Source organism: Amphiura filiformis, chromosome 1, assembly GCF_039555335.1.
Source record: "Amphiura filiformis chromosome 1, Afil_fr2py, whole genome shotgun sequence".
NCBI classification, from domain to species: Eukaryota; Metazoa; Echinodermata; class Ophiuroidea; order Amphilepidida; family Amphiuridae; genus Amphiura; species Amphiura filiformis.
The window spans coordinates 16,593,068-16,714,963 of NC_092628.1; the positions used below are offsets into that span (position 1 = coordinate 16,593,068).

General features: G+C 37.6%; 4 protein-coding genes across 4 annotated transcripts; 3 read left to right on the top strand and 1 right to left on the bottom strand.

Moving 5' to 3' along the window:
• Positions 1 to 27,415: 27,415 nt before the first annotated feature.
• On the bottom strand, positions 27,416 to 35,333 carry LOC140156476 (uncharacterized). Its single transcript, XM_072179423.1, has 4 exons — positions 35,321 to 35,333; positions 32,887 to 33,125; positions 30,170 to 30,307; positions 27,416 to 28,283 (listed from the first exon to the last, which is right to left on the bottom strand). Exons 1-4 carry the CDS (start codon positions 35,331 to 35,333, stop codon positions 28,041 to 28,043), a joined length of 633 nt encoding a protein of 210 aa, XP_072035524.1. The 3' UTR covers positions 27,416 to 28,040.
• A 22,018-nt stretch (positions 35,334 to 57,351) lies between these two features.
• LOC140156496 (uncharacterized) lies at positions 57,352 to 110,923 on the top strand. Its single transcript, XM_072179442.1, has 19 exons — positions 57,352 to 57,436; positions 66,828 to 67,340; positions 68,271 to 68,531; positions 69,451 to 69,635; positions 75,923 to 76,130; positions 90,382 to 90,488; positions 91,614 to 91,923; positions 92,892 to 93,123; positions 94,640 to 94,821; positions 98,093 to 98,482; positions 99,248 to 99,364; positions 100,516 to 100,953; positions 102,922 to 103,071; positions 103,983 to 104,327; positions 106,054 to 106,413; positions 108,080 to 108,279; positions 108,927 to 109,191; positions 110,192 to 110,578; positions 110,883 to 110,923. The coding sequence occupies exons 2-19, from the start codon at positions 66,911 to 66,913 to the stop codon at positions 110,921 to 110,923; spliced, it is 4,608 nt and encodes a 1,535-aa protein (XP_072035543.1). The 5' UTR covers positions 57,352 to 57,436; positions 66,828 to 66,910.
• LOC140167988 (piggyBac transposable element-derived protein 3-like) lies at positions 84,878 to 87,273 on the top strand. Its single transcript, XM_072191300.1, has 2 exons — positions 84,878 to 84,914; positions 85,377 to 87,273. Exons 1-2 carry the CDS (start codon positions 84,878 to 84,880, stop codon positions 86,972 to 86,974), a joined length of 1,635 nt encoding a protein of 544 aa, XP_072047401.1. The 3' UTR covers positions 86,975 to 87,273.
• A 338-nt stretch (positions 110,924 to 111,261) lies between the features above and the next one.
• On the top strand, positions 111,262 to 121,530 carry LOC140160330 (uncharacterized). Its single transcript, XM_072183610.1, has 5 exons — positions 111,262 to 111,342; positions 112,844 to 113,018; positions 114,461 to 114,675; positions 115,476 to 115,829; positions 117,569 to 121,530. The coding sequence occupies exons 3-5, from the start codon at positions 114,486 to 114,488 to the stop codon at positions 118,762 to 118,764; spliced, it is 1,740 nt and encodes a 579-aa protein (XP_072039711.1). The 5' UTR covers positions 111,262 to 111,342; positions 112,844 to 113,018; positions 114,461 to 114,485; the 3' UTR covers positions 118,765 to 121,530.
• Positions 121,531 to 121,896: the final 366 nt, after the last annotated feature.

Consider the following 121,896-nt stretch of genomic DNA (forward strand, 5'->3'; position numbering starts at 1 on the left):
CAGCGCACATCAATGTAGATTTACATGTCCCTGCAAGCACGTGAACTATGATTTGATTTTCCGCTAGGAATAACGTATTTCACGCATCTTTTCCTGTGATAAATATGTCTTTTGATATCATAGCACATAAATGTACTTAAAAATGTTCCTGCACGCAACGTTGAGGAAGTTTCTACTAAATAGACATTTCACGCTTATTGGGCCATTCCAGTTGAAATCCACACTACCCTTGTGGAAGATTTTGGAAATATCTTCCACAGGGGAGTAAGTTTTCAAATGTAATTGGTCAAGGTTAATCATTTTGAAACCCATATTCCTCCTGTATTATGGCGTTACCTATGTCTTCCACAGCTGGAGTGAGTATTTCAAATGGAAGTTATCCAACTGATTCTATTCAAAACTCATGCTCCCTCTGTGGAAGACTTTAGCTAAATCTTCCACAGGGGTAGCGTGGATTTCAATTGGAATAACCCAATTTTTAAAGAATGGGTTATCACAGGTTATTCACATACAGGGTGTATATTGTTTTATGATGAAGCTCAATTTAAAAGCAGACAATGTTGTAAAAGCTCGCATGTACTATATGTAACTAACGTATCATGCCTGCGAGTCCATTCAATGACATTCGCAATGGGGGGAACCGCATAATGTTTACCGACGAAAGATCCCCCGTACATATTTTACTTAGAAAATGTTTACTGAATGTGGCAAATCGGCAGGTCAACCTAGGTGAAATGACAGGGTGTCTCAAGCAAATCGATCACGTACGTGTATCTACAATGTTACGAGTCGAAATGTCTCAAGGCCGACCTTTTACCCAAATTCACACGAATGCACAACAATAATACACTGTTTGATTAAGTTAACAATTTCTGATCTTTAATTAAAAGTAAAGTATGATTCATTTAATAAATGCACATATAATACAATCACACAATCATAATTTTCATATTAATTAGTATTTAACCAGCAATCGTTTTCTTAAAGATTATAGTGTTCTAGTACAAATATGTTCTGGCTGGCTGATCCATGACTCCTTGTTCGCTTATCCTTCGAAAATCACTATTCAGCGAAGTCCATTGTACACTTGCATGTATATCCTTTGCGTAAAATCCTCGCACATTAATGATGCTGCTTTCTCCAAACGCTCTAATCCTTGCGCAGTTGACACTTTCTCCAGCTAAGATGCTTCTTTCGCCAATCATTCTCTTTCTCCAGGAAACGAGCTTCTTTCCGCACTGACCCTTTTTATTGACAGATGTGTTGTTTCGTAAGCCAGACTCCAGCAAGTCGACAGAAGAATTTTGCACCTTCATGTTTTCAAAATCTTCTTCGTTCCTGTATTAAAATAGCACATTATTGACTTTGCAAACTGCTTCAAATGTACCTCCTTTTGAAGCACAACGACGACCAACACATTGAGAGCTTACAAACTCTCTTCATATTCTGCAAAGTTAGGATTAGGGTTAGGGTTAGAGTTATGGCTAGGGCTACGGTTAGGATTAGGGTTCGGGTTGACGTCTTTTTCAATTAGATTTTCTGACTGGCGGGGGTTCGGATTGACAGTGATTCGGCATGACGGGCGGTGTCTCCATGATTGGTGATATTTGAGTGGATTATGAGCGGATATCGTTTGGGACATCGCATGGCCCACAACAGTTAAAAGTAACAGTTAAAAGATATATGCAGAAAGCCAAACAAGAGCAAAGAAATTTCTTTTATATTAGCTATATCTAATTCACAATTTTAGCGACAAGCGATCCACTTTTCTTGTTTATAATGATATTTCACGATTTATTTAATGGGAAAATGCGCAATGCCCATCGAATTTGACAAATTCATTGGAATTGGCATGATTGGGAGAAAGAAAGAAGATATGTGGTTTGAAAAATTCCTAACGTTTCTATATAAACGTTTTCAGTCAAATAGAGAATTTCATGTGCCAGCACGCCCGTAAGGTATGATCGTGATGGACGGAAGGAAGGAGTTTTATTTGTAGAGGGATTGAAATGGTTTAACGCTTAATTTACCGAAATGATGCTCACTGGATTTGAAGGGTGAATCGAAATGAAAGAAGAGGCAGGGTGAATAAAAAGAAACAACTGAAGACTTATTTTATAGCGGCCTTCAAATGATGTCAAAACTTGTCTCGATTGATTTCAGAATTCCTTACTTCTTTTGAATCATGTTTCGAATAGGGGCCAGCTATATAGTTTCAAGGAATGCCTGCAGGGTAGGAGTGAGTAGGAGGTATAAAAATGCATTGTATGTACCTGCTGAATAATTGCGAAAAACGACGATCTCTTACCTATTTTGCCAAAATGGACCAATCAATTTACCATTGATTTCTACAGCAGAGTAAGAATCTATTACCATTTCAATGGGTTATCAAAATAGCATGAATAGTGAGGTCATCGGAATAAAAAAAAATGGCTGGAAATGGTAAATTCATCACAACCTGAAGGCAGGCACACTCCACTTCACCATTTAGGTAATGTTCATAAATACTTTGGTGTGTACTTGCGTGTGTGGGGGTGTTAGGGTGCGATAGGTCCCGGGTTCATTTCCCGGACGAACCCCCTCCATGTGATGTGCCATGAGTAATTTAATTTGATTATTTAACTTTGTTTACAGTATAAAGCCACTTCAATGTTTATAATTGTTCTTGGGAATTTCCCAGATTTCATAATATGTTGTGAAAATGTGAATAAAGTAATTGGCTATTAATAGAATAGGACTTTCGTGTTTGGTATTAGCAAATGTATAAAACAATTCTACACAGTTCAGGGTTGTTGTGGACTAGTTTCTGCTTACAATCCATTTCCTTCAAAGAAAGGAAATTGCAAACCAGAATAATTTTATGTAGTCAAGGTATTACAATCCTGTAATATCGGAGAAGATCTAGAATACGTCAAAGTGCGTACTTCTTCCAAGAAAGGAATAAATTCTTCTGTCGACTTGCTGAAGTCTGGTTAATGAAACAACACATCTGTCAATGTATATAAGTGGAAACAGGGGGACAACTGCTGAATGCATGCCTGTTTTCCATTAGAAATTGTGTGGAAGGTGAAAAGAGCACCATTTTGGAGATAGTCAACTGTGTGAGGATTTTATGCAAAGGATATAAAAGTCTTCAGTGGACTTCGCTGAACAGTTATCTTCGTAAGACAAGTATGAAATCAACAACATGAAGAAGGCTGCTGGCGAAGTAAAATTATTAAACATATTGTATGATTGATTCTGACTGATTGTATGTATTTATGTTCACTCATAAGATTATTGTTAAACCATACTTTTCTTTTGATTACAAGACTTCGATATTGTTAACTTAATCAAACAGTGTGTTTTGTTGTGCATTCTGAAGTGAATTTGAGTAATTAACGACTCGTAACAGTGGGGGGGTCGGAGAATCTGGTACTTGCCGTCAAAATTACTTACGATGTAATCATAGGACCGTCTCTTTTACCATATTATACCAATAAAAAAGGGATCAAAATGAAAATCCGATTTGCATTCTTTCTTTTCTGTTGAATTCAGTATTCGGTTCTGTTGCCAAAACATTACTGAATGAAATAACACTTCATCAGATTTACAATGTTAATGTTTTTTTTAAATGCCAATAAGTAAGTGATCTTTTATTTTTGGAAGTAGTATATAATACTTCGTTGTATCCCAGAGACTATCCAATGGGAAAACATGCATGCATAAGCGTATCTCGCCATCGAATGACCACTTTAGTGGATATATATAAACCATAACACTCCTTCACATTACTTTCTGTTTTAAATGCAAATATTCATAAGTCATCTGCTTCCTATTATAGACTTGCTTCTATCACTATTATAGACCTCATCCCAATGGCATAGTTCAACAACCTCAATTAAACAATCATAGTGCAAAATTTGGCCTCAAGTTGCAGAGTATGAGTTTTTGTACTCAAATTGTCAAAGGTCATTCAATGAATGTATAAATGTATTGGGGTTAAAGAACTGTGCCGTGATAGATGAGCATGTTGTGGATCATGTAGTCTATCATGATGGCTACCAGACTATTAACCTTCGTAATATTTAATTGCCTGAACGTTTAAGCCAGTCAGGTTTATTGAGTCAATCATGCAGCAATAACATGGTATTAACGCCACGCAAGTACAGCCCGTGTCTTCTTATTGAGTAAATTATTAAAGAGATGACATAAGCTAGAGACACGTTCTAATTATTGTTAGGTTCATCTCATGACTTTCATCACTTGAACAATGAGGGATGACTACATCTGACCCTACTGTCGAACAAGTCGTTTTGGTCATGGACGTCACCTTAAAAGGCCATATTATAACATTTGCTGGTGAGGACGCCCTCAATATTTTTCAAAATTTATTTTTACACGATGTACTTTAGTAAACTAACATACCCTGCAAAAATCAAGACTTTAGGTGCTGTAGTTTTATCGAAATTCGAGATTTTGAATAAACCGTCGTTTTATTATCATTACGATGGAAATATTAGTCGAACGCGTACACGTGCGGGCAGTCGTGACATATCAAAAGAGCTGATACGATTCATGTTCAAATGAGTGGCTCGCATTGGCAACATATGCGCTGGTATTAAATAGCGATTGTATTGCCTTGTCTGTTTGGGCCCAAATTAAAAGAGGACATATCTGACAGTGACAACTAACATTGTATACCCAAAAAATACAATTTTATTTCTTAAGGGGGTACTACACCCCTGCCCAATTTTATGCCTATTTTTGCATTTTTCTCAAAAATTATAGCGAATTGGTGACAAGTAAGATATGTATATTATAGGGCAAGGACTACAACTACTGCACTGGAAATTTTATTTCAACACAGACAACAGTTGTGGAGTTACAGTCAAAAATGAGGGAAAACCAATATTTGATCAATAAATCAATCACTACTTGCCTTGAGTTGGCCGACTTTTCAGTGCAGTAGTTGTAGTCCTTGCCCCTATAATATACATATCTTACGTGTCACCAATGTGCTTATATAATATTTGAGAAAAATGCAAAAATAGGCCCAAAATTGGCCAGGGGTGTAGTACCCCTTAAGGAAATGTTGCAATATGGCTTTAAGTAAATATTGTATCGACAGATACTATACCTTTGCATAATTATGTTTCAAGGTGTTTCAATAATGATTGATACCCATCAGTTTCTGGTGCCATTAAAAAGTCTTCCTCTTCCAAAGCTTAGTGAATCAATAGAGAAGTGAATCAAATGAGTCCAAGGTGATACAAGCAACAGAATTAGCTTTTCAGAGGTATGGCGGACACAATAGGATGGCGCTGTACGAAATGGGTAAAGTCTTTTGAATTTGGCGGGTTTTACCCATATTGAATAGCCTACTGCCCTCGTTTTGTGTGTACGCCATGCTTCGAAATGGCTAATTTTCATATACTCTTCCTATAGTGGGTCACTTATTAGGAAAAAATACTTAAGCCAACGTTCAGTAGCCATTTATGCAATCCTATCATAGGATTAAGACAATATACAGTTTGACTATCTACGACATATCGTTCCTGAGTTATGAGCAAAAAAGTCAAAGGTCAACATTTGGGCTCTACATGGGTTAAAGCTAGAAAATTTCCTCCGATTTTGATACCAATCCTGTATCACCTTGCTTGGGCTCAATTGCAGGACCAAAATTAATTAATCTGTAGTAGCCTACTATCCAGCTTCTGGCGTATAAACACATAATTGGATGCACTTCTAATGTATAGATATTTCTTAATAGTTTTCATGTAAAAGTTGAAAGTCTGGTCATATCAAGTAGTGCCTTTCAAAATCACTCAAAACGGATGGGTAACAATCATTTTGATACAGCCTGTATACGGTGTACACTGCACGACATGATTTTGCTTCATTTGGCATCAATATTTTGTTTGCTCTTGTGAAATTATTTTAATGGCTATGGGCTTTAAACTTGGTAGTTAGATTAAGATCGATATTTCCTTTCATATTCAGCAGAAAATCCGGTGAAAATCGCACATTCGTATGATGTTTTGCCGAAAATCAATTTTGCATATACTTTTGTACAAGGGAAGAAAGTGTCAATTTTGCTGAGGGCGCGCATTATGACATCATAGCAATATTTATGTGGTTGTGGGAATATCGTTGTCTACTTATTTTGGTATCACTGGATAGAGGAGACCCATAGCTATACACATTGGTACATGTACTCAATATATATAAAGAAAAATATAGGGGGTTGCAACCCCCACTTCGTAGTTCGTGTTACATAGCTTTCTCAGTACGATGACACCTAATGTATTGCTACTTACGTGTTTGTAATTAAGCAGTAGATTTGGTTGTCTTTCAACGCACATCTCGGGATGCGTATCAGATCCATTATTATAGTCTTGCATAGGATACAAACTGGCCGACAACTAGGCCTGAACTGAAAGAGCCAGTAGCGTAGCCAGTGGGGTGGCAAGGGGGGCAGAGTGCCCCCCTGACAAAAAATTAAAGAAAAAAGTGCCCCTCTGACAAAAAATAAAAGAGAAAATCTGGAGGGCAAAGGAAAAGAAAAAGGGCAAGGAACCCCTTTTCCACCAAAATTCACCCCGATCATGGGCCAAAATACCGGCCAAAATAGTGTAAAATATAAAATGTTTGCGCGCTGCGCGAGCACATTGTCACAATAAAGCCCTTTTCATCCCAATCATGGGCAAAAATAGTGCAAAATACAAATTTTGCACGCTACACGCGCATCGTCCCAATAAAGCCTCTCTACATACAAAACCGTTATAAGGTATTGTATGATGCAACTGCAATTTTTGTTCGTCTGTGCCCCCGAAATTTAATTTTGCCCCTCCTGACCAAGAAAGCTGCCTACGCCCCTGGAAAGAGCACATATCTACTGTACCTATATATTTGAGGTTACAGAACACAGCACCACCATTAACCATGTAGAACAATGGTTCTGGTACGTATCCCGAGATATTGAGGTACAAATATTGTTCAAAGTAAACACGATCTCAATCTTAACTTGTGCTGAGAAACCGTTTAAACAAAATTTTGATGGCACTATTTAGAAAATAAATGATAGCCAAACTCCTTAAGCTTCCTTTAGCCTCCTTTAAAGACAAGCAGATGTTACAATAGCTTACAATCAAGGCCAACTATAGAAACCCTCTTATTGCCCCAGTTAACATAAAATTGATTTTCGGCAAAACATCGTACGAATGTGCAATTTTCACCGGATTTTCTGCTGAATATGAAAGGAAATATCGATCTTAATCTAACTACCAAGTTTAAAGCCCATAGCCATTAGAATAATTTCACAAGAACAAAATAAAAATCATTGGTGTTTGCTCCCAAATGACTTAAGCTAATCGTAGATCCATCCTTTATAATAGATGGATCTATGATAAAACCCAATCACAGAGGCTTATTTTCCATTCGTATGATTTTTTGCCGAAAATCAATTTTATACAAGAGAAGAAAGTGTCCATTTTGCAAGGGCGCGCGCCCATTATGACATCATAGCAAGATTATGTGGGGAATAAAAGAATATATTTGCAGTCTACTTATTTTGGTATCACTGGATAGAGGAGAGATAATAGCTATACATTGGTACATGTACCAAGAACTTCGTAGTTCGTGTTACAAAGCTTTCTCAGTATGATGACACCTAATGTATTGCTACTCAATTGATACGTGTTGGTAATTAAACAGTAGATTTAATTGTTTTTCAACGCAAACTAAGCTGAAATTCTTCAAGGACCCGTTGGGATTACAAATCAACAATGAAGTTCATAGGAAAGAACATTTCTAGGTTTAGGAAATAACAAATGGTCTGTATAAAAAAGCAAATTAGACAGTAATGTACTCTTTCACGTTCCAGGGTTTCCTCACAAAATGATTTTTTTTTAATTTCTGGGTTCATGAAATGACAAATGGACTATTGTATAAAAAGCAAATTAGACAGTAATGTACCCTTTCACGTTCCAGGGTTTCCTCACAAAATGATTTTCTGGGTTCAGGAAATGACAAATGGACTATTGTATAAAAAGCAAATTAGACAGTAATGTACTCTTTCACGTTCCAGGGTTTCCTCACAAAATGATTTTTTAAATTAAATTTCTGGGTTCAGGAAATGACAAATGGACTATTGTATAAAAAGCAAACTAGACAGTAATGTACTCTTTCACGTTCCAGGGTTTCCTCACAAAATGATTTTTAAATTAAATTTCTGGGTTCAGGAAACGACAAATGGACTATTGTATAAAAAGCAAATTAGACAGTAATGTACCCTTTCACGTTCCAGGGTTTCCTCACAAAATGATTTTTTTTAAATTTCTGGGTTCATGAAATGACAAATGGACTATTGTATAAAAAGCAAATTAGACCGTAATGTACTCTTTCACGTTCCAGGGTTTCCTCACAAAATGATTTTTAAAAAAAATGTCTGGTTTCATGAAATGACAAATGGACTATTGTATAAAAAGCAAATTAGACAGTAATGTACTCTTTCACGTTCCAGGGTTTCCTCACAAAATGATTTTTTTTTAAATTTCTGGGTTCATGAAATGACAAATGGACTATTGTATAAGAAGCAAATTAGACAGTAATGTACTCTTTCACGTTCCAGGGTTTCCTCACAAAATGATTTTCTGGGTTCAGGAAATGACAAATGGACTATTGTATAAAAAGCAAATTAGACAGTAATGTACTCTTTCACATTCCAGGGTTTCCTCACAAAATGATTTTTTTTTAATTTCTGGGTTCAGGAAATGACAACTGGACTATTGTATAAAAAGCAAATTAGACAGTAATGTACTCTTTTACGTTCCAGGGTTTACTCACAATTTTTTTTTTAATTTCTGGGTTCAGGAAATGACAAATGGACTATTGTATAAAAAGCAAATTAGATAGTTATGTACTCTTTCAAGTTCCAGAATTTCCTCACAAAATGTTTATTTTTTTATTTCTAGGCTCAGAAAATGACAAATGGACTATTGTATAAAAGCAAATTAGACAGTAATGTACTCTTTCACGTTCCAGGGTTTCCTCACAAAATGATTTTTTTTTAAATTTCTGGGTTCATGAAATGACAAATGGACTATTGTATAAAAAGCAAATTAGACAGTAATGTACTCTTTCACGTTCCAGGGTTTCCTCACAAAATGATTTTCTGGGTTCATGAAATGACAAATGGACTATTGTATAAAAAGCAAATTAGACAGTAATGTACTCTTTCACGTTCCAGGGTTTCCTCACAAAATGATTTTTAAATCAAATTTCTGGGTTCATGAAATGACAAATGGACTATTGTATAAAAAGCAAATTAGACAGTAATGTACTCTTTCACGTTCCAGGGTTTTCTCACAAAATGATTTTTTTTTTTTTAATTTCTGGGTTCATGAAATGACAAATGGACTATTGTATAAAAAGCAAATTAGACAGTAATGTACTCTTTCACGTTCCAGGGTTTCCTCACAAAATGATTTTCTGGGTTCATGAAATGACAAATGGACTATTGTATAAAAAGCAAATTAGACAGTAATGTACTCTTTCACGTTCCAGGGTTTCCTCACAAAATGATTTTTTTTTTAAATTTCTGGGTTCATGAAATGACAAATGGACTATTGTATAAAAAGCAAATTAGATAGTAATGTACTCTTTCACGTTCCAGGGTTTCCTCACAAAATGATTTTTTTTTTAAATTTCTGGGTTCATGAAATGACAAATGGACTATTGTATAAAAAGCAAATTAGACAGTAATGTACTCTTTCACGTTCCAGGGTTTCCTCACAAAATGATTTTTTAAATTAAATTTCTGGGTTCATGAAATGACAAATGGACTATTGTATAAAAAGCAAATTAGACAGTAATGTACTCTTTCACGTTCCAGGGTTTTCTCACAAAATGATTTTTTTTTAAATTTCTGGGTTCATGAAATGACAAATGGACTATTGTATAAAAAGCAAATTAGACAGTAATGTACTCTTTCACGTTCCAGGGTTTCCTCACAAAATGATTTTCTGGGTTCATGAAATGACAAATGGACTATTGTATAAAAAGCAAATTAGACAGTAATGTACTCTTTCACGTTCCAGGGTTTCCTCACAAAATGATTTTTTTTTTTAATTTCTGGGTTCATGAAATGACAAATGGACTATTGTATAAAAAGCAAATTAGACAGTAATGTACTCTTTCACGTTCCAGGGTTTCCTCACAAAATGATTTTTTTTAAATTTCTGGGTTCATGAAATGACAAATGGACTATTGTATAAAAAGCAAATTAGACAGTAATGTACTCTTTCACGTTCCAGGGTTTCCTCACAAAATGATTTTTTTTTAAATTTCTGGGTTCATGAAATGACAAATGGACTATTGTATAAAAAGCAAATTAGACAGTAATGTACTCTTTCACGTTCCAGGGTTTCCTCACAAAATGATTTTCTGGGTTCATGAAATGACAAATGGACTATTGTATAAAAAGCAAATTAGACAGTAATGTACTCTTTCACGTTCCAGGGTTTCCTCACAAAATGATTTTTTTTAAAATTTCTGGGTTCATGAAATGACAAATGGACTATTGTATAAAAAGCAAATTAGACAGTAATGTACTCTTTCACGTTCCAGGGTTTCCTCACAAAATGATTTTTTTTTTAAATTTCTGGGTTCAGGAAATGACAAATGGACTATTGTATAAAAAGCAAATTAGACCGTAATGTACTCTTTCACGTTCCAGGGTTTCCTCACAAAATGATTTTTTTTTTAAATTTCTGGGTTCATGAAATGACAAATGGACTATTGTATAAAAAGCAAATTAGATAGTAATGTACCTCTTTTCACGTTCCAGGGTTTTCTCACAAAATGATTTTTTAAATTAAATTTCTGGGTTCATGAAATGACAAATGGACTATTGTATAAAAAGCAAATTAGATAGTAATGTACTCTTTCACGTTCCAGGGTTTCCTCACAATTTGTTTTTGAATTTCTTGGTTCAGGAAATGACAAATGGACTATTGTATAAAAAGCAAATTAGACCGTAATGTACTCTTTCACGTTCCAGGGTTTCCTCACAAAATGATTTTTTTTTAAATTTCTGGGTTCATGAAATGACAAATGGACTATTGTATAAAAAGCAAATTAGATAGTAATGTACTCTTTCACGTTCCAGGGTTTTCTCACAAAATGATTTTTTAAATTAAATTTCTGGGTTCATGAAATGACAAATGGACTATTGTATAAAAAGCAAATTATACAGTAATTTACTCTTTCACGTTCCAGGGTTTCCTCACAAAATGATTTTTTAAATTCAATTTCTGGGTTCAGGAAACGACAAATGGACTATTGTATAAAAAGCAAATTAGACAGTAATGTACTCTTTCACGTTCCAGGGTTTCCTCACAAAATGATTTTTAAATTAAATTTCTGGGTTCAGGAAATGACAACTGGACTATTGTATAAAAAGCAAATTAGATAGTAATGTACTCTTTCACGTTCCAGGGTTTCCTCACAAAATGATTTTTTTTTTTTTAATTTCTGGGTTCATGAAATGACAAATGGACTATTGTATAAAAAGCAAATTAGATAGTAATGTACTCTTTCACGTTCCAGGGTTTCCTCACAAAATGATTTTTTTTTTAATTTCTGGGTTCATGAAATGACAAATGGACTATTGTATGAAAAGCAAATTAGACAGTAATGTACTCTTTTACGTTCCAGGGTTTACTCACAAAATGATTTTTTTTAAATTTCTGGGTTCATGAAATGACAAATGGACTATTGTATGAAAAGCAAATTAGATAGTAATGTACTCTTTTACGTTCCAGGGTTTCCTCACAAAATGATTTTTTTTAAATTTCTGGGTTCATGAAATGACAAATGGACTATTGTATAAAAAGCAAATTAGACCGTAATGTACTCTTTCACGTTCCAGGGTTTCCTCACAAAATGATTTTTTTTTTTAAATTTCTGGGTTCATGAAATGACAAATGGACTATTGTATAAAAAGCAAATTAGACAGTAATGTACTCTTTCACGTTCCAGGGTTTCCTCACAAAATGATTTTCTGGGTTCAGGAAATGAGAAATGGACTATTGTATAAAAAGCAAATTAGATAGTAATGTACTCTTTCACGTTCCAGGGTTTCCTCACAAAATGATTTTTTTTAAATTTCTGGGTTCATGAAATGACAAATGGACTATTGTATAAAAAGCAAATTAGACCGTAATGTACTCTTTCACGTTCCAGGGTTTCCTCACAATTTGTTTATTTTTTATTTCTGGGTTCATGAAATGACAAATGGACTATTGTATAAAAAGCAAATTAGACAGTAATGTACTCTTTCACGTTCCAGGGTTTCCTCACAAAATGTTTTTTTTTTTATTTCTGGGTTCATGAAATGACAAATGGACTATTGTATAAAAAGCAAATTAGATAGTAATGTACTCTTTTACGTTCCAGGGTTTACTCACAAAATGATTTTTTTTATATATTTCTGAGTTCAGGAAATGACAAATGGACTATTGTATAAAAAGCAAATTAGATAGTAATGTACTCTTTCACGTTCCAGGGTTTCCTCACAAAATGATTTTTTTAAATTTCTGGGTTCATGAAATGACAAATGGACTATTGTATAAAAAGCAAATTAGACAGTAATGTACTCTTTCACGTTCCAGGGTTTCCTCACAAAATGATTTTTTTTAAATTTCTGGGTTCATGAAATGACAAATGGACTATTGTATAAAAAGCAAATTAGACAGTAATGTACTCTTTCACGTTCCAGGGTTTCCTCACAAAATGATTGTCTGGGTTCATGAAATGACAAATGGACTATTGTATAAAAAGCAAATTAGACAGTAATGTACTCTTTCACGTTCCAGGGTTTCCTCACAAAATGATTTTCTGGGTTCATGAAATGACAACTGGACTATTGTATAAAAAGCAAATTAGACAGTAATGTACTCTTTCGCGTTCCAGGGTTTCCTCACAAAATGTTGTTTTTTTTAAATTTCTTGGTTCATGAAATGACAAATGGACTATTGTATAAAAAGCAAATTAGATAGTAATGTACTCTTTCACGTTCCAGGGTTTCCTCACAAAATGATTTTTTTTTTAAATTTCTGGGTTCATGAAATGACAAATGGACTATTGTATAAAAAGCAAATTAGACAGTAATGTACTCTTTCACGTTCCAGGGTTTCCTCACAAAATGATTTTCTGGGTTCAGGAAATGACAAATGGACTATTGTATAAAAAGCAAATTAGACAGTAATGTACTCTTTCACGTTCCAGGGTTTCCTCACAAAATGTTTTTTTTTAATTTCTGGGTTCATGAAATGACAAATGGACTATTGTATAAAAAGCAAATTAGATAGTAATGTACTCTTTCACGTTCCAGGGTTTCCTCACAATTTGTTTATTTTTAATTTCTTGTTTCAGGTAATGACAAATGGACTATTGTATAAAAAGCAAATTAGATAGTAATGTACTCTTTCACGTTCCAGGGTTTCCTCACAAAATGATTTTTTTTTAATTTCTGGGTTCATGAAATGACAAATGGACTATTGTATAAGAAGCAAATTAGATAGTAATGTACTCTTTCACGTTCCAGGGTTTCCTCACAAAATGATTTTTTTTTAAATTTCTTGGTTCATGAAATGACAAATGGACTATTGTATAAAAAGCAAATTAGACAGTAATGTACTCTTTCACGTTCCAGGGTTTCCTCACAATTTGTTTATTTTTAATTTCTTGTTTCAGGTAATGACAAATGGACTATTGTATAAAAGCAAATTAGATAGTAATGTACTCTTTCACGTTCCAGGATTTCCTCATAAAATAATAATTTTTTGTTATAAATTAATTTGCTCCAAGCTTGTCTAAAAGTTGAAAAACCTAATGTGGACGGGAACAAATGCCAATACACACGATACAGGGTGTCTCCGATTCTGAAAGAAATATACAGTTGGAAATTGTATTTTTTTATTTTTTTAAATTCCTGAACCCAACAAGATAAACAAGTAAGATGAACAATAAGACGGCTTTCATATACTTAACACTAAGCAAACACTTGAAAAGTGATTGATTCGTTCTTGCAATATGAAACTTTTACGATGACAGCTCATTTTGAACCCTGTCCACATATTTATTACATCGGCAGTCAATGAGTTAGTACCTGAAGGAGCAAGCACAGTGTGTTCAGTGGTGGTATAGGAATGACTGGTCAATGAACAAACATTATGTATGACTCGTGGACTGCAAATAAGATGTAATTTTCAAATTGTTATAATTACAGAACGGACGGGTCAAGTTTTAAAATATTGTGGTAGGTGCATTACCATGCAATAACATATTTAAAAGCTATTTTATTTCATCACAGTGTGGCATTAACTTATGTTTTTTTTTTGACGGTACAATTCTTTCATAATTCATAGATACCCCGTATTATACACTAAAACTTGTACAATAATAATCTCTGAAGAGCTTTTCGTTATTTGATGTGTTCTATTTATTAAACAATTCACAAAATACACATTCAATACAGACATTAATAACAGCTCGCATATCGCCTTAAAAATACGTCTGTTTTGGAAGAAAAATTAAGTATAACAATATACCTATATTCAGCATAGATAAATAAATATAATAATAATTACCTGTATACCGTATTCAGCATAGATAAATAGAAACGACGGCTGGAATTCCTGACGGTATCTCTAGACCTGTTATTGTTTTAACCAGTGACTAAAGTACGATTTTCGGAATTTGCCATGCCGTTATAGGGTACTACACCCCTGAAAAAATTCTGTGATTAATTTTGCATTTTTCTCAAAAAATAACTTCACACTGGTAACAAAGGTTATGTATATTATAGGGGCAATGAATCCAATTACTTCACTGAAATTTCAGTGATTCAAGACAAGTGGTTCATTATATATGTTAAGAAATGAGGTACATACTTTTCTTATCATAAATAACGTATCGCTTGTTTTGAGTCACTGAAATTCCAGTGTTATTTTATAGTAACTGGATTCCTTGCCCCTATAATATACATAACCTTTGTTACCAGTGTGTTATTATTTTTTGAGAAAAATGCAAAAATAGTCACAAATTTATCAAGGGGTGTAGTACCACCTTAACGACTGGTTGTGTAACTAACCATTGTGGTAAGTTATCAACATGCATCGTCGCTTTCGTTTTTCTTACATAACCATACACATACAGCAGCATATCAGTTATTTATTCTCTGAGATAGATGAAAACTGATAAATTATTAACAAATTAATAAAGTCTGAAAACTCTATTTTATCTTCAAAATTTACAAACGTTGTCATTTATATCCCAACGTAAGCGATCACCTCTTTTGTATATATCCCAAGCTATTTTTTTTAAATGCAGATAGCTAGCGGCCATGGGTAGGTAGGCCTATATTTTTTCTTGTTGCTCAATACCAAAAACGCGGGAAGCCAGCTCGTTATTGTCGCCATGTAACAAATGGTATTTTCACATATATCTACACAAGTTTTACAGAAACCGTTTAAATGTCAGGTTATATAAAGGTTATAAGAATGCTTTAACAACATTCAATAACTATTATTTTTTATCTTGATGCAAAACATTCAAGTGTTGACAAAATATTGTCAACAAAATATTCTACAATAAAGTTTTAAAAACGTATTCATTACCTTAAGTAACCATGGTAACCCGCGGTATTATAATGACAAGATTCAATTCTTGTTGGTCTGGCAACATTGTCGATTACTATATTACTTGCCTGAAATGAGCTATTCCATTTAAAATCCACAGGGGGAGTATGAATTTCAAATGGAATGAGCACATTAGGCAGCTCCATTCACCCTCTGAGAAAGATTCAACCTGAATCTTCCCCCGGAGGGAGAGTAATGTTAATTCCATTTGAAATTCATACTCCCTCTGTGCATGTGGGAGATATTTCCAAAATCTTCCACAGGGGTAGTGTGGATTTAAATGGAATAGCCCAATTTGCTGAAATGTTAGGGTACACCTTTGATAATTAATTCCAATTATACAGTAATTCCATCAGTTTATATATAGTGTTTATTCTTCAGTTTCCACAACACATAAATAGGCCTTAAATTTTTTAGTAATTTTTCATGTTAAATATGAATTTAAGGTATATGCATGCACATTAAAGCCTACTTCTTATATTGACGATACTATTTACATTTAAATATACATTATTGAGCAAAATTTATAAAACACCAAATGAAATAAATTCCCTAATATGTACGTAAGAGCAAGTAACTTATTTCATAAAATCGGCCGGGCATGGCTACTTTTCTCAACACATTTTAAAAATACAGTGTAAGTTTATATTCAAGATTGTAGCATCCTGAGTCACCAGAGAGCTTATGATTTCAAACGTACATATCATACGTCCGTGCATCTATTCAAAATCCCGTCACGTGAGAGTGATTTTGTGTATAGATGCACGGGCGTATGATACGCACGCTTGGAAATCGCAACCTCTCTACATTGTACTGTATAAGTTTTGATGCACGTATCACGTTGAGGGCTCAGTGCACTACCTTCACGCCTTTAATCTCCATTCAGGGAGTTAATCCCGGGAGTTAATGGAGAAAAGAGTGTTGTACTGAGCTAGCCTTCGACATAGACCTCCCAGCCCCTTAGAAATAACCCTTTTTTTTTATAACATAGGAGCAAAATTATACTATAGTTTCTGATGGAAGGAAGTAGGGGGTATATTTTACGTTATACATGATGTATCACTTAACCGAGACAGAGACTAAAACTAACTACCACGCGTGTGTGACCCAACTTGGGGTCAAGTGTCCGAAAGGTCAATATTTCCTAGATTTTACCCAGCGTTGCCAGTCCCAGCCAACACACTACGTTTTCAGGACGTTCGCTGAAGACGTTCTTGGGTTGCCATCTGCGTTGTAAATACGTAAATCTGTGAGCTCGTATTCGTGTTGTGACAACGTTAATTTCGACGTTGATTTTCGAAAGTTGATATAACGTCATTATGACGTTGTAATGATGTTGTTTTGACGTCAAGTTGTGAACGTATTATCCCGAACAGTCCTATTAAAGCCATATTATAACATTTGCTGAGGAAGACGCCCTCACTGAATTTTTAAAATTCCTTTTTTACACGATTAAATTGTACTTTATTAAACCAATATACCCTGCAAAAATCAAGACTCTAGGTGCTGTAGTTTTGTCAAAATCCGAGATTTTGAATAAAACGCCGGAATCCGCGCTTTATTATTACGATGGAATTATTAGTCGTGACGCATACACGATGTTCATAACACACAGTACGTACGGCGTGCGGGACGTTGATATACACAACAAAGGGTCGTACCACAACATGACCGAAGGAGTGGTAGGCCTACGTATTGGCGATATGTGCGCTGGCATTAAATTACAATTTTCTTTGCTTTGCCGTAGTTGTTCGGCTCCAAATTAAAAGGGGATATATCTGACAGTAAAAGCTAACATTTTATGGCAAAGAAATGCTAATCTATTTTGTTTGAAAATGTTATAATATGGCTTTAAGTCCAGTCGAACGTTGTAACAACGTACGAATAATATTATACGTTCACAACTTGACGTCGAAACTACGTCGCGCCATAGTGTCAAATCACGTACGAATCATCGAGTTCACAATTTTACGTATTTACAACGTAGATGACAACCCAAGTATAACGTAGAGTACTTTTATACGACGTTATAACAACGTAAAGTTGTTGGCTGGAGTCTCCTTTAATAAAAGTCAGAGTTTTATGCACCAAATATGTTTCATGTTAATTGTATAATGTTCAAGAAGCTTGCTATTAAGCTGAAAAGGGTGAGCAGTACGCGATTGATATTTACACACTTTTACAGCATAGCAGCATATAGCATGTCAACATTTTCTTAAGGGTATACGATGTATTGTTGGTCGAAGCAGCAACAAAAAATGTAGTTCACAGCATCTTGCGAATGGTAGTGAGCTTTAGCAAAAATTGCATTGCTCAATTCATAGCGAGCGTGTAGAAGAATTCAAATATCACAGATATATTTTTGTAGGTCCTGTGGTTCTTGAGATATGTTGTAAAGGTGTCAGGACGTTTCGCCCCACACCGGTACATACCACTACCAGTTCGCCCCAATACACGTACATACCGCGACCAGTTCGCCCCAATACACGTACATACCACGACAAGTTCGCCCCAATTGACTCACTGTGTAAACTGTAAAGTGCCGTGAATGCAGTGCATGCGGTCATATGGCCAATCAATACAACTTCCAATTGTTTGCATTTATATTCATGTATTATGGAATAATCAATACGACCTTTTCATATAATAATAATTAATACGGTATTATAGTAAAAATTATAGTATTATTATTATTTTCTTATGATAACAATAAAAATAACTATCATTTTAATATAAAAAAAAGTAGGTAATGGTGAATCCAACGGACGAGGACACAAAACACATCAAGGATCAATAAATGATACAAGAGGATACCTTGAATAAGAACAACAGGAAAGAAAAAAGCAAGGTACACCAACTTGATGTGGGGAAACAAGTAAAATGCAGACTAGACAGTATGCAGGGGGACAAAAACAGCAAATGTAGGCAGAAGAAGTAGGCAAAGTTCGATAGCCAAATTTTACCAATTCCAAGGCCCACAGAAGTAAGTGCTGAACCTGCAAAAACAACAAGGATCAATGGTAATACAATTGAATTTGCTCTCAATGAGAGAAGACACAACTTATTTTGCTCTGAGTTTGCTGTCTTTTTTGCTACTTATTTCAATTTGAACTTGCCTTCAATTTTTGACTTGAATTTGTTTTAAACTACAGCATGTAGTTTTTGTTGTTTGCTTTATATTTTGTTGTCTGTCCCTGAAGAAGAGCAGTTTATCTGCTCGAAACGTCGGTTGTTTTTTGTCTGTTCTGTGTTTGACTGCTATGTACACAGTGATTTTCATCACTTCCAGTGTACTGTTTTCCTGACACTTTTGTGGGCTCTCGGGAATTGGCAATTTTTGGCCATCGAACTTTGCCTGTTTTGTGCCTACTCTGGATGTTTGGTTAAGCGTGTCTGTTTATATGCACAGTGATTTTCATCACTTGTTCTAGTGCAGTTGTACTCAAACTTGAAATTTGGCGCAGAAATGGCAAATCACTTTGACACTTTGACAAATGTTATTGAAATCTAAAACCAAAGAAAACAACAAGATATTTATTTTAATTTAAGACCAGAGGAAAAAGCTGAACTTCTGGTATGGAAGAATGGAGTTTCCAACATTAGGCCTACTCATGATATTAAATGGTGTCTTCCATGCATGCAGCATGTATTATAGACATTATTATATCTTCATGCATGGTAATGTATCCGGTAATGTATAGGCTACTTTTCATGCAAGAATGGGATTTCTGACGTTGCAGGCATACTAAACCTTTTAAAAACAACTATTTTTATACACTTCTCCACCCCAAGTTACACAACGCACACCTTCATGAACAGTATTGAACAGAATAAAAGAATTGAGCGCGGAATTGGAAAATGTTACTTTTGCGCGCATAAATCCGAATGTGTTTTCTTTCAGCTATAATTCGAAATGGAAAATATTTCCCATTTAATTATTTTACAACATAATATAGGCTAAAGCCACGATTTCTCCATGTTACGAAATTAAAATTCCGTGTTACAAATTGGACGATTTCCGTGATTTTCCGTTTTCCAATAATTATAAAGCACTGAAAATTGAAAACAAACATGTTTTATAAGTGTATTTTGTATTACCCTTTACTGTAGTAGGCCTAGAATTAATGCTAAAATGGGTTGTTTAATGGTTGATTACTGCCAAATAATCACTTTTCTTTGTTTTATTTTGCGTTTCCGTACTGTTTTCCTAAGCCTTTTAGAGCGTTTTATTAAAAAGGCGCCCCATGAATTCGTGCCAAAATTGCTTGCCCCCTCTCAGCTTGCCAAAAATTGCGGTCATTGGTATTTCGGGGGAAAAATTGTGATATAAAATTGGATCGATTGAGCCCATTGGTCGAGCATGGTACCAAGATTTTCAAACGCCGCGGCGTTTACGCAGAACAGCAATTTTGCGTATTCGGCACTCTGTCGTGTTCATAACGATATAATCATGATATTCCGGGAATAATTATGCCAGCTTATGTATTAGCGTATGATATAAATCAATAAAATAAGGCCGACATTTGTATTAACATCATCGAGTTAAAACATCCCGCCTTAAAATTGTTGGCATATTGAGAGGATTAGGACACATCGTACAATGTAAGATGTCCCGTGGTGTTTAAATCAATCATAATTAGTCTGTGATTGACAGGCAAGTTGCAGAAATTAAGAACAAAATGAATCATGATAACTGTCAATTACAATGTACAATATATCTGAAACATTATGAAATTATGATTATATAATTAAAATAATAGCATTTCAATTAAAGATATATATAATAATAAGTTATTGTAAAGAGTTGTAACGCGCATATCAAGCTATATGAGGATGAATATATAATTATCTGAGACTAATATTTAAAAATTGTTATATCTTTGATTATTTTAGAACATCACAGTTTAGAATGACCAGAAAACTTTCCTGACAGTTGTTACTATAATAATATTTGGCAAAGAATAACCAAATTAAAATTTGACAGAAATCGTATTAATACTGGACTTTAACCAGTTTTGCAAACAAAATCATTGCATTTTTCTTCTTTGTGGCACTACCTCCGGGTCTTAATCAAATTGAGAGCATACTAGGCCTACTTGTCAAGCAATCGATCGTACATCAGTGTGTAAGGCACACGGCCGCGGGCCCGGGGACTTGTCAAGCAAGGTACGCCGTCGGTGTGTTCTGGCACTTTTGCGTGCTTTGGTCACGGTACCATTGATTGAACCAGGATTGAACACATATCACACCCGGCGTTTTCGCGGAAGTGGCAGCAAATATCCGCCGCTTACACGCGGTGCAAAAAGCGGGCAAAAGTCAGTGCACAGCCCGGGTGCACAGCACGGAACCCACAAAACATCTCAAAGCTGCTGCTGGCGTTTGTTTTGCTAGTTGTACGCAAAATTGCCAAATATATATTTTTTTTCAGTCCTTTTAATAGTTTCATTATGTCAAAGAAGATCTTCTCTGATTTAATATGTTTATAGGACTGCAAGTTTTGAAAGTTTTGAACATCTCAAACTTATTTTAACTGAGTTTGAGTCGGTAAAATAAAAATACACAAAACTCGCAAGAGTAAGAGTTTTTTGTTGTTTTTATTTTCTTTTATATGTTTTGTTTTGCCATATATTATATAAATTATTACACTGGCGATTTATAAGGGGGCACACCACTAAATAATCGTCCCATTGAAATACACGTGAAAACACAAGAAAGTAAATTCGTTTTTCTACCCTTTTGCCTAAAGTTGAGAAAATGTCGTATGGATTTTCTAAAAGTATAAAGTCTGAAATTTAATAAAATTTATTTTTGGGGGTCCCTTCAGTCGAACTTTTGAGCTACGGGCACCTGATCAGCGCCCTCACGAATTTCAGCCGATAATTTCGCCTCTTTACCAGTTCCGGTCTTGATATTATTCCGACAGCCTGTCACTAATTCACAATCGATTTGAAACATTTTTGGAACAGATTTTTAATGTTGAGGTCCTACTCTATTCTTTTCATAAAAACAAGCACGATTCACTTAAATTCAGTACCCTCTAGAGGCTGATATATTTCGCCCAGGCGCTATTTTTTACCGGGACTATACGAGGTTACACCAAATGCGGAAGGATTTAGTGTAGTGCCCCCTTATAAGGAGAAAAAATTATTTTTTTTCTTTATTTTTTAAAATATTTTGAAAGAATAGACAGTTTAAAGAAAAAGGGTCAAATATTTTTCTTCTATGTATCTTAATTACGTAATGAGAGCGTTTTTCCGAAAAATGGCAAATGCCGCTTTTGTCAAATTTAATCCAAAAAAGCACGTTTATCTTGCATTAGGCCTATACCCAAAACACGTGATGTAGGCCTATCTATTTTTATCTCTAAATGCTCAAATTTTCTTTAAATAAAAGAAGGTCACGTCAATAATTAATTGTAAGGCTGCAGAAGCTAAAATTGTGCAGTAATTACCCCCCTTCATAAAAACAAGTTTGGAAGGGTTTAAGGACCCGGCAGATTTATAACCTTCAAACCAAATCAATTAAAATCATAGCAATCTTATTTCTTTCACATATCTCGACACTTTGTGCAGCTTTGAAGACCCCTGACGGAATTATTTCAAGCACGATTTGCATCTAATTTGATTTAAAATTACACATTAACATCTAAACTATCAATATAAATCGAAATTAACATAATTCAAGCAAAAGCCGACTTTAATTTTGCCTGAATTGATCAAAAAGCCGATTATAGCCCCAGTTGAAAAAAGCGCCTTCGAAGGGGGCACACCACTAAATAATCGTCCCATTGAAATACACGTGAAAACACAAGAAAGTAAATTCGTTTTTCTACCCTTTTGCCTAAAGTTGAGAAAATGTCGTATGGATTTTCTAAAAGTATAAAGTCTGAAATTTAATAAAATTTATTTTTGGGGGTCCCTTCAGTCGAACTTTTGAGCTACGGGCACCTGATCAGCGCCCTCACGAATTTCAGCCGATAATTTCGCCTCTTTACCAGTTCCGGTCTTGATATTATTCCGACAGCCTGTCACTAATTCACAATCGATTTGAAACATTTTTGGAACAGATTTTTAATGTTGAGGTCCTACTCTATTCTTTTCATAAAAACAAGCACGATTCACTTAAATTCAGTACCCTCTAGAGGCTGATATATTTCGCCCAGGCGCTATTTTTTACCGGGACTATACGAGGTTACACCAAATGCGGAAGGATTTAGTGTAGTGCACACTAATAAGAAAAAAAAATTATTTTTTTTCTTTATTTTTTAAAATATTTTGAAAGAATAGACAGTTTAAAGAAAAAGGGTCAAATATTTTTCTTCTATGTATCTTAATTACGTAATGAGAGCGTTTTTCCGAAAAATGGCAAATGCCGCTTTTGTCAAATTTAATCCAAAAAAGCACGTTTATCTTGCATTAGGCCTATACCCAAAACACGTGATGTAGGCCTATCTATTTTTATCTCTAAATGCTCAAATTTTCTTTAAATAAAAGAAGGTCACGTCAATAATTAATTGTAAGGCTGCAGAAGCTAAAAATTGTGCAGTAATTACCCCCCCCCCCCTCATAAAAACAAGTTTGGAAGGGTTTAAGGACCCGGGCAGATTTATAACCTTCAAACCAAATCAATTAAAATCATAGAAATCTTATTTTTTCACATATCTCGACACTTTGTTCAGCTTTGAAGACCCCTGACGGAATTATTTCAAGCACGATTTGCATCTAATTTGATTTAAAATTACACATTAACATCTAAACTATCAATATAAATCGAAATTAACATAATTCAAGCAAAAGCCGACTTTAATTTTGCCTGAATTGTTCAAAAAGCCGATTATAGCCCCAGTTGAAAAAAGCGCCTTCGAAGGGGGCACACCACTAAATAATCGTCCCATTGAAATACACGTGAAAACACAAGAAAGTAAATTCGTTTTTCTACCCTTTTGCCTAAAGTTGAGAAAATGTCGTATGGATTTTCTAAAAGTATAAAGTCTGAAATTTAATAAAAATTTATTTTTTGGGGGTCCCTTCAGTCGAACTTTTGAGCTACGGGCACCTGATCAGCGCCCTCACGAATTTCAGCCGATAATTTCGCCTCTTTACCAGTTCCGGTCTTGATATTATTCCGACAGCCTGTCACTAATTCACAATCGATTTGAAACATTTTGGAACAGATTTTTAATGTTGAGGTCCTACTCTATTCTTTTCATAAAAACAAGCACGATTCACTTAAATTCAGTACCCTCTAGAGGCTGATATATGTCGCCCAGGCGCTATTTTTACCGGGACTATACAAGGTTACACCAAATGCGGAAGGATTTAGTGTAGTGCCCCCATAAGTAATTTACATCATGTTTAACACTACTAGTACTATGCACGCTACGGCAACGTTATACACGGTGAGTCAATTGGGGCGAACTGGTCGTGGTATGTACGTGTATTGGTGGTCGTGGTATGTAATGTGTATTGGGTGAACTTTTTTGGGGCGAATAGGTTTCGGGGTGAGACGTCTCGCATTCGTTGTAAAGAGGGCTGAAACAACAACACTTTTGTAAAACGTACTTTTATTAATAACAATAAATTAAGCAGGTATATGGTTTGTAGAATGGCTGCTTCCACCAACAATACCTCGTATAACCTTAATACACTGAGATAATGATTAAAGTGACCTGAGTTTGAATTAGAATGTACCAATTTGCATGGTAGCAAGGTTTATATCAACGAAAGGCACCCAAATGATGTGCTTAGTTAGTAAGCCCCTATAATTTTAGATGATAGATATGTTCTTTCGCATTAACATACAAAAACAAAGTGGGAGGGGGTCTTAAAATGTGGTACCCCCCCCGCAAAAAAAACAACAACAACCTGGGGTTTTCAGTATAATGAGAGAGGGATTAACATACCCCCTGATCAGGGTTCCCGCTAGGTCCAAATAATATGGGGCCCAGTTGGACCCCATAATATACATTTTTTGGGGGTCTTAGACACAAATTCTGGCACGGTTATCACGTTTCGGTCTCAAATAATGGGGTCCAGGTTGGGCCCCATAATTTTTAAAATTGGAAAAATATGGAGTCCCTAAAAGACCCCAAAACTCGGTGTAGCGGGAAACCTGCCCCTGATGCAACTGCACATACCACGTTAAATGACCGTTCAATATTTTTAAGGGGAGTGGGAGTTTTGATCAAAATAATCGATACAAATATCGCTTCCCCCCTTGAGTCCACTCAAAATTTTGGATTCTCCAGATGTTTTTTCTTTGTTTCATTTAAAACTTAACATTCCCCCTCATGGATCAAGTGAAAAATTTAGATTCCCCCTCAAGACCACCCCCAAAGAAAATAGGACTCTCCCTTAAAACTCCCACTCCCTTCCGGTCGTAAATATTAAACGGTCCCTAAACTGCAGTAGAAATATATAATCCTGATCTAGTGAAAATACAGTAAAATAATGTTTTATTGTGTGATACTTATACCCAAGTTCATGCTTTAACACAATTACAAATTCCACATTTAAATATTTACGATACATCGATAAGAAATTATGTATGTGATAAACTATTACAAAAATCAGGCGGGAAAAAAGTAGTGACCTTTTTATATAAAGGTCAAGTTATATACAAAAGTGTAAATACAGTATAAAACTGGGAAAATATAACCAAATAATTCGAATACAGATACATTTACAAGATTAGAGGCCTATTAAGCTGAATTTATACTCCGTCGCTATAAAGCGACGACCGATTGGTTTTAGACCAATCGGATATCGCACTTTTTGTTGCATTGGGAAAAGCGCGCCACCTCATTGGTCAAAAGTAAACTGCTCGTCGCTCAGCGATGGAGTATAAATTCAGCTTTACAGTTGTACAGAAATTACATTATTTTTGCTTTCTTTCTTTCTACACCATCAACTCAATTGAATTTGAATCACAAACGGTTCGTAACACCACTGATGGCAATGAAAAAAATATATTGCAATTTAAACTTTATTGGCAATGGAACCAACTTGTTGTTGGATCCCGTTTTAACATTGATGATAAACCAAAAAAGTTGCTTTATTCATTATTTTGTTATTGTTCACTTTAAAAGTACGATACGTGTCAATTCAATGAAGCAAAGAGATTCAACACAAGGGACATCATACTATGCAACATAATAAGGGAATATACCACAAGGGACATCATACTATGCAACATAATAAGGACTATTGCGTATCCGGTATCCCAAGAGATCGCATCTATCACTATAGGATCCACAACATGCTCATCTATCAGGGGCATAGTTCTTAAACCCCAATGCATTTGTACATTCACTAAAATGACCTTTAAAAATGTGGGTACAAAATTCATACTCTGCAACTTGAGGTCAAATTTTGCACTATGATTGTTTAATTGAGGCTAATATGCCATTGGGATGAGACCATTGTGGTCCATGAATGTATAGTTGAAGTGTGAATGTCGATTGATTATAAATGTGCAAAACATGCAAAATGTGTAAAGTTTAGTGTATCATCAGAGGACACCATGAATGTACCAATTTGAACCGAATAGCTTTATCAAATATAATGAAACTGGGAAAGAGTTGGTATAGGCCTACATGGTATACAAACAGGTTATTTCATTTGACAAACCGGTTAGTATTAATGATATCTAAATAGATATAATTGATCGTAACCGTCATTTAGTTGGTCCTTCAGGCCTAGAACAACTTTGGTGATTTTATTTATTCAGGTTTTAATCCATTCCGTGTCCTAAAAGCACCCCGAAAAGCACGCAAATGGTACAATACTTTTTTAAAGAAACATCAGTATGATTATTAAGGAATCGGATAACAACGTTTGTACAATATTTTTGTGGGGCCTGGGAGAGCACATCAGACATAATGAATTGCATTCTGAATACGAGGAATGTCCTTCTGATATCAAATAATTTGGAGTTTTTTTTAAAAATTCGCGATATAATAAAAATGTGTATTATATTGCGAATTTCAAAAAATTATTATGTGATATTAGAAGGATTCGGGACATTCCTCGATTTCAAAATGCAACTCGATATGTATAATATGTGTTCTCAGGTCCAACAAAAAAATACGTGAAAACTTTGCTATCCGATTCCTTAAGCCTATAAGTTTAATAATTACGTTTGTGAATGCTGACACCCTTGCCCAATTTTGTGCCTATTTTTGCATTTTTCTCAAAAATTATAGCGCATTGGGGACAAGTAAGATATGTATATTATAGGGGCAAGGACTACAACTACTGCACTGGAAATTTTATTTCAGCGCAGACAACAGTTGTGGAGTTACAGTCAAAAATGAGGGAAAACCAATATTTGATCAATAAATCAATAACTACTTGCTTTGAGTTGCTGAATTTTCCAGTGGAGTAGTTGTAGTCCTTGCCCTATATATATATATATATCTTACTTGTCACCAATATGCTATAATTTTTGAGAAAAATGCAAAAATAGGCAAAACATTGTCACAGGGGTGTAGTACCCCCTTAAAGAAAAATTGGAACTTTTTGTAGTAGTCAACACCCGTGTGAAGAGGGTAGTAAGCCCAGCAGTTCAGGTTGAACATGTTGAAGTTACAAATGTAATAGTTTAGCCATAATTGTTATTATTATTATAAATACTATCGGTATCTGAGTTGAAATCACCCAACTCAAGATCAGTATTATTAAATGTAGTGGCTATAACTGCTATTACTAACACATAATAAATAACAAAGACAACGATAATAAGTACATACGTTACGATCCCGGTAATGAGGCCCGCCATTGACCAATTTTTAGCTGATCTTGACGATGCTTGTGAACCGGTTACGTCTCCAGCAGCCCATTTGCTATTGACCTAATGAAGTTAAACAATGCGTTATTATTAGACACTGCACGTGAAAAGTTCTCTAATGCCATTCCCACCAATCCCACTTGGTCAAATCCCATCTGGGCCATTCCCACTTGGGCCAATCCCATTTGGTCCAATCCCACTTGATCCAATCCCACTTGGGCAAATCCCACTTGAGCAAATGGCCATTCCCACTTGGGCCAATATGTCTATTAATAAACTAAAGGTGATCCATTGTACATGTTCACGTAACCTCCTTCAACTCATTTGTATAATTTTGGACACCAGGATCGTATTCTGATTCGTTGAACCTTCTAATTTAATACATGTACCATACTTTTGGATACCTCCATATTTGGTATTGCCTGTACGATGTTCCTCAGTTCCTGTTCTTTGAAATATATGGTTCAATGCAGCCGCGATATCGACACCCGTGTGAAGAGGGTATATAGTAAGCCCAGCAGTTCAGGTTGAACATGAGTTTTAACATGTTGAAGTTACAAATGTAATAGTTTAGCCATAATAATTGTGATTATTATTATAAGTACTACCGGTATTTGAGTTATAACCAACATCAAGATCACTAAGTGAAGCGGCTATAACTGCTACTACAAAAACATAATAAATAACACCGACAATGATGGCAAGTACATTCACTACGATCCCGGTAATGAGGCCCGCCATTGACCAATTTTTTGCTGATCTTGACGACTCTTGCGCACCGTTTACGTCTCCAGCAGCCCATTTGCTATGTACCTATGAAATTAAACAATGGGTTAGTATTAATAGACACTGCACGTGAGAAGTTGTTTAAGGGCCATTCCCACTTGATCCAATCCCACTTGGGCCAATCCCACTTGGGCTATAATAAATCCCACCTGGGCTAATTCCACTTGGACCAATCCCACGTGGGCCATTCCCACTTGTGCCAATCCCACTTGGCCCAATCCACAGAGGTCTATTAATAAACTAGAGGTGATCCACTAAACAAGTTCATGTAACCTCCTTCAACTCATTGATTTGCATGCATAATTTTGGATCATGATGCAGTCATGTCTACAGTAGAATTCATTTCGACCTTTGCAGGACTTAAACCCCATTAAAAGCTATTAAACCAAGATAACACTCATTGAAGCAGCTCAACTGATTAAATCAGATCTTCTCTGGTTGTGCACAAGTGTCTGTTTTCAATGTGCGACATCACAATAAAGCTGGTATTATAGCTTCAGTTGGGTAACCGATTATAAAGGAAACGAAAGGAAACAATGGTATGTGTACTTTTGTTCACGAAATGAGACAAAGACCTGCTTTTGTTAACCAGCATTCTTCAAAATGAGCAACATAATGATTGTTGACTTAACACGGTTTGGAAATAATTTCTTCATATTTTTGGTGTTATCTGTCGTTTACATATCCTTCCTAAAACACAAAAGTGCGACCCTCTCCAAACATCTAAATTAGCTAAAAATTAGGGACATGTTACAAAACTATATTTTCTAGAACCTATTTAGAATAGTTAAAATGTAGCTTATACCCTTTTTAGTGGCATCCTTCAGAAGTGAGCGGTCCGATACTAATATTTTCGGTCAAATCTCCATTCAATTAACACGGGGAGTTGGCTAGCTATGCCTTGCCCTCACTCATATTTTACAAAAGTGCGACTATTTCTGAACATCTAACCTAGCTGTAATTTTAGGTCATGTTAGAGAAATATATTTGCTAGAAGTTTGGAGAATAGCTAAAATATTGGCTGGTTATTTTTCACACAGTGATGTTAACTAGGCATGTGCCCATTCTTCCAACGTACATCATTTGTAGAGTTCACGCGTCAATGGTGAGAGCACTGTGTATTGTGTATAGGAAAACGGACAGTAACTGCAGTATGCAGGATCGTATCATTCTGATTCGTTGAACCTTCTAATTAGCATACTTTTGGATACCTCCATATTTGGTATTACCTAATTAATTATTAAAAACTTGTCCCTGTTCTTTGACATCTATATGGTTCAATGCAGCCGCGTGTAAGTACTAGTGCAGTGCGATATATTCAAAAATATTTTAAAGTAGAGGGGACACAATATCAAATGTTCGACATTTTCGCAACTTTAACCATGGTTTGATCATATCAGTCCTTTGATTTCGAGCAAACGCAACATTATACTGTATGGATAAAAATATGCACCAAATGGCTTCAACATGAGGGGGGGGGGGGTATAAATCACCCTCAGACAACTCAAAAGTCCTGCATCGCGCAAATATATTAGATCCGCATTTTGATGTAATGATTAATGAGCGCTCAGTTTGAAACGTGCTCAATTCAATTTCTACACAAAATATGTGTCCTGCAGGCGCAGATACGGAAGAGGTACGGGTCCGAAAATCACAGACCCAATGCTGAAATTGCAATGATGACGTCATGGTTACTTGCGCCCGGGAATTTTAAATATCGCGTGTTGAGAGATGGCTGTATTAATTCGTTTTTATGGTCAACATGAGTTTGTTTCAAACAAAACCACGTGATTTGTGCTTGATAATTAAGTTTCTATCATAAGGTATAATGTTGTGATTGTCGGAGACATCAGGGGGAACATCCCCTCAGTACTGAGTAGCCCTCTCAGGAAGAAGAAAATAATAGTACTTACTTCTGTTGATTTTATGATACCAACGATTCCGAGTGGACAACAGCAGCATATCGTTACAAATATGGCGAAACCAAGGTAGTTATTTGGTTCTGCACCTTGCTGCCCTGTTCTTACAATAACTGTTTGTGCTGGTGCAGCCTTGATAAAAAAAGACAAGAAAAGCAAATAATCAAAAATAAATCTAATGTGGATATCGAAGAGCATGCATTTTAAAGTTCTACAAAAGTCCAATCTTATATATCTGACAACGAGGGCTTTAATCCGGGGGGGGGGGGGCTCGACACAAATAACCCTATGGGTAGGCTATATATGCTTCCCGGAAAGACCCCTGTTTTTGGATCACGCATGAAGACCCCTGAATTTGACCAAAACAGAGCACTGAAATACCCTTGATTTTGATAATTTCAGGCGCTTTTCAACAAGGAAAGCCCAGAAAGACCTTTGATTTTGACTGTTCGCAGCTCCAAAGATCCCCATCTCCCTGTTCGAAGCACCAAAAGACCCACTTTTATTGATACGCCACCAGCTCCCAAAGACCAACCACCTCAAAATTCCGGGTGAACATATCCACCAAAAATGCATGTGTCACCCCCCCCCCCTCGGGGCTTCAGTTTGTCTCATCACATAACCATGACACATTATTATACCATCTATTATATATATCAAATGCTGAAGTGCAGACAATCAGCGCCTAATTTTGTGCTTCATATAACAGCTCCCCATTTTACACCTAGGACAGTTGAGATAAAGTTTCTTTCACACATTTGACCCTGACGGAGTTCGAACCATGAATCATGTGGTCATGAGTCAGAAACCCATTGTATGGCATGTTCTCAGCAAAAGAAATTGTTAGAACTCCGTCTTTTATGACAGCATGAATAATATGCAATGGTTTCAATGGTTTGTGCCGTGTGTCAAATCATACACTAGGATCCACAACATGCTCATCTAGCAGGGCACAGTAAAAAAAAACCTCATAATCTGCAACTTGAGGTCAAATTTTGCACTATGATTGTTTGATTGAGGTTTTTAAACTATGCCATTGGGATGAGGCTATTGTGGTTCATAGTGATACCCGGATTCTCCACCACACTTATTTTGGATTGAAACTCACCCGAGATCCATCAATCAGTTATTCTGGTTAAAGATAAAATTAACACCATAATAGATGACCGATGGATCCCAAAGTTTAGACATTTAGAAATAGACGGATAACAAAATATAACTTTACAATAATTTTTAATTCCGCATCATCAAATCAACAAAGTAGGCCTATATTGATTACGGATTGAGTACGCATGCCAACTACAAGCGTGTACAGTCGCCAACTACGATGATTCGTATTTAGCCAGAATCGATGAGAGCACAGAATTAATTCTGTGGATGAGAGAGACCGCGGAGCGATATATTTAAATAGCCTATATTTGAAAACGAGAAAGAAAATAGCGCCATAACATTCATATTATCTCTATATAGTATATTCACTATTCGTTTTGAACTAGGGAAGTATGTCAAGTTAAAGCCACACTGTAACATTTGCTGAGGAGCAAAATTCTGATTTTTACACAATTGTAATATGCTTTAGTAAAGTCCCGGAGTAAAGTAATACCTTGTAAAAGTCAAGGCTTAAGTTTATGAAGTTTAGACGCTGAAAGTGTGACAAAATCCGAGATTTTGAATAAAACGATACACCGTCGTTTTAATTAAAATTATTAGACCAATGATCGATCAGTCGAACACGGTATACGTATGCGTGTGTGAAGGTCATAACACATCGAAAGATCAAAAGAACAAGTTCAGTCATGATCGACAGAGTGCCACGCATTGGCGATCGTGATTGGGCTCTTCCATTTTAAAATCCACATTTCCCCTGTGGAATATTTAGCTAAAGTCTTCCACAGACGGAGTACGGGTTTCAAATAGAATAGACAGTTGGGTAACTTCCATTTGAAATAATCACTCCAGTTGTGGAAATTATGTAAAGGCATAATACAGGGGAGGATGGGTTTCAATGAATAACTGACCAATCACGGTGACATTTGAAAAACATACTTCCCTTGTGGAAGATACTATTCCCAAAATCTTTCAATGGGGTAGTGTGGATTTCAACTGGAATATCCCATTATGCGCTGGTCTGTATATATCAAAATTCAAAAAGTGAGTTCTTTGTTTTACCGGATCAATATCAAATTGTTTATCTGCCATACGCGGAGAAAAATAAAACTTGTGGAAACGAAATACAATTCTACATGGAATTTGATGGAAATGTTACAATATGGTTTTAAGGGTATACGAGGTATTGTTGGTCGAAGCAGCCAAACAAACAACTCGAATTTCATTATCTGAATTAATATATTATGGAAAAATAACACTTTGGTGTTTTGCAAAAGTTCATTCTACAAATCATATACTTTGAAAACATGCTTAATTTATTGTTGTTAATGAGTTATGTATACGTTTTACAAAAGTGTTGTTGTTGTTTCAGCCCTCTTTACAACATAACTCAAGAACCACAGGACCTACAAAAGTATATCTGTGATATTTGAATTCTTCTACACGCTCGCTTTAAATTGAGCAATGTAATTTTTGCTAAAGCTCACTACCATTCGCAAGATGCTGTGAAGTTGTGAACTACGTTTTTTTGCTGCTTCGACCAACAATACAGCGTATAGGCCCCCTACCCTTTGTAGGCCTATTATACTACTTAAAATACTTACTGGCTGGTATTGGACATTTCCTCCGCCTCCACCCGGGTATGCTGGTGGAGCTTGTTGCTGTTGAGGGTACCCTTGCTGAGGTGGGTATCCTTGTGGAGGATAACCCTCTTGAGGAGGGTAACCCTGTTGTGGAGGGTAACCTTGTTGCGGAGGGTAACCTTCTTGTGTAGGGTAACTTTGTTGCGGTGGATACCCTTGTTGTGATGGGTAACCAGGGTCCTGTGGAGTGGTTGCGGGATCTTTATGACAAAACAAAAGAAGGAAATCAATAAACAAATTTTAAATTTCACATCGCTACAACACGTTTAACAAAAGCACGATGCTTTCAACACGTCTAACGAAAGTATAAGCACGTTGGTGGGCAACGGAACCCATGCATGTTGTATTTCACATCTCTTCAATACGTTCACCATACGCTCGACCACCGTGCTCCCTGATGGGGGGGGCTGATGCAAAAGGGGACCCTGAAATTTTTGACCGGGGGGCTGAAAAAATGACTACAAATTTTCCTGGAAAAATTAAGTATATGCTTTTCCATGATGGGGTTGACCCATAATTTTCCTGTCAAAAAGGAGGGGGGGGGGGCTGAATTTTTGATGTCTGTGTTTGTGAACGGTCCCTAATAATGAGCCACACGTTTATGCATGTATGGTGCATCGGGTGCATGGTGTGCACCTCGGGCACCACGACACGGCCAGGTATTCAGAATATAAAAATAGGCCTACTGCTCATGATGATGCTGTGAATGGTAAATAAATGTTAAATACTGGGAAGAAATACATGTTCGCAACTTTAAATGTTCTTGAAACCAAATTAAAATAATTGTAGCTTTAAAAAAGCTCTAAGGCCACCATAATCAAAATGACACCTTTCTGACTTGCATAACCTTTGTGCAAAATTCTATATCTTATATATCGTTGTAAGGCCAAGTAAATAAAAAACATGTTTCTCGTCCCCTCCCGCTTCCTTTTTTGAAGATTTTGCAATTTTTTTATTATTTTGCAATCTTTCTGTCATAACTTTTTGTAAAGATACTAGAGAAGTTGCAACTTCTTCTTATAGGTGACCCCGGCCATCCGGGTACTTATTTTACATGACGCTACAGTGCCTACACTTACGCTTTTCAACCCACAATAGGACCGTGGAGCAGTGCGACTAGTTGAAGACTTGTAACAGAGGCTGATTCAGTTTGTTGACATTTTGCTTTGACCTCGAATCAAGCATATTTCGGGCCGATTTCGGTAAAATAAGGGTTAAATACTTGGCGAAAATGGCATTTTATGTGAAGCTGAACACATGAACATGTAGAGGAGAGTCTTTATTTTTGTTGTTGGCTGGAGGCCCCATGTCGAGAAGTTATAGAAATGGTAGTATTTTGGCCGATTTGAAAAGGGACAAACCACAGAAAACTACAAATTTGACTTCTGAATCGGATTTGTTGTCAACGGAGGTCAACGGCTTGTGACGTCACTCCGGGGTCACCTATAAGCCTTTACAATAGTATTAGAGGCATTTGTGAAGTGTTTTGTGATGACCAGAGGGGTTGATATCTCATGTTTTTCAGCTTCTAATCTTTACGCTATAAAAAGGATAAAAAGCGTCTAAATAGGGCAATTTAGGGCATTTTTTAAATAAAAATAAAAAATAAAATGCCCTCTTCCTCCTATTTTTTCAAAACCTGGACGAGAAACATGTTTTATTTTTTACTTTGCCTAAGCAGAAAATAACTCCTGATTATGGTGGCCTTAGAGCTTTTTTAAAGCTACAATAAGACAAACAGAATTTTATGTTGCTAACTAAGGCCAAAGGTAAACTCAATTAGGCTATCATTATAAGAAATTCAGATTTGATTTTGATTGATATTGATGTCTTTTAATTATTATGTTTAGACATGTAGACCTACTGTGTGTATTTCATGTGCTGAATATAATTCTACTTTGTACATGTATACTGCATGACTGTGTATAAGTATTATGCTGCCTTTCTAATCATTTGTTTGTGATTCCAATTAACATTGATATGTGATTCCAATTGTTAATGAAGATTAAAAAAAAAAGATGTTCATAATCATACAGCCTACATGCTGATAACATAAAATAGCAAGATCCTATAATTGAACAATATTATTTTCACGGGCTGGGATAAATAATACAAAAATACACCTTAAAATATAATCTTTTAGCAATTTCAATTAAATTGATAAATTACACCTAATGATCTTAATACCAATTTAATGTACATGCATATACAGCCATGTTAGTGTTTCAGCTATTTGCTCTGCCTGAATATCTCTCATCTTTGGCACGGTATACGGTATACTATAATTATAGTATGCATTAAGCTACGGAGCTTAATAGCTATAGTGCTCCAGCAATGATGAGATATGGGCGACAAAAATATTTTAAAAGCTTGCTTTCCAAAAGCTATTACTCACCCTTTTCTGACATTTTATACAAAATTATAGCTCGCTCTCTCTAAAATAAAGACCGATGAAATTCAAATCTGTGTTCAGGTTGAAGCCAGGGGTTGAAGCAGTATCCTGGGATGCTGAAAGACTGGAATAATTAATAATATTCAGTACATAGGCAAGGCGTTTTCTCTCAATCTCATACCGACATACATTTACTGTTAGACTATTCCAACGTCCAGCCGTGAAATTGTTCATGAACATGAAATGGAGTTCGGGAAGCCGTGTGAAAGACTATTGTGCAAAACACAGCTCGCGGCGCGGAGGATGTGGCGCACGCTAATGCTAAAATGAATATTTTGCGGTCGTTAATTTTGTTCATTATTATTTGAAATTACCCTGTCAAAATCCCGGTCAAAACCCGGGGGGGCACTCAACACAAATGACCATACGGATATGCTCCCCCGGAAAGACCCCCTTTTGGGTTTCGCAGCTCCGAAAGACCCCCTATATTTGACCAAAATACAGCTCCGAAAGACCCTTGATTTTGATAATTTCAGCTCTAATAGACCCAAAAATTGCGCATTCCTCATATTTCTTGTTTTTTCAGGCGATTTTCAACCAAAAAGCCAAGAAAGACCCTTGATTTTGGCTTTTCGCAGCTCCAAAAGACCCCATTTTACTTGTTCACAGCCCGGTTCGCAGCTCAGAAAGAACCCTTTTACCGGTACGCCGTCAGCTCCCAAAGACCCACCACCTCAAAATTCCGGGGAGCATACCCACCAAAAATTTTGATGTGCCCCCATTCGGGGGTCAAAATTGCACACATTCGACAATATTAAAGCAAACCAAGAAAATTATGTAACAAATTACGTGAACTTAAATAAACATCGAATCGTTTGAAGAAATTTATTATTTAATAGGGCCTATTTGTAAAAACAAAGTAGGCCCCTATAAATAAACACCCGGCTATAACAATTCTCTGATGATTAAAAAACAAACAAAAACTCACATGTTCAAAATAAAAATACCAAAAATTAAAAAAAGGTGAACGAAATAATGAGAGAACCTGAGAGAACCAAATTGCAAATACAGAAAGAACATGAAAACTGTTGGCAACAAAAATTGCTGGCATAATTTAATGCACCATAGCATCGAGTGGGTCCAATGTTAATGTGATAGGGTCATGAAGTATAACGACCGTGCTGACCGAAATATCAATAAAAATTCCCTTTAAAAGGGAAAGCCAGCTTCAATATGGAAGCTTGTAGAAGAGGTCTTGTATAAATTAGGGTGGGAATGGGATGCATTTTTAGGATCACGCTTTAATACATCCATCATGTTTCATGACAGTAGAAAATAGAATATAGAAATAAGAATAATAGAAATACAATTTGCATATATTAAAATGGTCACCTCACGCGTCATCATGCATGGTCATTAAGTAGCCTAATTGCCAATCAGATAAACTGAAAATTCAACAAAATTTAACCATATAGGGCCTATGTAGGCCTACATCACATAATCACATACTTGGAAATGACGCAAATTTTAAACATTACTGTTCCTAATCCACATAAATTTTTAACAATTTTGAGCAATCTTGTTAACCTTGCTAGGTTAGCTGATGGCTATGTGAAGTTATTACTATCTACTGAAGATAACTAATGGCTATGAGAAGTCAGTGCTAACAAATTAAAATAGCCGATTACTCTGCAAAATCATTACTATCTATGAAGAAAGCTGTTGTAAAGTCAGTGGTATTTACTGAAGGTAGCTAATTGTTATCTACTGAAGTTAGGTAGGCCTATAATGTAAATTATGTGAGGTCATTATTATCTACTGAAGATAGCTGACGTCTAACGTGGAGTCCTTGCCAACTACTAAAGAAAGCTATCTACTGAGGTTAGCTGATTGCTATTATGTGAAATTATTTCTATAGGTCACCCCGGTCATCCGGGTACTTATTTTACATGACGCTACAGTCGGCTACACTTACGCTTTTCAACCCACAATAGATCGTGCAGCTGAGCGACTACTTGAAGACTTGTAGCAGAGCTCATTCGGTTGTTTACGTTCTGTTTTGACCTCGAATCGAGCAAATTTCTCGGCCGATTTCGGTAAAATAAAGGTTAAATACTTGGCGAAAATTGCATTTTATGTGAAGCTGAACACATGAACATGTAGAGGAGAGTCTTTATTTTTGTTGATGGCTGGAGTCCCCATGTCGAGAAGTTATAGAAATGGTAGTATTTTGGCCGATTTGAAAAGGGACAAACCACAGAAAACTACACATTTGACTTCCGAATCGGATTTGTTGTCAACGGAGGTCAACGGCTTGTGACGCGATGACGTCACTCCGGGGTCACCTATATAGGGCCTACTGACGATAGCTTATGGATACGATAAGTTATTAATATCTACTGAATGCAGCTACTGATTATATAAAGTCATTGCTATCTACACTGCAAAAAATGTGTTCTGAATTAGAACACTAAAAATTGTAACACTTATTGAACACATGTAAGTGTATACTGATTGCGAACACCAAGTGTTCCAGACTTTAACACAACAGTATAATTTGTGAACATTATGTGTTCACCTTTTGAACACTTGATGTTTGATATTATTGTTCTTTTTGTGAACATGGTGTGTTCATCTTTAGAACACCTAATGTTAAAACTTTGAACACGTTCAAAATCCTAACACATGAACATGTTCAATGCCATGTAACACTTTAAGAACACATGGACATGTTCAAAATCAAATGTGTTCATGTTCAGAACACTTGACATGAAAATTATCGGTCTACCCCATAGAAAAGCATATAGGGCCTAAACTCAATTTTCCCAGAAATATTTGTGGCCATTTTTTCAGCCCCCCCTTAGGAGGGTCAAAATTTTCAGGCCCCCTTTTGCACCAGGCCCCCCCTTACAAGTGTTTGTGAACGGTCCCTAAAAGTTCTGAACACCTGAGCTGTACCGGTAGGCCTACAACACGATTTTATGGGCGTGCACCCAGAGTTATTTGGAGTGTACGGTACCCGGGTACGGTATAGGCCTAAATTTCAATATTCGACGTAAGCCTACCCCTATATTAGGCCTATTGTCATGTATTTTTCTATTAACCGCAAAATATTCAACGTGTTCAATGTTCTTTCATTCCGTGCAAGCTGCAGGCCTGTAAATAAAATGAGAACAACTGATGATCTCCATAAATAATAGTAACCAATTATAAAAATGGTTTTATGCTATAGGGCCTATGCCTATATAATAGTGTTGTGAAAATTTGTAGATTAAACATACAGTGTTCATTTTATGAACATTTAGTGAATGATCAAACACTATGTGTTAAAAGTTTCCTCTGACGTTATGTTACGAACACTAAGCATTACAAAAGTGAATGCAGTAGGCCTATGTCAAATAGGCCTATATAGGCCTATGTCGAATTTGAACAGGTGGTGTTCTAATGCTGAACATTTCAAACACAATGTGTTAAAAGTTTCCTCTGACATTATGTTACGAACACTAAGCATTCTGAAATTGAATACAGTATGTCAAAATTTGAACAGGTGGTGTTCTAATGCTGAACACTTCAAACACTATGTGAAAAGTTTCCTCTGACGTTATGTTACGAACACTCAAGCATTATGGTTACGAACACCAAGCATTATGAAATTGAATACAGTGTGTCAAATTTTGCACACTTTTTTGCAGTAATATACTGAAGATAGCTGATGGCTATAAGAAGTCATCAGCTATCTACTTAAGATAGCTGATGACTATGTGAAGTCTATGGCAAGTATATTGCACAATAGAACAGAGAAACCTGGTTTTTCGTAGATAAACCTGGTTTTTCGATCGAAAAACCTGGTTTTTCGATCGAGAAACCTGGTTTTTCGATCGAGAAACCTGGTTTTTCGAGAAACCTGGTTTTTCGATCAGGGTTTTTCGGCCGAGAAACCTGGTTTTCGCCGATAAACTTGGTTTTCACTGATAAACCTGGTTTTCAAACGAAAACCAGGTTTTTGAATTCGATTGTCATAGTTTTCGAAAAACCTGGTTTCTCGGTCGATAAACCTGGTTTATCAAAAACTATGACAATCGAATTTGAAAACCTGGTTTTCGATTGAAAACCAGGTCACAGTTATCAAAAAAACTATGACAATCGATTTGAAAACCAAGTTTATCGGCGAAAACCAGGTTTATCGGTCGATAAACCTGGTTTATCAAAAACTATGACAATCGAATTTGAAAACCTGGTTTTCGATTGAAAACCAGGTTTATCAAAAAACTATGACAATCGATTTGAAAAACCAAGTTTATCGGCGAAAAGCCAGGCTTCTCGGTCGATGAACCTGGGTTTTCAAAAACTATGACAATCGAATTCGAAAAAACCTGGTTTTTCGATTGAAAACCAGGTTTATCAAAAAAACTATGACAATCGATTTGAAAAACCAAGTTACTCCTCTGTGGGCGACACACTTCATGGCGCGCGGGCATGGTGTGATCAACGAGGTAGAAAGGATAGAGCGCCCTGCTCGCCGAATCTGTGAAGCCGGTCTGGGTGCTGTATAGACCTTTTTCCCTCTATCCCACAATGCACTATTCCAGGGGGGTATGACGTAGTTCATCAACCTCATAGATCGTGTGCATCCGATGGTCTTTGCCAGGCCGTTGCAATTATTTTGTCTTAATATGGGCATACTGATTCCATATATGCGGATTATCGTAAAGACCATCGATGTTACTAATTATGCAATTATTGAATACACGAGTGCTGCAGTTACGGAGCGATGCAGAACATCTGTGTAAGAGATTTTGTGTTCGTTTTATTTTGAACTCCGAAAAAAAGTGAAACGGACGCCGGTAAAATACCACTGCGTGTCCCGTCATCAGTTTTTCACCATTAGGTCTATAAAATGTATACAAAGTTAGGTTTCAATAACGGGAAACTTTTTGGGTGAATACACCATGTCCATAAGGCATAGAAATGTTGTTTTTGCCCCGAAAGGTATCAGTGATCGTGGCGCCATTGTCATCATTATCGGGGATTCCTTTTTTTTTTTTTTTTCACCAGTCGAAATGTCCGTATTCCAGACTGTAATGAACATAACTCTGTACTCCCCCGGGGAGATGATGTATTTTGCGACACTCATACCCCCCTGGAATAGTGCATGATGGGAAAGAGGGAAAAAGGTCTATAGATACACAAACAGGCGCGTAGCCAGCATTGTCAGTCCGAGGGGGCAAACATCTTTATCGTCCCTAAAACGTCGTTATCGTCCCTATTCTTTTTTATCGCAATATCGCGTGTGCGTAGCACGCGAGTCTATTTGTTTTGGTAAATAACGAGCGCGCGTAGCGCGTGAGCCGAAAATGTTTGGGTTAAATCTCCCTTCTCTCCCTTTTTCTTCTCTCCCCCCCCCCCTCTTTCTTTCTTTCCCTTTCCCTCCTCTTCCTCTCCTTTCCCTTTTTCCTTCCCTCTCCCTCTCCTTGTCCCTTCCCTTCTCTTTCTCCCTCTCCTTCCCTTCTTTTTCTCTTTTCTCTTCTTTTTTCCGTCCCCATTTTATAAAGGCAAGCACGCCTGAATCTGGTATTTCATCAGTGTTGCCACGCTAAACAACTCTACCACTTTTCGAAATTTCGCCTTCAGTCGCCGTTCCAGTAGCGCCGCATGGCAACGGGCGAATGAACTAGATTTAGGAGCGTGCTTGCCTTTATTATTCAGCAATTTTTGATAAAAAAATGGTACACAGTAAAGTTGAATATGCTAAAACAAGTAATTTATTTAATTTTATTAATCCATACATGCTAGAGTAAATTCAGTTCCCATTTTAGTTGTATTTGATGCCCTCTTGATGCTGATTTTGTTAGGTCCTTCATTTCATAATGGCTTATTCAGTGTGTAAAAAACTATGACAATCGAATTTGAAAACCTGGTTTTCGATTGAAAAACCAGGTTTATCAAAAAACTATGATAATCGAATTGAAAAACCAAGTTTATCGGCGAAAACCAGGTTTCTCGGTCGATAAACCTGGTTTTTTTAATATTATGACAATCGAATTTGAAAAACCTGGTTTCTCGATTGAAAAACCAGGTTTATCAAAACAAACTATGACAATCGAATTGAAAAACCAAGTTTATCAGGGAAAAACCAGGTTTCTCGGTCGATAAACTTGGTTTATCAAAACTATGACAATCAAATTCGAAAAACCTGGTTTTCGATTGAAAAACCAGGTTTATCAAAAAAACTATGACAATCGAATTGAAAAACCAAGTTTATCTGCGAAAACCAGGTTTCTCGGTCGATAAACCTGGTTTTCAAAAACTATGACAATCGAATTCGAAAAACCTGGTTTTTGATTGAAAACCAGGTTTATCAATAAAAACTATGACAATCGAATTGAAAACCAAGTTTATCAGTGAAAACCAGGTTTCTCGGCCGATAAACCTGGTTTCTCAAAAACTATGACAATCAAATTCGAAAAACCTGGTTTTCGATTGAAAACTCAGGTTTATCAAATCGAAAACCAAGTTTATCGATTGATTGTCATAGTTTTTGATAAACCTGGTTTATCAGCCGAAAAACCAAGTTTATCAAAAACTCTGACAATCGAATTGATAAACCTGGTTTTTCGATTTGAAAACCTGGTTTTCGATCGAAAAACCAGGTTTTCGATCGAAAAACCAGGTTTATCGACGAAAAACCAGGTTTTTCTGTTCTATTGTGCAATATACTTGCCATAGAAGTCATTGCTATCTACTGATGTTTACTGATGGCTCTCTGAAGTCATTTCTATCTATATACTGAAGATAGATGATGGCTATGATAAGTCATTACTATCTACTGAATATAGCTGATGGCTAAGTTAAGCCATTGATATCTACTGGTGTTGGCTGATCTACTGGTGTTGGCTGATGGATCTGTGGAGTCATTGCTATCGTCTGAAGATAGCTGGCTGCTCTGTGGAGTCATTGATATCTACTGAAGATAACTGATGGCTATAGCTATGTAAACTCATTGATATATACTTAAGATGGCTATGTGAAGTCAGTGCTACTAAATGAAGATAGCTGACTGCTCTGTGAAGTCATTACTATCTACTGAAGATAACTGATGGCTATGTGAAGTCAGTGCTAACAAATTAAAATAGCCGATTGCTCTGCAAAATCATTACTATCTACTGAAGATAGCTGTTGGCTATGTTAAGTCAGTGGTATCTACTGAAGGTAGCTGATTGCTATGTAAAGTTAGTGCTATCTACTGAAGATAGCCAGTGCTATCTACTGAAGATAGCTGATTGCTCTGTGAAGTCATTGCAAACTACTAAAGATAGCTGGTTGCTCTGTGAAGTCATTGCTATCTACAGAGGTCATCTGATGGCTATGTGAAGTCATTTCTATTTACTGAAGATAGCTGATAACTCTGTGAAGTCATTGCTATTCTGATGGCTATGTGATGTCATTGCTACCTACTGATATTAGCGGATAGCTATGTAAAGTTAATGCTATACATGATAAACTACGCAAAAAAAGTTTCTTTATGGTTAGGAAATGTAGGCTACCCACTATTAAAATCTAGCGACCAATTTTGTACGTTTGCTAAATAATCGTATGCGGGAGATTGTCCTGCGCATTTTGACACCTCAATCACTACCCTACGACACTTCTGAGAAAAGATATGAATGTTTAAGTAACACGAGGTCGAAAATTGAAAATTGCAAAGAAGCCTATTCAATGGTTTTAGAGCTGATTCACTGATCCAAGACGGTTTCAATATTCCCGCCTTTTCAATTTTAATTTAAAGCATTTTAATTGATGCATGTTGGATAATCCTTTGCTTATTGTGCAGATAAATGACAAAGGTAAGTGGGTACTAAGACATTTACGTTTTGAGAGATGGATTTGGAAAAGGGATTCAAAACAGGTCATGATCACAGCTGCATTCCTGGAAGCAGAAGGAATTGAGACACTTGAGTGGCCCTCCAGAAGCCCTGATCTTAACCCCTTGGAGAACCTTTGGGATCAGCACAAGAGACGAGTCAACAAGAAGATAAAGGCAGATACAACTCTGGTTGGATTGCGTCGCATCGTTATCAACGAGTGGAACGGGGTTGAGCAAGGTAACATTCGACGCCTCATTAGGAGCATGAGACGCCGCGGCTGCTGTAAGGGAAGCCAACGGTGGACACACAAAGTATTGAAAGACTGGTAAAGAAAGAGATTAATCTCAAGTGAAGTTGGAAGTGGCAGTATACAGCCAGTATGATGCCTGAAATGTGCTCAGCAATTAAACAAAAAAATGTTCTCTGGATGTTTGTTGTTTTTTGTGTTCTTTTATGCTGAAAACTTGAATAGGCCTTTTTGCAATTTTCATTTTTCGACCTCGTGTTACTTAAACATTCATATCTTTTCTCAGGAGTGTCGTAGAGTGGTGATTGAGGTGTCAAAATGCGCAGGACAACCACCCGCATGCGTTTATTTAGCAAACGTACAAAATTAGTCGCTAGATTTTAATAGTGGGTAAATGTCCTAACCATAAAGAAACTTTTTTTGCGTAGTGTATATATATATACTGGAGATGGCTCTGTGAAGTTATTGCTATCTACTATGGGAAAACATTTCGCCACCCTACCATTTCGCCCCCTATATGCTGAACTGCTAAACATAGTGCCCATGCCCACCCACTACGTATCTATATACTAAATGGAAACTTCGCCTCCCTGAAATTTCGCACCCTATATGCTGAACTGCTAAAATATCGGTGCCGCCCACCACTATTAGTAAGGGTTAGGCCAGGGTTACTTTAGGGAGTTAAAAGTAACGGCTTAGGGTTAGAGGATTAGGGGTTCAAAGCCTAAGGGTAAGGGCACTGCTTGAGGTTAGGGATTAGGGTTTTGGTTTGGGACTTATGGTTAAGATTTATAGTTAGGGCTCAGGGTTAGGGTTTAAGATTAGGGTCAGGGTTAGGGCAATATATCAATTGTCAACTTGATATTTGCCAATTAAGAAATGGTCACATAATATGAAATCATTTTTATAAGTGATTTCAAAATTCTTATCTATGTTTAAATGACTAGTGCACCTGCGGCTATGAGAGCCCAGATGTTGTGAGAGCACTGGCATGATAGCGATACTGTTTGACCCCAGATGACCTTTGAACTTGGATGACCTTGGTGCAATTTTTTTCATGCTCCCCTCAGTCATACGAAGGATTCCACCTATCAAGTTTAAGCCCAATAGGGCAAAGTTTAAATTTAGCCCCTACATGACCTTTGACCTCGGTTGACCTCAATTTTGTTTTGCATATATTCCCCTCATAGCAAGGATTGCACCCACCAAGTTTGAACCCGATAGGACAAAGTTTGAAATCCATGACCTTTGACCTTTGACCTCGGATGACCTCCATATAATGTTTTTCATGCTCCCCTCATATGAAGGTTTCGACCCACCAAGTTTGAACCCGATCGGACAAAGTTTGCAATTTGACCCCTCCGTAATGACCTTTGACCTCGGTTGACCTCGCTTTTATTTTGGACATATATTTCCCTCCTATCAAGGATCCCACCCACCAAGTTTGGGCCCGATCGGACAAAGTTTGAAATCTGTGACCTTTGACCTTGACCTCCGATGACCTTCAAAACTACCCGGTAAACAGCGCACGCCCGGTACGCATCTATGTCCGAAATATCGGAATGATGCGTCGAAGCGCGGAGAAACGCATTGCCATCGAACACACAGAGCTCATTATTTTCTTAATGCTAGTGCACCTGTAGCTTTGCAGCAATGCATTCTGGGTAGACATTACAGTGCATTTCAAATTGGGCAAACAGCCAAAAGCTGAATGAAACTTGTCCAGAGTTGCCCATTACACATCTTTGTATCCACTTGCTGCTGCTTTTGCTATCCAGTTGGGGTATTTTCCCCCTAGATGACCTTTGACCTCGAGGGGCCCTTCGAAAACCACCCGGTTAACTTGCTTTTCCCGTCACCTATCCATATCCGAAATTTCGGCTCGATGCGTCGAAGCGCGGCGGAACGCATAGCCGGACAGACAGACAGATACACAGATAGAGACCGCTTATTATTTTATTAGTATAGATTTTAAAATTCTTATCTATTGATATAAGCTGATGGCTATGTAAAGTCATATTTATTTAATGAGGCTGCTGATGGCTATGTTAAGTAATAATATTATTGCTATCTAATGAAGATAACATATTGTTCTGTGAAGTCATTGCTATCTACTACTGAAGATAGCATAGCAAACAAAACATTTGCTGTTTTTAAAATGTTATAATGTTAAATGTGTGGTTTTAGATTGGTTGAGAAATCACAGTAAAACATCTTGAAAATGTTTTATAAATATTTCTGATATGCAGAAACATTTATATTTCATTTCATTGGCATTGTCCATTCTCCATTGAAACAATCCATTGTCGTCGTCCATTCATTTTGTGTAAAATTCAGCGCTATTTACATGAATTCTGGAGTGTGTAACCTATATGTTATTAAAACCATAGGCAGAAAACGAACGGTTTTGTTAAAAATTCGGAATAAGGAACCTGTTTTAGATTTCGGAATGGAAAACCTTTTTTTCATACTCGGAATAGAGAACCTTTTTTCATACTCGCCCAGGCGTACAAATGATCATGAAAGGTATAGGCTAACCAATCATTTCTTTGCTCAAGACGATTCAGAAAAAGTGTAGTTTAGTCTATCTGCGACGAAAGGTTCTCGAGTTATAAGCAAAAAGGACAAAGGTCGTATTTTGGGCTCCATAGGGGTCAAAATAAAATAGATTTGTCTCATGCCCCATGGGAGTTTGAAATCTAATGCGGTATGCGTTTTTTATTTTATCAATAAATCAGGTGTTGGGGGGGGGTTACCCCTTGAAAACTCACGGTTTTGGCCCACCATGTTTTGTCAATGGCACTTGTCTTCATATTTGGAAAATAAAATAAATATTGTGAAATAAAAATGTAATTTTTGAACGTTCAATGCGCGCGTGGTCATGAGACGTTTTTGGCAGAACGAGTCAGAAACAGGGCTATCTGCTACGAGAAAAAGCAAAAAGGTCAAACCCTTTCATCCGGTTACATCTTAGATGGGGCAAATTTTTTTTTTTGAATTGGTATCAAAATTCATACAATTATAATACGTACCATTTCAAGTAAAATCATGAGTATATTTTTGGTTTTGATTCAAATTAAAACCTTTGACCCTCTTGCTTAAGGTTGGTCTGAACCCTGGAATTATGAAAACTTTCGGGCCTCATAACTGCTAAATTATTAGTCTAAAGAATATAAAAGTATACATTTTTAGAATGGAAATGACTTGATGAATTCATCTGTGAGGTCCAATTTGGGCCAAAGTGCTCATTTTGGAGATAATCTAAAAAAAACGTTTTTTTTTGCCCATATTTTTTCGTGCAACGTAACAAAAAAAAATTGTTTGGCCAAAATTTTTTTTTGTATTAATTTTTAAAAACTAGATAAAAATATCTAGGGACCGTTTTTTCATTTTTTTGAATTTTGAAAACTTTCGGGCCTCGGACACCAACTTCACCAAAAATATTTGAAATTTGGGGCGAAAATCAGGCTTTTTTATGATTTTTTTGAAAATTTTGCATTTTTTTACCATTTTTTTTTGCAAATTTCTCAAAGTTGGTCAAAATTCAAAAAAATAAAAAAACAGTCCTTAGATATTTTTATCTAGTTTTTAAAAATTAATAAAAAAAATGTTTGGCCAAACAATTTTTTTGTTACGTTGCACGAAAAAATTTGGGCCAAAAAAACCGGTTTTTTTGGATTTTCTCAAAATGAGCATTTTGGCCCAAATTGGACCTCACAGATGAATTCATCAACTCACTTCCAGTCTAAAAATGTTTACTTTTATATTCTTTAGACTAATAATTTAGCAGTTATGAAGCCCGAAAGTTTCCATAATTCCAGGGTTAAGACCACCCTTACGCTGGATTTATATTTTTTTTTATACTAAAGGGTAAAAAAAAATAACTCCCCCCTAAAATTACAAAACACTTTTTTGCATAACTTGACATACATTTCGTGGATTTGAAAAATTTAAAAACCTGTGAATAAAGGAATTGTTTTTCAACCTTCTCAACGTTTTTTCGTCTGAAAATCTTTTTGCTTTGGCCAAAAATAATCACGTTTTCTAAAAATGATGCTTTTAGAAAAAGTTGCACTTTTCAACATCCTCATTTATGTCAAAATTAGCTTCAACAAATCATTATTTTGCACAACGTGATGGTTGCATGGGTGACTAAGAGTTCAGAGACAAAAAGTGAAGGAAAAAAACCCAATTAAATCAATCGTAACATTGATACCGAGAAAGTTTTGTACATTACATGTATGGGATGTTGAAAAGCGCAACTTTTTTTAAAGCATCATTTTTGAAAAATGTGATTATTTTTGACCAAAACAAAAAGATTTTGAGAAGGGATAACTTTGGTAGGGTAGCAAAAAGATGCCTCTATTCACAGGTTTAAATTTAAGAAAACAAAAACACCATTAAATAAATCAAAACATTGATATCGAGAATGTTTTTGTACATTAAATGTATAGGATGTGGAAAAGTGCAACTTTTTCTGAAAGCATCATTTTTGGAAAATGTGATTATTTTTGGCCAAAACAAAAAGATTTTTTAAGGAAAGAACTTTGGGCAGGGTAGGAAAAGGATTCCTTTATTCACAGGTTTTTAGATTTTTCAAATCAACGAAATGTATGTTAAGTTATGCAAAGAAATGTTTTGCAATTTTAGGGGGGGGGGGGAGTTATTTCTTGTGAACCCTTTATTTATAGCGATTGCAATGCACCCCTTTTGGAAAGCGACGCATTGCTTGTCGATTTATATACTCATCACGGTGATAGCGATTCAGACAATTAAAATAGTCTAAATACCACAAAATGTTTTTAGGTATAAATCCATAGCTGTCAATAATCATTGCTTTGAATTAATTCAGTACCGAAAATTAACAATGGAGAAAGGTTAATTAATTTAATTAGCAAAATAATAAATCCAGTTGATAAAAAATGATTGGTTGATGCATAATCACGTGGCAAACAATATCGCTCGAAAGTTGAGATTACTTGAACTCGCAAGTGACATCGTTTTTGCCTCAGTAACTTGTATCGATTGATCGGCTTGACGCTATAGAAAAAGTAAACATTGAGCATGGGTGAGAATCGTTTGTCTGTAAAAGCGATCAGGTATTAAATTCAGCTTGAAAACTCGAGAACCATACAAATAAGATGGGTCAAACCATGCTTTAAAAAAAAATCGTGATCGGAACAACACTTTGGCGTTTAATATATACCGGGGTAATTGAACTTTGGGTTTGCATTTGCACATGACTGCATGGATATTCATAATCATCAGGGTTGCTTGATTTAAATAAACTCATTTTTTTACCATTTTTGATAAATGTAAGTTAATTTCTTTCTGTAATTGACTGTTTACTTCATTGCTAATCCTTCAACTTCTAGCTACAATTACAATAGGCCTAACTCTATGATGAAATTTTATATCTTCAAGTTGCAGAATTCAACAGATTTCCCCCTATGATTTGTACCCAATTTTTTTAAATAAATTTTCACATAAAAACATGTTTTTGATTTTTTTTGGAAATATCTGATAGGATTGTGCATATGTCGAGCATTCTACTGGTCTCTTGACTTTATCATAAAATAAAAATAATCTGATTAAATTACATCAAAAAGTCTTGATTTGTTAAGAAAAATCAGCAACCCTGATCATAATCAAAATTCAGTCAGTCACAACATCAGAGGTAAAAGACAGAACACAAAACTTTTTTTTCAAATTTTTATTTTCTTAAAACACACAGAGAGCAGCTCATTTTACTTTCTTGTTAAACTTCACAGTTCAATAGTGTCAAAACACCATGGGTCTACAAAGCCATCGTGTTCAAAACGCAGTCAGTGTTCATTTGACTTCCATCAGTGCTCAGCATTTTGCGAGTTCAGTTGTGAAAAAAAATCTCACATCTTGCCGATGAGCACAAAATTATGAGTGTTTTGTGAGACACATTCGCCTCCCAGCTTGGTTTTCTTCTCCATCAGATGGTTTGGATGGGTATCTTCTGCTGCTGTGTTCTACCATGTGGTCTATCTTCTCTCGGATCATTCACTGCTCTCTGTGTATTCATAGAAACAGGTTGGTGTCTCTCAGTAAGGCATTTAGTCCAGCTGTTGACAAAGACAAGGACAGGTAAATGGGTGTTAGCAAATTTCCTGATATTAACAGAAAGTTGTTTTTTTAGGTCCCAAGCATACCTTAAATGACCTGAACATACAAATTCCCCGCAGCACCATCACATGGAGTCATCTGGCCCAATTGCTTTAAAAGACAGATGGGCACCGCACTCAGGTCTGTAAACACAGGTTCTCGCCCTTTACCTTCTCGACTCATAAAATTGTTATCATTTTTTTAATATTGCAATAACTGATAGTGATAGATCTATGGTAACCAGGGCCTCAGATTCGACTCTCGTAATGATTCTCGTAAAATTTGTTGCGAGAATCAACTTCTTTCATTGAATCATGCAGTGAGTAAAGTGACTCAGATGTTTTTGATTCTTGCAAACTGGAATGAAACTGAGGCCCTGGTAACATTAATCTAAAAAATACTTGCACCAACTCATCTTTACCCTGCGCATGAACGGCCTTTTGAGGAGCAAGAGCAATCGCTTTCTACTGCTCTCCTTAAATCTGATATAGGAGTGATTTTTAGCTCTTAGTTGACCATTCTCTACTTACATTCTATCGTAAATGCTCTAAACAGCTCTCCGTGAAGGCTCCAGAAGAGCTATTCAATGCTCTCCTGCAAATTACAAAAGACAGTCCCTGCCCTGGGGAGGAAGATGAAGGGTGAAGATTTTCTCAAACTTACTTTTTGGAAGCCAATGTCCTTAGCATATGTCCTAAAGCACTGTCTGCATATGTTCAGACCATATTTACGGATGAGCCCATGACGATTGCCACATACACGGCTGAAATGACAAAAGAGCATTGCAGAATTGATTATTCACTGTTGGGAAACATAATTCAATTCTATAATTAGGCCACAAAAAAAATATTGTTGTGTCGCCCTCAAGTGGAAAAATGGGAAAGTTGGGTCGGGCGGTCGAATTTTTTTTTTTTTTTTAACCTTCAGATTTTAAAAACTTGATCCCCTCAAATATTAGGCTATTGAAACTTGATGTTGAGTTTAGCGTCCCATTTTTTTCAGCTCATAATGAGGCAACTATTTCATTATTCATTATTTTCAAGGTTTCATTATCAGCGGCCTTTTACCAATGCTTATGCGCTTTTGTTCATTCTAATTGGGTATCGCCAGTCGCAATATAATGTCACAAACACACATAAACATTTATAAAAGTATAATTATCTTGCTTTTTGTTTTTTAAGTTTTAAAACAAACTAAATGTATTCCGAAATATACCATGCTGGTCTTCTTCACTCCAATTTGTACTTTGAGGATAGGGGGAAATGGGGGGATTGACTCATTAAATACAAAAATAACAATCATGCAGAACATTATGAAATAAATTTTTGGCACCAATTTGTCAAAACTAGGTCTTTCCTAGTTAAATTATTTACAACATCAACAATCTGGTAAAAACATTTTGGCTAGGTTGATTTCTCTTCTAGTCTATATGGTCGCATGTCACAAATAGGTCACCCAAAAATGGAGGATCCGTAACATGAAAACGCTTTCTTCACACTTCAAGTTTGGTTTATTCCAAAAGTATAATACCTATTGTAGAAAGTTTGGTGTCATTTTGTAGATAATTATGTTCTTTGTCAAATACAAAAAAACCCAAGTCAATTGGACATATACTTTGAGATTTATACTTCAATATGTAAGATGTGTCAATGGAGGATCCGGGCGGAGAGCCGGGTGGGAGAGCCCCATAGGATTGTACACAAAATTGTGAAAATATGACCAACTTTAAACCTTTGTATCTTAAAAAGTACAAGTAGCATGGACCACAAATTGCACATACGAGGGGGTATCCAAAAGTTTTTGACATCGCCCAGAAGGAAAAGAGCTATATCGATGAAATTTTGTCAGTGTATTCACTGGTCCTTATGTACATTATGGTCCAAAAATGGTCTCATAAGTATGTTTACTTTCTTTACAGGTGGCGCTAGATGGGCAGTAGGCGCATAACCTGCAAGATGGTGAAAATTGAGGCACACAGCGTGATTAAGTTCCTGCATTTGGAGGGTTAGGCCTACAATGCTCAGCAAATCTATGATGAAATGAAAGCTATCTACGGTGACGATTGCCCATCATATGGCACTGTTGCTTTTTGAAGAAAAAAAATTCCAAACTGGCCACATGTCCCTCACAGATGAGCCAAGAAGTGGATGTCCATCACTTACGGATGATGCGCCACAGTGAAGAAACTCAAAAAACTGGAGGATCTTATCATGAAAAGGTTATGCGCCTACTGCCCATCTAGCGCCACCTGTAAAGAAAGTAAACATACTTATGAGACCATTTTTGGACCATAATGTACTTAAGGACCAGTTAATACACTGACAAAATTTCATCGATATAGCTCCTTTCCTTCTGGGTGATGTCAAAAACTTTTGGATACCCCCTCGTATATCATCCTGGATTGTAGATCTACCTCATAGTAGATCAAATGTAACAAAAGATGTAACTAATAAATTGCCTAATTAAATGCTAATTAAGACAGTTTTCCCTATATGTTACTGTACAAAGTGTGCATGTAACGCTCCGACATTTCCACGTGGCTTATCTCTTGCCAGAGTCACCCTGCTTATTCAAAAGTACACATATTTTTAAGGAAATTTGATGAGGAATTCAATTATGCTATTAGTTTTAGTGCCAGAAATGGAGTTAAAAAGTTTTGATTGATAATGTCATTAAAATTGTAAAATTATTTTACAATTTTTGACCACCCTGTATGTTTAACGCAAGGGATATCAAACTCTTTCTTCCTAATTTGCTTGAAGGGCCCATGCAATGTCTTTCTGAATCCATATTTATTTTGAGCTACATAGCTTTCAGAAAAGAAAAATATGGGGTTCATCATGACAAGAAAGATGCTAATTTTGTTGTTGTTTCACCCTGTATATTTCTTACCCACCCTGTATTATGATGTTATACTTTGTTGATTCGGCATCCTTGTAATATAAGCTTTCCAGAAATATATACTTTTAATGGTCTAAAATGTTTTCATTAAAAGTTGTGTTTAAGTGAATCAAAATTAGTGATTTTTTCTCATTTTACATTATGTTACACAAAAGATGACCAGTTCATGACATGCGACCATATCCTGGTATCCCAAAGGTATAATTGAAATAATTGGATAGAGCAAGGGTCAAAAACCTGTATATTTTTAATGCTAAAATATTTAGATGAATTCATCTAATAGTTCTCAAGGCTTTCTATAGTGTTTGAAGTGTTCAAATACAAAAAAAGGGGTTTAAAAATTTGCACAACAAATTTTCTTTCTGGTTTAGTAGTAATTTGCAAAATAATGAATTATTTTCAGATTTCACATCTCAAACGCTGCACAAAATTCATAACGCTGGCGGTGGACGCTAAACTCAGAATCAAGTTTCAAGTGCCTTAAATAATGCTTCTTCAATTAGGGGACATTTGTCAATTTTGACTTCTGGATTATGTTAGACATCAATTAAAGACTAGTCTTTCAATATAATATTAATTTTAAGTGAAAAACATTGATTTTTTGAACAAATCTGTAAAAATCATCATTCCAAAAAAAAAAAAAAAAAAAAAAAAAAAAAAAATTGCGACCCTGATTTTTCAGGATTTAGGACCGGACGGTTGAGGGCAACACAACAATTTTTTTTTTGCCTTATAAAAAAATCAACCGTACAATATTTACTGTTTGTCCGGGGTTAGACCTCTACACTTTTTATTTTCCCAATACACTTTTTAGCCACACATCCTTTTTATCAGGCATTAAAAGTAGAACTATTTTTGTTAGGTGTTCAATCACTCCCGAGCTCTTCGACTTGCTACTAACTCTTTTTGATGAGAGTTATTTATTGAGCTCCTTATTTTTTTTGTTCCTGTGATTTACTGATTTTGATCCTGCAGGGGTAGGGCCCGAAAGTCGGGGGTTGTTTTCCTGTGTTTTTCACTCTCAAGCTTGCAGAAAATCCAAATACATAGGGTGAAAATTATATCTTGGGGGTGAAAAATATTTTGAGGGTCAGAGTTAACCCCCGAGCTTGCACATAGGGTGAAAAATTAATATTTTTTAAATTTAGGGGGTCATTCACCCCCGATCGGGGGTTAACGCTACCCCTGAGCTCCTGCACAAGTCTTGGTGTGTCAAAGGGAAAGCTCCATCAAATTCTAGATATGAAGGTCTATGAACCGGACCCCCACCCTTTTGCACTTTTTTTTAAAGCAACAACCCCCAAAATATTAAAATGGCAAATTACATGATATTTACTTCCATAAGGCCAAGGAAAGTTGATTTTGAGTTTCCCGTCACCCGCCCTCACTTCATTTTCTGACCCTCACTTGAATTCATTATTGTGATTTTCCAAAAAATACCGATAAAAACTGGTTATAATTATTTGCAAAAAAAATGATGAATATCCCTTTATTTTTTGTGTAAAAATCAAAATCAAAACATACATTTTGCTGTCAACCTTGACAGACTCTTTGTAATATACTTTTGAATCTCATTTGGGCTAAACATCCATCTTCAAGTGAGTGAGCAGCAAATAACAACACATTTTACATGCGTGTTGGTCATATCATGAAAAGCAGACAAAAATAATGAATAATGAAAAAGTTTTTCAGAAATTATGTGACGGGAAACTCAAAATTGACTGTTTGGGGCCTTATACATCGACTGAAGTGAAGGGGCATTTTGATTTCAACATCAACCTTTGGTTGCATGGTCGATGGAAAAAACATGAATCTTGCAATCACCACCTTATACACATGTCACTTGTATGACCCACCCTAGGACCCCCGGGGGATGTGCGTCATGGTTGGGTCATTTACCAACCAATTATTGACGCAGGGTACGGTCATTTACTCAATATATGCGACACAACATACCCCGAGGGTGCGTCAGTGTCAGTCACTTTACCTAGGTGCGTCAATGGTTAGGCGCATCAGTGTCAGTCAAAATACCTAAATGGTGAGTCAAATTTGCGTCATGAGGACAGTCATAATCCTTAACATGTGGGTCAGTCCGTGTCAAATCAACCAATTTTCTGAAAAGTTCCCAGGTGACCCTCTCAGATTTTGATGAAATTCCATCAGAATATTCTTTTGTGGCCACAATGAACCCATACAAAAATTTGGCTTCATAGGCCATGTCGTTTCGAGAAATGGCCCTTTGAAGTTTGGCCCGGACCCCCCTTTTTGGCACTCATGAGTGTCATTGGTGATTTTACCAACTTTGGTGGCTCATAACTTCTTGTTCTGAACAGATATAAAGCTGCAATCTTGGATTCTAGCTAACCTTATGTCATATTTTCAGAATCTGTCTCTAAATTTCAGATATCTGCTTTCCTTTTTAAGTTATGAGCACCCAAAGTTGGTCATTTATTCAACCGCAAGTGTGATTTTGTCATTTTGGGGGTCCCCTGGTGCCAAAAATATGTGGTCATATGACTCAAATGTCATAGATACATTGTCTATAGGTACATATCTAGCCCACAAGCAAGTTTGAGCAAATCAAACCATTAATGGAGGAATGGGCGGTATCCGAAGTTGGGTTCGGGTGAAAATTTGCTGGAGACCCCCCCTCATTCTGACCAATGGTTGACCATGTTGACAGTTGAAACATGAATTAAAATTTACAGCCCTGAAACATACTTATGAGACCTACCTAGAAACAAAAATTCAGCTTTGGTACTCAACTCCATCATAGTTAGATGGCAGCTTGAAAATAGGGTGGAAAACCTACTATTTCTTGTCTAAGGGTGTTGAATTCAGCAACCATGACAACAAAATCAGCAAAATTTGACCAAGTTTTTTCACAAGTGTCATATGAAATTTGTTCTGGGTGTGTTTTAGAGGCTAATAAACACATCTAGAGTGGTCTGTAATGTACGACCCAAAAATATGCACATATACTTAGTAAAATTTGGCATATTTTGTTGCCATGGTTGCTTAATTCAACACCCTTAGACAAGAAATAACAGTTTTTCTCCCTATTTTCAAGAGCCATCTAACTATGATGGAGTTGAGTACCAAAGCTGAATTTTTGTTTCTAGGTAGGTCTCATAAGTATGTTTCAGGGCTGTAAATTTCAATTCATGTTTCAACTGTCAACATGGTCAACCATTGGTCAGAAAGAGGGGGGGGGGGGTCTCCAGCAGATTTTCACCCGAACCCAACTTCGGATACCGCCCATCCTCCATTAATGGTTTGATTTGCTCAAACTTGCTTGTGGGCTTAGATATGTACCTATAGACAATGTATCTATGACATTTGAGTCATATGACCACATATTTTTGGCACCAGGGGACCCCCGAAATGACAAAATCACACTTGCGGTTGAATAATTGACCAACTTTGAGTGCTCATAACTTTAAACGGAAAGCAGATATCTGAAATTTAGAGCCAGATTCTAAAAATATGACATAAGGTTAGCTAGAATGCAACATTGCAGCTTTATATCTGTTCAGAACAAGAAGTTATAAGCTACCCAAGTTGGTAAAAATCACCAATGACACTCGCGAGTGCCAAAAAGGGGGGGTCTGGGTCAAACTTCAAAGGGCCATTTCTCAAAAACGACATGGCCTATGAGGCCAATTTTTTGTATGGGTTCATTATGGCCACAAAAGATTATTCTGATGGAATTTCATCAAAATCTGAGAGGGTCACCTGGGGACCCCTGGTTGATTTGATATGGACTTACCCATGTGCGTCACAATTTTGACCAGGGGCTCAGTCATTGTCGGCAAATGTCAGTCATTGTTTAGACGCACATGTGGGTCATGGTATAGTTAAATCCGACGCACCTATGTAAAGTGACTCACCACTCGCGGGGGTCATAGGGTGGGTCATACAAGTGACATGTGTATTATGATCTGCGTGATTTGGTACAAGTCTTGACTGAATTCAGGCAGACATCATGAGACATGCATGGGGGGGGGGTGTATAAAATGGGAGTAGTTCGTTTGTGTAAAAAGGCCCCCCAAACACCAAAATTGCGAGTGTAATAAGAAAAAAAATTGGGATTTCTTACACTTTTTGGTCAAGTAGAAGTCCAGCTCCACAATCATTTTCATAAAATCGACCCCCCACTTTTTCAAAATGAAAATCTGCACCCGGCCTCTAAAATAGAAATCCTGCTTATGGGAATGCTAGAGTAGATACCATTGATTAAAGGATGTTTTTAATTTCAATTCAATAATCTGATTGTGGTGTGAAAAATTGGTAAGCCAACCAACACGCGATGTCCGCGCACCATGCCATGCAAATGCATGGCATACCGGACACGCATGCATAATTCGACTGACTTGAAAAATCGCCCAGCCGTGGTGCTATAATCTTGCTCTATTTTCACCACCTTTCATTATCAATATTGCATTGTAACTTGTCACAATCGAAAGTTTAATATTTAGTAAACATAATTCAATAAGTATTTTCACCAATTACCAATTTCTTGAGCCAGGGCCGAATTTTCTAGGATGCGAATACCAAATATTCTGGTGTCCCATGATGGCGGTCGTGAACGAAAGAGGAAGAAAGTAGGTGTTTCTGGATTATGTTCACTGTAAAATTCCAAATGTCTACACATAATGTGATTTATTTTTCTATTATTCAATAGAAAACACTTTTTGTTCCTGTAAATTAAATTTCTTAACTATTTGTGTTATTTGGATATCGGGGAATAAGGTAAAAATAAAAACATTTGAATTAAATTGATAACGATTTCTTAAAGTAGCACTACTAATTGCCGCATGTTCGTCCATAACCCGGGTTAGATAGGTTTTAATTGATTAAACCATGACCTATTGACCTTGTTAGTCGTTTTGTTGTTAATCCCCAAAGGAGCCAGACATGGTCAAGGTGAGGCGAAAATGACTGCTTTTTCTCTACTTCAAGGAAGAATTGGTAATGCACATCCAAAGATAAAATCCTCATGATAACCTTCAATGTAATGAACAAGTGGAAATACTTTTAAATTATCAAAATAATGTGTATATCAACGATAATCTTGCACTTGACTAAATTTTTAGTAAGCTTAAAAAAAGTTGAATTTGCATTTTTAGTTATGATATATTAATCAAATGAAGAAAATGCATACAATTTTAAAATTGACCAATTACTTACTATTTAGTACTATTATTCGACTAGTGTAGCAATTTAATTTGAATGAACACGGCTGCCGGGCACGGCTGCTGCATGGCTGCCAAGCTTTATCGTGTGATCCGACTGCAACCATACAGTTGTACTAATTCTACAATTTCAATCAAACGTTCGGTTTGACACTTCCGTCATCATGTCTGTGTTATGCACACACATGGCACAAGGGCGTTCATCACACAATGCATGAGGAAAATCGTCACACTGTTTTAAAACTGTTTAGCATGGTTTAGCCAGCTAGGTATACATTTAAATGAAATTTTATATTTTCAGTCGGTACCGGTATTTAAAAGCACTTGATTTGGCGATGTCGCAAATGGATCATATAATTATAAAAACGGGAGCAATTCTGAAAGAAATGACCCAAGGAGTTGTGATCATAGGCAAAATAAAAAAATAAACATGTTTCACGTCCCCTCCCGCTTCCTTTTTTGAGGTTTCCTCAAATATATTTTAATTTTGAAATTCAGTTATAACTTTTCAAAAATATGTCTAGGAAGTTGGAATGCTTTCTATAGCCTTGTTAAGATACAAGAAACATTTTAGGAAGGTTTTGTGATCATTGTAGAGGGTGTAACTCTCAGAACAACAAATAAAAAAGGGCCTCCTCCTTTTTCCAGGCATTTATTGTATACGCTAAAACAGCTATAAGTATGGGTATTTACACCAATTTTGCGATAAAAAATAGAAAATAAAAAGCCCCCTCCTCCTCCTTTTTTTCGAAAACCCGGACGTGAAACATGTTTTATTTTTTACTTGGCCTAATGCGAATGAATTCAGAATGTGAAGCAGTCACCTTTTGCAGGCCTGTGTATGCACTATTAAGGGCCAGAAACTCTACTTTTAGAGCAAATGTTGCCTATTTTCATTAATCATTTTGGTCAATGCAATTTTTATCGCCCTCTTGTGATATGCTGTGTTTACTCTCAAACTTTCATTGCTTTACAGGGTGTCATGCTTCTTTGATTAGAGGATGAAGTCCTGTTCATTACATGTACTGATGTAGTTGTTTGAGGGTATTGTGAAATATCTAAACATTTTGCTTTGGAACTGAGGAATATCCCATTATCCTGAGAAGTGTAGCCCAAGGTATATTCCGAGGTCTAACTATTAAAAGCAAAATGTTTAGATTTTGGTGCTAAAAAGGTGTGTTTTTTTAGGCAAGGCAAGTTATGCGCGTGACGCATTTAGGGTCTAAAAACACTGATTTTCAAGAATAAGGGTAGTTTTCTGATACTGAACAACTTGTTTAGGGTACCTTTTCAAATTGTTGGTATAAAAAGGGTACATATTTTGTATTTTTACTAGCCAAAAACTCATTAGAGGGTAAATTCTATTACTATTAGATTACCTTATTAAGGGGCTAAATTTGCTGGTAGGGTAAAACTCGTTTAGGTGGTGTTTGAAAAAAAAAATGGTCACGCATGCGTACACTACCATATTTGAGTGGTCCCCCCTGGCAGCAATCTTGTCTGCACACTTCAAGGAACAATGGTTAATTAATGCTGGAACGACTAACTTATAATCCGGGGGGTCACTTCACTCACTTATAAAGATAAAGATGATACACACCTTTGGTGGAGAAGGAATGGATTTTTTAAGATGGTGTAGCCATTTTTGCCAATGAGGTGTCCAATTTCAGCCATATCAACATTTTTGTTAAATAATAGAGTCTTTTTTTTTCTCATTAAATGATTCAAAATATCTATATGCCATTTTATAGAGTGATTTGGGTTATTAAATGTTTTCATAATGTACGTATACCATTTTGGGTATAAAATTTGCTGTTTTAAGGGTTGATTAAGGGGGTCGGTCACTCACCTTCGCACAGTATTTTTTGCATTCTGAATATGAGGAATGACCTGATGATATTTGAAATTTGCGCTGTTTACACGAAATGCAATTTGGTGTGTCTGGGACTGTCTGATGTGCTCTCAGACTTGAGTCACACAAAAAATATGTGAAAACATTGCTACCTAATAATAAGGATGACGCTGCTTTTCATTGTTCATTATTTGGTTAACATTTATATTGGAAATCTTGTAAAAGATTTAATGGGTTTGTACAAGTCTTTACTGATGTAATAGTCAGACACGGTAGGTATGGTTCAAATATACACTTTAATGACAACTTATCAGGTTAGCATTTAGGTGATTGATATCTGGTAGGCGTAGTGATATTTTCGCATGCCCGATCCAATTACGTAATGCGTGATTAGTCACTATGAGATAGTTCCTAATGATTGGCTATCACAACATCCCCTTCTTTCCAAAAGTTTGATAAAAGTTCACAAGTCCAGGAAGGGGTGTTTACTTTAGCAAACATTGTATCACATAATAAAGTTTACAGGTGCTTTTCATGTATGTATTTGAAAATTGACAGTGTCAATACATACAGTTTTCATTTTGGCTGGCAAATGTACATGGGTTTTTCAATTTGCCTGGTTCTTGTGTGTTGAGTGTGACTACATGTATATTTGGTATACAATGTGTAATACTGCAATGTTACAATGTAATTCATGCCAAAAGTGAGTTTCAATAAATGACACTTATGAAATTTGACAAAAGTTTGTAATTTTGGCTATGTATTATTTTGTTGGTGTCACATTTTTGTATGTCAGCGTGTGTATGTACACATCCTTGAACACATAAATTTTATAAAACAATTGGCTTTGTGCTATAAAAACACATGGTCACAAGTAACAGGTTGGCAGGTTACAACTCATCCCTGTATCGAGTTGGCATTCGCTTACTCTCCCAGACCGGTAGTCGTAACATCCTTTCCATGTCCTGGGTCTACTGGTTGCTGCTTCTCGATACTGGTTTCTTTGGGACTTGGTGAGCTGATTGGTTTGTCTTCAAACCGGACCTTTCTTGGCTGGGTCTTGTTTGTTTCACTCTGAGGCATTCCCCTGATGTGTGCGCGGTTTCTTCTCAGCACAGATCCATTTGGTGTGGTTACTTCATATGCTGTTGGTTCTTGCTGTACTCCAGTAACCACTGCTGGTTGCCAGACTTTGCTATCAGAGTTCAGCACTCTGACTCTTTGTCCATCATATAGAGGGTCAAGGTCCATTCCTGCATGCTTGTCATAGTCCTGTTTCATCTTTCTCTGCTTCTCCTTCAGCTTCTCATTTGCTCCATCTCTCTCGTGAGTCTTGTCTGCTAAATGAAAGCTGGGCAATGTAGTCTTGCACTGGTCTTCCGAACAGCAATTCAGCTGGGGACGGTATTCCAGTGTCCACCGGTGTTGCTCGCAGGTTTAACATGGCTAGATGGAGATCCTGCTTGGTTTTCTTGCATTTTTTGATCAGGGTCTTGACGGTTCTCACCATCCGTTCTGCCATTCCGTTAGACTGCGGGTATCTTGGTGAAGATGTGGTATGTGTAATTCCCATTTCTTGCACATCTGCTGGAATGCTTCGCCATGCGTACTTGGGGTCCATTGTCGCTGACGATCGCTCTGGGTGGTCCTAGTAGGCTGAAGATTCGGATATCGCTTTGATTGTCTCGCTTCTTGTGTTGGGTAGCTTATGCAGTATCGGGTACTTGGAGTAGTAGTCTGTCACTAGGAGGAAGTCCTCTCCATCCAGTGCAAACAGATCGCTTGCTAGCTTCGTCCATGGATATGAGGGTACTTCATGTGGTTGGAGTGGCTCTTTGTGTTGTTTTGGCTGGTATTCTTGGCATACATCACAGGCTTTCACCTGTTTCTCGATGTCCTTGTAGATTCCAGGCCAGTAAACAGATTCACGTGCTAGCCTTCTAGTTTTCTCCACTCCTTGGTGTCCGATGTGGAGCTGCTCCAGAATGTCTCCACAGAGTGATTCTGGCACTACGACTTGTCTTCCTTTGAATACAGTTCCGCTGGAGATTCCGAGTTCATCTCTACAGCACCAATACTGTCTGAGATCCTGAGGCAATTCTTTGAGGTTATCTGGCCATCCTTCATATATAACTTGTGACAGTGCCCTCAGGATTGGATCTTTGGTTGTTTCTTCTTGGATGGCATCTTGCTTGCTCTGACCAAAGTTCATTAGGTCCACTTGTATGTTCTCCACTTGTATGTCCAGTGGAATGTCTTCCATGTCTTTGGGGTTTGGGAGTCTACTCAGCGTGTCTGATAGAATCATTGTTTTTCCTGGTTTGTATGTGACATCCATGTCATACCCCTGTAACTTCACTAAGAGTCTCTGTAGTCTTGGTGGAGCACTGGTCAGGGGCTTCTTCCATATCATCTCCAATGGTTTATGATCACTTAAGGTAGTGAAGTTCTTCCCAAATAGGTATGTATGGAACCTGGTTACGCCGAATACTAGTGCCAATGTCTCTCGCTCTATGTTAGAGTAGTTGCTTTGTGAACAGGATAGGGACTTCGATGCGAAGGCTACAGGCTTTTCTTCCTGGAACAAGCATGCTCCGAGGCCTTTTTGTGAAGCGTCGACTTCCAGCATCGTTGGCTTGCTAGGGTCATAAAACTGAAGACAGGTATCTTCTGACATGGACTTCTTCAGGTCTTCATAGATCTTCTGGTGGTCATCATGCCAGACAAATGGGGTGTCTTTCTTCAGAAGATCTCTCAGTGGACTGGCTTTGGCTGCAAAGTTCGGGACATATGTTGCTAGGTATGTAACAAATCCCAAGAACCGCTGTAGTTCATCTTTGTTCTGTGGTGTAGGCATTGCTTGGAGGTCCTCTATTTTCTGGGGATCCGGTTTGATTCCATCTGCTGTATACAGAGATCCGTAGAAGTTTATGCTACTCTTCTTGATAGCACACTTACTACTGTTGAATACCAGTCCTTCTTGTTTGGCTACCTCCATCAACTGGGTGAGGTTTTTGTCATGCTCCTCCTCAGTTTCGCCAAATATCACAATGTCATCGGCGATGCTCACACACCCATCCACCTGTTCGGTGATGCGGTCCATTTCTTGCTGGAAGATGTCCTGACTAACTGATAGTCCAAATGGCAATCTCATAAAGCACCATCGGCCAAGGGTGTGCGGAATGTTGTTAATTCCTGCGATTCCTCTTCCAGGGTTATCGACCAATAACCTGCCTTGGCGTCAAGTTTGGAGAAAAACTTTGCCTTGGACATCTGCGGTTGATCTCCTCCAATGTGGGGATCTTGTGTTGGCACCTCTTCAAGTTAGAGTTTAAGCGCTTGGGGGCTAGGCAAACCCTTATCGACCCGTCTTTCTTGATGGTCGTAGTGAGTGAGCTGCACCAGTCTGTGTGGTGGGTGATTTTCCTGATGATGCCTAGTTCCTCCATTTTATGGAGTTCAGCTTTTATTTTGTCTCGCAGGTGCACGCTGCACTTTTGTGGTGCGTCAATTCTTGGAGTCGCATTGTCTTTGAGGTGTAGTGTAGCTTTGTGCCTGAAGTTACCAATGGTGTCAAACTGTTCTGGGAACCGATCCTTCAAGTCTGTTACAGAGTTGACTGCGATGGCACAATAACTTGTAGTGTCATTCTCAGGTATCGGTGTCTCGGGCACCACATTGATGGTAACTAGCTTCATTCGTTCGCATGTAGGTAGTCCAACAACTGATGGACCTGGAACATCCACAATGTAGAACTTGTGTGTTGACCAAGGCATCTGGCTATCCTTGCATACTATACGTATGTAACCTAGGCATGGTATCTTTGTGTTGTTATAAGCTGTAAGCTTATCACTTGTACGCTTCATCACAGTATTCGATCTGTTGCGAGGGTACATCTTCTTTATGATGCTAAGGGGTATGGTGTTTCCACCGCACCTGTGTCCAATTTGAGTTTCAGGTGGTGCTGTCCTGTTTTCTCAGGTAATACTATGTCAAGAGTCGTAAACACCTCGGTTCTTGTATCCTCTTGCAGGCACATATCAGATACTCGTATGTGTATACCGTAAAATGTGTGGTCTGCATCCGAGTTGTCTGTTGTTTCCTCATCTGTCTGTATAGCATTCACCTTTGGTCCCCTATTTGCTGGTCTGTCTCTGCGCCTTCCTCTTCTGTGTCTGCTTTTGTCCCAGCTTTTGTCTCTCTTTGCACTAGTGTCTGCTGTGGGTTTACCCTGCTGCCTGCATGTTTTTCTGCAGCAGCTGGCCCAGTGCCCCTTGGCTTGGCAAGCGTTGCATGTGGAGGTATATGCTGGGCATGCTCTGGGCTGGTGTCTGCGGGCACAGTTCCCGCACTTCTTGTAACTGCTCTGGCTTCCGGTAGTGATGCCGCTGATATTTGCGCTAACACCGGACGATAAGTCTTTAAGGTGCTTCTTGCCAGCCTTAATTGCTTCATGTTTCCTTCCTTCTTTGAGCAGTTCTGGTAAGGTAAATCCTTTCTCCTGTTCTAAGAGAGTCTTTTGTAATTTCTCATTTGGGGTTGACGCTATAACAAGTTCTATGATTCGTTCGGTCAACTCCGCTTCGCTAAAATCGCATTCACGTGCCTTGATGCGGCACCTGTTCACAAACTCGTCCCAATGTTTCAGATTGTTTTTGGCGGAAGCACATTAACTCGAGTCGGTGAATGCGGAAATTGACGCTGAGCTTCAGCTGGTCTTCAAAAAGCTTCCAAAGTTTGTCAGGGTCCTTTTGATCATCCTCGGACATTCCAGAGGCGTTGATTTTTCTCAAACCTTCAGTGCCCAATGCCAATGTTATTTTCACCGCCTGCTTCGCCTTGGCGGTGACGTTGTTGTCCAGTAGACAAAGATTCATTCTTTGTTTGAAGATTTTAAATTCATCGCCGATGTCTGTGATGGACCAATTCAAGGTTGGGTATTTATACATCTTGTAGTCTGCCATGTTGCGATGTTGTCGGCTACACGGTCAGGGAGGGTGCTACACAGGGTACAGAAGTAACCACCAACCTTGTTACTTGGGAGGAAAAACAATGAATTGGGCGTGATCAAGGATGGTGTGATATACTATGCAAGTGTGTGATGTACAGACTAAGGTGTGATAAAAATTTGTGGCATTTACTTAAAAAGTACTGTGGCGTTGTGCGTGTTGTATATTTTGTGTCAATTTTGTTGTGACTGGGCTACATGAACATGTATGCATGTGAATGTATTGTAAACAGTGTGTTGTTGTTGTGACCTAACTGTGTGCTATGCAATGTATGTTGTAACTTGTAATAATGTAGATTGTACTTGTAAACAGTGGTGATTTGTGGTAAACAAACTCTGAGATTAGGAATGTGTGTGCTAGAAACCGTCTTGTAATTTGTATGTTGTGTTTTGCTTGAATTTGTGTGTTGTGTGCAATGGTAACAAATATTAAAAACAATTTGCTTTTTTTTTTTCTTTGAAAAAGCAAAAGTAAATAGTCAGTTATACTTTTCTTTCAGTATCAAAAAAACATTAAAATACAATTATGATTAGGAAACACTATTTTTGAACTTGACCTTTCAGAAAAAATAGTCGCGTAATATTTATCACAAGAAACTTTAATATTGGCATGCTAAGCTTTATCGCATGAGGCTTTAAGACACAGATTTAAATATTGTTTGAAAATTAAAGTTCACAGTTGCCACTGGTAGTTGAGTGCTCTTGAGATAAAGTCACGGTAAGTCTTGCTTCTGTTAACACTTGCTGTCCTGAAACTTGCGATTTCACAACACGGGCGACACGTTGACTTGCAAATTGTTGTCCCAAAACGGGTCCTGGTAACAGTTCATAACAGACGGCAGATTGTCTGGACGATTGGTCACAGTTGAAGAAAGTTCTTGGCCTTTCTACATGCAGAACTGGTGCTTGTACAATGTAGTACCACTGTCGGGGGAAGGGGGGGGGTACTGCTATCAATGCTCAGCAGTGACTGGTACAGGGCGATGGGCGATAGTCTGTGAGGATATTGACAGACTAAATTAAGTTTTAAGCAGGTAAGTGCAGGTAGATTTGCACAGTTTCACTTAGTTTATTTACATTCAGATCAATGGATGAGTGTTTTTCATTGCTTGGCATGCAATAGAATTTATGATGATCACCTGGAGTAGTTCTGGTTCGACTTACACAATTGCAGTGGGCCAGTAAATCTTACTGCTGTAGTTTCAGTTGCAGACTAGACGTAGGTACAGTCAGAAAACAATCAACTACGATGATTTGGCCTTAAAAGTCGGGTAGGTACTCAGATATGTTTGTTTACAAGGGTTTTATGGCACCTTTATTTGACTCACGCACGAAGGATTCACTGTGGTACAGCTGAATTTGGCAATCGTCGTCGTGCCTACTCCCAGGTTATGGCGCTTAGTACAGCGCCCGAAATGTTGCTACGCACGCTACCGTGTGCAGGAAATGTTGAAAATACACAGTCTTTTGAGGCGATTTATCACTCAAATATGGCATCGATGCAGTTCAGTCTTGTCTAGCGTGGTCCTGGTTATCACTAGCACAGCTAGCCACCATGATGTAATAGTCAGACACGGTAGGTATGGTTCAAATATACACTTTAATGACAACTTATCAGGTTAGCATTTAGGTGATTGATATCTGGTAGGCGTAGTGATATTTGCGCATGCGCGATCCAATTACGTAATGCGTGATTAGTCACTATGAGATATTCCTAATGATTGGCTATCACAACATTTACAAGAATCATCAGACTTTTGACAAAAATAACACCAGTTTCTTGCTGGAGTGACTCTCGTGTGAAATCTATGATACATTATGACAAAGGCTGGAATTGTTTACACCCTAGAACTGGTCCCATTCACAAAAATGTGACAGTCCTCAAAAGCACTGCAGGTTTTCATGAGTTCTTAAATGAAATATGATTGAATCCCTTTCAACAACGAAAACAATCTAATAATCATTTAATTCACTTGATTATTTCATGAGGAATGTCATGATCAGTTTAGTCATTGGCACTCAACGTCACAAGAGGATTGGTGATTTCTCTCTTGATAACAGATATCAGCAATAACACTACAGAATAATAAAACAATAATGTTGAGCCTCTTCCTCCAAAATATTGAATTCAACATGTAAGCAAATATACGCACCCGGTACGCACATGTAAGTTCCAGCGTGACGTGTATGCATGTTTGAACAGCTTCCGTTAACTGGCTACGGTACTTTAAAATGCATTACATTTTTAAATACATTGTAAAAAAAAAGCCTTTTTACATCCAATCACTTTTTTCCTTTTTTTTACAGGAAAATGTCTTCTTAATCTTCTGTGCTGATATAGCATCAGTACATTGTACCTTGCTATTGTAGAACCATTCATCTTATCAGCCATGTCGTTACAAATTCCGATGCAACTGGAGACGCCCCCAAGGGCGAAAAAACGCAAACTGTCTTCTGATAGTGCATCAAAATGGACCGACCATCAAATTGAGATGCTCATCGCCATGTGGAAAGAGCCTGATGTACTAGAAGCCATCAGACAACCTAAACCAGTATACGTCCTCCTGGCGAACCGACTTAACGATGTTTGGGGTAACATAGAGTGTCCCGACCGACACATCTGGGATGCAGATATGATTAAGAACAAGATCAAAAACCTTAGACAGCAGTATATTGAAATTGTAGAAGAATTATCAAAACAGCCGGAAATACATGAGCAACAAGACCGTGAGGAGAACATGGCAATTTTATCATCCTGGCCATACTTTGGTGATTTACATGATATTATAACAATTTTGCCGTCAAAGCCCAAACCGCAAGGTAAGAAATTGTTATACCGAATACTATTTTACTATACTTTACTATACGTGTATAAAGCTTGGGTAGGCAGGCCTGGAAAAAATGTTCTTTTCCCAGGAATGTTATTTCCCTCCAACATTTCAGGGTTTCTCACCATTTTCTTATGTATTTCTTTATCAAAAAAAGGCACAATTTACCTCTAGATTATCAAATTTCCCAGGAATGAGATTCCTGAATCCCCCATTTTTTCCACGTCTGGAAGTAGGTATGGTTTGTCAAGCATTCACTATTTGACAAGCCATGTGTTGTTTCTTTGGTTGTTTTTTGCTGTCAACACCAAAATCCATACAAAACATGACCTTAATCTCCCATGCAGGGGGTGTTGATTTTAAGGTAACCCTTCACCCTCCCTGTGTGGAATAGTAAAAGGGCATGTCTTCCATAAGGGATGTATGGATTTCAACAGGAAACGCCCATTTTCTTATTCCTCTTTATAATAAAGCAAATTCAAGAATTTAGAATTAGAGCTGAGACATATTCCTGGGAATTTGGGTACCCGCCCATCCCTAAGGAATTTCTTGTACATGGTTGGTTATCCAAAGGTCATTATTTTGTATGTTCACCAGCCTTGCCTTCATCTTGTGTGAAAATGGCACCAATGAGGTGGTCCCTAGCCACAAAATACAATTACAAGAGGCCAGGACCTGGTTGCCAAACAATATGTTTAAACGCTGTTCTTTGCATTAAATATTTTGCATGTACATGTATAGTTTCACTAAATATCAATTCTACCCACACAAGTGCACATATTCGGAGACAATTTTGAGTGCAATCTTGAACTTTACGTATGTACTTCCCACTAGTACCCAAGTTCCTGCCCTTACTAATCCCGACAATTACACAATAAGTCACACCCTTAATGTTTATCTTATAATTCTTATCTCTTTGCAGAGTCCCAATCTCCTTCTAGATCAGGCGGGGAGGATGAGGACACTGCAGTATTCCCTGTATCTCTTGTTACGGCACCATCAATATCCGATGCCAACCTAATGACCAATCAGCCAGAAGATATGGTTCATCATGTTAAACTGGAAAAGGTTAACGACAGGCAACCTGTCAGAAAACTTGGACATCAGAATTATCAGGATGATGAAGATGAGGAGGAGGATGAGGAGGATGAGGAGGAGGAGGGTGGTCTGTCAAAGTCACAAGGTACAAGGGTCATATTTATTTTTATGTTATCTGTGCCTTCATGAGAGAAGTATACATGACCATGTAGATTGTAGTTCATTGTGAGCCTAATGGGTGTAGCAAAACCTTGTATTCATATTGTTTGATAGGGATGGGCAGGCCTCAAATTTTAATTTTTTGGGGCATCCATTTTCAAGGCCATTGGGCAAAGACAAAGAAGGCCACCAGTCCAACAAGTGATGAACAATGCCTTGAAGTTGACAAAGATCTGGGGGCACTAAGGCCAAAACTGAAAAAGGGCAGCCAATGGCCATGGTGGCCTCCCTGAAATTCAAGCCCTGATGATGGGATTGCCAGGTAATGGGATGTGCGATATTGCCACCTATAATAATATTGCAATTTTATTTTCACTATAGCCTTCAATATTTTGCCATGTCTTTACGATTCTTCCAAGTGAGCTCAAATCTGAATTTGGACAACCTAAAAATGCCTAATTTATCCTTTACAAATCTGTGATGATACAAGTTTTTAATAGTGGTTGATTTTCCGTTCTGCCCACATTTCAACACAGAAAAACAGTTGCGGCTACAATAAACATAATCATAATGTGAAATAGATTTAATGGCTATTTCATACAAATACGTTCCATACCAATAGCCCTTTGCAATATCTTTGCTATCATGTTCGTACAGTCATAGAATGAATTCTGCCAAGATATTGGATAAATGTATGCAAACTAAACACTTGCCCAGCTAGATGACTTACATTATTTGTGATGAGTTAAAAAGGCGATATAAAAAATCTAGTCTTGAAACTCAATTGACTAGAAGTAGCAAGGATTCAAGCAACAGAAACTTAGGGTTGGGGTTAGAGGTAAATACTGTACAATAATACCATGATTGATTCAAATGTAATTGATCTCCATGTTTTGATCACAAAGGCCACAGTCACGGTCGAGCACCCGCATGGACAGATGAAGAAATCCGTATGTTGGTGGAGATATGGCAGGAACCGGAGATAGCCAATGCTATAGCGATACCAACTACACGATACAAGGAGGTGTACCAAGAAGTAACTGATCGTATCAATAGAATCTACAAGACACACTACAGGGAATCAATACAGGTTTGTATTCAGCTATTCCAGTTGATATCCACCCTCCCGTATGGAAGCTATGGAAGATGTGACCTTGATCTTTCTCTGGGGGGGTGTAGATTTTAAATGCAGTCACCCATTCAGTAGTATCATCACCCCAATATCTTCATGGCAGGAATCGCCATGATGGTAGGTTGAATCCACAGCCACGCATGGCCATTTTGTTCCGACCTGTTTGAGATGCATAATGGGCCGAGGGACATCCGACTAAGGCTATTGACAATAGTCTGGTGACTGACCTTTGTAGATGTCAGTGAGCATGGTATATTATTTCAATCTCATGTTTGTGATTGGCTCAATAAATCATAATAGTCTTCTTGTAACCAATCAGCAGGTAGTACCACCATTTCAGCATGTTGCTGATTGGCTCGATAAATCATAATACCGTAAACGTTCGCCTAATGGCGCACCGGGGGTCCTTTGCCTTGGAGTAAATTTCATATACAAATAGAGAGCTCCCATCTCTAAAAATACCAACAAAAATTATGGATATGTGCTCTTAATTTGCTGGTGGGATTTGTTATGGGAGGGCACTTTTAGTTTGTGTCTAAAAATCCAGTTATGTCAAGGGAACCCATAGCGCCATTAGGCGAACGTTTACGGTAGTCTTCTTGTAACCAATCAGCAGGTAGTACTAATGGGGTTAAGCCTATTCGTCACTACCACCATTTCAGCATGTTGCTGATTGGCTCAATAAATCACAATAGTCTTCTTGTAACCAATCAGCAGGTAGTACTAATGGGGTTAAGCCTATTCGTCACTACCACCATTTAAGCATGTTGCTGATTGGCTCAATAAATCATAATAGTCTTCTTGTAACCAATCAGCAGGTAGTACTCATGAATGGGGTTAAGCCTATTCGTCACTACCACCATTTCAGCATGTTGCTGATTGGCTCAATAAATCACAATAGTCTTCTTGTAACCAATCAGCAGGTAGTACTAATGGGGTTAAGCCTATATTCACTACCACCATTTCAGCATGTTGCTGATTGGCTCAATAAATCACAATAGTCTTCTTGTAACCAATCAGCAGGTAGTACTAATGGGGTTAAGCCTATTCATCACTACCACCATTTCAGCATGTTGCTGATTGGCTCAATAAATCACAATAGTCTTCTTGTAACCAATCAGCAGGTAGTACTAATGGGGTTAAGCCTATTCATCACTACCACCATTTCAGCATGTTGCTGATTGGCTCAATAAATCATAATAGTCTTCTTGTAACCAATCAGCAGGTAGTACTCATGAATGGGGTTAAGCCTATTCGTCACTACCACCATTTAAGCATGTTGCTGATTGGCTCAATAAATCATAATAGTCTTATTGTAACCAATCAGCAGGTAGTACTAATGGGGTTAAGCCTATTCATCACTACCACCATTTCAGCATGTTGCTGATTGGCTCAATAAATCATAGACATACCTTAGCCTTAGATGCCACACCTTCACCTTCTTCTGAGATCTTCTGATAATAGTGTGGCAGGGTTTGGGGGGCTTTTTTGCCCATTAAAACCCCAATTTGCTTAGTTCCTGCTTAAAGCAGAGGAGTGTGGGCGATTGAATAGCACTTTCAGGCAATTTGTTCCATTTTTCCACCACTCTTTGGCTGTAGAAATACTTCCTTGTATCTAGTCTTGGTCTTGATTTGGCCAGTTTTTGGGAGTGTCCTCTTGTGCCCTGGTAGTCTGCTTTGTGGAAAAGGGTATCTGGATTGATCCTGTCAATTTGATTCATGATTCTATATGTTTGGATGATGTCCCCCCCTTTCTCTTCTCTTCTCCATTGTGGTGAGGTTGAGTCTCCTTAATCGATCTTCGTATGTAAGATGCTGGGGACTCGGGATGTCACAGCTTCTGAAGGCGAAGTTTCTTTTAATGAGGCCTAATGCTCTGTTCCCTTTCTTGGCTGCAGTAGCACATTGCGAGGATACCTTCAGTGTGTTGCTAATCAGCACTCCCAAATCCTTTTCTTCTTTTGTTTCTTTCAGTTCTGTTTCTCCCATGTGATATGTGTGGTGCTGGTTCTGATGCCCAAAGTGCATAACAGCACATTTGTCTGCATTTTACCTCATCTGCCATCTTTCTGCCCAGTCTTGCAGGTGGTTTATGTCGTCTTGCATATTCTTTATGTCGTCATCTGTTGCCACTGGATTTGCTAGCTTTGTATCATCGGCAAACTTGCTCACTGTAGTTGATGTGTTAATCAGTGATGTATCGTTCGAGTCCGGACTCGGACTCGAGTCCGGACTCGAGTCCACTTTTTGTTGGACTCGGACTTGGCTTGGACTCGGACACAAAAAGACTCGGCTCGGCTCGGACTCGGACACAAAGGACTCGGACTCGAGCCGAGTCCGGTCCGAAGTCCAGTCCAATTAAATCTATGTAAAATGTAAAATAGATCTCAAATTTGTTGACTTGACTTATTTGGTCATTTTCCAAATTAATTGGGGGCTGTCAAATCTGTGATCTGTCATATATCCTACATATCCACCAAATTATTTAGATTTATCTGTCACTTATAGCAGAATCATATTAGGCTACATGTATTGTTATCATTTAAAATGAAATAATTGATCATTAATTACATGTAATTTGTAAATGCATAATTTTATTAAATATTTGCACTATAAAAAATATCGAAGAGTTCTTTCATGGAACTTTCCAATCCATTAAAACTCTTGAAAGAGAGAAACATGCACACTGCACTACATCTCAGCTCCCACTCAGTAAATTGGTACTCAAACATAGGGCTATTATACTAGGGTGCTGTAGTTCGTGTGTGCTCACTACTCACTGGCACTGCACATTTGTGTGGGACAATTTTGAAAAGATGTTTAGAATTAATGGTGAATTTCTGCTAGTATTATTATTATGACGATGATGATATAACGATGATGACGAAGGTGATGATGATGACGATGATGATGATGATGTTATTTTTACGTAATGTATTTGAATACATTGCAATTGTGTGGTATATGGCTGGTTGGTTGACTTGGGTAAAATTGAGTCCGGGGTTGAGTCCTTGAAATGTCAACTGTGTGAGGTGCACTGGGGTGGGGTTTGGTAGGGTGGGAGTGTATAGGGAGAGTGGTGTGTGGTGTAGTTAGTGACCTTTGACCAATGACCTTGTTTTTCTACAATTTTATCATCAAAATGCCATAAAATTATGTGGAATCTTTGAAATTTTCTTTTTTTCAGCAAATTTGTATTGTAAATTTTTAAATTAGAAACAAAATATAAAATTTTGGTCCATTTCTTACGATCCATTTTTTCAAAATATTATACCAAATTCTTTCAAAATTTTTATATCCAATTACCCCTTTTTCAATTTGTTATACCCAATGACAAACAGGCTTCTACTAAGCAATGCCAGTAGGCAGATACATGTCACATTAAAGTTTAATGACCCCTCCCTCCCACCGAATGGACTCTGACCGAGTCCGGACTCGAGCCGGACTCGAGTCCGACTCAGCGTCTTATTTTTGTTGGACTCGGACTTGGCTCGGACTCGCACCCCGGACTTGGACTCGAGTCCGGACTCTGACACAAAAGGACTCGGACTTGGCTCGGACTCGGATACAACGGGACTCGGCTCGGCTCGGACTCGGACAAGCTGGACTCGGGTACAAGTCTGGTGTTAATATTGCTCTCCATGCTTCTAAAGTCTCTCTTTGGCGGTGATTTCACTGGTTCGACCAGGTAATTTGTATCCCAAATCAGCATACAGTGGTCGCTTGTGCCAAGGTGGGCTACAACTTGCACATCGTCAACCATATCTGGGTTTGAGGTTATCACCAGGTCGATCAAGGAATTCAGTCTAGTTGGCTTTGTAACATGTTGGGTCCATAAGTTGTCCAGGATAACATCCATGAAGGCTTCTGCTCTTCCTGATCCAGCTTGCATGATTTCCCAGTTAATTTCTCGGTAGTTATAGTCACCAATAATCATAATGTCTTTTTTCTCATCTTTGAGGTTCTTTAATACCTGGTTCAGGCTATCATTTTGCTCATTGGTGTTGTATTGACTCCTATACATGATCCCCAGTAGCATATCAGCTTCTGTGCTTGGACATGAGATGTCACACCATAATGCATCCTCATACTCTGCTAAAGCTGCATCTTCTCTCACCTGTACTTCTATACCATCCTTTGTATACAGTAGTATACCACCATGTCCTTTATATTGTCTGGTAGTCTGATAGCCAGGTATTTGAACCTCTGCATTTACAATGTCTTCATTTACAATGAAGCCATGTCTCTACAATGCCTACTATATCTGGATCTTCTTCTTTAATGTGATATCTCAAATTGTCTCTCTTATTTGTAATACTTTGTGCGTTGCAGAAGGTGCATTTTAACTTCTTTCTTGTGCCATCCGCTGGTTGGTTACTTTTCCTACCAGTCTTTGGATTTCTGGCTGTACTGGTTTTTTTTATTGGCTGCTGTTCGTTTCCTTGTCTCGCCAGGTTTTTGGCCATCAAAACAATGTCTGTCTGCATCCACTGGTCTGTTTTCTTTCCTTCCAGTCTCTTGGTATGCATCAACAATTTTTTCTTCAATGTCTGTCTGCAAATTCTCTTCAAGGTGATTTTCCTCTGAAGACTCTGGTTCTTGCAGGCCAGTAGAAGTTTGGTGCTTGGTGCTAATTTGTGCGCGATTTACATAGTTCTTGTCTTGTTGACCTACTGTTCTTCTTGTGAGGGAGGAGGTCTGGCTGTGACAATTTTCCCCCTCACTATCCTCAAGTTTTTTTCACCCTCCGCTTTACGCTGCCTGAGTTCTTGACATAGCTCTGCCTCTTTTTTCCTCTGTTCATACGTCAGAGCTGGTTTCAAGTACACATCGTTGTACACTTCATCGTTGTGCAGATTTTTGGCATTGGCAAGAGCAGTGTGCTTTGCCGTTTTGTTTTTCATTTGCACTTTTACGAGACCGCCTTTTTCAGTGGGTATTACATCAGTTTTCACTATGTCATTAGGACTTACTTCAAGCTTACTCTGAAAAAGTTCTTTGACGTTTTTCAACACAACTCTTGGCGAACTAGTACTGGTGATCTCTGGTAGATCACTGACTATGACATTCAGTTTTCTTTTATCTTGTTCAATGATTTCTTTCACTACCTTCTGCATGCTTTGGTCTTCATGGCCTACAGGAACTGTTGTACCATTGATTTCTATGGCTCTCAATCTACTGTTTATATCTTTTACTTCTTTCTCTAACTTCTCATGCTTCCTTCGTAAGTCAACCATTTCACCTACCAGCTTCTCTGCATACTTCCTAACACAACTTGCAATGCCATGGTAACTCGTGTGTGCCTTGCATACCATACTGTTTAATAACATTGAACAACTCATCTGATAAATCGCCACACTTCTGGTGATACCACGTCTTGCATATATTACATGCTACTGCACTGGGGCTTCCATACCCATCACTATAATCATCAATTTCTTCATCACACTTTCCACAAAAATGGACAGCATCTTCATCACTCTTATCTCTATTCTGCGTTGACAAAGGTTTTAAACCATGTTGTTGGCTTAGTGTAAACTTCAGTGGTGGCAAATTACCACTCGCACCATCTTCTGTGTCACTACCATTGTTTACATCATGGGACGCCATCTTGGAAACCTGACAAGCATGCATGGTAATTGAGCAAAAATGACAAGTGCTCTTATGCAAATATTATTAGGGTTTGGGGCCCCCTACCCATGCCACAACTACCTATGTCTAATTCTACAACTACTGGTACTTGCAAATCTTCAGCTTGGATGGTTTATCAACAAAGAAACTGCAAAATTTTCTTCGATTATCGGAGCAATCGCCAAACACACTCCATCTTGAATAGCACCCTCATAATAGTCTTCTTGTAACCAATCAGCAGGTAGTACTAATGGGGTTAAGCCTATTCATCACTACCACCATTTTACCATGTTGCTGATTGGCTCAATAAATCATAACAATGTTCTTGTACTGTTGTAACCAATCAGCACCAGGGAGTACTCATGGGGTTAAGCATATTCTGCCCTACCACCATTCATACCATGCTGCTGATTGGCTCATGAGATCATAATATTCTTCTTGTAACCAATCAGCAGGTAGTATTCATGTGAAAGCCTCTTCAGCCCTACCACCATTCTTACCATGTTGCTGATTGGCTCAATAAATCATAACAAATGTTTTTGGAACCAATTAGCATGGGGTTAAGCTTATGGTGTAAAGCTAATAGGCTTATGTTCTTTTTACAATCTACAGGTTAAACATAGGATAAAATACATGAAGATGACGCACAAGAAGTTATCAGACAGGGCCAAACAAGATCCCAGCTTTGATCCAACCAGAGAAATGCTCTGTTATGATGAGATTGGTGAGATTGTAAGCCGTAAGGTGTCGTTGCCTGCTCCTAAAGAGCCAGAAGTCAAGGACAAGGAGAGACCTGTTGTAAAGAAAGCTTCTTCAAAAGGTAAAGACTTGATCAAGATAAGAATAATTTAATTTAGACGCCAACACTACTTGTTTATTTCGCTTACCAGGAGAATTTTTGAGGTACTTTCTCATTGTCAGCAGATGTTGTTAGCTCTGATGGTTTTCCTGATCAGATGACGTCACACTAGTCATGGGAACCACACCAAAATTGTGATGTTGGAAAATTCCTGCTCCTGGTGTTACTGGGTTTGATCAGGTTGTGCCACACAGGATCTAATTCCAATCTTGTGTCTCAGTTCAATGGAGGGCAGTGCTTCTTGATCTGAATAGCTTCCAGTGCCCTTCTGGGGAAGTCTTCTGGGGAAGTTCCTCAAAAGTGCTCCCGCTAAGTAAAATAAACAAGTAGCGTTGAAGTCAAATTTAAATTATTCTGCATTTTATTACTACTACGTAGAAATGTGCAATTCTATGTTGCACAAGATAGATTTATATTTCGCTGTTTTTTTGTTGACTGTCATCTGGCAGGAACCTTAAATAAAAATTTAATTACATTAAACTTAACCCCATGAGAACTATCTGTCGATTGGTCAAAAAGAAGTTTTCATTATCAATTGGACCAATAAATTAGCAACATTGTTAGAATAATTTCACCACACAAAAAATTTGGGTGAATTATTTGCAAAGCTCCATTCTGATTGGTGATTAAAGTGAAGATATCATGTAATTGACCAATCAGAGGCAATGTTAGATCGACAGGTAGTGCTCAGAGGGTTAAAAGTGTTGTCAAGTGCAATGTCTAACTTAAAATTTGGACTATTCCAATTGAAATCCATTCAAGATGTTATCCAGCCACCTGTCCACCTGGCACTTTTGACAGGCAGTTTGTTCATAGGACAGGCAGATGCTAAACTCTAAAAATAAAGCTTGAAAAAGTTCTGTGAACTCAAAAACAAAACAAGTCAAGGCTATTCACCAATCCGCCAGCGCGACTGGTCGTATGAGGGCAGTACAACATCCGCCATTACTGCAGTGTTCCTGCTACCATACACAGCGGTTCACTATACGTGAACTTTGTCCATTATTTAGCCGTTTTCTGCGATATTTATGATACAGGGTGTCCCTGAAACTGTATCACTGGGAACTGATTTTTTGGGTACTTTAACGCATAAACCAAACATAACTAAATAATTGACGATGTTGAGGAACATATCACATTTTGAATTTTGACAATTGACCACTCCGTTTTTAAAATAAAACAATTTTACGTAACTACCTAATTTTCAATCCGTTCCCGGAGTCAATAGCTGTCAATGACAACAGACGCATCATGCAATGATAATGTGCAGTGATTAAGCCATCATAATTTAATAGTTCGTCTCAAAGCCCTTCCCAAGTGAAAAACCTAATACAGAATGCAGTTTTTTATTATTTTTTTTACTTCATTTTTTTGTATCTGTGGCAAGAATAGACCACCTTTTCATCTCTCAAGGAGGTTGCACTGTGGTCAAGATGAAGAAATTTCATTGAGATTCTTTAGGCTATTTTGATGTCTGAGGATGTCAGACGTGAGATTTTTGTGTGGTGGATCAAAAAAAAAAAAAACTGCGGAAAAAAACTGAAATTTACTCAATCCAGCGGGAATAACAAGAAAAAAAAACAGGTGATTTTACTAATGGGCATGGGGGTTTTGAGCTGAATCTGAATATAGATCATTGATTGATATTTGAATCTGTGAAAAAGCTTGAAAACGAGGGAGTGTCGTAGAATTCTTATATTACAAGAACGATATGGTCAATTGTCAAAATTTAAAAAAGTATATGATAGCTGATTTATTCCTCAACTACGCCAAGTATATAGTTATGTTTAGCTGTAGCGTTAAATTACTCAAACAATTAAGTTTCCGATGATACAGTTCTTTCAGGGACACGCTGTAATAAGGAGATCCGACGAAAGAGGGGATCTGGCAGAACTTGTGCAGTTAAAGGTTGCTCCAATAATAATAGAAAAAACAAAAATGGAAGGAAACAGTGTGCACAGAACATGGACCGCTTACTCAGGAGGAGTGTCCATGTTTACAACCGTACGGACTGCATCGTTTTCCAGGCAGGCCAGAAGACGCTGAAAAGAAACGCCAGTGGGTCATAAACCTGAACCTGACGTCATTCAATCCTATGGCTCAAAATGTGGTAAGTTATCATATTTATCAAAAACTTGTTTAGGATTGTCAATGTTGGTAAAATTCTGAAGAAAATGGTGCAAAATGGGATGTAAACAAACGCATTCACTATGATGACTAATCAATAGCTCCTATTTAGTGCAGCCTGCATGATGAATGTTAGACTCCAACACAATCTGTTCTGTGGGGCTTGGGAATGTGGGCGAGTTCGATCTAAAGATTGTGGTTTTGTAAGAGACTAGTCAAAAGTGCCATGGAGCTTTATGTTTTATTAAGCTCCATGAAAAGTGCTAGAAGCTCTTTGCGGTAGCTTTATAACGCTCTGTACAAGTCATTAATAATCATGTCACCATGACCTACGGTGCAGTGTACAGTGGGTGGATAATTGCGCTTTCTTAATTATATATTTGTTTTGGTTAGATTAAATTTTACATTGTGTTTTTCTTCCAATATTCACATACCTGATGTGATTTTTGCAAATGGATGTAGCACTTTTTTCATATTTTGTCGCTATTTTAACATACTGTCGTACGGCCCCACATCATTCCATAAACCATTTAACAACAATTCAGGGACTTTGCTGCGACAAGAGCGCACACCCTAGACATTCCACAAATAAACTTCGCAACCAGGATCAACTCCCCGAGTTTCGTACGAGATTGTACTAGGCACCACCAGGGTTCAAACCCGCAACCTTTCGCACCATAGTCGAACGCCTTATCGATTGAGCTAACTGTACATTTGGATCGTTCAACATAGTATGAGGGCCATACTGTATCCAGTTTTTTTTCGATATTGGGCACTATTAGGATGAGCAGTAAAAGTGAAGTGCTTCAGTACATTTTGTATTCAACATAGTCAGATAGTTTGCGGGTCCTATTGTATCCAGTGCTTGATGTAAAGTATGCACAAAGAGTAACGCAGCTGTCATAAATACTTCTATAGCTTCAGAACTGATAATTGTTTTCGTAATATTTCAACATAGAAAGAAGGATGATTTATTTACTCACATTTTGATACCCCATTTGTCCAATGTCGTTAAGTATTAACATCACAGTAGTGCTTTTAAAGAAATGATACGAATTTAAAAGTTGCAGTTTACCCGGGCAGTTTACAGCAATCAATGGTCATTGCGCAAGCATTGTGGCACATAAAACCCGTGATTATCATCGCGCTGACTTGAAATCAATACAAATAGCCGCAACTTTTAAATTCGGATATTTTTCGTTAAAAACACTGCTGTGTTGTTAATTTTGAACAAAATTGGACAAATGTGGTATCAAAATGCGCGTGCATTAATCATCCTTGTTGCTATGTTGAAATATTGTGAACACAATTATTACTTCTGAAGCTATAGGCTTATTTATAACAGCTGCGTTAGAAACTTTCAAAAGTTACGAATGAAACTATATATATTCACAAAGTTTTGAGACCTAAATGTAATTAGTTAATGAGATATGGCACTAATTAGTGTGATACGACATGGTTTTTATGTACCCCCGAAAACTTTGTTCTTTGTTTTACAGTCGTATTATGATACGTCGCCATAGGCCACCGCATAACTGCAGTTGCCTATTGTTGCCTATTTTGACATACTGTCGTATCTCAAATCAAATTGTGTATGTTTTGGCATACTGTCGTATGAGTTTGTAGATTAATTACTTCTAATAGTGAATGAATAAAAAGTTAGTACTATGTTGAGAACAAAGACGGATATATTATTGATTATATTCTTTGATAATGATAAACATATTTTTCATGTTCGCAGGTATGTGGCATACATTTTCCAGAGGGCAGACCGACAGATAAGCATCCATACCCAGTACTACATTTGGAAAACGAAGCCCCGGTAAGTAAAAAGCCATTGTATGCCAATAAATGTGAAAAACCAAAAAACTTGTTACAAGAAGAGGAAATTTGGTTTTGATCGCCAAGTAAATTAAAAGATGGATAGATCCAGATTAAAAGATGGATAGATCCAGAAAATTCGACAATTAGAAAACAAAAGTGAGTTCATATTAAAAGTAAAAAATGTGCTACATTTTATTCTGCCTAACAGTAGAACTATCTTCACTTTCATGGACCAATTTTGCGGTTGAATTAATTAAACGATAACAGCAACAAATGAATTTAACAGTACAAGCAGCATTTTGAGTCAAGTAATTAGACGATTTAAATAATTTTCCTTCAAATTTTATTTTCTTTATGCAGAAAGAACTCTCATCTGGTCGAGCCCCTCCAAAGAAATGGTGTCCAGTGCAAACGAAAGACAGCGCTACCAGCAGTGCAATCCGCGTAAAGTTTTCTCCAACATCAGACCACACTTACACACTTGCATAACCAAGGCTGCCCGCCCCCATAAATCTGTGGTAACTCAGATCTTCTGTCGATATCTGCATATGACCTGGATGACAAGGATTGCAAGTTCTTCACCGGACTCAGCTTGGCTATGTTTTGGAATCTTCTGGCTGCACTTCTTACCTTTTCTCCGCAACGACCCAAATTTAAACTTGCCTTTAGTGACCAGCTGTTACTGGTTCTAATGAGACTTATTGAGACTAATGTTTACAAATTTGGGGAAGCGTTTTTCGGTGTCAAGGACTACGGCATGGGACATTTTTAGTACACGGATCTCGGTAATGGCAGACTTTATGCAGAAATATGTGGTATTATGGCTGTCTGGAGACACTTAAACTTTGTATCTACAGATGAGTTGACTTCTGATGTCAATGCCTGGCAGTATCACAATTTCCATTGTTTTTTGCCTGGCAATATGCGCGTGCATCATATTTTGTTCAGGGCTCGTGTTTTTAAAACTCCCGCCACATCACAATGAGGCTATTGAACAGTGTAGTGGTTGTGTGGTGTTCACTCAAGCATAACGATATACCAGTCCCTTGCCTTTGTTGATAAACATTGAGGTCAACTCATCTATAGGACAAGACCTAAAAGTTTCACAACAAATTACCCAAGAGCCACATGCATCATCGACTGTACTGAGATCTTTGTGCAGCAACCTAAGAATTTAAAGCAAAGATCCCAGGCTTTTTCAAATTACAAACATCACAACACATACAAGTCACTTTATTGTATTTCCTCATCAGGTTATGTGATGTTTGTCTCGAAGCTGTTTGGTGGGCGTGCCAGTGACATTTTTAAAACTCACAGCTCAGGTTTCACTGGCCAGTTGCTTCCCGGAGATGAAGTTTTAGCCGATCAAGGGTTTACTATTGATGACATATTGCCCCATGGTGTTAAACTGGCTATATCAGCATTTACAAGAGGCCTCAAACAACTCCCTGAAGAAGCTGTGACCAAAAAAACACAAAGACTTGCTAATATCAGGATTCATATTGAAAGAGCGATAAGAAGACTGAAATGTTACATAATTCTGAGCAATAATATTCCTGGGAATGTAAAAAATGTGGACAAAATTCATTTGGTGTGTGCAGGTCTGTGCAACTTACAGCCCCTTTTGATTCGTGAAGATGAGGTTGAAGATATGAAAGTAGATGAGGACAATGATGACACAGAGGATGGACAGATATACCGTAAAAACTCAGTTAGCATGGTATGTGCTTACTATTGAGCACTTTTGTAAGCATGAAATTGTACCAAAGTCTGGCGCTTTACCAACTGAGCTAGTGGGGTTGAGACACACATTTGTAGCTTTACTTGTTCATATAACTATGTGTATCGATGATTTGCTCAAAATGGATGAAGTTTGATCAAAGGGTTTGATTTGATTTGTTTATATTTATTTATTTATTTATTTTTTAATCTGTGCCACTCGGGAAGCCGTGGCGTGCGCGCCGCTATTTGCGTACCCCTGATCTAGGGGTTAAGCTTCGCACAGTTGTTTTGAAACCATTTGGTATATTAAATTTGCATGGTAACAGATCCTTAAAGAGTACTTCTTGGATCTATGTTATTGCAATGTTGGCATATGTTGTAAAATTTGTGAATACATGTAGCCTATGGGGATGCCAGATCATGAAATACCCTTTTAGGTTTAAAAATAATGATTACTGTAAATTTCATATGAAACCAATTACCAAAGTGAGTTGTTGTAGGGCTTGATATTTGTCAGTTTGCACCATTCAGGCCTAAAAAAAAGTTTGATTGGCATTTCCTGACGACCCTAAAAATAGGCACAACTCTAAACTTTTCTTATTTTTTGTAAAAAAGAAAAAAGAAAGAAAAAAGTTCCAAAGCCTTTATCAATGGCAAATTACAGCTTAAATATTGTTTGTAAAAAAACAAATGCAGACCGACCCTAATTTTTTGTATGTTGCACCAATCAAACAATTTTTTTACGCCTTACATAAGTTTATTTTAGTCCTTGTAATTTCATATGTCCATACACAACCTTTGTTAAATTAAATTAATTAAATTGCTTGATTGCTGAGTCTGAGTGTTGCTTTTATTTTATGCATTTTAAAGTTTTGTATCAATGTTTTAAGCTTATATCATTTCTTCAAAGAAGTTTTTAAATTTCTGTCTAATTATTTCACCCCTGAAAACAGCTGATTTTGTGAACAGCTGATCAATGCATGTAAACAAAACATTACAATCACTTTAAACTGAGTGACAAACAACCAGGATGTTGGGAAACTCCCAATTTCTCTTGGGTACACCCCGTCAGTCCGAAACCCTGTCAGTCTGAACCCCATCAGTCCGAACCACTGCTAGTCCGAATTTTAAGCTTACCTAACGCTAACCCTAATCCTAACCCTAAACCTAAATCTAACCCTAACCCTAAACCTAATTAAGCCTAGCCCTAACACTAACCCTAACATGAAGCCTAAAAATACGGACTAGCGTTGGTTTGGACTGACAGTGTTTGGACTGACGGGGAGACCCCTTTTTCTTGACAGGTGTCCTGCGGCATGCGGTGTGCATCAAGGAACTTGAGAAAAAGGAGTACCAAAAACAACTGATTTTTACGAACCAATACTCAAACAATATTGACCGGTTAATACTGGGATTGCTAGCACATATTTTGATAAAAGTTTTCAACATTGATCTTGAAAAATACAGGATTTATATGGGATTTTAAGTCACGGATTATAAACTTTCCAAGTTTAAGAGGAAATTATTGCTTGTGCAATCGGAAATCGTCCGTGGTTGTAACAGGAGATGCCAGACATAACCGGGCAAGTTTGGCATTGTTCCAATCCAAGAACAATAAACCTGATAAGCTAATGAATCTTTATCATTTGTTTTCTTGGATATAAATATCACATGATTTAAAGTTTTGCTCATTGCAAGTAAAGGAAAGTCATGACTTGGACCAGATACGAGGACAAACAACAGATACACTTCACATCTCAACAAAACTTCGGCATTTTTTGCATTGACAGATGTTAAAATATTTACGTACCCTCATCAGGAATATTGGGCCACTGTTGAACATCATCTTCTCACATGTCCATGATTGAATCTTGATGAAATATTATAAGATAAAAATGGAAGTTAAAAATTAGTTAAAATTGTCACTTGTTGTACTGCCGTGTACAGTAATCAGCTGCTTGTCAGTTTTAAATACCCTGCAGGAACACCGCAGTAATGGCGTCATCGGTAGAGGGCCAAATACATGATTTGGCAGGCGGATTGGTGTATAGCAATAGCTATTTGAACTGACTGAACCCCCAGAAGGGCAGAGGTCTAGTTTATGATTGATTTCAGTGTTAAATTTGTTGTAAATGACGGGCACTTGTTACATCCTAGCTGAGACCCTGAATCAATACACCTCCTATGGATGACCTTAATCTCCTAGGTGTAGATTTCAAATAATGTCACCACCCATTCCAGTAAATTCACACACCGTGTGTGGAAGATTAATCATACATACTGTGTACAATTGAATACCTGAGTGGAAGAAGGGCCCAACTCCATCAAAACTGTTTTTGAGATATTAAGAAAAAACTTAATATTAGGAAAAGTTTTATAGGCAGAATGTTTTCACCTTCAGGGGACCTTTAATACATGAGCATACAATATTACATACATTCAAAATTATATATGATGTTTCCCTGGCAACGGTACAGGTCTTAATACGATCTGGAGTTGGGCCCTTCTTCCACTAATATACTGCAAGTGCCAGTTCTGTAAGCAGATGTGTTATAAATAGCTACAGAAATTTGGTAATTATCCATTAATTGCACAAGTAAAAGCATGTAATATGTTAGCAAGAAAGTTTATTATAGTAAAAAGCAGATTTCATGGATGAACAAAATTCCACTTTATCCCAATATATGTGGAAGAAGGGCCCAAGTCCATGGAGTTTGGCCTTTCTTCCATGAAAACCATGATTAAGTGTACGTGGAAGACTATTTAGAGAGTGGATTTTGGCTCATATTTCACACACAAGGAAGAACAGTCTGCTGGCAATAAAATGCTGGGTCTAACTCATTTTTGTAAAAAAAAATGGAGTTGGGCCCTTCTTCCACTCAGGTATTCAATTGTACACATGAACTTCTATTGCACCCTGTACATGTATGCCAGTGGAAGCCTATTACTGCAAATAGGCACCAAGTGCACAATCGTGTATGTCTTCCAGTGCAGTGCACCGTCACAAGGCTGAATGTCACTTTTCACAATCTAAGATGCCAGCACCCACTGCAGCACTTTGCGGGAGGACAGGTAAATAATTTCCCTTTTAAATTTTGTATGAAATAATGTTGTGAACAAGCTAAATTCTAGTCAGGGTATTAGTATAAGACCTGTAGAAGACATGGAACACTATTTTTGATAAAATGTACCCAAAATGTTTGTGTACAGTTGTACACAGTGTGATTAATCTTATCAATATATGCGAGTTATTTAGTACATTTGTAAATCGTTTAATTTGTAAGTCCAATATATGCAAGTTATGTAGTACATTTGTAAATCGTTTAATTTGTAAATCTTTTTTTAATACTTCCATTCAGTTTATGATTTGTTTTGGATACATTTTGTGGTAAATCTGTAGGCCTGTTATTACAGAGATAGTCAGGAGTAACTGGCCGGTGGTGCACCCGAAAATTGATCGTGTAGGGTGGGGTAACAAATTGTTCTCAACAATCTAAGGTATTTTTCTTTTCCTTTCTCCTTTATTTTTTTCAGGGCGAAGGCCAACTTTGGAGGAAGTCTTAGATAACTTAGATAACTCGGATATTGACTTGTCTGACTCTGAAACCGAGAGTGATGAAGAAAAACCCTACGAACCCAATAATGATGATCAAGACAATTCCGGGGATGAAAATGACTCCAATGATGATGTTGGCATTGATGATGAAAGTGACAAACTAGGCCCCAGTACATCAACAGCAACAAAACAACAGCAGCCTGAAATCAAGTGGCGTGCAAACAGAAACAAGTTTGAACCTAATGCAACCTGGACTGGGAACTTTCATTTAGGAGACCCACTGGAAACTCCTGTGAAATATTTCTCCAAGTATTTCAAACCAGAGATTTTTCAAACATTTGCAGAGGAGACAAATAGGTACTATTTTCAGCAGAAAGGTAGAAACTTACGGACTACTGCAGATGAAATACGAAAGTTCTTTGGTGTTTCAATTATAATGGCAAATTTGCACTTTCCACGCATTCGGATGTTTTGGCATCGGGCGACTAGGATTGACAGGATCGTTGATGCGATGCAAGTGAATAGGTATTTCCAGCTCCGCAAAAATGTGCACATCAATGCTGCTCGAGAACCTGATACTCAAAATCAGAACAAATTCTGGAAGATGCAGCCTGTTATGGATGCAGTCCGGAATCGCTGCCTGGAGCTACCTCGTGAAGAGTATACCGCTGTAGATGAGCAAATGATACCATTTACAGGGCGAGTTCCAGCTAAGCAGTTCATCAAGAATAATCCCAATCCTGTTGGAATCAAGAGCTTTGTCATCTGTGGTAGCTCTGGAAGGGCTCTGGACTTTGAATTGTTTCAAGGGAAAGGGACAGGAATTCCTGAAGAAACAAAGCATCTGGGACTTGGTGCATCGGTGGTGTTACGACTAACTGAAAGCATACCAAGACAAATGAATTACAAAGTTTGTTTCGATAACTACTTCACCGGTATGCCACTCGTCAGAGAACTGAAAACAAAAGGAATTCAAGTCCTTGGAGTTGACAAAGTAAATCGGCTGAAAGGGTGTGAACTAAAATCGGACAAAGACTTGAAAAAGGAGGGACACATGGGGGGTGTTGACAAGCTTGATTTTCTTATTTCACTCTACAGAATGAAGGCCAAAACCAAGAAGTGGCCAGTTACAGTAATATTTCACTTCATTGATCTTGCTTTGGTCAACTCCTGGCTTGAGTATCGTGATATTGAGCGTGCAAATGGTAGTCCCAGAGCATGCATCCTTGATCTGTTAGGATATCGAAATGAAGTAGCCGATGTCCTCCTAAGAGCAGATTTGGATGCCCCACCTCCTGATCCCAGACCAGTTGGTAGGCCCAGAAGTTCGTCTCCAACTCCCCAAGCCCCAGACCAAGCAGGTCCTCCACACAAGAGAGCAAAACCAGCTGAACGGCCTGTACAAGATGTGCGATATGATGGATACAGACATTTCCCAGCGTGTATTAAAGAGCTTGGCCAGCGATGTAAATATGAAGGATGTAAAAGCCGTAGCCGAGTCAAGTGTGTCAAGTGTGAGGTCTTTCTCTGTCTCTCCAAAGATAAGAACTGTTTCTTAGCATTTCATACCAAATAAATGACAGTTAAGAGCCTACAGATACTAATTTATGAAGACAACAGATAAAAGAAATAAAGGGTTAAAGTTTGTTGTTTTAAACATTTCCAAGTGTGTATTAAAGAGCTTGGCCAGCGATGTAAATATGTAGGATGCAAAAGCCGTAGCCGGGTCATGTGTGAGGTCTTCCTCTGTCTCTCCAAAGACAAGAACTGTTTCTTAGCATCTCATACCAAATAAATGACACTAACATCTGAAGACAACAGAAAGAATAAATAAAGGATTAAAGTTTGTTGCTTATTTTCATTACTAAGTCATAATTTTGTACCATTGTAGTCTTTAAAAACATTGTAAATGTCGTCACTTAGTCACAATGTGTACAATTGAATACCTGAGTGGAAGAAGGGCCCAACTGCATCAAAACTGTTTTTGAGATATAAAGAAAAAACTAACTAGATATATTGCATCCTTAAAAGGCTGCGAAGTCTAGCCGTGACCTTGAAATGACCTCTGATGACCTTGAAATGACCTTCAACACGTTTTGCATCATATCCACATAACATATACTAATTTTCATTCAAATTGAACAAACTTTGCTATTTGACCCCTTTTGACCTTTGGTTGACCTCTGGTGACCTTGAAATGACCTCAACAATATTTAGCATCATATCAAGATCACATATACTAATTTTCATTTAAATTGGACAAACTTTAGAATTTTACCCCTTTTGACCCCAAAACAGACCCCTCCTCCATGTTTAAGCCAAATCTGATTACAATCTTATATGAACATAATGCTAGAGCCCTTTTGGCATTATTCTTATGATCACAGCACTTAATATGCAGAAAATATTGAATTTTAAAGTGATTTTCAGTAATCAACAATTTTTGTCCCTGTATGACCTTGAACTCAAAATCTGTGAGGACCCCATAGACACCAGATAATGTCAATGAATATGTGTCAGTCGCATCTCCGCACCATAGAATCTGTAGGAAAAGAAGCATTTTGAAGGTATTTGGTTATGTACCGAAATACCCCCTTAATGACCTTTGACCCCAAATCTGTGAGGACCCCATAGGCCCGGCTATAGCCAAGGTCAATGTATATAAATCTCATTACTGTACCACGTAATCTGTAGGAGAAGAAGCATTTTTGGTAAAATCACATTTTTAGCCAAAACTACTCATCGTTGACGTTTGACCCCAAATGGGTCATGTCAAATTTAAAGGCTGGGGTAGTGGAGCTTGTGCCCAAGTTTGGTCATAATCGGTCAAATAATGAAGGAGCTAGAGCAAATTAGGTTAAATGTTGACAGAAGAAGAAGAAGAAGAAAGAAATCGCCCAAAAACAGGAGTCTAGCCGCCGCTCGGCTAGACTAAATATTTCGAAAAGTTTTGTAGGCAGAATGTTTTCACCTTCAGTGGACCTTCAATACATGAACATACAATAGTACATACATTCCAAATTATATATGATGTTTCCATGGCAACGGTACATGTCTTAATACGATCTGGAGTTGGGCCTTCTTCCACTAATATACTGCAAGTATCAGTTCCGTAGGCAGATATGTTATGAATAGCTGCATAAATTTGGTAATTATACATTAATTGCACAAGTAGAAGCATGTAATATGATAGCAAGAAAGTTTATTGTAGTGAAAAGCAGATTTCATGGATGAACAAAATTCCTCTTTAACCCAATATTTGTGGAAGAAGGGCCCAACTCCATGGAGTTGGGCCTTTCTTCCATGAAAACCATGATTAAGTGTACATGGAAGATTATTTAGAGAGTGGATTTTTGCTCATCTTTCACACATAAGGAAGAACAGTCTGCTGGCAATAAAATGCTGGGTCTAACTGAATTTTGTAAAAAATTGGAGTTGGGCCCTTCTTCCACTCAGGTATTCAATTGTACACAGGCCCTAATTTGCATAATTTATGAGGTAATTATTTTTCTATAATTTGTTTACAAATCAGTATCCAAAATGGTTATGGGCATGATAAGCATAAAATTTTTTTGCTTGAGCCATGTTCCTTCGTGTCCGAAGGGGTTAAAGGCTCCGGCAGTCACAACATTTAGGCCTCATATGATAGAAAGTTAATTATCAAGCACAAATCACATGAGTTTGTTTCGAATTAAACCATTTGATTTGTGCTTGATAATTGTTTTTCTAACATATATAAGGCATAATGTTGTGATTGCCAGAGTCATCCTTTAACTAAAGTCAAGTCTTTCATATGGGGTGTATCATGGATTTCAACTGGAATAGCCTGTTGCGTCAAAATTATGCTAATTTTAGTTGTCCTGATGGTATTTCGCTGAACTTAAAAGATCAAGAAACATTTCTGGCACTGGCATGTTTTCATGTTACACATAGAAAGAGAACCGGTTAGTAAACCAAGTTTTCTGGCATTGATTAGTTTATTCTCTCATTATTCAGGGTAACAACTTCAGGGATTCTTTTTAGAAGGAATTCTGGTGGGTTTTTTCTGAGGGCTTTTCAGTCAGTGGCGGCACCAGGAATTTTTTTTTTGGGGGGCAAAGTGATTTTTTTTTGGGGGGGGCAGAATCAACAAATTGCCGCAAAAAGTGAAAATTCCTGCAATTTGGTTTTTTTACTGGGGGGCAAGTGTTCTTACTGGAGGAATTTGCCCATGCCCCCCTGGTGCCACCACTGTTTTTAGTTGGACTATCCAAACAATATCCCATCATGCAATGTGGCTTTACACATACTCTGTATAATGGTGACACCACCTGTACCTGGAGATCACCTGAATCAGTTTGCATTGTGGGATATGGTGCAATCAGTCCACTACTTTTCTAGGTCACTAAGGCACCAGAAACAAATTTGTTTGATATTTGGATCGACCGTTGATGCAGCTTTGATGCTTGTTATGCTAAAACGTACAAGGTACTAGATATTGTTTTTTTTTTGTTATGTTTTTTTTATTGTAGCATTCGGGTTTGAATTGGTCCTCATCAAAATTCATATAAAGCAGATTTACCTAAATGAAAGTTGATTCTGGTAAATGTTCAAAATTTACACAGTAGATAATGTGCAAAAATGTAATTAATGATTCACCCGTAATTCTTCGATAAGAGTTAACATTAAATAACAAAATTCCCACAACTTATTTCAAGAAGAACCCTACCAGAGCAGTTCTTCTGGGGTGAACCAAACCTGTCTGGTAATCAAATTAATCAGAGACAAGGTTATGAATTTGACAGGTGCTAATTGATGCAATAACATTTAAACATCAATTAGCACCTGTCAAATTCAGAGATAACCTTTTCACTGATTAATTTGATAACCAGGCAGGTTTAGTTCACTCCAGAAGAACTGCTACGGTGGGGCTTGCTCTTTATGGAAAATGTAATGTTTGTGGAACATCAGAATTACAACATGAGATTTCTTTTTGTTATACAGCTCAACACCAACGGTTGATGACCTGGACCGATAATGAAATTAGGATGTTGTTGTCAATATGGAAAGAACCTATGGTAGCAGAGAAGATTGCTGCTAAGAATAATGAGGTATGTACACATGTGTGAACCGTATATTTAATGTACGGCAGCAGACATGCCTCACAAATGCACTGTGCATGTGATGCAGACCTCCTTGAACCAAGTCCCCCCACCCATTACAGAGAGGTCCAGTTTAATTGGGAAATGTTATGTGTGTGTCCGTCCTCAATTTGCCGACAAATACATGCATGAAGGAGAGAGTGCAGTAGAGAGTATAAAAGAGTAAAGAAAAGGAGCGGCTAATAAAGTGGTACAACTCTGGAATACCTGGCACACCCTGGGTTTTAGGGTTAGGTTAGGGTAATAATTAGGGATACGATTAGGGTTAGGGTTATAATTAGGGTGGGTTAGGGTTAGGGTTATTATTAGGGTGCTTAAAGATTACGGTTATACTTGTGTGCAGGGTAAACCAGAAAACACACACATGCCAAGGAAGTCCACTGTTTTAAGATCTATTCCAGAGGGTGCTATACACCCTTGGAGAGGTTTTAGCCCATAGGTCCCCCCATTCTTCAAGGTGTAATGTCAGGTGCACAGTGTGGCAATTAAAGGAAGGTGACAAGTATTTTTATTAATGGTAACATCATGATCCTGTAATAAACTGATATCAAATGGAAGATCCTATTTTTCACATTAACATATTGAAGTGTATTTCCGAAGATATCATCAAAAAACTGTTGAATTAGTCTCAGATGTGGCATACAGAGATAGAGAGATCAATTTCTAACAAAATTGAAAGAAAATGGAAATAGCAAATACCATACCATTGGGCTATTATAGTTGAAATCCATACACCCCCTATGGAAGACATGACCATAATCTTCCACACAGGGAGTGTGAATTTAAAATGGGGTTACTAAATGGGTGATTCCATTTGAAATCTAATTCTAAACCTCCGGTGTGGGAGATTAAGGTCATATCTTCCATAGGGGGTGTATGGATTTCAACTGGAATAGCCCAACAGGAAATCGTCATTGGGCAGGAAAAACCTTTGTGGCCCCTAACATATTTAAAACAAAACTGCCAACAGGTTACATAGGAGGTTATACTTTAAACATGTTCAGGGGCCAATGACACATAGGTGTTTTTTCCTGCCCAACGATGAAAAATTGCTTCTAAACATTTTGTTGATAGGTCTATCGAGACATAGCCATTCGACTCAACGACATCTGGGGGATGATAGGCAGAAAAGTGGATGCTAAACAAGTCAAACAAAAAGTCCTCATACTGAAGAAGAGTTATTACAGGCAGACTTACGAGTCCAAAGATGCAGCCAAAGGTGGAGGGGATTCTGGCGTTGTAAAACAAACCAATCCTGCCCTCAGATGGCCCTATTATAACGATGTTGATGAGATTTTAAGGAGAGTACCAGAGTCACAGACAGAGTCCGATGTGGTCGAGGAGGAATTGGAAGAAGAGGATACAAGCCCTCGAGAGAAGAGAAGTGAGTTCTAAATGTGGATGTACAGTAGATTATTGATGGTGTTGTACAGCATGACTTGGATAATATGGATACCCCAAAGTGTACTGACTGGGGGCCCAGGATAATATGGATACCCCAAAGTGTTCTGACTGGGGGAGGATAATATGGATATCCCAAAGTGTACTAACTGGGGGCCAGGATAATATGGATATCCCAAAGTGTACTAACTGGGGGCCCAGGATAATATGGATACCCCAAAGTGTACTGACTGGGGGCCAGAATAATATGGATACCCCAAAGTGTTCTGTCTGGGGTCCCAGGATAATATGGATACCCTGAAGTGTTCTGTCTGGGGTCCCAGGATAATATGGATATCCCAAAGTGTACTAACTGGGGGCCAGGATAATATGGAAACCCCAAAGTGTTCTGTCTGGGGTCCCAGGATAATAAGGATAACCCAAAGTGTACTGACGGGGGCCAGGGTAATTTGGATACCCCAAAGTGTACTGACTGGGGCCAGGGTAATATGGATACCCCAAAGTGTACTGACTGGGGGGCAGGATAATATGGATACCCCAAAGTGTACTGACTGGGGGCAGGGTAATATGCATACCCCAAAGTGTACTGACTGGGGGGGCAGGATAATATGGATACCCCAAAGTGTACTGACTGGGGGTCAGGATAATATGGATACCCCAAAGTGTACTGACTGGGGGTAGTATAATATGGATACCCCAAAGTACTGACTGGAGGGGCAAGTTAATATAGATACCCCAAAGTGTACTTACTTGGGGCCAGGATAATATGGATACCACAAAGTGTACTGACTGGGGGATAGAATAATATGGATACCCCAAAGTGTACTATTGTAAGTAAGTTGCAAACATCAGCAGGTACTATTAATACTGCATATATCTCATGTTATATCTGATTGTGAGAAATAACTGATGAATTTATTTTTAATTATTGTTTTGGGGTTTTTTTTCCAGCCAATTATCCCAAAAATAGAGCAAAAAATTGGACCACCAAAGAAGTGCGGCACCTGTTATCCATCTGGAAAGAGCCCAAAATCGCTCATAAAGTCGGCGAAGTGACCACCAAACCTAAGAGAGTGTTTTGGGTGATAGCCAACCGAATCAACAAATATTGGGGTGATAGTAAAGAACATAGGAATGAAAATCAAGTCAAGTTCAAAGTCAAGGACTTGAAATTGACATACAAGTAAGAAATTAGGGGTCAGGGTACTTAGGCCGTATAAAATAAATGTTTTGGTTTCCGCCCCCCCCCCCTCCTCAATTTCTGGGATCTTTCTGATTTTTTTTTAAACATTTTTTTTTTTAGACTTTGGAATGATTTATGAAAACTTTCAAGTCTTTTTGTGGTATACTAGGGGGTTTATCCCTTAGAATTTTACATTTGGGAAAAAAAGGCCTCATCCTTTCCGAAAACTACTGACAATGCTCATTTTACATTGAGAAAAAAAAACTACCTCCCTCTTCAATTCATGAAAACTCTCTGGACGAGAACCAAAACATTAATTTTGTATGGCCCTAAAAATATTGTAATAAACCGTTTTTTATTCTTATCTTGCAAAACATCAAGTAGTTGTTATAATATATTTGTAAGTTTTTACCCCTTGTCTCAAAACTGCTGTCTACACCATTGGAGCAAATGATGATATACATTACAATATTCGAACATGGAAATTCTAATTTGTAACTCTCAGTTCATAATTTAAGTAAGTTCCCATGAAAATGACCAATTTAAGCGCCTGGAGTGCTAATTACTGCTTATACTCTGATCAGCTCGTAATAGGAGGGACTCATAACATCGTGGATTGATATAGAATAGCGTACACACAGCTTAGCCCAGAATATACGCAAACTGCACTTTGTGTGTTGCGTGACTGACACACGCTTTTGTGAACTTACGCCAGCGTAAGTTTGGACTTTATTGACTCGCGCAGTAACAAAAAACTAATAATTCTCGCCTATTACCAGCTGATCATAGTTTAGGTCGAATATGGTACATGCTGGTGTTCTTGGTGAATAATTTTGATCCACTGATTGTTTCAAAGTTGATGTATGTGCTGGAATTGCATTATCTATAGAAGAGGTGACATAAGTATTTATCAACAAAGGCAAGGGACTGGTCTATCGATATGCTTGAGCGAACTGCGTACAACCACTGCACTGTACAATAGCCTTAGTGTGATGTGGTCGGAGTTTGAAAAGCATGTTTCCTGAACAAAATGTGATGCTTGTGTATACTGCCATGCAAGAAACAATATGGATTGAAGACAAACTGCCTGGCAATCACGTCACATGTCAACCCATCTATTATATTTGCATTGGTCCCTACTTGCATCTTTGCAAAGGAATATATAGTAGCAATTACTGTAAAAACTTGATAGTTAGCATATGTGCTTACTATTGAGCGTTTTTAAAACATGTAAGCATAAAAAGCCTCATCCATAAAAGTGTAAAGGGTTTTAAGCAAATCATCGATACACATAGTAATATACGAACAAGTAAACCTGTTATGTGTGTCTCAACCCCATTAGCTCAGTTGGTAAAGCGCCAGACTTTTATGAAATTTTATGTTTTAAAAGCGCCCAATAGTAAGCACATACACTAACTAACAAAGTTTTTACGGTAGTGTGACACTTATGTCATTATGTGTGATGATATAACTAATGAATTTTAAATTGATATGCATTCTAATACCCTCATTTCAGAAACCTTACCATTGAGATAGAAAACAAACAACCAGATGACCCGAATCCAGCCGAGTCGTGGCCATTTTATGATGAAGTGCATGAGATATTGAGCCAAGACTTTACAGGGATGACGTTTTCAGACCTAGAGGATGAGGGCTTAGATGGCGATGGTTACAACCGAAAGCCGAAGAATGAAAGAGGTGAGTGTAGAAATTTTCACCAAAATTTTGAGGCAAGAACTAACAGAAATTTTTACCAAAAATGGTCAAAAAATTGTCAATTTTGCCCAAATATCACAAAAAAAGACTGATTTTCACCCAATTTCAAATATTTTTGGTGAAGTTGATCAAAATTAAAAAATTAAAAAAATGGGTGCATGATATTTTTATCTAGTTTTTGAAAATTAATAATAAAATTTTACTTAAGAATTTTTTTGTTGCGTGGTCCTAAAAAATGTTTGGGGGAATTTTTTCTAAAAATGAGCAATTTTGCCCAAATTTAGCCTCACAGATGAATTCATCAAGTCTTTGCCATTCTAAATATGTATATATACTTTTATTACACTTATATCAATACAGTATGTATTGGACTCGCTACACTGTGTTTCACGTTGCTAAACAATCATCAGGCGAATGACTACAGACTACGGAGGTTTTTTCTTCTTCCTGGCAGTGTTGCCATGTCGACATTTGCTTATGAATTCAGTCCGTTTGTTTAACAATCTGTTTGGATCGGCTTTTTTATTATTAAGGATTGCCAATTTCTCTTGAGGCATAGATTACACATACCCGTTTTGCGCCTAAAAGTATTTGATTTGAGGATGGTTTCCCAGGATATATCATATTTAACATTATTGTCTTTCAGACTCCAAATGTGTTTGGATAATTCGATTTCGTTCTTGTATTTTTTTGTGGGTAAACGACTTAACATGGTTATTATACCTTTCCTTGAATTTGCCACCAGCAAGGCCTACATAGGTTTTACAACCCTTACTGGAGCTGACGTTAGCTTGATACACTACTGCTTCTGACAAGCATTTCCCTTTTAAGGGGCAATTTCTTTTATATTTGCGAGTACAGTTGCACTGTTTTTTGGGGGGTTTCTTCATTTTGCGTTTTATTTTTGAGTTTTGCGCTTTGATAATTGCACCAACATTTTTCATGCAGCTATAGCTTATTTTTACGCTGTTGCGGTTGAAAATTCTGTTCAGTTTGGACCCCTTGGGGAAATGCTTGTCTACAAGCTTTAAGAATTTCTGACCAATATTCGTTTTTACACTTCTACTATACGGAGGATTATACCAAGTGATTTTTCTTTTTCTGTTACGAGATTTTCTACCACTGGTTGCATTGTTCTTTTGGTATTTGATTTTTTCCTCATATCCTGAGGATGCTAGAGCTTTGTTGTAGATTTCTGCGTTACGATTGAAGACTTCCTCGTTGGATGAAAGTTCTGAGATTCTACGCCCGATAGCAGCTGGAATGTTTTTTGTTATGTTCGGAGGATGGTCTGAGTTGGCATGCACATATACAGGAGTGTTGTTGGGCTTTCTGTAAGGTTTATGTATTCCTGTACGAAGGTCTAAGTTCGCGTCCAGGAAGTTGATTGAACTTGCTACTGCCTCAACCATGATTTGCAAGCCTGCTGATCTGAAGATTTTGATGATCTTCTTTCTTGTTCTTTCTGCTTGGCTTCCAGATGAGTTCTTTAACACGGCGAGACCGTCGTCTCTATAAAGGCCGACGCTTTCTACTTTGAGATCGTTGTTGAGTTTCTGGAGCATGTACAGGCCAACTAGCTCTCGCACACTTCGCACCGTCAAATGCTCCCATAGCGACGTCGAATGCATTGTCATTTTCCTTCTTTATCCATGCTGCGCTGTCACCATCATACAAGAGTGTTTTTCTCGCGTGTAAGATTGTGTCTTGTTCCAGTTTTGAGACAGTCGTGAACTGTTTGGCCCATTTGAGTGTGTTCCTTAATAGCGTTTCGGAAATCGAGGGGTAGAAGTCCACGACATCGAATGAAAGGAAAGACAGTTTGCTTTTGTCTTTGAGTTTGATAAACCAATCCAACACTGCCGCCGTATTACGCCATTGGTTTACTTTTAGCTTGTCCCTTATGGTCGAGTTGATGCAATCAAGCATGATCTTGCTGGCCTTACCTATTTCTGACTTGGTCGGGTTTATTAACCTGCACTTAGGGCTATTAGCGAAATTGTCCTTGTGATCTTTTAGCGTTACAAAAGCTTCTTTTTCCGCTGTGCTGTCAATTCTCTCTGATATATTTAGTCTTTCTGCAATGCGTTCGGATTCCTGTTCTATTCCATTCACGATCTTATCGTCGACTTTTTTGTATTTATGTGTTATGTTCTCCGTTATTAGTTTGTCGTGCGTGGTGCTGTCCATTTGGTAAATATTTCTTGATTTGTCTGCATGAACCAGGATTTTTTCAGATGAGTTTATTTTCTTTATGTCCTTTTTGAGTTCGTCTTGAAATGTATCACTTACTTGTCTAAATTCGATATTTTCCACCATATCCAGAATGTCATTCTCAAAACCTGCCATTTCCTCGATCTGGGGTGGGGTTCGTTTTAGATTTAAAACCGAAGTACTCATGTTTTTCTCGTCTGATTCATCTCCAGTGTCTTCAGATGTTTTGCTGTTCTTATCCTTATTTAGGAAGAAGAGGGCCTTCCAACGCATCCTTTTTATAATGCTCTCGGTTTGTTCAAGAAGGCGTTTCAGGTATTCACCTTTACCTGGTATCGGGATGTTTTTGTCCGAGTAGTCGATTGTAAAAGTTTCCATTTTTACTGTACTCACGGCTGCTCGTGATTAGAGTGCTCTACTTAAATAAATTAATAAATAAGGAGCATATTATATATACACGAAAAAGTTATCACAAACTGCTGTAAAAGAGTGCTCGATTTCCAAAAAGAGCAGTAGTATATTACACGTATATCAATACAGTATGTATTGGACTCGCTACACTGTGTTTCACGTTGCTAAACGATCATCAGGCGAATGACTACAGACTACGGAGGTTTTTTCTTCTTCCTGGCAGTGTTGCCATGTCGACATTTGCTTATGAATTCAGTCCGTTTGTTTAACGATCTGTTTGGATCGGCTTTTTTATTATTAAGGATTGCCAATTTCTCTTCGAGGCATAGATTACACATACCCGTTTTTGCGCCTAAATATATACTTTTATATACTTTAGACCAACAATTTATCAGTTATGAAGCCCAAAATTTTTCATAATTCCAGATTTAAGACCAACCTTAAGGGCAAGAAGTAGAGAATAAACGATATAGGAATGTTTGGTTTTACTTTCCTCTACACCTTGATTGACACAGGTCTTGTTCATCTGGTCACAGTGTGGCTAAATTTCAGAAACACTTGTTTCTCTAAAAGGCAAGGGAATTTACATAATATTTTGCAATCATTTTTTTTTTTTCAATATTCACAGCTCCGAGAATCTGCTGGGAGGAAGACCACATCAAACTGTTGCTTTCAATCTGGAAAGAGCCGTACATTTGTGCCGGGGTCGGTGAGCCAACAACAAGATACAAGGCTATCTACGAAGACATCACAGAGCGTTTAGACGGACTCTCAGGAATGGTGTACACGGTGAAGCAAGTGCGAGATAAAGTGAAGGAGCTGAGAGCTACGTACAAGAAAACGTTGAAGAAAATGGAAGAAGGGAGGGAGGACAGAGAGGAACCATGGCCGCATTTTGATGATGTGCGTGAGATTTTGACCTTAGAACAGTCGCTACTTGCAGAAGCCGCAGCAGGAAGAGGGAAAAAGGAGACAGCTCGGGAGAGAATTATGAGGAAGAGGAAACAGAGGCAAAGAGGTATATTGAGTTATTGCAGTTGAAATCCAATGGAACATGTGATCTTAATCTTACACACAGGGAGTGTGGATTTAAATAGGGTTACCTGGCCTGGTGACTCCATTTGAAATCTGCACCCAACCATGTGGGAGGTTAAGGTCATTTCTTCCATGGGAGTGTGTATCAAAATGATTGGTATCCATCCTTTTTCATTATAATGGATGAGTCTAACACATCAACATTCAACATAAGATCCAAATACTTTGTAGATTAATTGTGTTAAACAAGTCATAAACTATATATTCTGGACATTTCAAGAGTATCCAATGTTACATTTGGAAGAGCCAGGCTTTTCAATAAATATCATAATTGATGAGTGCCAATCATTTAGTATGCATTTCAACTAGATTATCTCATTCTGAGTCACAGGATACTAAGGATACGAAAGAGATAACCTTTATCCATATCTTCTTTCTTCTAAAGAGCAACTAAAGTTTGTTCAGTTAATATAAGACGGAAATTATTCAGCTTTTCTTACTGCGCGCGTCAATAAAGTCCCAACTCATGCTTGCGTAAATTTACATAAGCGTGCGCCAGTCACGCATTACACAACACACAACTAGCGTAAGCAATGAGCCCAACTGCGTGCATGCCATTCTATATCAATACACAGTGTTATGAGTCTTATTTTTTCCACCTTATATAAACCAAACAAACTTTAGAGCTGGAAAAAGTAGAGCGGATATTTTATCCATTTATTAAATATTTTCCATTTCTTGTCTGCAGCAGTCTGGAGACACAGAGAAATCAAAGTGTTACTGTCAATCTGCAAGGATCCAGACATTCACACCCAACTCTTTGAAGTCACCACAAGGCATAAACTGGTCTACCAAACCATTGCAGGTAGGTGTAATGGTGAAGCAGTTGCATTTGTATTGTCTTCCAAACGAGGGCACACACAGGCAGCGGACAGGAAAATATGTATGCTACAGGTCCACAGATGAGGGGTATTATATGTATGGTCACTGTTGGGTAATACTAACCATGTGCGTTTCGGGTTAGGTCTATGGTATGGCGATTAAAATTGGGACGTGTCCTCGGATATGTGACCATCCACCACGAAGTGGTAGTAAAGTCGGCCCTAGTTCATTTTCTGTTTATTGCAGATTTTGAACGAATGCACATGCAGCTTTAAAATGACACCTCAACCAGCTTCATCGGACATCTGGAAGTGAAGTTATGGTTCATCAAAGGTCAAATTCCTAATATATTTTACATAGAAATCCATACTGTTTTTGATTGTATCTCAAAATGGAAAATGCTGACTTTTACGACCAGTTTGTGGTGGATGGGCACATATAGGATAAAGTTATGACCTCAGTGAGGTCCTTGTTTTCCTGCCGGGGTGAGTTGGGCTGTGTGTGTGAGTCACAGGCAATACTGCCAATCTGTAAGAATCCTGACATTTACAGACATCTTTTTGAAGTCAGAACAAGGCAACAGTTCTACAAAACTGTTGCAGGTAGGAAGGAATGTTGAATCAGTGTGTGTGTTTGTAAACATTGGCAAACAAGAACACCCGGTGTTGGGTTAGGTCTGCACTTGGATAGTAAGAGTCCACAGTAAAGTAAATAAAACTCAAACATGTGTATCACCAGTTGGATAGAGAAACTTAAGTTAATGTATGTTCTCATACATAGCTTGAATCCTCATTTACATGTATGAAGCTGGTGGTTTATATAGTATCTCTGAATTATTGATACTTTTTGTAATCGGCTTTGGCTAACATGAGCAGTAAAAATATAATAAATGTGTAACAGTACAGAATGTTGGTTGGGATGAGGGTGTTTTCAAAGGCATTTCTTGTTCAGCAATTCTTGTTCCAATTTCAGAAATCTGAAATCACCGCATTCTGAAATTTGGACAAGAATTTATGAACAAGAATTGCCTTTGAAAAGGACCCTGCACTGTTTCAAATATGCCAAGGGTTTGCCAGTTTAGAGCATTATAGTGACCAACATGTTTCTTTTTTCTTTTGACACTTTTTATCACAGATCATATCAACAAAAAGCTGGGGATACAGCGCTCCGAAAAGCAAGTCCGAGATAAAATCAACGAGATGAAAATCAACTACAGAAGCATGGCAGCCAAAATGGGCTCTGCCGAGTCATCATCCAGGAAAAGCGAATCTACCAATGAAGGCGATGAAGATGATGATGATAGTGATGACAATGATGGTCATTGGTCATATTTTAAAGATATGGACGACATCATGACTAGGGAGGTGTCTACTAGCCGTCCAGTGACATCCACTCCTAAAAAACAGATTGTCTCTTCGGTTCATACACGAAAGAAAAAGAAAGGAAATCAGTCATCTGATAGAAAACAGAAGAAAGATGGTGGTGATGTAGAGCAGGAGCAGTCGTCATCCGTCATGGACGCTAGTATGGGTAGTAGTGATTGGGGTTTAAACACTTTTTACGTTGTTGCAGGTAGGCGTGTGTTACTTGTCAATTTTGATTTCAAGCATGGAAAATGCGAGTGTACTCATTTTTTAATTGCGACATTTTGCTAAGATATTGAAAAGTGAAACACATACACACACTCGCCCCTATACCCCCACACTCACCCCCACATACGTCGACGTCATGTAAGAGTGTCCAACTGGGAACATGTAAGGACATTAAGTCCTTAGGTGGACAGACAAAAAAAGTTAAACTGAACATGATCAACCAACTAAAAAGGAAGACATGTAGGACCAGCACACAGCGATATTTCATTTATTGACCATGTACCACATTATTATTTCTCAACTGGACTTGAACCCAAGACTGCATTGTACCTTTTTTCAAGGTTGTACCATGCACGCATTGCACGGCCAGAGCATGTTCAAGAGACAATACCAGGCAGTTATCATGCAGGCTACCATGCTGTTATCATGAATACTCGGATAAACTCTTTTGTTCATATTGCTAACAAAGTATTCTTGTGATGAGTTTTTATGAATCGCTCTAGGAACTTTAGAGTTTAACTGATACCATGAGGTATAGTTACATTCCATGCTATTATTCGGTACTTAACTGCAAACTGAAACTCGCTTTTTTAAACCTCTACCTGTTTAAGTATGTCTGTGTGCTGTAATACATCCGATCGCATGCCGAGGTGTTGAATACATAAAGACAGGTCCAATAAAATCCGAAGATATGACTAACTTGATGGTTGAAGGCGGAAAAATCCACCAAAAGGTGGAAGATGCCATATGCATGTATGTGTGCATTGTACTTGCATACACCCTAGAAAACTTCAAATATTCTCAACAAAACTCGAAAAATATTGTAAAATTGGAATAGAAAATGTCATTATCGTATTGGCCCACAGAATTAAAGAAAGAAAATCGGGACTCGACCACCATCTTGATGTAGGCATGGAGCAAAATTGGGGTATTCGGTTTCCTTGGAATGCACTCAAGCATTCGTTATCATGCAAGCGACATGGATGAAGGGTGCATTTGAGAGATGCACTTGATGCGACCTGCATGCGAGTACCAAGACGCTTCAGATGAGATGCAGAATTGTTTTTGTTTGTCTCCGCGCACCATCGGCAAGGACCCAAATACCCCCAATTTTCTCCCCATAACTGACAGCGCGATTGTATGTGGCGGTATAGGGAGTCCCAGTTCTCCTTCTCTAATTCTGTATATTGGCCTTTGATGAAAATTTTACCAAAATAGCCCTCCGGAAATTGCTTGAATCTATTCAAATATCAACCCATTTATTTTCTACAATACATTATGTATTCTTGGGAATATGAGAGTTGTGAAATGATCTTCTACATGCCGGGTTTTGTTTTGAAATTTGTGGTACGGATAGTTGTTCATAGTTCAGTTGCTCGGGATGTTTCGGAAACGCCTCAAAATATCGCCGTCAAACATATCCGTATATCAAGAGATGGTGCTAATTTTTGGGTAGGGAAATATCGCTGTGCAGCATGCCAAGATTTCCAACAATAAAAACTAGCAGTGATTATAATAATGATAATAATAATGTTGTGTTGTGTAGCTTAATGTGGATGGATTTGTTTCCAGTCCATATATCTTTTTGTTATACTTTTGATTTAATGGGCTTTTCCAGTTGAAATTCATTCACCCCCTATGGAAGATATGACCTTAATCTCCCACACAGGGAGTGTAGATTTCAAATGGATTCACCCATTCAGGTAACCCTGTTTGAAATTCACACCCCCTATATGGAAGATTAGGATCATGACTGCCTTCCATATGGTGTATGGATTTCTCATTTTGGTACAATTTCCGAATAGGGTGCAACCTGCTAGACTTGATTCTAGTCCTCGTTTACGGAGATTAGGGTTTAGGGTTGGGGTAGGGCAGTCTTGTAACAAGACTAGTAGAGTTGCACCCTATTCGGTATTAAATTGCTCCCTCATTTTTCTTTCTGCCCTAGGTAAAAGATCAAGAGCAAGTAACTGGACCAATGAAGAAATGCAACATCTACTTTCTATTTGGAAGAAGCCTAACATATCTAGTAGAATAGCAAACATTACAACAAGACCAAAGGGAGTGTATCGGGAGGTAGCTGATTTGTATAATGAAGGTAATGCTTCCACCATAACTGCGTAACAGTTCCCAAACTGTAGGTCGTGACCCTTTTAAGGGTCGCTGGCCATTTGAAAAAGGGTCGTGAGTAGAACACTTAAAAATCATGAGGCTTACAATAGATTCATATGAAACATTTACACACTGTTGACACCCTCTCCTCCGTTTTCAGGGATTAAGGCTCAGTAAAACTTGAATGTAAATTTGATTTAATTCTGGTTGATTCGCAGCGAGCTATATTTAGTGTCCATGGCGAGTGGAAAATCGCTCACTAGAAATTGAGTTTGGGCGAGCTCAAACAGCAAGGCCTGAGACTTGCCTATCCTCTATGACATGATAGAGGATAGTAAAAACAAAAATTACTATCGTTTACTCTCATTGTCGGTCAATTACATATTATTTTAATATAAAGTGATTTTATTTAGCACAAATTAAGTTACCGTCATGAAAACTTCCCTTTATTCTAAAATTAATCTTCAGTTGAGCGTACTACGATTGCATGCGCATATTACGCATGAGGCAAACCCGTACAACGCACTGCATATGCATTTTAAACAAGGAAACCCTAATAATCAGACCAACATAAAAAGTATGTCTTTTACGAAATGTTCATGATGAGATTATTGTTACCACCACATCCAGGTTTTTTTTTTAATTTTTAATTTTGTTCCCCACAAATGATTTATTCATCAAAAAAAGAGTAAAAAACCAAACCCCTTTTCCTATTCCCCGATCCCTCATGTTCGCTAAAAAGATTGTGCCTCGAGCCAGCACTCTAATTTGATAGTAAAATTAGCCGGCACTCAACTTGGTCTAGCTACAACCCTGACCACATCTGTAATTTGACAATATAAACCACATTTCTTATAATATTTATTGTCTTCTCCATATTTATTTTCTTCTCCTCAGGTGATGGAGACCTTGCTCCTCGTTCCATTCTGCAAATAAGAACCAAGATACAAGATATGAAAGAAATGTACCACAGAGTTTGCAACAGAGTGCAAGAGTTACAAGAGTTTGGTGATGGGTCACAGCTGGATCCATCAAGCATCTGGTGTTTTTATCAGGACGTGCACGATATCTTGACAAGAGATGAAGCGTTGTCAGCATTGTTGACTCCTGTTCCAATAACAGGAGATGATGATGGGGATGAAGAATCCTCTGATGATGATGATGATGATGATAATGATAGTGATTGGTCTGCCACAGATGGGAAAGAAGATTGGAAGGGCACAAGGCCAACAAGACACAAAGGTATGTTCAGGGATGGAATTACAGTGACAGTGAAAACTCGTTAACACAAACACTTAAGGGATCTAAAATGAGCGTTTATTGCGTTTCGACAGTATTTTTTGTGGGACATGAGAGCACCTCAGACCTATCGAATTGCATTCTGAATATGAAGCATGTCTTTTCTGATATCAAATAATTTTCATTTTTGAAAATCACAATATAATACAAATTTTATGACAAATTATAAAAATTTGATATTTTTCAAATTTTGATATATAACAGTCCTCGAGTAAATTATATAAATCTAATGACATATTCTTAAAGTGTATGTAGCAGGGGAGGAAAAGCCGACGGTCAATTGAAAATTTTGACCTTTCATATTGAAGATATGGATTTTTTCCCAAAAAGACCTAATTTTTTTGGTGTTTTGGGAAAAAAATCCATATCTTCAATAATGAAAAGGTCAAAATTTTCAATTGATCGTCGGCTTTTCATCCCACCTACATACACTTTAAGTATAAATCATCAGATTTATAAAGTTTACTTCAAGTACTGTTAAATATCAAAAATATCAATTTTAATGATTTGCCATAAAATGTGTATTAAATTGCGAATTTCAAAAAATCAAAATTATTTGATATCAGAATGACATTCTTCATATTCAGAATGCAATTCGATATGTCTGATGTGCTCTAATGTCCCACAATAAATACTGTCCAAACGCTCATACCCCAGCCCTTAATAGGGTCGGGGGCCGAGAACTTTCTAGAATATATGACTGTCTTCTAGAAACACCATCACAAAGGACAAAAAGGACATTGTCAGAAACACTGTAGAATCATCAGTCAGTCTACCAACAGTATTACACTGCTGATGACGGAGAATGGTTTCTCTGACATATTCGGTTCAATCAATCAATCAATCAATCAGTCTTTATTTCATTCAAAATGACCAGTTTTAAATCTACCTTTGATGTCTATTCCCAACACGTATAAATATCTTCATTCGTAACACAAAATCTGTTGACACAAAAAATTCCTGATCATAACACAAAATAATTTTCAAGTTGCAAGCATATATTTTATACATTAAATAGACCTGATAACATAAAACTTTTTGTCAAAAGTTTCTAGACTTTCCAAAGTAATTTTTTTTCCAGTATTTTTCACTTGAAGTTCACCCAAATTTCTTTTGTGACATTTGACAGTTAACACTAGTATTTACTGCTTTAATAATTACCAACCAACCCTGCTAGAATGCATGAACTTTAAATCATGTATTAACTCTCTCCACGCGGGTGTCAACTGCAGACGACAAGTTTAAAAAACACCCAAATTTTCATGACCATAGTTGGAATCAGCATGAAAAATGCATTAGAATGAGAACAAACAAGCCTATATTTTGGTTCACCTCAAGTTTGGTAGTGACTTCAATGCTCTTTCGCGGTTGCGCCGCAAGCGTGCTGACAAGCCGCCCCTGTGCGCGTGCGTGTACACTCAGTGCGTTTAACTTTACGCGCGCTATTCAATACTGCGGCGAGCGAAATACGCACCTACGTCACTACCGAACTTGAGATGAACCAAATTATAGTATTGGTTCGGTGGTTCTTATGATAGCTCTTAATATTTTCAGAAAATTTCTTAAAACTTGGACTTTGCATGTTGAAGCCTATGGCTAGCACGCAGAGTATTAAGGAAACATCTGTGCAGAACTTATTTGTGACCCCATCCCTGTTCTCCCATTTCAGCTTCCACACATCATCAGAATAGAAAGGTATGGTCTGAAAAAGAAACAAGAGTGTTCCTCTCAATATGGAAGAAACCAGTAGTCATGAACGCTATCATCTGCAATGAATCCAATGTCTACCAAACTATTGCCAAGAAAATGAACGCCGCTTTAAAAGGCACTGCATATGTGAAGAGAGATTCATTTGAGATGAAAATGAAGATGACCAGTCTTAAGCGCAGGTATAATGCTGTCGTTTTAGAGGGCGGTAACACAAGACGATGGTGCTATTTTAAAGATATGCAGGATATTATGAGTCAGTTACCGTCAGAACCAGAGCCAAAGTATACTAGGGAAGCACCATCTGCACATGGTAGGAAAAGTAAGTACACAGATAGGAGTATCTCAAATCTGAGTCAGTGTTTAGTAAGAATCGATTTCTTGTCAGTTGTGATACAGTGCTGCCTTGTACCTATAAGGCCAAGAAAAAAAAATTGCTTGCCCTTCAGTGGGATTTTTGGGGTGGGTCGGTTGGTCAATTTTTTTTAATGACTCACTACTGTATATGCCTGTAGGCAATGAACATTGGTCATGTGGAAAGATTCATCAATACTTCACTTCAGACCTTCAATACGCAAGATACACCATAGAAATTGATTCAAATACAGGTATACATAGTAAGATACGAAGTTTATTGGAAACATTGATGCATGAATGGATAGTTATAAATGTTATAATGAGTTTACAGTAATGATTTTCTTCTTAAGAAAGATGTTGCTGGCCAAATTTAGTTTTGAAATGAACACAGAAAAAGTAATAAAAACCATTAAAATTATAAACCAAAAACTATTTTTGTTAAAGGGCCGACCCTAATTTTGGCCTATTAGGTCGGTTGAGTGCAAGCGAGCAATTTTTTTCTATGGCCTTATAGTAAAGGGATTTTTTTAAAGCAATATGTTTCTTTCCAAAGAAATCAATTTCTGATCGATTTATAATGTAGTGTTGAACTTGTAAAAAGTGGCCGGCAAAAAGCTGCCAAAATTACCTCTCCATGCCAAAGTTATCCCTTTTACGACAGCATAATAAGTGACAAATATCCTAAAACAAAAAAAAGTGGTGTAATAATCAGATTAACTACCATAGCAATAGGGTAAAACAATTTTTGAATATATTGCACTTCACTAGTGTGTTCACACGGTACCTGTGCATTGAACACTGTCATGCTGATCACTTGCACCTGTGCGATCGGATTAGTATCTTTGAAAAGAGCGGTATTGTATTCAATCTGTGATTGCAGATATACACAGGTGATGAGTGCAACCTGCTTGTAATGCCGCGCGATATATTCAGAAATTGTTGTCACCTATTGCTATGGTAGTTTATCCGATTATTATCACATCGCCAGGGGAATAGTGTGCAATGCACAGGCAGAATCCCACAATCCTCAGCACACTTTACAAGAACTGGCCGTCTACTGTTGGCAGTGTTGCCCATGACACACCATAAATCATTTAGCAACAATCCAGGATTTGCAGCTAAGAAGCACACACCTTTCCAACAAGGACATGGTCATACTTGCTGACCATGATGGGGTTTAGCCTGTGACGTGTCAAGTGAAAAATCTGTATTAAGAAATTTGTGTAATCATTCTGTATTGATGGTCCAAAATATATACTGGGGAAAAATGGAAAACATATTGAGGCATAGTAATAAGGGATGGCGTTCAAGTTAAATCTTGACTACCGCCGGCATCCTGGCAGAACCAGTGATTTTTGTGTTAAATTCAAGGGTTTAGCGCGAGAAGGTCCTAAGTGCAATAGCTGCTGTATAGACATTGGACAATTTCTGCATTCTATATTGTACACATCTAAAAATATGGCACTTGGCAGCTATTGCAGATTGGGCTTTCTTGTACTAACCCACTTATTCTTGTGTAAAGTGTGCTGAGGCTTGTGGATCAACGTCTGGGCATTGTGCTTGTGCGTAGAGCACTATAAATCATCACATTTTTTTTAACCCCCCTCAAATGCTCTATGTTGTATTCAAAGGTCCCACGCGTAAGAGAAACGCAAATTGGTCAGATAGAGAAGTCAGGAAACTGATTTCAATTTGGAAAGAACCCAACGTGTGGAAAGCCATCAATGATCCTGCTAATGGCAATGGACACTCTAAAAAGAAGATCTACCAGGTGATTGCAGACAGAATTAATAGGTCTGGTGTTGGAGAGCAGCGCCGGGACGAGGAACAGGTGAGGTGATCCCCTGGGGGTGGGGGTTTTAGGGTAAGGGTTAATCTGTGTGAGATGGCGGCCATCAATGATCCTGCTGATGACAATGGACACTCTAAGAAGAGGATTTAAAGTGTGTTTTTTTTATTACTTTCGTGGTCAAGAACTGGCCGTCTACTGTTGGCAGTGTTGCCCATGACACACCATAAATCATTTATTTTGATTTCAGATTTGTGAAAACAGATTTCACATTGCAGCCGCTACCACATGGAATTCACTACCCGTGGACATAAAATCTGCTGCGACCACATCCGCGTTCAAGTCTATGCTAAAGACTCATTTGTTTTCTTGAACTGTTCTCTTGTTATTTGACTCTTGTGTATATTTTTGTAAGCGCCATGGTATCTTTGTGAATGGCGCCATAAATGCCTGTAAATGCCTGTAAATGTAAATGTGGTCTGTGCTGTGTGCTGTGCATACATGAGCATAAACACAGAGGTGATAAACAATCACACTGATTAGCTAATCAGTGGTCTTAACTTAGATTTGGGGGGCCTCCATTTTGGCCTGGCCTAGGGCCCCAAAAAGGTAAATCCTACCCTGAAAATATACCAAAGAAGACTTGCATTATTGAAACCCTTCAAACAAATTTTCTATCCTCATCACAGGTGCGTGTCCGAGTGAAAACAATGAAGAGAATGTACCAACAAATGGTCCTGAAAGCCAAGCAACCTGGGGAGGAGTCTACAGAAGCCGAGCTAGCAGATCAATGGATACATTACAAAGCTATGGATGAGATTATGAGGAGGGAACCGGGAAGTATCAAGGTAGAGGATGTTTCTATGGAGAGTGAACCAGAAGATGAGGATGGGGATGAAACCTGGGAGATGGAGATGGATGACTCAATGGAGGCAGAATTGGGAGATACCAAAGGTAAGATACGGAAAGTGCACTTGATGTGAGGAGTTATATGCAAAATCTGATACTATGATTATGAAATTATGTTCAAAAGTAGTACATGTAATTTCTTACTACATTGTATATCATTTTGTTTATATGTTCCCAGTTATATTTGCCTATTTTGTCAATGTGTTTCTTTTTATGCACTCTTGAGACCCTGTAGTCTTTCAGGTTACATTTAAAATTCACACTCCCTGTGTGGAAGATTAAGGTCATGTCTTCCATACAGGGGGTATCTCTTAGGGTATATGGATTTCAACTGGAATAGCCCATTAGTATATATTGTATGTGTGAACAAATTTGAATTCTTCCTCAGAGCGACCAGTGGACATAACGTTGAAAAAAACCAGGATTTTTTCAATGTTCATGTGTACTGGTCACTCTGGGAAAAGATGAAAATTTGTACTTCTAATCTTATCAACCCAGAGAACTAAGTATTATAATTATTTCACGCTGTATGCATGTTTTAATGAGGGCACGATGGCGCAGTGGTACAGGCTCTACCTTCTCAATCAGAGGGTTGCGAGTTTGAGCCCGGCAGTGCCAGCGTGTTGTGCACTTGGGCAAGGTGCTTTACCTCACTTGCCTCTCTCTACCCAGGGGTGAAATGGGGAGCTGTTAGGAATATTGTCCATTGAGCACCGCTCAAAGGTATGAGCATGTCTTGGGCATTGTATGGCAGCTGACATATTCTAACAACAGAGGAATTAATGTAAAGCGCTTTGATACATGTGAAAGGCGATGTATAAATGTCAACATTTATTTATTATAATTTCAAAAATGCCTATGCATTTTAAATATTAATTTTAATTTGTTGAATTTATGAGGTTCTGGTTCAGTAAATCACTAATTTTTTACGTAAGTGAGGTACAAGTTGCTGTATAAGACCCAGTCTGCTAACTTAGACAAAAACCTCAGAAACTGTATGCAATGATCATAATTTTATGGTCATTTTTCACCAATTTTTTCACAGTGCGGCACAAGAGATGCGTCTGGCGAGATGCAAACACCCAAGCTTTACTCTCCATCTGGAGAGAACCAGCCATCGCTCGTCAAATCGCAGCAAAATCTACCAGACAGAAGCCGGTTTACAAGGAAATCCAGAACCGTGTTCACAGTATGTGCGGAGCATTGTACACAGTGAGACAGATCAGGGATAAGACTAAAGAAATGAAACAAACATATAGAAAAATTGCAAAATTAAAAGAGGATGTGGCAAACAATGTTGCAAAGAAAGTTGATCCTCATCTAATGGCGTGGCCTTATTATGACGATATCCATGATATTCTGGAAGAGGACGAAAGGAAGTTGCAGAGCCCAAGAAGTGCCAGTGCCAATAAACAGAAACAACCTAATACCTGTAAGTTGTATGTTGGGTATATTTGTGACATGATGTGGTCCATGGGGGCCAAAGGCGGAAAATTTGAAATTGAGATAAAGGCAAAAATATGGAGTAAAAAACAATAAAATGCATAAAAAGTACAAATCACAAAACTTCATAACTTTAGAACCAAGTGTGCTAGACCTTTGGTGTTTTCAGTATATGATAGCCTAATGTTTGTATAAGGTGATAATTATTGTAACTCGATTGTCAAAAATGCCTCCTTTGGCCACCATGGGGCAGATCGTGTCCCATATAATATTGGTTATGCTCCAAATTCCAGATATTCATTTTAATATATTCGAAAGGTTTGTAATTCCATAATGTGCGAAAGGCTCATTGTGCAAATAGTTTAAAATTATCTGAATGGTTATTAGAATTTGTTTAACTAATGAATTTTCAGAATTATGATTCTCTGCATGTTTTGGAATCACAACCCTTTGGAATAATGAACCTGTATCAGAGATGGGTTGTAATTTTGTATGTGTGTGATGATAAGGAGTGACACATTGGCAGGGTTTTAATATACAGGGTGAAGAATTAGATGCAAAGAATTGGTGTGCACTGAGATCTGAATCTGCTGATTACTAATTTTAAAATACCCTTAAGATGTGCCCTCAAGCACGTCCTACACCCTGTATAATGGGTGATTTTCCATATCCATGATATTCTGGAAGAAGACGAAAGGAAGTTGCAGAGCCCAAGAAGTGCCAGTGCCAATAAACAGAAACAACCTAATACCTGTAAGTTGTATGTTGGGTATATTTGTGACATGATGTGGTCCATGGGGGCCAAAGGCGGAAAATTTGAAATTGAGATAAAGGCAAAAATATGGAGTAAAAAACAATAAAATGCATAAAAAGTACAAATCACAAAACTTCATAACTTTAGAACCAAGTGTGCTAGACCTTTGGTGTTTTCAGTATATGATAGCCTAATGTTTGTATAAGGTGATAATTATTGTAACTCGATTGTCAAAAATGCCTCCTTTGGCCACCATGGGGCAGATCGTGTCCCATATAATATTGGTTATGCTCCAAATTCCAGATATTCATTTTAATATATTCGAAAGGTTTGTAATTCCATAATGTGCGAAAGGCTCATTGTGCAAATAGTTTAAAATTATCTGAATGGTTATTAGAATTTGTTTAACTAATGAATTTTCAGAATTATGATTCTCTGCATGTTTTGGAATCACAACCCTTTGGAATAATGAACCTTGTATCAGAGATGGGTTGTAATTTTGTATGTGTGTGATGATAAGGAGTGACACATTGGCAGGGTTTTAATATACAGGGTGAAGAATTAGATGCAAAGAATTGGTGTGCACTGAGATCTGAATCTGCTGATTACTAATTTTAAAATACCCTTAAGATGTGCCCTCAAGCACGTCCTACACCCTGTATAATGGGTGATTTTCAGCTTTGACCCAGCTTTGACTAATGGCAAATTCGGTCAGTTGGACATCCGGGAACTTTGTCCCCTTTGCACATGTGCGTGCATAGCAACCGGCTTGACAAAGGGGAACTACACATGCGCACATTGGTTTTACAAGGCTTTTTCCCTAGTGTGACGTCAGCGTGACCAAAGGAATAGTTAAAACAAGTAAAAAACAGTTGAAACCACCTACCCCTGACAAACACCTTCAAGCAATCAACTTTTCCCCGACAATACAACATTTTAGCTAATTACTGTCATGAATTTTCATCTTTTTCTGGTAAAATGTAAAGGATGTGTTAGCTAAGAGATTCTAATTCCCATCCGATAAGGCCAAAATTGAACCGATTTGGAAGTGACCGATCAGATTGGTTCTACTCCAAAAATGAGTGTGTTTCTACTCCCAACACTGAAGTCACATATTTTGGTGTACTGTTACCATCAGGATTGGTCCCCAGGTTATTGCCACAAGGAGATTTACTTCACCTGTGTGCTAAGTAGTATGCAACACAGAAAAAATCTAATTGGAGAAAGTTTGATGTTTGCTATAATTTGGTTCACCTCGATGCTTTTTGCGATTGCACCGTTATCATGCCGACAGACCACCCTTGTATGAGTGCGTGTACACTCAGCATGTTTAACATTACGCATGTACGTCACTACCGAACTTAAGGTAAACCAAATTATAGATGATGGTTTGCCCGTGGCTGACATGGTAGACTTCCTCAGTAGAAACAAGGTTGATAATAGAGGATGTATTGTATACTCATAACATTTTGCTAATTGTTTAATTCATGTGCTTTGCAGCAAGTCCAAGTACGTCAGGTACAGTTGCTTGGTCAGACAAAGAAACTGAAGTCTTGCTGTCCATTTGGATCAAGCCTGACATCCTTCAGCAGCTTCCTAAGAGACAAACGAACACCTATAGGATCATCTCAGATCAGCTTAATGACATCTTAGAAGGAACTGACTTCACAAAAAGGTAGGTTATTATACTATTATGATGAAATTTGACCAGTTCTGCCGTCAAGAAATGATTAAAGGAGGAAATAGGAAAAGTGATCGAGCAATGACTAAAGGAGGAAATAGGAAAAGTGATCCCGCCTGGGAATTGAAACCAGGACCTCTGGTTTACGAGACCAGTGCCTTAACCACTTGGCCACATGAGCTTCATGATTAGGCAGACTGGGAATTCAACCAAAAAAGGCCTAAAAAAAAGCCACAATGAATTCCCAGTCTGCCTAATCATGAAGCTTCCGTGGCCAAGCGGTTAACATGGTTAAGGCACTGGTCTTGTAAACCAGATGTCCTGGGTTCAATTCCCGGGCGGGATCACCTTTTCTATTTCCTCCTTTAATCATTGCTTGCCAGTGAAACTGATAAAATTTCATCATAGTTTGCTTATTCCCGTCAAAAAAGCCACAAATTTTATGTTATTATACTATTTTTCACCCTGATGTGGCAGTGACGTCGTAACATGTGTATTTTTAATTGGGCACGGCTTCAAATCGCTAGCATTTGCTTAAAGTGCTGGCATACACACGCAAGCATTTAATGATGCTACATAGAAGCATATGTGAAACAGCTGCCTCAACACGTTGACATTGCTATTTGCCAATAAATAATTAGTATAGACCTCTGTAACTACATGCCACATATTTTGAGTGTACTGTAGTAACTTGATGATTTCTAGTTTGTTCTTTCCTTTATCTCGTTAGGCAGTAATTAAGTAAAACATTCATTAAATAAAAACAAGTAGTATAGGGCTTTTCCAGTTGAAATTGACCCCATGTGGAAGATATGACCTTAATCTCCAACACAGTGAGTGTAAACTTCAAACAGGGTTAACAGAATGGGTGACTCCAGTTGAAATATGTACACCCTGTGTGGGCAATTAAGGTTATGCCTTCCATAGGGAGTGTATGGATTTCAACTTGAATATCCCCTTACATTACCTCTGCCTTAAAAAATTACTCTTTTCACTTCATTTTTGTTGTCAAATGTTGACAGTCTCACTTAAAGGATGCAAGCTTTGCTTCAGCTATCATTCCATTTTGAGAGCTGACATATTGGAAACTTGCCAATCAATATTCAGTAGATTGTACAATTGCAATCCAGTTTTCGTATTTGGGTGACTTTGTTGGGTAGGTGTGAAATATGCCTGACTGGGCATTTTAATTACAAAACATAAAGCTGCAGAAAAGCTTTGACTTCATTGAATGGCTGGCTTGTGCTGTAATGTGAATTCTATAATTACTATTATTCCATTTATTCAACTTTCAAGAAGCATTAGATTTTAAGTTTATTGGTAGACGGTAGTTGTTGATTTGGTGAATATGGTGAATGCTAAAGTGTGGTGTCATTGAAAGCTTATCAAGTGAACAGCAAGTGTTTTATACATTTTTGATAAATTTTTATTTAAAGAAACTTATTTGAAGTGAAGCGGAAGATGGAGCAGATGGAAAGGCTCTTTAAGAAACACTCAGAAAGCACATCAAATCCGTCCAAACATTGGCAATTTTACAATGACATGGAAGAAATACTCAATTCCGGGTCAGACACTGTTGAGATCTTCTTTGAAAGTGGTGCTGATCTTGCCATTGATGAAATCTCGCAAAATAGTTCTACCAATGATGATGGTAAGTACGACAGGTGATATTTTGATGTTAGTATTTGTTGGAGAGTGTTACCTAATGGTTAGGGTACTTGCCTTTTGGTGCATGAGGTCCTGGGTTCAATTCCCAGCAGTGGCAACTTGCTGGGGTATTGGTTCAATTCCCAGCAGTGGCAACTTGCTGGGGTATTGGTTCAATTCCAGGCAGTGGCAACTTGTTGGGGTATTGGCGTGGGAAAAAGTCTAAATTTAATTGGCAAAAAATTGAAAAACATTGATTTGGCTACCCTGTATAAAGATGTCATAAATAAAAATGAATTATTTTTTCTTTTTTTGAAGTTCGATGTTACTCCTTAAACATTTTCTAAAGGTCTGTTCTCAAATTAACAGAGACAAGAATGAAGAGAAAAGGAAAGGGATGATGAAAATAATAAAGAAATTTCAATTTTTGAAGCAAATTTATCTGACAAGGGGTACTTTAGGCTATTCCAGTTGAAATCCATACATCTATGGAGGACATGACCTTAATCTGCTACACAGGGGGTGTCGATTTCAAATGGAGTAGCCCATTCAGGTAATCGCATTCAAAATTCACACTCCCTGCATGGCAGATTAAGATCATGTCTTCCATAGGGGTGTATGGATTTCAATAGCCCATTCTGGAGCAGACGACACTGAATGGGTGGCTCCATTTGAAATTCATACTCCCTGCATGGAAGATTAAGATCATGTCTTCAATAGGGGGTGTATGGATTTCAAATGGAATAGTCTATACAAAAATTTTTGATTTCATAAACTGGATAATTGTTTTCTTTTTCTTTTTAGATAATAATCCCAAAGCACGTTTCGCACGTGCTAAAAGGTGGACTGACAAAGAAGTCCAAGCTCTCCTCTCCATATGGGAAGAACCAGAAATTGCGGCAGAGATAGCAACCTTTACCAGTACGTACAAACCAGTCTTTCAGAACATCGCTGATCGTCTCAAGACAGATTATCAATTTGAGAGAAACCGGGAACAAGTCAGCAGTAAGATTAGGGACATGAGGAAGTTTTATAAGAATCTGCTTGAAGCTGGTGAACAGAAAGGGTCGACATCCGCGGATACCTGGCCTTACTTTGATGCTATGCAAACCATATTGGGTGATGATGCAGTTGTTAAAAAACCAAGGAGTACAAAAGGTATGTTTAAGGGTAGACGCGGTATTGTTGGTCGAAGCAGCCAAAATATCGATTTTCATTATCTAAATCAATATATTACTGAAAAATGACACTTTGATATTTCGCAAAAGTTCATTCTACAAATCATATACTTTGAAAACTTGCTTGATTTATTCAGCGTTGTTAAGGAGTTATGTACGTTTTACGAAAGTGTTGTTGTTTCAGCCCTCTTTTCAACATAACTCAAGAACCACAGGACCTACAAAAATATATCTGTTATAGTTGAGTTCTTCTACACACTCACTAAGAATTGATCAATGAAAATTTTGCCAAAGCTCACTACCATTCGCAAGATGCTGTGAACTACGAAATCGCAAAAGTTTAAAATAGTTGCTAACCTTAGAGTGAAAGGAAATCATAGTGGTTCTCTAGTCTAGACCGGTCTAGTTTTTTTGGCAAATGACTCTAAAAATCACCAACATCTGTATATAAATTGCATTTTTTTTTTGTAATTTATTTCTATCGCTTCACACACAATTTTTTCAGTCAATATAAATTTATCTCCTTTTTGCCCAAAACAGCTGATTGTACATTCACACAGAAATTTCTATCAAAGTCAATACATTTTGGCAAAAAATTTATTTTTAATCTCAAAAACAGAAAAAAAGATTTTTCGTTGCCTTAGGAACACAAACTCGTGTGCATATTTAAAAACAATGTCCTTGGTTAGGAGTAACAAGTTAATAATTATCAAATAATAGGCTATTCCAGTTGAAATCCACACTACCCCTGTGGAAGATTTTGGAAATATCTTCCATAGGGGGAATATGTTTTTCAAATGTAATTGGTCAGGATTAATAATTTTGAAACCCATACTCCCTCTGTATTATGGCTTTACCTACATCTTCCACAACTGGAGTGAGTCAGTGGCATAGGGGCATGGGGGCACATGCCCCTCCCCCAAATCGATCTCAAAATTTAGAAAATCCCATAGGAAATTGCCGAAAAATGGCTTGTGCCCCCCCCCCAATCGGACCCGGTGCCCCCCCCAATCATGGTCGGTGCCCCGCCCCCATATGATAACCCATGCTACACCACTGGAGTGAGTATTTCAAATAGAGGTTACCCAGTTTTCTATTCTACAGGGTGTCCCTGAAAGAACTGTATCGTCGGAAACTGAATTTTTTGGGTACTTTAATGCATAAACCAAACATAACTAAATAACCGATGTGGTTATGGAATATTTCAGCTATCACATACTTTTTGAATTTTGACAATTGACGCTCCTTTTTGAAATAAAAGAATTTTCTGAAACTACCTCATTTTCAGCCCGTTCCACGGAGTTTAAAATCTGTCATCGACAATATCGCCTCATGCGCTGTCAGATGGTGCGCAGTGATTAGCACTCCGAATACAGATTATCGATTGATATTTGAATCCGTGGAAAGGCTTGAAAATGAGGAAGTTTCGTAAAAGTCCTATATTTCAAGAATGGTATGGTCAATTGTCAAAATTCAAAAAGTATATTAATTTATTTCTCAACCATACCAAGTATTTAGTTCTTTTTAGCTGTGGCGTTAAAATACCCAAATAATTACGTTTCTGACGATACAGTTCTTTCAAGGACACCCTGTATTCGAAACTTATACTCCCTCTGTGGAAGACTTAAGCTAAATCTTACACAGGGGTAGTGTGGATCTTAATTGGAATAGCCCAATGTCTTTTATTACTAAAGCGTTTTATCTTTAATTTCCTTTCAGATAAAAAGCGTGCCCCACGTGTTAAAAGATGCATATGGTCTGATGAGGAAACCGAAGCTCTACTGTCTTTATGGGAAGAACCCAAAATCGCAGAAGAGATAGCAATCTTTTCTAGCACATACAAACCAGTCTTTCAACACATCGCTGATCGTCTCTATGCGGAGTATCAATTTGAGAGGAATCGGGAGCAGGTCAGCGGTAAGATTCGGGACATGCGGAAGTTGTACAAAACTTTACTTGAAGGCGGAACGCAAGGCGCAACAACCATACAGACTTGGCCGTTTTTTGAAACTATGCAAAGGATATTGGGCGATGAAACGACTGTTAAAAAACAAGCTGCAGCATATGTAGGTAAAGGAGCAACTGAAGTTTTGTCACTTCCAGGAAGGAGGGAAACCAATATAAATGAAATGGATTTAGTGACGGAGAAAAATGCATCTGATATGGCCAAGGAAACAAGTGAAATGGATTTGGTGACGGAGAAAAATGCATCTGATATGGCCAAGGAAACAAGTGAAATGGATAAAAAGTGTGCCCCACGTGTTAAAAAATGCATATGGTCTGATGAGGAAACCCAAGCTCTACTGTCTTTATGGGAAGAACCCAAAATTGCCAAAGAAGTAGCAGCCATTACTGGTACATACAAACCAATCTATGAACACATCGCTGATCGTCTCACTGCAGAGTATAAATTTGAGAGAGATCGGGAGCAGGTCATCTGTAAGGTTCGGGATATGAAGCAGTTGTACAGAACTATACTTGAGGAAGGCAGACTGAAAGGTGCAACATCTACAGAGTCTTGGCCGTACTTTGAAACTATGCAAAGGATATTGGGCGATGCTAAAAAACCAGAGTATGCAACAGATGTGATTAAAGGAGCTACTGAAATTTTGTCACTTGGGGGAGGGAGGGAAACTGAAATGAATGAAATTGATTTGGTTACGGAGAAAAGTGCAACTGGTATGGCCAAGGAAACCAGTAAAACTGATATGAATAAGGAAGCGCGCGAAACGGATATGAATAAGGATGCAAGTGAAATGGATTTGGTTCAAGACGGAAGTGACCCAAGTGAGAGGGATTTGGTTGGGGAGACAAGTGGAACAGATTTGGTTCAAGACAGAAATGACTCAAGTGAGAGGGATTTGGTTGGGGAGACAGGTGGAACAGACTTGGCTCCAGATAACGAAATAGATTAAGTTATAAAGATAAAAGTGGAACTGCAGATTCAGTGGAGGAAATAAGAGGAACAAATTTGATCATAGACAGAAGTGAAGCAGATTTGATTAAAGAAATAGATCAGGGGTCCATTTCACTCAAATTTACAAAACTTCTTAAGTCTCAAAATCTTGTGTAACTTACGATGAATCGTAAGTTCCATTTCACTTAACTTAGGGATTTACTACAGACCCTTCGTAAAGTTTATACGCCTGGTATTAGGTATTCGTAACATTGCAAATGGTTACTTGAGTTACGAAGGGTTAAAAGTTTAGTGAAATGGACCCCGGATTTGAGTTAAGCATGTGTAGTGATACTCCACAAAAGGGATGGAATAAGAGTGAACAAACTGGGGGGGGGGTACTCAACTTTGGATGTGACAGGTGTATGTGCCTACCAGCATCTGGAAGTAGAGGCCTATCAGTATAAAATGATGTTTTAAAAAAAGTGGGTAATTTTGCTTTAACAAAATATAAGAAGGAGGTCATTGGGTAAAACATTTTGAAAAAAAAAGGGTCATATGTATAAGATTTTGAAAAAAAAAGGGTCATTGGGTTAAACATTCCAAAAAAAGAGAGCAAAATTATATTCTTTTCCCCAAATTTACAATAGAAATTTGCTGAAATAATTTAATTTAATTTGAAAGCTCTGGTATTATTTTATGGCATTTTGGTGATAAAATTCTAGAAAAAAGGGGGAAACCAAACCTAAAAAAATGGGGTTCATGAGGTATGAGTATAACTTTAATAAACTTATTTATAATCTGGTTTATAAAAGGGGCCTATGGACAGGCACATACCCATCACCTGTATACGTAGAGTGCCCTCCCTGCCCGGGATAAACCAAAATGTCAATGAACCCCTATGAACTTGTTTTGTTACGGAGGGAGTAGGGTTTTCTCCATGGGTGATTCCATTTGAAATCTACATGCCCTGTGTAGGAGATTAAGGTCACATCTTCCACTAGGGGTGTAGGGATTCCAACTGGTACAGCCCGATGCAACTCGAGTCTGCTGCACATAACTGTACCCACCTTTCTACTACGGTACGTATGTCCCAAAATTTTAATAAGAGTTATTTCTCTCTGCCTAGAATTTACCCTGGTAACTGCATTGGGCTATTCCATTTAAAATCCACACTACCCCTGCGGAAGATTTTGGAAATATCTTCCACAGGGGGAGTATGAATTTCAAATGGAATTTACACAGCAACTCCATTTGAAACTCACTCTCTCTCAGGGAAGAGGGTATATGAAATTCAAATGGAGCTGCCTAATGTGCTCGTTCCATTATTCATACTCCCCTGTGGCAGATATTTTCAAAATCTTCCACAGGGATAGTGCGGATTTTAAGTGGAATAGCCCATTACTAGGATGTTTCAAAATGATTTTTACCCATTAGTTGTGAGATAATATTCATTATTATATTGAAAAGCCTGCTGCTTTCAAAGGCGAATTCGGATCCATCTTGAAATGACCAGAATTTATAGTTCTGTAACCTCTTTCGTCGTTGAGCAGGAAAAACCTCCTATGTGTCTTTGGCCCCTGAACATGTTTAAAGCAAAACTGCCAACATAGGATGTTTTGCTTTAAACATGTTCAGGGCCAAAGACGGGAGGTTTTTCCTGCCTAATTACGAAGTATACCATTAATCTACAAATTGGGTGGATATATGTTGCATTTGGATAAGGCAGTCTTGTTATATGACATATAACATGTAACAATTATTTTGATACAACTTGTATGGGCTCCCTGTACTGGGAATTCGGTAACAGTAAGTGAGAAAAGTTTGTTTATTCTGTATTCAACTAGTGAATCATGGTGCTATACTTTTGCTGTAAAATTATGTACATCTCAATGATGAAATTTTATGATTGCAGTTGCCAAAATCATGCATACTGTATTCTGTCTAATTAAAGCCCAGCTCCTCGAATAAATGCAGTAAGCGTATACAGTCCTTTTAAACGGGCATGCGTCCCTGTGTATAAAAACAGAGAAGAAAAATGGGAGAAAAGAGAAGAGAAACGCTTGTATGCATGTGATTTTGACGAAAGTAACCTCATATTTGACTATTTCAGCTTTTGAAAAAAGTAACATCGGGTACACTTCGTGTGAATTTGTTCAAATTTAAACCATTATTTGACCATTTAACTTAAGCTTCAATATGTTATATTTTCATGTTTCATGATCCTTTTTTAGCTCTTTAAGAAATTTACAGATTTCACAATATCCATGTGGCGGCTGCCATTGTTATTGACAGTGTTTACAGTATATGTAGAAATTCTGTATTGTTTGTGGAGCACCACAGCACTGCCAGATGGTACTAGCAATGTTTTTAACAGTGAACAAGAATTTTTTTAGAAAAATTCTGGTTTTGCACAAAATAGAAACCAAAATTGATTTTGGGGTAAAAATGTACAAATTTATATTGTCTTTTTACGTATTCATCAATGTGTTATAGGCCTACATGCCCAGGTATAACATTTTCTGATTTTAAAGCGGAAATATAATCACTGCTTGCTTGATGCTTGTGGGAGCTCATGCAAATTTGAAATCTGTAAAATCATTTTTACGTAACCATTTATGTACAGTATACATGATAAATATATGTATGTACATGTATATTTATAGATTTTATACTTCCTTTTTTGTATTATAATATACTCAAATGAATCACAATAATTGAATCTGGTGATACGTTTGTGAAGGTAAAAATTATTGCTAAATAATTTCATAGAAAGTTTGTATGTGCTGGTTTGTATGTGCTGGTAGTAAATTAAGAGAGAAATTGGACAAAAAAAATACAGGCACTATGACATGTTGATGCCTGCCACAAGCCCTGCAAGGGTGAGTGCATTGGACATGCACCAATATTCAAAACAAGTGCATTATTTTATCCAATTCCTTGAGCAACAAATAATGTATATCATGAGAAAGATAACCTGTGATCTTTGCTATTTTTGTAACAAATATTTACTAATAATGTCAAAAAAAATGTGAGCAATATAAATGCATCCGCCTGCAAGGAAAATATTGCTATGTATGATGCAAACACGTTTTAAAGCATTACGTTTAGTATGGGGTGCACACAAATAAAATGATACATTATCAATTAT

Coding starts and splice junctions, on each gene's coding strand:
- LOC140156476 (XM_072179423.1), bottom strand. Junction 30,308..32,886: donor GAAATGTCCAATACCAGCCA/GTAAGTATTTTA, acceptor TTTTTTATCAAG/GCTGCACCAGCACAAACAGT. Junction 28,284..30,169: donor GTATCATAAAATCAACAGAA/GTAAGTACTATT, acceptor TTAATTTCATAG/GTACATAGCAAATGGGCTGC.
- LOC140156496 (XM_072179442.1), top strand. CDS start 66,911: ATGTCGTTACAAATTCCGATGCAACTGGAGACGCCCCCAAGGGCGAAA. Junction 94,822..98,092: donor AAAGCCGAAGAATGAAAGAG/GTGAGTGTAGAA, acceptor CAATATTCACAG/CTCCGAGAATCTGCTGGGAG. Junction 109,192..110,191: donor AGAATTGGGAGATACCAAAG/GTAAGATACGGA, acceptor ATTTTTTCACAG/TGCGGCACAAGAGATGCGTC.
- LOC140167988 (XM_072191300.1), top strand. CDS start 84,878: ATGCCAGCACCCACTGCAGCACTTTGCGGGAGGACAG. Junction 84,915..85,376: donor AGCACTTTGCGGGAGGACAG/GTAAATAATTTC, acceptor TATTTTTTTCAG/GGCGAAGGCCAACTTTGGAG.
- LOC140160330 (XM_072183610.1), top strand. CDS start 114,486: ATGGAGCAGATGGAAAGGCTCTTTAAGAAACACTCAGAAAGCACATCA. Junction 114,676..115,475: donor TAGTTCTACCAATGATGATG/GTAAGTACGACA, acceptor TTTTCTTTTTAG/ATAATAATCCCAAAGCACGT. Junction 115,830..117,568: donor AAAACCAAGGAGTACAAAAG/GTATGTTTAAGG, acceptor ATTTCCTTTCAG/ATAAAAAGCGTGCCCCACGT.